At 50.5% G+C, this 141,388-nt stretch overlaps 2 protein-coding genes across 3 annotated transcripts; one reads left to right on the top strand and one right to left on the bottom strand.

Annotated features, from left to right (window-relative positions):
• Positions 1-42,221: 42,221 nt before the first annotated feature.
• Positions 42,222-107,862, top strand: LOC111161312 (spectrin beta, erythrocytic). Its single transcript, XM_022524907.1, has 35 exons — positions 42,222-42,375; positions 60,367-60,518; positions 61,695-61,868; positions 62,829-62,920; positions 63,321-63,401; positions 63,702-63,817; positions 64,272-64,384; positions 65,164-65,351; positions 66,948-67,065; positions 67,699-67,857; positions 68,805-69,107; positions 69,850-70,000; positions 70,916-71,786; positions 72,858-72,995; positions 77,205-77,949; positions 79,110-79,312; positions 79,424-79,514; positions 81,086-81,232; positions 82,506-82,769; positions 83,121-83,327; positions 83,994-84,083; positions 87,227-87,505; positions 87,984-88,114; positions 89,033-89,237; positions 89,510-89,884; positions 91,224-91,468; positions 92,616-92,754; positions 93,217-93,301; positions 94,127-94,323; positions 94,626-94,675; positions 95,141-95,219; positions 104,552-104,799; positions 107,093-107,266; positions 107,535-107,577; positions 107,695-107,862. The coding sequence occupies exons 1-35, from the start codon at positions 42,228-42,230 to the stop codon at positions 107,860-107,862; spliced, it is 6,969 nt and encodes a 2,322-aa protein (XP_022380615.1). The 5' UTR covers positions 42,222-42,227.
• Positions 107,863-112,340: 4,478 nt separating this feature from the next.
• On the bottom strand, positions 112,341-128,184 carry LOC111161155 (pleckstrin homology and RhoGEF domain containing G3). Of its 2 annotated transcripts, none has more exons than XM_022524689.1 (16): positions 127,837-128,184; positions 126,647-126,744; positions 125,423-125,492; positions 125,017-125,063; positions 124,755-124,905; positions 124,512-124,643; positions 124,123-124,305; positions 123,670-123,762; positions 123,317-123,403; positions 123,028-123,061; positions 122,621-122,719; positions 119,310-119,348; positions 118,858-118,877; positions 117,435-117,548; positions 114,353-115,745; positions 112,341-113,638 (listed from the first exon to the last, which is right to left on the bottom strand). In XM_022524689.1, the coding sequence occupies exons 1-16, from the start codon at positions 128,182-128,184 to the stop codon at positions 112,920-112,922; spliced, it is 3,627 nt and encodes a 1,208-aa protein (XP_022380397.1). In that variant the 3' UTR covers positions 112,341-112,919. The 2 variants fall into 2 exon arrangements, with proteins under 2 accessions (XP_022380397.1, XP_022380405.1); XM_022524697.1 differs by having other exon boundaries at positions 118,858-118,883; positions 127,837-128,105.
• Between the last annotated feature and the right edge of the window lie 13,204 nt (positions 128,185-141,388).

The raw sequence follows: 141,388 nt of genomic DNA, 5'->3' as shown, positions 1-141,388 counted from the left end.
TAGGAAGATTTATCTAGGATAAGGAAGGGCAAAGGACAAATTGGGCCTTGTGCGGGGGACCTGGAGGTAGAGAGACAAAGGAAGGGACTCAGCCAAGACAAGTGAAGGCCCTAGTGAGTTCTAAGGGGCACAGTGAAGCCAGTAGTAAGCAGACAACAGTCAGCAAACTTGACCCAGAGGTGACAGTGAGAGTGGGGTCAACTAGTAGCAGCTTCTAGAAGCCCTAGGATGACATAGATGCTGGTGATCGTTATCCCATATCATGGATTAGTAGGTGCCATAGCAAAAATTACCAGCAGGCCGACTACTGGTTAGTAGCCCTGCTTTACACTTTTTGAATGAACCATCCTTTTCATTTTGGGGGATGGTTTACTTTGTACTATTTTCACAATGCTTGGGTATTGGTTTTGCACATTCGAAATCTAGGCTACTGCCTGTAGGGTTGGTGGATCAGGCTCCGCCTGTCTCTGCAAGGCGCTATGTGCATTCTGTATGTGCTTTGAGAAATCTTGTTGCCCAGACATCAGCTAGGAGGGTCCCTCACAGTGTGAAGTTATCAGAAGAATGGAAGGTGTTTACAGGCACGGAGAGTGAGAGTCTATGGCAGAACCAAAATGAGGGGCTCGGGAGGAGGAAGTCCGTGCCCTCTGTGAAACAGAGACCCATACTTGTGAGGACAAATGAGGTTGTTTGCATTCAAAGCTCTGTGAAGTCACTTTGCCCAGGAGACTGGAAAAATACTCGCTAGGCGGGTTGCTAGATGAGCTGGGTGGGTGCGTGGTAGAGCAGGTAACTCAGTACCGTGCCCTCAATGTAGCAACTCCATCAGCAGCCTCGGTTTAACTTCTCTCTCTGCTTCTGACCCAGAAAACGCTCAGAAAATGACTGCAGTGAAATGCATCTTCAAGGTGAAGCTGCCGGTCCAGGTGGGGGAGGGGTGTGGAGTCCATCCCAGGGGTTCAATACTTACTTCTTAAGTGTGCTGGGAGTGAGCTTTGTTTATGCTCTGACCAAGAGGAAGTCACTTTACATCTCACCCTGTTTCCACCAGCAGAGTGCCTTCTGCTTGTTTTGCATAAGCCTTGTGCGCACTCGGCTCTGCAGAAGAGGCACGAATGAACTGGGAACTATAAAACTCCTGGCATCATAATTCTTTGCAAACAGCAGAGTCTAGTGAGCAGTGGCTTTGGTTGGCAAATGCTCATTATAGTCTGTACTTGGTTTCTCTGCTTGTAAAATGGTGGGAATGCTTTCTCATTGGAATGTCAAGGAGGTCAAAGCAAAATAGTGTATGTATTTTCCTTTGTTAAAACCTGATGCTTAAAACACCAAAACATCTCAGAGATGTTCTATAGATAAAATGTACTCAGAGGACCTTGCAGACATCATCTAGTAACCTAGAGATCCTCTCCAAAGAGTGCCTGATTAAACACTCCCGTTCTACCAATAAGGGAGATCCATAGAGGGGAGATGATTTGCCTGAGGTCGTGAAATTAGTTAACGTGCGACTATAACGAGAGCCCAGGTCTCTCGGTCCATGGCCCAGTCCTTCCTCCCTCCCTGCCTATCCCCTCCTCCTTCTCCTTCTTCTCCAGCAGATTTTATTTTAAAGATTTTATTTATTTATTTATTTTTGTCAAAGAGAGAGAGACAACCCTAGCAGGCAGAGTGGCAGGCAGAGGTAGAGAGAGAAGCAGACTCCCAACTGAGCAGGGAGCCTGATGCGGGCCTAGATCCCAGGACCCTGGGATCATGACCTGAGCCGAAGGCAGCCGCTTAACTGACTGAGCCACCCAGGTGTCCCCTCCAGCAGATTTTAAAAACTGGTTTTAAATAATTTTAACATGACCTATACTCATGGTAAAAATTACTCAAACAGTACAGAAGAGTGTAAATGACTTTCCTAGACCCATTACTGGAGGTAACCACTGTTAACAGTTTCTCATATATCTTTCTAGAGAGTCTCTAGGCACATACAAACATACACACGTAGATATAGGTATGTAAGTGTGTAGATGTATGTATATGCGTGTGGATATACATGTATATGTGTAACATATCCACACATGCATACGTGCGTGCGTGTGTGTGTGTGTGTGTTACAGTAGCTTATATTTCCTATTGTACTGCAACTTGCCCTTTTCACTTAATAAGGAAACACTTAGGGCATCTTATTACATCAGAACGTAGAGATTGATCTTTTTCATTTTTAACAGCTGTGTAGTATCTTATGCTGTTATTTTTCCATGATGACTTTAAGATGTATAAGCAGCACCATGAAGTTTGAGTCCTGAGTTCATGATGTTGACATAAGAATCTCCATTTTATGTGAATATCCAGGAAGGGGAATACTTCTGACAAGGTCACATGGTTTGTAGAGTCTGAGAGCCCGCTTCTGGTGCCTGCTGCTACTTACGGGCCCCACCTGCCATATACCAGTTGCCATGTTGGGGACTTCAAAGCCCTTAACTCATTTCATTCTCCCAGCAGTCCACTGAGTTAGATGTGATTCCCATTTTACCAGTGAGGAGTTTGAGGCTAGTTAAGCTGCCTTTGCTTAAGGTCACATGGTCAAGTAAGTGCCAGACTTCAGATTTGAAGCCGCTTGACCCCGAAATCTTTTACTCACTGTCTGAAATCTAGGACACAAGGAAGAATGGTTATGGTGGGTTTGAAGCTCAGGGTTTCTCACAGCTTCCAAATGTTGTTGGTTTAGACTTGGCTAAGTGTCTACTTCATACAGAGCGGTGACACAAGGGCCAAGTACTGGTGGAGCAGAAACAGTGGTGTGGGGAGGGAAGACAAGAGATGGCCACTCTCTGGGAGGCACTGTTGTCTGTTATGTGCTAGGCTGTGTGGCAAGTACAGAGGAGACTGACTACAACACAGCTGTCTGCTCTTGAGAGGCTGATGGTTCCGCAGTGAGGACAGACACACAAGACTGAGTTAGTGCAAGGTAGAGCAAGGCACGTGCCTCATGGGGCTGCAAACTGCTTTAGGGTCTCTGGGAAGCTCAGACTGGTTTTGGCCGGGGATCCTGGGAAGGCAAGCTTCACGGTGGATTAGCCATCTGAACTGATCCTTGAGACAAGGATGTTTTTCACTGGCCAGTCGGGGAGAGGGCATTCCATGGGGCAAATAGGGGCATGTGGGATAGGAGTCTGGTACTGCAGCAGAGGTGAGTGAGAGTATATAGTGGTGGAGGGGACCAAGAGGTACGTTGGAGGTAGGTTGTAGCAGGCCTTGAATGCCACAGAAAGAGCTTAGAATTTACATGTCAGGCCCTGAGGGCACTATCAAAAGTTTTGAATAGCAGAATCGTGTGCTGTCAGGTGTGTTTTAGGATATCCTGCCAAAATACAATGAAAGGCTCAAGAAGCTCTACACCAGGGCAGTGGGAATGGAAGAGAGGAGGTTAATCCAAGCAATTCAGAGAAGTCAAAGTATCTGGACTGTCTGAGGTAAGACCGACCCATTGTCATTTTTCATGCACCCTAACACATAAAGGACCAAACATTTTAAAATTATCAGTGTCTCATATGAAATATAATGTTTTTGCCATCAAAAGTATTTGAAGGGATTTGGAATTATTCTTAATTTTGATTTTATAGTCTTAATTGGCACAATTTTTTTCAAGTTTAAAAGCATTTTGAAGGTTCTTAAAATTCAGTTATAGGTGCATTTTGCCTAGTGGCACTGAAGTGAGGGGAAGAGAGCTGCTGAATATGACTTATAGTCTTCCAGCTCAGGTATAGGGGAGGTAGGTGTTGCTAATTTACTGAGATTTAAGTCTTAAAAGAAGGAGCAACTCTGAGGGTGGGGAAGGGGTACAAAGAAAGAGTTCAGTATTGACCAGGTCAGTGGCATGTTTCAGTGGAGCTACCGTAGCAGATGTGGAGCCCAGGAGGGTCTGGGCCTGGGGGTGTCGATCTGACCACCTCTGTCCACACAGAAAGGAGAGAGGATGGCATGAGGGAAGAGAACAAACTTCAACTTTGGGAAAATCCTACATTTAGGGTATGGTTGGAGGTAGAGGATCTACATAATGATTATGATGTAACAACATACCATGGGTGAAAAACCAAAAGAATCCAAAGCCAAGGGAATCCAACTCCAAGGAAAGGATGGTTAATAGCATCTAATGTGGGAGAAGGATGAAGCGCAGGATCAGAGGAGGCTGTTAGCTGTATGAGACACTCCAGCGACCCTCAAGAAAGCCATTTTAGTGGAGGCTTGAACTCAACTATCAGGAGCTAGAGTGAAGCCCTGGTGAGGAGAAAGCAGTGAGTGCAGCGCTTGTCTGAGAATTTGATGGGAAAGGATGGTTTCAGACAGGTCAAGAGAAGTTTTATGAAATGGAGGGCCGGGTTTTTGGGCTGAGCAAGTGTGGAGCCCTTGGAAAGGAAGTTTGCATGCACAGGCAATAAGGGGTAAGAGGACTGGTGGTTGATGGAAGTCTCTGGGAGGCTGGAAAGCATCTGGTGGCAGGAGGGCCAATCAGGGTGGTGATGCCTGTGCCCTGTACCCACGGCTGTCACAGCCTACTGCATTCAGACCCCAAGATAGGTGATACAGGTGGCAGGTGGTATCCCACATCTCTGTAGGTCTCAGGGTGACTTTGCGCTCCTCAAGGACAGGGATTTTATGTTAACTGTTTTCTGCGCCTTGAATCACGCATACAAGGACAGTGATGCTTCAGTGCGTATTTGTCGAGACGCTGGCTAACTTACCACACCATCCGGCAGCCTCCTGAGGCAGGCTCTGTCCTTTCTGTTTTCCTTTGTAATGGGACAGCAGAGGTGTGTGACGCACAGGTAAGTCTGGAAGCAGTTATAAAGCAAACATTCTTGCCTTCACATTTGTGTGGCCACTGGCATGCTCCTCCCCTTTTTCTCCGTGCCCTGCCACCTCAGGTCCTGTTTCTCTTGTAAATGTGGACAAGTAAGTTTGTATTAGGGCTCCTCCTCGGCCTCTCAGTGCCCAATTCTGGGGCACTTGGGTAGAAGCGGGGAAAGAATATATGATGATCCTTTAGGGGAAACAAAGGGGCTCATTCGATGAGTTGGTGAAAGATGAGTCTCCTTGTTGATGGTGATAAGAGAGGATCTTGTTTCCTGAAAGCTCTCTGGGTGTGAATGCAGTTTCTTTGCTTGGTTTGTGTCACTGGGAGACTTCCTTCATGCCCAGTAAAGGAGAGGGCTCTTTGCTAGGAAGTCCAGCTCCTGTCATCCCAAACTCTATTTTTGGGAATGGTAGAAACCCAAGGATCAGGCCATAGTTGTAATTATCTTAGATTCTAGCAGTATGAAGTATTCTAATAAGCAGGAAGTATGTGACTTATGTTTTTGTCAATTGTATCTTTTGTCATTGAGGTGAAGTTGGAGACTCACTCTCAGTCCTTTCAGGGACACTTAAATTTTTCTTTTTCCTTACTATTTACAAATGTAATACAAAGCTCTACTAATATTAAATTTTGCAGAAATACAGACTATAGAAAATGAAAGTTCTTCATCACCGTCCTTCATTATTCCCTAATCATTCATTACAATTCAATGCATAGTCTTTCAGCTTTAAAAAAATACATATATTAATAAAACATGTGATTGCTCTTTATTCAGAAAAAGATTTATGCTATGAATACTATTTAATAGCTTATGTTGTTTTACTCATCAATACACAAGGTCATCTTTCCACATATACACATTTATAGATTTTCCTCATTCAAAATTGTTCCAGTGTATGGAAGAATCATACTTTATTTAAGCAATTTTTAAGTGATGCCAAATTAGATTGTGTGTGTGTGTGTGTGTGTGTGTGTGTGTGTTTATCTTTGCTCTACCCAATAATATGGAGCTATTTTTAAACTGCTAGGGTAGATGGTGGGTTCAAGCTAAGGGAGCTTGTAAAATGAGGCCAAGTTTGTTGGGAAATGGAAAGTTGATCTCCATGACTCCCTCCATTCTCTCCTGTAGCACAGGGAAGTCCCCTGTGCCTTCTCCCAAGAAGCACCCAGGCACCAACTTTTTGTTATGAAGCATACTTAGACCAAATTACACTACCATTTTGTTTTGCTTTCTGCCTTTTCCTTTCCTTTCCCCTTCCTTCCTTCCTTCCCTCCTTCCTTCCTTCCTTCCTCTTGCTAATTTGGTGTCCAATTGCAGCTTCCCCTCTAATTCTCACTTCCAGGCATCCGTGACTATTCTGGCTCTGCAAGCCTTCCCCTCCCCTAGCAGGGCCTCCCACTGCTCCTGACTTTGATCTCATTTTATCCCCTGCTCAAGTTTCCAGTTTCTCTAGATGGTGCCCTTGTTAACATCTGCTGGTGTCCCCTGTAGTCTCATCTGCAAAATATATTAAATCTGCTTCTCCAAATCATTTACCCTACCCTTTAAAGGATTTAAATACAAACCAAGCTTAACACAGCTGCCCCTTTGCCTTATGTTACCTGGTACTTATCCTCCCCCTCTGTTCACTGCCCTGTGAATAGTACATTTCCATTCCTTGCCAAGAGACTTCATTTCTAGTGGAAACTCCTGCCCTGTGGTATGGCAGAGAGACACCTGCTTTGGCTAAGGCCAGACCCGGCTTCGAACTCAGGTTCTGACACTTACTAGCTGTGTGGCCTCAGCAGACAATTTCATCTTTCAGATCTCCATTTTCTTCATCAGTAAGATGCGGAATAGTGATATCCACCTTGCAGATGGGATTGTGCCATGGACTGGACGAAAGTGCATGTCACACATCTGGCACATGGTAGGTGACCAAAAATGAGAGCTACTATTGTTGTAATAGCTTGGTTTCTCTTTAGCTAACTTGTTCGTTTTTAGCTACTCTCATATGTTATAAGGGATCAAAGAATCAATGCATCGAATATCCTGTTAGAAAGGAATCCTATAATAATGTAAAACTTTGAACATAATATTTTTGCCAATTAATGTTTCTTATTCTTGGCAATAACAAGTAAAATAATAAAACAAAAACTTAGGACAAAACTTTAGATGTCTCCTTGAAGTCTCTTGTGCTAGAAATAATCTGTGTTTTCCAGAGAAAAGCCATTTTCATTTATACCAAATGGCTCTCAGAATCTGGATTCTTTTTTCCTCTGAGGTCTAGCAACTAAGTTGGGGGAAACTCTTTGTAGTTTGATCGTTGCCACAAATGTGCAGGAAAGGGTTTCTAAGCAAAGACTTTTCTCCGTTCATTTGGGAGTTTGTCATAGATTGTAATGGTGGTGGTTTTCTGGTTCCCTCACTATGAAATCTTGTGTACTCCGGTTGCCTGCAGAAGACCTGCTGCATCTTTGGGTTTCATACTCAACATCCTGGGGTTACTTGTTTGGCGTCTAGCCTTTGTTTACTGGTTTCTGATGCTAATCCCTCAAGGTGATACACTGGGCCGTATGGACAAATGATAAGGAAATTAGAACATGGACTCAAATTTTCTTGGAGTCCCAAAGGAAAACTAAGAACTTTGTTCCCCGCACACAGAAGTGGTGAACTTGTCCAAGATCCCACAGCATATCAGCAACTGCTAGCACTTGCTTTTCATCTCTTCTGCCTTGTGGCCTCTCAGTAGTGGCTCTCCCATACTTGGGGCCAAGATTCCCTCCTCCATGCCCACAAGGTAACATATTCTGGAGGACTCCTCCCCTTTAGGCAGAGCCCTCCCTTTGAAAATGTTTTGAATGGGAATAAACCCTGGAAACCTTCTACACCCTGGATGGAGGAATTAGAAACCCCAAAAGCAGAGTTTACTCCTTCTAATCCTTTTGGGGAAGGTTGGGTAGTATGATCTCTTTCTTTCCAAATTGAAGAAGGCTTTATGAGTAAGAGAAATGACTTGCCCAGAGCATCCAGTTATTAGCAGGACTAAAATTTCCCTTCCAGACCTGGCGCTCTTGCTCCCTTGCTGAGCATGGCTAAGCCTCCTGAGGGGTGTCCTGCTGAGCCTGCTTGGCAGATGGCTCAGAAGCCGGTCAGCAGGGTCCAGAAAGTTGGATGGTCTGGTGCTGAAGGAAAGAACTTGGCGGTGACTCTGCCCCCCTCCCACCGGATCTTCCCTCTCTGGTGGCAGACTGTGGAGAGCCCAGGGGAGGGGGTTCAGGAAGGGCTCTTGGCCCAATCTTGTAACATGAGCGTCAGGAAGCTCATCTCTCATCAGGGAAGCTGCTGTATAAAACCACAGCAGGCCTGTCTCCTCCAGAAGAAGGATGCCTGGAGAGACAGCCTCCCGGGCTTTACTGCGTTTTTTCTGCTTATGCTGGTGGCATCTACAGACCCCAGCATTAGCACATGGCTTCCTTTTCTTCCCTCCCCTGAACCGGGCAAGGCGGCTCCGAAGCCAGCTGGGCTGAGTGTGTCTTGCCATCTGCCAGGCCGCACTCCTTGGGCCGGAGCCTGGGCTTCAGCCAGTGCTTCTGCAGCTCTGCCCAGCGCCCCAGCCCTTCGAGCATCTCAGTGGCCCTGAGTGGGTGTCCTCCCAGGGTCCTGCTCTAGCCCTGCAGGGCAGTATCGCTGGGAGGAAACAGGAAGGGGTGGGGCTCAAGCAGTTCCCTCTGAGGTGGTGGGTCCCAGGGTAGGGAATGAGCTCCCGAATCTCACCCCTCCCCACTGGGTTGCACTTACTGCAGTCCCCTGGTTTCTTGCCCTGTTGTGTGTGTGTGTGGTCGGGGGGTGGTTGTGGTCCCAGTGGCTATAAGAGGAATTGTGTGGAAAATCCAAGTTGGAGGCCACTTACTAAGAAGAGCTCACATTTCTCTTTAGCCAATTATGTCATGTTAGAATATAAGGTGTGACGATGTCTTGTGATGGAAATATTTTATCTAATATAATCTCTCCTTTCTCATCTCCTCCAGCCATGAAGAATAACTTTTTGGAATGTTATTTTCATATTTCATAACAAATAGTGTTTAGAGTAAGATCCTCTTTGGTGTTAGGCCAGGGTCTCTATGTTAGGTCACCCCTACTGAACTGCCCAGACTTTTCTTCTAATAGGCACCTTGCTAGCTGTCTGTCTGTCTGTCTCTCTCTCTCTCACACACATGCATGTGCCACACACAGACACACATTCTTTCTCTCTTTTCTAGCTTTTTCCAAGCTGCCAATGATTTCGGAATCTATTCATTGATGCTCAAAGTGTTCTGCTGGTTGGGAAGACCTTTGCTTGTCTAGTGGAACATCCGGGCTGCCCTTGTCTTCTACACAGCCTCCTGGTTCCAGGCGCCCCTGCTGTCATTTGACCACAGAGTGGTTGCAAGGGGCAACTGCTTTCTGGCAAGTTGACACAAATTAAGGGCAAGAGCCCCAAAGATGATTGCAGTCAGGCGCCACTTCCTAAAAGGGGTGATCACGGAGCCAGGGCCCTCTGAGGGACATCAGCAGCCCTTCTCTGCCAACCTCTATCTGTTCACAGAGAACTCATTTGTAGGAAATTTTCTGGACTGAGGTAGCGCTATTTCATTCACCAGGAAATAATACTGAGTTTCTCAGTTTTCCCCTTAATGACGGGCAAGGCGTTGGCCTGGAGGAGGAGGGAGTGAGTCTCCCAGCATCCAGGAGAATGGGATGGGAACTTTTGAGGTTTCCTCCCACCCATGTGAATTTCTGGGCCTGGTCAAACTACGGGAAATTCTATAGGACCAACTGAAGCGTAACTGGTCTAAGGAGTCCAGTGTTGTACCCACTGGGAGAGGGAGACAGAGCCATATCCAGTCAAGGCTCTGGAAAGCTATTGAATGTTTTTGCCCAATGGTAAGTCTTAAATTCTGTTAAATTGCCACTGTGTAAGAGATCCCAAGCTCTTTTGAGCCTTCAATCTTTCTCTCTCTCTTGCTGTTTTCCTGGAGCCTGAAGAGAAACTCAGGTTTCTCCCATTAGGCAAAACTCTTTGGTCCTGCATCTCTGTCTACCTACTGTCGAAATCCCATCAAATATTCAAAGGAATATGCTACACATTATTTTGCCCTCATTTATTCAATTCCCCACTGCAGCTGGACTTGTGCAGCCATGACTTGACGGACACTGTTGTTACTGTTGTCACCACCTGTGAATAACTAAAGCGCTGTGGTTTTAGAGGCTGTTGTTCACTTCCTGCTTCTGGAAATGTTCTCCCCTGAGGCTTCCAGACGTGGTTATCCCCTGACTTGGCTTTGTTGGCTCCATTCTTTTAGCATGCCCCAAGGAAGGGGTTGCTGAGGGTTCGTCCTCAGCCTCATCCAGCCCCTTTTGGAACAGTCTTGCCTTCTTTTGGCATTTTTGCTCCCACCTATTTATTCCTGATGACTTTAAACATCGCTAGACTATTTCCCCAGGACTTGGATACTCACCCTCAAGCCACACGTTCCCACCCGGATATCCCACAGGATGTCTGAGACTCCTACTGCTGTCCTTCACGTGCTCTTCCCCATTCACTGCCTAAGTCGTATTTGTCCCATAGGCAACAATTTAAAAGTCACTTTGTCTCAGAGACTTCCCATATCCCACAGACTAGGTGAAACCTCTGTTAATCTTTGTTTAATATGCATACTTCTCCTCTTCAGCACTTTGCAATTTGTAAATTATAAATTATTTCGTAATAATTCATGGACTATTTCTGTTGCCCACTAGTTGAAAGCACAATGAGAGCAGAGAGCCTTTCCACTTTGCTTCATGATTGCATACCCAACTTATAACATTATGGTTATCACAGAGTATTTCTGACCCACTGAAGTCATCATTCCTTCCCCTAAACCTCCTTCTCTTGTAATTGCTACCCTGGTTGATAGAACCACCATCCACCATTGCCCAACATAGAGAAGTCATTCTGGACACTTTCCTTCCTCTAACTTGCCATTCCCACTGGCCTACCAAATCTTTTTTTTTTTTTTTTTAATTAACATAGAATGTATTATTAGCCCCAGGGGTACAGGTCTGTGAATCGCCAGGTTTACACACTTCACAGCACTCACCATAGCACATACCTTCCCCAATGTCCATAACCCAACCACCCTCTCCCTACCCCCTCCCCCCCGGCAACCCTCAGCTTATTTTGTGAGATTAAGAGTCTCTTACGGTTTGTCTCCCTCCCAATCCCATCTTGTTTCATTTATTCTTTTCCTACCCCCCCAACCCCCTCCCATGTTGCCTCTCAACTTCCTCATATCAGGGAGATCATATTGGCCCACCAAATCTTAGATAGTTTTATAATCTGATCGCTCTTCTCCATCTTGACTACCAAAACCCTAGTTCATGCCCATATCCTTTCTTGTCTCAACTACTATAGCTCCATCTTAATCATTTTTCGTGCTTGTAATTGTGTTCCTTCCCCTTTAAATTGATTCCTTCATACGCCTGCCAAAGGGAGCTTCCTAGAAGGCAAATCTAGCCACTCTGTCCATTTAGAACCTTTCACTGACTCCCCACCACCCAGCTTCCTCAGCACAGCACATAAAGACTGACTGGGATATGGCCCTTTTCTGTCTCCCACCTCTCATCTGCTCCCAGCAGATTCCCATGAACAGGCCATTCCTTCTCTCCTTCCTTTCATGCCTTGTGTATACTTCCACTTACTTTAAATGCCCCTGCTTGCCAAGCCTACCTCTTCTCTATCTCCCTCAGATATACCTGGAAAACTCCTGTTTTTCCTATAAGTTCAACTCTGATTCCTAGCTATTCACCTTGGCAGAAGGCTGCCTCTGTTGTGCTCCTGGAAGGCCCTGGGTATTTTTCCTCTCTCCACATTAGGACCTAGCCTGTTTTTATGACTGTCAGCTCCTGAGGGCAGGAACAAGGTTTAATCATCTTTGTAACCCCCCTGCCTAGCAAAGTCCCTGGCATATATCATGCTTTTTTTTTTTTTAAGTAGGCTCCATGCCCATCATGGCACCCAACATGGGGCTTGAACTCACAATCCTGAGATCAAGATCTGAGCTGAGATCAACAGTCAGGCACTTAACTGCCTGAGCCACCCAGCTGCCCCCACACATATCATACTTTTTGAGGAAAAGAATGAATGAGCTCAAAACAATGGGCTTGAGGGACAAACTTGTACTACTACTACTACTACTACTACTACTATTAATACATGTTTCCTGTGCTCCCTCTAAATGCTAAGGCCTGTTTTAGATATTCTACATACATGAAGCTTCGCATATATAAATCTTCACAACCACCCTGTAAATTCGGTAATGTTAGTATCCTCACTTTATAGATAAAGAAATAAGGCCCAAGGTTGCACAGCTCATCAGTGGCAGAGCCGGGACTTGAACCTCAGCAGTCTGCTCCAGAGTCCTGGCTCTTAATCCCGTCACTGTATAGCCTTTCCACTAGTAAGATGACATACAAGGACTTTTAAAAACTTTATATCTAATTCTTTGTGTTGCTTGCTAGGCTGGTAGGTTCTCTGTCCTTGGAGGGGGGAAAAAATCCAAAAGTGGTCAGCAGGGCAAGCAGAGGGTGTCTCTGGACATTTTTATGGGAAGTAGGTTATTACCAGGGCAGTGTGTCAGGTTCATGAAGAGTATGGCAGAAAGATGACCAGATCAGGGCCAGCTGAGTCCCATGGTTAGTATTTCTTCTATCTCCAGTGTCTCAAGGACCACATTTAATCATCTGGTTCTCCACCATGTTGTTGAGTGAGGGTGGAAGCACATTAAACTCTGACTATCATTAGTCCCTCAGAACGGAGTGTGACAGGAGGACAGGAGAGGTGAGGAGGGAGCGGAAAGGAGAATGGCATCCTTGGGAAAGGAGGCCATTGAGGAAAAGGGAAGACCCTTTATTCTTGGGGGCACCATGAAAAAAAAACCTTTATTTACTTACATTTTTACATAGGCTGGTAGCCTAAAGATGAGAAGAAAATACAAAGTGCTGGTGTTCCACCTGTCTGGCTTCTCCCAGCAATCGGAACCTTCACTTAGGGGAGGGGACGCCAGCACCTTGGCACAGGCTGTGGTGATGGCTCAGGACTAGGCTCTGAATGCAGCTAGTTTGTGGGTAGGCCCTGGGTAAGGGACCAGAAGCCTGGAGATGTTTGCCCAAATCCTGTCTATATTGGTGTGATGGGGGAAGGTACTGTAAGAAAAAGCAGGTTGTTTTGAAAATAAATCTGAAGTTTGGGGCACCTGGGTGGCTCAGTCAGTTAAACGTTTGCCTTTGGCTCAGGCTCAGGCCATGATCTCAGGGTCCTGGGATCAAGCCCCACATTGGGCTCCCTGCTCAGCAGGAAGTCTGCTTCTCCCTCTCCCTCTGCCTGCCCCTCCCCCTGCTTGTGCTGCGCGCACTCTTTCTCTCTCAAATACATAAAATCTAAAAAAGAAAAAAAAATAGAAATCTGAGATTGAATCAATTTGTTCTGAAATCCTGCTGGGGAGCTCCAAAGTGGGATTCTAAAAAATGTCATTCAGAGGTGTGTGTGGACAGGGTCTGGGGAAGCCCTTCCCTGCTGCCATATGCAGTGAGTTGTGGTATGGGACACTTAGTGGGTATTCAGACATTAAATCCTTCTCCCAGACCTCTTCATGGGAGAGAAAGCAGGGGTCAGCACATTTTTTCTGTAAATATTTTTAATTTTGTGGGTCTCACACATCCTGTCACATTCTTGTTTATTTTACAATCCTTTAAAAATGTAGAATCTACTCTTAGCTAGCAGACTGAGTGTACAAAAACAGGCTAGCGGCTATCATTTGATGTCTCCTGGTCTAGTGTCATAACCTAGCTTCAGGCTCTGCTGTGTGCTGAGTGAGTGCTCCAAGAGAGCCCAGGTTATGTTAAACTTTGTCTTTGAGTAGTAGAGCCCTCATGGCGTGCACTCAGTTTGTATTCTCAACCAGGGCTTTGCAAATCACCTCACCACAAGTCCACACTGGAACTCAGACTTCTAGTTAATGCTGAGGTGAGCAGGAGGTTATTGATCAGAAAGCCCCTCTTGCAGGCCTCCTAATTACAGTGGCAACAAAGGGGAGTTTTGGTTAATGAAAACAGCAAAGGTCCCACTGTACTTGATGTTGACTTCATGCTTGGGATGGTTCTAACCTTAGCGACTGAAATGGCAGTTCCTGACACTGGAGGGTGAATGACTCGAAATGAGCAAGATTCCATTCAATAGGTGAAAAGCAAAGTTCTGTTCTTCAAAAGGAGATGCACAGATATTACCGCATTTGGATTGAGTTCAGTCCAAATGTCCAAGTTTTAATAAAATGGGGCCCAAATTTCCAATTATATTGATTGTCCCTATCTCTTTCCAAGGGACTAAGTTAATTTAAATATTGCTGTGAAACTTACTTGTCACTTACTGAGTAGATTTTTAGAGCTGTTGAGAGCTAAAAGTAACAGGCTAACCTGTTATTTGCCTAATCCCTCACTCCGTGGTTGGAGTAACTGGCTTGTGTTGTTCCCTTTCTCATGTGAGTTTTCAGGTCCATGGTCAGATTATTTGAAACTGTTAGGAAATATGTTTTGAATTCAGAAACCTTTAGATCTAACATTACACAGTGTTTGGGGCAGCATCCTATGATCAAACATGTTATTATTTTTGCAGCATAACTGATATTTACATGGAGAGGATAAGTGAAGGCTATAAATTAGCCTAACCTCAGGGTAGTGCCATCAAATGAATTACAAATCTCTTTATGTACTCAGAGCCTTTTGAATTTCAGAATTGTTGCAGAAGGGTTTGTGATCCATACTACATTTCTGTGAGAAGCTCTGTAAGAGTAGAAGCTCTGTGAGAGTAGAGACTGTATCTTCCACAATGCCTACCTACCCTGGTGTGTAGATACATAGCAGGTGTTCATTAAAAATCAATTGTATTTTTCTTGATTAACAGGAAGTTGATGATATAAGTCAAACACTTGTGTGGCTATTAACCAACTAGCTCTTATTTTTCCATTTTTCTAATTTCAAAATGTATTTTCAAAAATGTTGGAATTCTCCTGTAAGCTGTAGTTAAACCAAAAGCTGCCTTGATGGGTCATAGGTAGAAAGTAGTAAAGTCAAAGCTGTTGGAAGCTGTGCATCTTGGTGGGTGAGTTGATGATGGACTGGGTAATCTGTGGAGATGTCTTGCAGCTTTGTAATTCAGTAACTGTAATATGCACAGTAATTAGCTTATTAAACAATAGTGATGAAATTAAATATCAGAGACAGTTTATCGTGCCAGAGTCTTAACTACTTATTTAAACCATGAACTAAACATAACTAAGTGCTATAGTAACAATATTGAAAGCATCACCAACAATGAGGTCATCTTCTGGAACATCTGGCCAGCTCATTATGCAGGGCTGAGTCTCATTTGGGAGCTTCTGGTTCTGGAGAAAGGAGGAGAATTGGGAGGAGTAGGTGTTAATAAGAGCAAAGAAAATTAATGTGATTTTAAAATGGAATCTACAATAAAAGACTGTGAAGGTTTTATATTGTGGTATTGAGAAACAAGAGGATGCCTGTGTGGAGGCAGGGAGCATATGGGAAATCTCTACCGTCCTCTTGATTTTATTATAAACCTAAAATTGCTGAAAAAATGCCTTGGGGGAAAAAAGGCAAGAGGAGTGAAAGGGACTTCTTTAAGTATGTGCCAATAATTCTACCTTTGTATTGAAGGTAAAATTGGAGGAACCATCATGTACTTATTTTTTTAAAGATTTTATGTGAGGGGCACCTGGGTGGCTCAGTCAGTTAAGTGTCTGCCTTCAGTTCAGGTCCTGATCTCAGGGTTGTGGGATCAAACCCCAATCGGGCTCCCTGCTGAGCAGGGAGTCTGCTGTTCCCTCTCCCTCTGCTGCTCCTCTTGCTTTTGTGTGCATACTCCCTCGTTCTCTCTGCCAAATAAAGGAAGTATTTTTAAAAAATAGATAAAAATAAAAATATTTGAATGGCAAATAAAAGAATGAAAGCAAAACCTAAAACATATAAATGAGATGCTGTGAGTCCCAGAAGACATCACCAAAAGGTGTCACGGAAGCATCCATGGCTTAAGAGTGGTATTAAATATCTTGACCAGTATAAATGTGAGGACACAGATGAGAGGGATGAAAGCACTTTGAAGGAAAAGGATGAGTATGAGCACTGGTCAGGCACTGAGGAGCCAGTGAGGGGGTGAGGGCGCTATGGAGTACTTCCCTTTGTCTCAGCATAGAGAGGGTAGCAGTAAGGAAAACAAGGTACACTTCTTTTCAAGAACTGGTCCGTGCTCATTGATACAACAAAAAAGGGTGGGCCGGCCCCTTAGGCATAAACTCTATGGTGAGTTTCAAGTAGTTTATTTAGAATCTGGCCTAAAAATGAAGGGAATAGGTCAGTATTTCCCACCAGCTGGCCAGTTATCTCATGGAAGTAAAAATGCTTTCATCATAGACTCTCTTCTTACTGTTTGGGCTGAAGAGTTATAACGGTGGTTCCTCCCAACCCCTGATTTCCACTTCTGAGTTGATTTTCTGACTCAAAGCCAGTGTGGCTTGAAGGAGCTGTAACCGACCTGGCAAGGTACCTGAAGGATAGAGGAATAGGCTTTTCCCTACTCATCCACCCACTCCCGAATGCCCACTGGACACAGGTTGGAAAAGTCTGCCCTAGATGCCCATATTCGGGTTCTGTTAGCAAGACCCTATACTGGAAAGAGGGCTATCTGCAGATATGTTTGCCCATCTTCTTTCATGTGGACAGAACACACCTCATGTGACCAGGATGTTCTTTAGGACTGACGAGCAGCAGCCAACCTAGGTTCTCTTCACAGGCCTGTTGGACCACTGTTTCCTCATGAATTTCTGTTTTTCTGAGGCTTTGAGGACTGGGTGCCTGTCTCAAAATTGGTTTGGCTCCAGGCCGCAAGTCTGTGAAAAACTAAGGAGATCACACTCTGAAGTGATTCTACACACAGACAAGTGGCTTTTATGGCTGTTAAGTAATGTCAGGATGTAGGCTCTACTCATGGGTGATTGGTTCCTGGTAGCTATCAGGTTGCCGGCAGACCAGCCTGGACTTCGACATCCATGCTTTCGGCAAGTGCTTCTCTCTCCAAACACACCGGTTCCTCTGCTCTGAGGCTGTGGCTGGAGTGCTTGATGTCCCTTTCACTTTATCAGCAAAATGCTAGAGGAGGTTAGAATCTAATTACTGAGTTGACCTCTTGCTGCCAGCATTCAAGAATGTGGAGGATCAGTGAGACAAAGGCCATTTCTGACATGTTTAGACCCAACTGAAACAAGTCATGCATGTATATGGTTCGCACAGTATCTGAGCATACTGAGTTACATCATCTCCCATCATTTTCTTATTTTAACAAGATCATGAGTTTTTTTCCCCAGAGGATACTTCCTTTCCCCATGGTATGTTGCCATGAACCCTGCAGATGCTCAATAAATATTAATCGAATTAATCAGCTGCTACAGCACATGTGGGTACATTTATCTGCCTTGTGTTTTCATCCAGCTACAAATATAACCTGTGCACTCAGCTGCCCTTGCAGGAGCATAGGCTCTACACCTCCCCTGCCCCTGTACCTGCACAGGCTTTCTGCAGCTGTGCGTCATCTAGACCCCTTTAGCCAAACATGCTCTGCAGAGTATGAGGCCCACTAACTCTTACACATGGGACCTTTATTGTACATGCACCCAGCCTTGAGGGTCTTTACAACTCCCTCTTTCTCTCCCACCCCCAGTGCTTTCTGATGTTTCCAAAGGCTTAGGGAGAATGAGGTCCATTCCCCACTCCACTTCTGGGGCAGGGTTTTTAATTACCATGTAGGCTTTGTTCTGTTGCTGAGATCAGGCTTCTCTGTGTAGGGAGAAGGGAACTCCAGTCATCCTGATGCATTATAATCAAGTTACTTACCACAAGTCCAAGTAACAGTTCTCTGCTTTCATTCTGATCACAGCAGGTGATACACAAGCATAGCATCTCCTATTTCACTAGGTGCTTTAGGCTGTTTAAGTTGTGACATTGCTGTACAGCGGTGGTTTTCAATATTTTAAGAACCACGAAGCCATTAAAAACTTTATCGTTGGGGCACCTGGGTGGCTCAGTGGGTTAAGCCTCTGCCTTCGGCTCGGGTCATGATCTCAGGGTCCTGGGATCGAGTCCCGCATCGGGCTCTCTGCTCAGCGGAGAACCTGCTTCCTCCTCTATCTCTCTCTCTGCCTGCCTCTCTGCCTACTTGTGATCTCTCTCTGTGAAATAAATAAATAAAATCTTAAAAAAAAAAAAAACTTTATCGCAACTCCATGGTCTACCTATTTCATACGTAAAACTCAGAGTGTATTTTTTTAGAAATCAATATTGACCTGAAATACCTGACCGCAAAATATATTTAACAACATGCACACGATAAAAACCAAAACAAGGGGCACCTGGCTGGCTCAGTCCGCGGAATGTATGACTCTTGATCTTGGTGCTATAAGTTCAAGTCCCGTGTTGGGTGTAGAGATTACTTTAAAAAAATCTCTAAAAGTATACATATCGAAATGATAAAATTTAAAAAGACTGAAAAATAATTTGACTCCAAAATGAAGGCAGCAGATAACCCTCTTGCTGACCATCCAGGTGATCATTTCACAATGTTAGATACATGGATGGGAAGCTCTGGTCCCTACCAGAATGATACATCCGTGCCGTCAAAGGCTGTTACATATCAGTAAGGCTGGAAGATGGGTGATCCGGCTGCCTCCTAAGACTAGTAGTCATGATCTTTTCATCTCCAGAATCCTACAGTTTTGGTAAAACTTTAAGAGCGCAGCACAGTGCTCAGAAAATATTTGTGGAATGAATGAATGCGAATTATTCACAGAGCAGCAACTTTTGTTCTCTTCAGTTTCTGGTTGATGGAGAGGAGGGGAGGGGCAGGTATTTTAGTTGAAGGGCTCACACTGACAGCCTGTGAGTAGGTGGGCAGTTCCCAAAGACACCTGCTGTTGGGCCCTGCGGTCCGTGCCTGTGCCGTATTCGTGAACTTTGTGTGCGCTTATAATCCATACACCAAGAAGCCTGCACCGAGTTACTGACATTTGGCGGGCTCAACATCTACTTCAGTTCAAAGGCAAACACTTGTTAAGTGGCTATTTTCTGATAAGGCTGTCTACATGCAGTGGGTGTAGCAAACTGTGTAGGCCCAGGAAAGAGATAAGTAAGGGGAGCGGGCCAGTTCTGCCATGCCCAGATAATGGGTGGGGGCTCACAGGTTTCTTTCACACAGGCAGCCCTGGGCTGGTTTGTTACGGATTACTTTGGATCTTTCACTTCTCCAGTGTGTTGCTTGTTTTCCATGTATGTCTAGCCATCTGCCTCTCTCTTTAACAAAGCAGTATTGTTTATTATACGTAGTGAGAGCAACAGTTCAAGGGCTCGGGACTTGCAGGTCTTCTTTCTGGGTGGGTTAGTGACCCAAAATGCTCAGGCCTATTAGGAACAGCAGCTTCTTCTGCATTCTAAAGTAGCATGCTGTGGTCACAAAGGGAACACAGAAGCCAGATGGCTTTCTAACCACCATTGTCTTAGATTAGGTAAGATCCCTGGAACACAGTTTGGATATATTTTGGATGTGGCTGGCTGTTTTGGGAAGAAATAGGATGGGGAATGGGAGAAGAGTAAATCTGGCTTTTAGAAACAGGAGGTGCTTCTGGGGAACCCTAGCATCTTCATGTTTCTTTTCAACTGAAGCCCTGCTAAATGTCAATGTGGATTAGTGGACTGTTAACAAGGTTGAAATTTATCATTAGCAGCAATTCATCCACGAGTTATGCGGTTGGACTCATGGCAAGCTCGTGGAGGTCACGCTTCACCCCTTGCTTCTCATGGTTCTGTGGCCTGGGGCAAGTTCCTGAACCTCTGCAAGCTTTAGCTACCTCAGTTATAAAATGAAGAAAGTGAAACTCACTCATAGGAGTCTATTGCTATTGAAATGAGCTATGTGGACCAGGCACGTAGCAGAGAGCCTGCCATATACTAAGTCCTCACAAATATGATTATTGTTGTTGTTGCTGCTGTTTCCTGTGATGACATTCTACAAATGTCGGTTGTTGAAGATACAACAACGTCTGCTGTGTGTTGGGAGCTGATCCCTTCACATGTGAGTAGCCAGTGGTTTGACTGCCTGGAACGCAGGGAGAGGGGGTGGATGGGGAGAGCTGTGGATAGTTCACAGCTGAGAGCATTCTTTCTCTGGTGATCAAGGGACTCTGCAGAAATCAAGGAAGGTTGGGTTTTCTAGCCTGTGATGTTTACAGCAGGACTCTTGCTGAGCCGCTCTTGGCGAACACAGCCATTGGCTGTGGACATGAGGGTTCTCTGCTCAGTTTGGATGCGCAGTTTTGAGGATAGCTACACTCTACTCTTATTGGATCTCCACAGCAGCCTTTTTTGTTGGGATCTTCTAAAGGTTGAGCAGACGTCACTTTTCTAATTCAAAATAATCCAAAAAACCATAGTGGGTTGACGGAAAGGAAATACACCTAATTAATTATGGGCCTCACCTAGGCTAAACCGCTCCCTTTTGGGATGGAAGGTTAGCAGTGGTGGTGGAGTGGTTTGGGTCAAGGCACCTGAGCGTATGTACGTCCAGAAAAGAAGGTTAATGTTGCTCTTCCCTAAGCCTGCCGCTGACCGTGGGGCACCCCATGCTGCCAAGACAAGCCAGGCAGCATTCCCCTCAATGCACCCCACTCTTCTCTCAGCCCAGCTCCTCAGGTTGGCTTGTCAGCTGAGCACCTTCATCCAGAGAAGGCAGCCACAGGAACAAGCCCAACTCTCAGCAGAAAGTCACTCCCACCCCTTTGCTCTAGGATGAGAAGCTAGAGATTGTGATGAGGCTGTGACCAAGCAGAAGTGAGAAAGTAAGGAAGTTACTGCTTCGTTTGTTGTGAAGAATTGTGGCAAACATTCAGACACTGATGTGTTGTTTCCCCCCAGTGGAGTAAAAACATTGCTCTCTCCGCTGGAGGGAAGGAAGGGGGAGAGGACATCGTGTGACAGATCTTGAGTAGCATGATGCCACTGCTCTGCCTCCTTCCCTCGAGTGTCTCTTCTCCACACATGCCTGGGACTTCACGGAGGGTGGTTGCTTCCTTGGGCCTGCTCCTGGCACCATGAAAGCCTCAGGAAGTGCAAAAGCATAGCCTGCTTGTTTTACTTAGATATCTGTCATCCAACATTTAGAGGATCTACACAGATATCCCAAAAGGGTAAGACGGCCAGTACCCATGTAGATACCATGTAAACACTGGAAAACATTTCTGATAATTTAAAAAAAAAGAAATCCCACAGTTTTGGAGTGCCTGGGAGGGCTCAGTCCATTGAGTGTCCAGCTCTTGATTTCAGCTCAGCCCTGAAGTCCCATGATCAAGTCCCATGTGGGGCTCAGCACTGGACATGGAGTCTGCTTGAGACTCTCTCTCTGTCTCTCTCTCTCTCTCTGCCCCTCCACCCCTCCCCCTGCCACTCTCATACACATGCGAGTTCTCTCTCTCTCTCTAAATTAGAAAAAAACAACAACCCTCAATTTCTGCATGTCCTCAGTTTTTAAGTGCTATAAGCAGAGGGGGAGGACTAATTGCTGTTTTATTACTGGAGCACAAAGAGGGGCTAAGAATTCATTCTTCTGAGCTGTGGAAGCAGCCAGAGACCAGATACGGGGCTGTTGCCACTCATGCATTCGGGGCTGCATCCTGTGCCAGGCTTCCTGCACAGGACTCTTAACTATGTTATTTCACTTGATCCAACAGCAGTGCTGTAAGGTGATGACTGTTATTAACTCCACTTTATACATAAAGAAGGGGAGGCTCAGAGTTGAAATAAATGGCCTAAGGCCACACAATCAGGGAGTGGCTATGTCCGGAGGCCTTCTTGGCAGTGTCACTCCAGATGCCCCTCACCGTTAGGCCACACTGCCTGGTTCACTTCCCCAGATCAAAGTCACCTTAGTCTACTATTCCTGGCACTAAATCCCTTGTGGGTCACCCTCTGGTTCTTTCTGGAAGCTGGCTCAAGTCCTCGCTGAAGGGAGGAGTATTGCCACCGTGTACTAGGGAACATCGAGGCACGGCAAGCTTTTCGGCATTGCTTGCCGACTGTTTTCGCAATGACCACGCACTTGTCTGCACCTTTCAGATGACCTACCCTGGCTTATGTGTCCACCGGCCTGGCCACACACACACGCCTCCCTAGAAGTGGCCAGCGTTTGGCAGCTCTTGGCGCCCCGGTCCGAGCCAAGCTATTCAGAGTCAGGCGCCGTTAAGAGAGGAATGTGGTAGCGGTTACTTTGCAAGCAGCTCAGCCTGATTACAGGGTGAGGCGCTGATGTGCTGTCACTGGAAGCTTCTGGGTAGCCCATTTACAGTGCTCAGAACTGGGGTACCCTTGCCCCGGGTGCTTTTAGATGATAATGTTTGCCGCGCTCTTTAACAGATATGAGAGAGTGTTATCAAACCAGGGCACTTTGGGAAACCTTCTGCAAGAAACACTTTTCGGTTGCACACATTGGAATCTCTCTTCTGTAAATAGATAGATGTGTGCGGTATTAAGGAGAGATCCTAAAAATAGAGTGGGACTCACAAGGGGAACTGGGGAATCAGACGTGAATGGTTCCTTTCTGACTCTGCCACTTGTTTGTCCTGGGAAAGTTACCCTGCCTTGCTTCCCTTCTTCTCTATGTCTCTGATGATTTGTGGGGAAGTGTGCCCAGAGATCGCCAGAGGAAATGTGGGTCTGATGCAGGCTAGAAACCGGGCGTATTCGTGTTCTGAAATCCCAAGGTTGAATTAACTGTGACCCTGCAGGGCCTCTTTGGCCTCCCAACATAGATCATCTTTCTTTCCTGTTGCCTTTCTTGATGTTCTTGTTGCCTGGTGTTGAGCTGGTTGTGGAAGAATCTGTCTCAGATGATTTAAACACTGTTTATAAGTGCCCTACTCCTTTGATGTCCACATTCCTTCCTACAGAGGGCTCAGGTCAGGCTCTGAGCCAGACTGCCTGGGTTTGAATCCTGGCTCTGTTCCTTACAGGCTGAGGGACTGTGGTGATCGCTGATGACTCTGAAGCCTAGGTCTCCTCACCTATAAAATGGGGAGGAGAGTGAGCGCCTCATGGCTTTGCTCTGCAGATTTGATGTGATGGTGTTTGTAAGTCTAGCGCCTAGTGCTGGGTATGCTCTCAATAAATATTTGATGACAACAGCTTTACAGCTGAAGAAATTCACTCCCTCTTATCCAGATGAGAAAACTAGAGCACAGAAAGGAGAAAGCAATTTCTCCAGTTGTGCCAAGGAGGAATGTTTAAATTACCTGTAAGCAACTTTAGGACAAGGACCATCTCATGATCACTTACGTAGTATCCATTCAGGAAATTTTTGGTTAGCTAACTTGATGCGCATAGTGGCATTGTCTCGTTATTTTTTAAGTTTGCTGTGGACCAAAAAGAGGGAGATAGCAACAAAATGTCGAGGCCATATACATCTCTCTGGTAATATGTTTCTTCCCTGGAGAAAGATCATCGCTAACCCAGTGGTTAGCACAAAGATAAAGCAAGGAGTTAAGTAGGTGTGTGTCAGATGAACTCCCACATGTGTGAAGGAATGATGAAGAAAGCGCTCTGTGGGTCACGGCTAAGCCAGGTGAAGTGTGTGAACAGGTATGCTCCTTCAGGTCGCAAGGAGGTTTCTGGGAATGGCCTTCGTTCTTTTGAGGAAGCTATCCCCTCCAAGAATGAGCAGAGCTTTTTTAATTTGCCCTACAGGGTCTGGGGTCCCATCTTAAACAGTTTCAGTGTTATATACATGGCCATGCATTTGAGGCAGTCAATATTACCTTTGTAACTTTCAGGGCTCTTGCTTTTTTTAGTGTTTATAAAGGATGTTTTGAGACCTTTAAGCCATGAATTTAAACAAACACCATAGAAAATCTGCCTTCTGCTGGCTCTCTTTCTATATGCAGTAGACTCGAATAAGCATGTTAGTCCTGTAGGGTATTCTCAATATCCAGGATGGTTAGAAGCGGCCCATTCTCTTGGAGAGATCCTAAGGTGGAAATGGGCCATTAGCATGCTCTCTCTTTCTCTCTCTTTCTCATGAGAAGGCAGATCTTCTCTTCTGGATGGGTATACCATGGAGCACAGCATGAACCAAACTCTCAGAAGACCTAAATTTAAGCTTTGACTTTGCCACCCAGTGTGGGCAAGGAACTTGATCTCTAAGTCTTAGTTTGTTCAACTGAAAGTGAGATGAATAGCGCCTCCACAACCTGTCTCACGGGGTTGTTAGGAGGATCAAAGAGAAATTGCTTGAGAAAACTTTCAGATAAACATTGTTTACCCCAACAATAAAATCGTCACTCCCTGTCATCAGCACCTAACTAAATGCTATCTCTTCCATGAAAACTCTTGTTTCTCCAGCATTTGGTATTCTGTCGTCCCTCTGAAGTCCCACAGCATTTTATTTATGCCTCCCTTTTGACACTTACCTAATTCTGTCTTGTTGTATCATTACTTATATCCATATCTAAGGCAACCTGAGGGCAGAATCCATGCCTACACCATATTTATATCCTCCATTCTGGTACCTTGCTTGAGAAAAACCTCTCATTTCAAAATATATAGGAATAATTATCCTACATCATTCTTTTTTTTTTTTTTTTAAGATTTTGTTTATTTATTTGACAGAGAGAGATCACAAGTAGGTAGAGAGGCAGGTGGGGGGCGGTGGGGGGAGAAGGCTCCCTGCTGAGCAGAGAGCCCGTTGCGGGGCTCGATCCCAGGACCCTGGTATCATGACCAGAGCCAAAAGCAGAGGCTTTAACCCACTGAGCCATCCAGGTGCCCCATCCTACATCATTCTTATCAAAGCAGTTCATAACAGTGGACTTGTACATAGTAGGTACATACTCAATAAATACGTTTTTAGTATTTTTACTTACGTTTATAACTTTGGTTTTAATATTTTGTTTTTAGGTTTACTGAGGTATAATTTACATACAATAAAATTCACTCTTTTCAGTGTATATTTTTATAAGTTTTAACAAACGCATGCAGTATATAACCACCACTACAGTCACTCCTGAGAATTCCCTGATGCCCATTTGTTTTCAGCCCTCTCTCCCCAGCCCTAACCCCTGACAGCCTCTGATTGGTTTTCTGTCCTTACAGTTTTGCCTTTTCTAGAATGTCGCATAATCGTGCAGTATGTAGCCTTTTGAGACCATCTTCTTTCACTTAGCATAGTGCATTTGTGATTCATTCGTGTTATATGTATATGAATTCTTTCTTTTTTATCACTGAATATATCCCATTATGTACCATAGTTGGTTAATCTCTTCACCAGTTAATGAACTTTTAGGTTGTTTCTAGTTTTGGGACATTTATGAATAAAGAAGCTTTTGTGTGAACCTATGAGTAGGATCACTGGGTCTTATGGTAAATGTGTGTTTAATTTTATAAGAAACTGCCAGATTCTTTTTCAAAGTGTCTGTACTATTTTGTATTCCCACCAGCAATGTTTGAGAGATTAGTTGCTCTGCATACTGGCCAGCAGTTATCATTGTCAGTTTTTATTAAAAAAAAAAAAATCTACTGGTGCAGCCACTGTGGAAGACAGTATGGAGGTTCCTTCAAAAAACTAAAAAAGGGGTGCCTGGGTGGTTAGGTCTTTAAGCGTCTGCCTTTGCCTCAGGTCATGATCCCAGGGTCCTGGGATCGAGCCCCATATTAGACTTCCTGCTCAGGGGGAAGCCTGCTTCTCCCTCTCTCACTCCCCCTTCTTGTGTTCCCTCTTTCGCTGTCTCTCTCTTTGTCAAATAAATAAATAAAATCTTTAAAAAAAAAAAAAAACTAAAAAGAGTGGGGCGCCTAGTTGGCTTAGTCAGTTAAACATCAGACTCTTGATCTCTACTCAGATCTTGATCTCAGGGTCATGTGAGTTCAAGCCCCACATGGAAAAACAAAAATTTAAAAAGAGAAATACCATGTGACCCAGTAATTCCACTATGGGTATTTACTCAAAGAAAATGGAAGTGAATTTGAGAGGATATGTGCACCCCTAAGTTTGTTACAGCATTATTTACAATACCCAAGATATGGAAGCAACCCAAGTGCCCACTGATAGATGACGGATAAAGATGTGGGGCATCTATACAATGGAATATTACTCAGCCATGAAGAATGAGATCTTGCCATTTGCAGTAACATGGATGGACCTAGATATTATTCTGAGTGAAATAAATGAGAGAAAGAAAAATACCATATGATTTCACTTATAGTTGCACTCTAAAAACAAAATAAATTAAGCAGAAACAGACCCATAAATATGGAGACCAAACCGATGGTTGCTAGAGGGAAGGAAGGTAGGAAGATTAGCAAAATGGGGAAAGGGGAGTGTGAGGTACAGGCTTCCAGTTATGGAATGAATAAGTCATGGAGATGAAAGGCATGGCATGGGAATATAGCCAATGCTATTTTAATAATATTGAAAAAATTCTAATAGGTGTATAGTAGTTTCTTATTGTGGTTTTAATTTGTATTTCCCTAATGAAATTGGGCATCTTTTCATGTGCTTTTTTCCCCTTCCATGTCTTTTTTTTTTTTTTTTTTTAACAAAACATCTTTTCAAATTTTTTTCTTTTTTTTTTTTTATGTTTTTTTTTTTTTTTTTTTTTTTTTGGTGGAGAGTTCTTTTTGTATTCTAGCTACAAGTCCTTTATCAGATATGTGTTTTGCAAATAATTTCTCTCAGTCTGAACCTTAAATTTTCATTCTCTTAACACTGTTTTTTAAAGAGTAGACATTTTAATTATGGTGGCCAAATTTATCAGTTTTTTTCTTTTAGGATACCTGATTTTTTTTTTTATGGAGTACCCTTTTGGGTTTGCATATAAAATATTAACCCAACATTACAAAGACTTTCTCCTTTTTTTTTTTTTTTTTTTTTGAAGTTTCAGGTTTTACATGTAAGTCTATAATCCATTTTGAGTGAATTTCTGTTTGTGGTATGAGGTGTGGGTCAAGGTTCATTCCCTTTTTCTGATGTCCAGTTGTTTAGCACCATATGTTGAAAAGACTGTCCTCCATTAAATGGTTTTTGCACCTTTGTTGAAAATCATTTGCCCATATATATGTCATCCCATATATATGTCAGGACTTTATTCTGTTCCATTGACCTATATGTCTATCCTTTCACCATATGATGCTATATTGATGACTATAGCTTTGTGGTAAATCTTAAAGTCAGGTAATGTGAGTCCTCAAGTTTTGTTATTTTTTTCAAAATGACTTTACTGTTCTATTTTCTTTACCTTGCCATAGAAATTTTAGAATCAGCTTGTTGATTTCTATTTTTAAAATTCTATGAGGATTTTGACTGGTATTGCATTGATTTCTAAATCCATTTGGGGAAAATTGACACCTTAATAATTTCAAATTTTTCAATCCATGGGCATGGTATATCTCTCCATTTATGTAGATCTTTAATTTCTTTCATTAGTGTTTTGTATCTTCAGACTAAGATTTTGCACATAATTTGTTTCATTTGTACCTAAGTATTTCATAGCTTTGTAGAGTGCTATTGTTCAATAAAAATTTGTGGAATTAATGAATAAACACTCTCTACTTACTTATGAATGCCTGCCTTGATGCTGTAGTTAAATACAAGATGCTAGAATAGGGTGGGAAATTCATCAAAGCCTTTGGTCATGGCCAGGACAGCAGTGAGGCTAAGTAAGAAGTCTGAGTATAACTCTAGAAAGCAGGAAATAATGGCTTCATTCTGACCCTCTCCACATTCTTTAACCTTGGACAGCTCCTTCTCTCTGCCCAGGATTGCCTCCTAGCACAAGTTTTATCTTGAATTAAGTCTATACTTTTCAGGAACTCTATAAGCAGAGTTGGCTGTCCCAAAGATATAATACACAGTTGATTCTCTTGCATGGTTTGGATGTGCTACTCCTTTTATCCATTGGCCTGGTTTGGTTCCTAAACTGTCTCTTTCATACCCCTCCTTTGGGTTAAGGTATTGTATTTCCATAAGGTCCTTACTAAGATGTGTTCCCTGGAAGGGATAGTCTGGCACGTTGGGAGGCTAGATATCTATCTGTTTCACCCAATTAACATGTACTAAATGAATACCTACCACGTGCAAGTACCTCCAAGGTGAAAATGGCATCCTTCCCTTCAAGGAGTTTACAATGATAGGGAATTAAGTTGTCAAAGTCAGTTTTGTTTTAAAGTAAAGACAGAAGCAGATTTGAAGAAGGAGTTCCACTTGGATCATTCAGCTCAGTGGAGGCACCTGGCACGGATTAGCGTGGATGCTTGAGACAGGGTGAGAAAGGAATGAGAGTGGCAGAAGGGGCAATAAGGTAATGACAATAGACTCCACCTACTGTACACATTCCTTTTTGTTATGAGAGCATGCATATTGAGCAGACCCACAGATCTGCTACAAGGAAATACTGTATATTATTTCTAAATAAGAATACCTTGGGGCTATATCATACTGTAGAGTTTTTACATCATTTTCATATAAATTCATTTAATCTGTATAACAGCTTTGTGTAGTAAGTGGTTGGGTACCCTAACTGCCCTAATACAGAACTATAAAATAAATTTTTATTTCTTTCTCATATCATATATGAGTAAATGGGTATAAACTGAGGCAGAAGCTTTGCTTCCTTATAGCTATCCTGGCAGTCAGACTCCTTCCACCTTGGCCCAGTAGTCTAGGTTCTAGGAGTTCAAGGAAGAATAAGACATTACGGGAAGATTTTATGGCTCAGGTCTTGAAGTGGTGCATGTCACATCTGCTCATTTAATCACATAACCACACCAAGGTGACAGGAAAATGCCTCCAGGTCATCTGTAGAAAGAGTAGAAATCAGACATTGCTAGACCCCAGCAGTCTCCACCACAGACGCATAGGGTGTTTCCCCCATTTTACAGATGGAGAGATAGGTACAGAGTAGTTAAGTGACTTATAGAAGAATGCCCTAATACAGGAGTTAGGATTTCAATGGTTTTGATAGAGTAGGAACAACAATAACAATAATTACAATAATATTTAATAGTTGTGAGTGTGGGTATGTATTAGATGGGGCAATATGCATAAAGATCTTAATAAATTCCAGGTTCCCTTTCTAGCCCTGGAATTTGCTACATAGTCCTATCAAGAGCCAAGCACTTTCCCTGAGGACTGTGGACAGCAGAGTGACTGCATGATCTAGCAGCTGGTGCTTCCCTATCAGCAGAACCCAGGGAAGGGGCTTAATAGACTCTAGTGGCCGAGAGGTGTTCTCTCTGTGGGCCTGGGGGGTTATGCACGTTGGGAACTGCCAGGCCTGAAGCGGCTGCACTTGTTTCTGCTGCAAGAATGGAGCTGCCCCTTGTAGGCAACTTCCCATATGTCTCCAGAGGATGTTCCCACTGTATTGGGCTTGTGTCATGGCCAAGGATGGGAAAATCCTCTGGCCAACATCTATTCCCTGAGGAGTCTTTGTGGGCCTGAGCAACTTTTAAAAGGTTAATTTTTATTTAATTATTTTAAAAGCTCCAACATGAATGAATAATTAAATTGGCACCCATAACTTATATATTATTTATAGGTTCAGCTTTTTAAATAGCTCTTTTCATTTGCATGGCAGAGATGTATGGGTAGAAACCATTCTGTGACTGACATTTCTGTGGCACAAGAAAGAATAAGTAAAAGACTTCTCAGCTAAGTGGGGTAGGTTTCCCTGTCTAGAGGAGTTCTGGGTAAGAAGCTTCTGCTTTCATCAATGTTTTGGGTGAGGAAATTGAGGCATGGCTGAGTCAGAGCTACTCTCAAGGGTGTCATGATTTGTAGGAGCTTGGGCCCTGTTGCCACTGTCCATCCTTCATGCCACCACAGTCCAGCCAGAAAGGAGGAGGTGGCAGAAATGTGTGGGTGGGACAGTAGGGCAACAGTGACAAATGTCAGGGCATTGATGCCCAGCTTTAATCCCTGGCATTGCTGCCTCATGCCATGTTTCCAGTCCCCTCGCCACCTTCACCTCTAAATTAGCCTCCTCAGTATGTCCTCAGCAAGAGGTGCCCTTATGCTCTTAGGGAGCAGTGCTCTGCATTTCTCAGTTCTCATCTACTTGTTCAACATTTTGTAGCCTCATTTCACACACCTGGCAGTATGCTAGGCTAATTGAGACAGAATGAATAAGGATGTCCCTGGTTTCAAGTAGAGTAGAGTCTATTGGGAAAGAAGAGAAGTAGATTATTATCCTACAGTGTAGTTAAGCACTTTGATGAACATGAGCACTGAGTGTGATGGGAACCTAGAAGAGTCACCCTCACCTCCCACAGCTGCAGGGGATGGTGGTAGAGATGGGAAAGTTTCTCTTTTGTTGTTTGTTTGTTTCATTAAGTGGGCTCCACACCCAATGTAGGGCTCAAATTCATGACCATGAGGTAAAGACCTGAGCTGAGATCAAGAGTTGGATGCTCGGGGCACCTGGGTGGCTCAGTGGGTTAAAGCCTCTGCCTTTGGCTCAGGTCATGATCTCAGGGTTCTGGGATCGAGCCTCGTATCGGGCTCTCTGCTTGGCGGGGAACCTGCTTCCTCCTCTCTCTCTGCGTGCCTCTCTGCCTACTTGTGATCTCTCTCTGTCAAATAAATAAATAAAAAATCTTAAAAAAAAAGAGTTGATGCTCAACCAACTGAACCACCCCAGTAGGGAAGTTTTTTGAAGGAAGTGATGGCTAAGATAGTTCTGAGGGCAAGGAGTTATTTCAAGGGGCACCTGGATGGCACAGTTGGTTAAGTGTCCAACTCTTGGTTTCAGCTCAGGTCATGGTCTCAGGGTCCTGGGATCGAGCCTCATGTTGGGCTCTGCACTCAGTGCAGAGTCTGCTTGAGTCTCTGTCTCTCTCTTCCCCTCTTTCCCTCCCTCCCCCCTCCCTCTGCCCCTCCTGCTCTCTCTCTCTCTCTCTCTCTAAAAGAAAAAAAGAAAATCTTTTTTTTTTTTTTTAAGAGAAATTATTCCAAAAAAGAAGGAAGGTTTTCTGGGCTTAGCGTGCGCAAAGCATGTGCAAAGAGCATGACCAGAGAGAGCCAGGAATATAATTAGAGTTCATTATGGTGGGGATATGAAACTGGGGAAGTTAGGAGGAAGGTTTGGATCAAAATGGTGTTCAGTAAAATGATAGATTATGGAGCTCTTCAACTACAATTTATTTTAGGTTTTAAACTTTCTTCTGAGATAGAGAAGAGCTATTAAAGTATGGAGGTGACATCTTCATATTTGTATTCTAAAATGATCTTTCTGGCTACAGTATTGAGGATGGGTTGATAAGGTAGGCAAAATGGCAAATATAGATCCAAAGAAATCATCAGGAAACCATTAGACTTGAGATGGTAGTGACCAGAAGTGAGGAAAGGTAGAGACAAAGAATAGAGATTTGAGAGATACTGAGGGAACTGAGTAGGTGAGATACTGGAAAAGAAAGAGAGGGGTAGAATATGACCGCAGCTTTTGGTCTGGATCATTGGGATATTGTTGGACAAAGAATATGACAGGAAAAACTGGAACAGGGATGGTCGTAGGGTCAATTAAGGATCGTGTTGAGTGTGAGAGGCTTGTGGATCTTCCAGGTGGATGTTCTGAAGGCAGTTGGATGTGATGGATGGAAGTTGAGGAGATAGATTCAGAATCCAGTAGCTTGAGATGGTAGTTCAGGTCATGAGTGTGAAGGGGATAGCCTAGAAGAGTGCATAGACAGAGGAAGAAGGGGAAGGGGGCCCAAGGTAGAACCCTGGGGAACATCACCATTCAAGGGACAGGTAGAGGAAGAAAGCCCCACAGAGGCGGCCAAGGAAGAAGGACCAGAAAGTTGAAAGAGAACAAGGAGCATGTCCCGGAAGACAAAGGATGCAACTTCAGGAAATTTTTGAATGGTCCACAGAGCTTAATGCTGCTGAGAAGTCAAGATAAGACCTGAAAAGCGTCTGTGATTTTAATCAACAAGGAAGGGAGGTTTCAGTGACCTTTGGAGAGAATAATTTCATGAAGTGATTGGGGAAACCAGATTTTAGTGAATTGAAGAGTGAATTTGGTATGGGATGAGGAAGGTCTCTTGAACATAAATATATCTATTTCTACACTAGGAGCAGAGGTCATCATACAACTCAGTTTCTAGGCAAGGCCACTCTCCTGGTTGGTTGGTGGTTGATTGATTTTCTTTTCTTTTTAACAAGTCTTTTTTAATTTAAGTACAGTTGACACACAATGTTATATTAGCTTTGGGTGCACAACAGTGACTTGACAAGTTTATACATTATGCTACGTTCACCACAAGTATAGCCACCATCTGGCTCATTACAGTGCTGTCACAAGATCACTGACTGCATTCCCCATGCTCTGTTCTTCATTCTTGTGACCTACTCATTCCATAACTCGAGGCCTATCTCCCCCTGCACTTCATCCAGCTTGCCCAAGCCCCCACTTCTCTCTCCTTTGGCAACCATCAGTTTGTTCTCTGTATTTATAGCTCTGATTCTGCTTTTTGTTTATTTTTTTAGATTCCATTTATGAATTGTATCATATGTTATTTGTCTTTCTCAGTTTGACTTATCTCAGTGTAATACCCTCTGGGTCTATCCATGTTGTTGCAAATGGCATGATTTCATCCTTTTTAATGGCTGTGTAATATTCATCCGTGTGTGTGCATGCATGCTTGTGTGTGTGTGTGTGTGTGAGAGAGAGAGAGAGAGAGAGAGAGATCCATTTGCCTGTTGATGGACACTTAGTTTACTTCTATGTCTTGTCTATTGTAAATACTGCAGTAAACATAGAGATGCATATATCTTTTCGAGTTAGTGTTTTTGTTTTCTCTGGGTAAATACCCAATAGTGGAATTGTTAGATCACATGATACTTCTGTTTTTAATTTTTTGAGGAACCTCCATACTGTTTTCTACAGTGGCTATACCAATTTACATTCCTACCAACAGTGCAAAAGCTTCCTTTTTCTCCACATCCTCCCCAATACTTGTTTCCTATCTTCTTGATTTCAGCATTCTAAAAAGTGTGAGGTGGTATCTCATTATGGGTTTGATTTGCATTTCCTGAATCATGAGTGAGGTTGAGCACCTTTTCATGTGTCTGTTGGCTATCTCTATGTTTTATGTGGGAAAATGTCTAACCAGGTCCTCTGCCCATTTTTTAACCAGACTGGGTTTTTTTATTTGTTTGTTTGTTTGGTGTTCTATTTTCATTTTCCTTCTCTATTCCCCTCATTCCAACCTAGAAGTGGCCATTTTCATGTGTTTTTCTCTTGTTTATAATATGCTCATATATATTGTTTTATATGTGTGTATTTTAAAATTATGTCAATGGTGTGTTATAGATATCCTTCTATTATTTATTTTATCCAGCACTGTGTTTTTAAGATCCTCTAGTGCTGCCATGTGTCCTCCATGTGTACATTCACCACATTTTACCATTCACTCCCCTGTGACAGACACACAGGTTATCTCCACCTGCCCACCACCCCCATAATCAATATTGCAGTGAGCATCGTGCATATGTCCCCTTTCAGACCTGCATGAGAGTTTCTTTGGTCTGTAGGCCCAGAAACAGAGTTACAGATGTGTAACCTGCCTGAGAACTGGCAGACTGCCCTCTGGAATGGCTAGGCCAGTTCACTCTCCCATCAGCAGTGCCCAAGCTTCCTGCTCTGCACATCCCCACCTACACCTCACATTATCCAGCTTATAATGTCTGCCTATAGGATATCCTTTTTGCTTTAAACTGATTTCTTGGGTAACTAATAACCTTGAGTATCTCTTCATAGGCTTTTATTCTTTTGCATTTCCTCTTGTCAGTCACCTGTTCATATGTCAATTAGTCAAGAAGTTTGGCTCTGACAGAGGGGAGAGAAAATAGGGCAAGGAGTTTTATTTAAGATAGGGAAGATTTGAGCATGTTAAAATGAAAATGAAAGGGAGGAAAAGCTTAAGATTCATCTTCCTCCCAAGGTTGTCAGGATGGACAGAAGGCAAGACAGTGAGGATCTGGCCTCACCCGAAAATAGCCATGAGACTTGGGTGGATGTGGGACTGACCGGGGTGGGGAATCTGTGCACAGATCACTGTTAGCTTTCCCTGAGCCCATCCCCGTTGTCCTCTCCACTTAGATGTAGAGGGGGTGGAGGATCCATGGAGTAGGATAGGAGGGGAAAGGTGACCTCCCTCAGATTCTAGGAAAATGTTGTATATTGTGATTCTAAATGTTTGGAAATTGCTTAAAATTGCCAGGAGAGAGGAAAGATGCCTAAATTTCAGTGTATGGATTGTGGCACAAATAAAGTTAGAGGCATCTGACCCAATGGTGGGGGTTGGAGGACATTCAGAGTTAGAAAAGAAAGCATGAGCTCAGCACTGGACAGTGTAGGGCTTTGGTAGACTTTGTGTGACAGACTTGTTACAGAGTAGAGGCATGTCGTCATGGGAGGGACCATGCAGAATGGATTGAAGAGGCCAAGCGTGGACAGAGATGGACCATTACACAAGTCCAGGTGAAAAGTCATAAGGGCCTAAAGTGAAGTGGAAGCTTTAGAACATAAAGGAATGATGAAAGGAAGACACTTTAAAGGGCATAATGACTGGCTTTGATGATGAATAAATATTGAGTAAGTACCCAGTACACCTAAGTGGGATAACTGAATGAGTAGATCAAGGAATATGGGGGGACAGAAGGGTTTAAAGAGACTCCAGAGTTGGAGCTTAGGTCCCTAGGAGGAAGAGAATATTGAGTGCCTATATGTCCCAAGCACAATGCTAGGCACTGGAATATAATAATGAATAAGACTCCTGCCTGAAAGGAACCTATAGTCTAGGCAGGGAGAAGCAAAAACAAAAACTGACAGATGTATGAGTAATTACTATTATGATGAGTGCTAGGAAGGAGTCAGGCAAGGTGCCCAGACTGGAGGATGCTTGGGAGGACTTCTATAAGGGGATAATATCTAAGAGGAGACCTAGTGGTACCTGGATGGCTCAGTCGGTTAAGCATCTGCCTTCAGCCCAGGTCATGATCCCAGGGTGCTGGGATCAAACCCCATGTTGGGCTGTCTGCTCAATTAAAAGTCTGTTTCTCCCTCTCCCTCTAGCTGCCACTCTGACTGTTTGTGCTCTGTGTGTGTGTGTGTGTGTGTGTGTGTGTGTGTGTCTCAAGTAAATAAATAAATAAAAATTTTTTAAAAAATAAGAGGAGACCTAAAGGACCAGACATGCAGAGATACTCCAGAAAGTGACACAAGCAAAGAGCGCAGCATGCAGAGAAATGGCAAGTTGGAACAACTGAACGGCTTGTGGGTTGCAGGTAGTGAGTATGGAGAGATGTGCTTAGAGAGGAAGGCAGAAGTCAAACCATGCTAGGCATTACGGCCATGATAAGGGGTTGACTTGTATTCTAAGTTCCTGTTGTATCTAGGGTATATGACTTTTTATAATAAAATATATAAATATAAAATTGATACAATTTAAGTTTAATGGTAAGTGAACATTTTTATTGTATAGATTTTTGAGCCTATACCCAAAGTAGAATGAATCCCCACATGTGTAGAATGAACCCCCACATGTGTAGATCATCCCAAGTCAACAGTTATTAGAGGTTTTCTACCTCATCTGCTTCCCACTTTGTTGTAGCATATTTAGGCAAATCCCAGATGACCTGTCCATCTGCCCTCCCCGACACGACATTCTTCAGTATCTCTAAAAAAGGTTTATTTTCTAGGGCACTGGGTGGCTCAACTGGTTAAGCAACTGCCTTTAGCTCACGTCCTGATCCTAGGGTCCTGGGATGGAGCCCCACATCAGGCTCCCTGCTCAGCAGGGGTCTGGTTCTCCCTCTTCCTCTGCTGTTCCCCCTACATGTGCTCTCCTGCTCTCTCTCTGTCATATAAATAAATAAAATCTTTTTTAAAAGTTTATTTTCTTAAAACCATAATGCCATTACCACATCTAACATAATTGACTGTAATTTCCAGTTATCATCCAATATTGAGGCTATAATTCAGATATCCCTGGTTGTCTCAAAAATGTGTTTTGATAGTCGTTTGATTCAAGATCCAAACAAGGTACACATAACATTGGTTATTACATCTCCTAAGTCTCTTTTGATCTACAACAGTCCCAACTCTTCGCCTCCTTTTTTGTTTGTTTAAAGCCATTGACTTGTTGAAGAAATAGTGTCAGTTGTCTGCAGAATGTCCCAACTTGTGGGTCTGTCTCTTAATTTCTCATATTGTCTTTTAGCTTGTCTTTTGGTCTCCTGTAATTCCTTTAAGGAGAACTTAACTCTAAAAATGGATCAGATTGAGGTTCAACCTTTTTGGCAAGAATGTCATTGGTTGTGTTATCCTTCATACTGCATCATATCAGGAGACACCCAGTATCTATTGTAAGTGATACTAAGATTTATCAGTGAATTCAAGTGTTGGGAACTTGATTCCATTTCGTAGTTCTCCATTAACCTAATTATTTTATTTTTTATATTTTTATGAATCAATTATTTCACTAGAAATACCTCAATAATTATTTCAAATCAATTATTTCAACTTATTCTTAACCATCTCCAACACTGAGACATTACTACTTCTCTGACAATTTTCATCAGAGAAGAGAGAGGTCACTGTGGGTATTCTAGAAAAGTCTTCATAGAAGGAGAGAAATTGGGCATTCAAAGTTTAATTCAACTACCATAGAATATTACTTATTCTGCGGGGGGTGCAGAGAGAGGTTTCTCTCTTTCTGTGGAGAGAGACCAGTGGCTATCCTGAAAGGAAGTGAATTGGGAAAGATAAGAGGTAGGACTGGGTTGTAATTGCTTTCCATAAATGTAGATATTGAGCCCAAGAATCCCAATGGAAGATAGTCTTTGAAAACAATGTATATTGAGAGTATCATCTCTCCTATCTCCTTTAACCATTCCCAATGGACATTTGCCTCTGTGCAGGACGTGAGGTGCTGATAGACGCTATTGAGGGCTGAGGTGGCAATTCCTCCCTATATCAACGCTGAGCTGCACCTGTTCCCCAACCAAATATCTAGAAGAACTGCTGGGGTCATGATCCCACCAGATCCCCACTCCCATTCCAGCAGCTGCAGCTTAACTGGAGCCAGTTCTTACTAGGTTTTTCCATGATAAGAGTGGACAAGTTGTGACATATGGACCTGCAGTTCCTGCCTGGTGACAGAAACTGGAGCAGATGGGTCTGGGGACGCAGTGGGCTAGAATGGCCAGGGATTTGTAAATGCATCAGGATCCTTGATGGTGGCTGCCATGGATAGGAATCTTGACACTTGAGGAATGCGTAACTGTACTCTGCCACTCACAGACTGGCAGCCAGGGCCACTCGGAATGGGAACTGCAGAGTGTAGGAAAAGCAGTGTGCCCTGGGGAGGGGAAGCAGCATGGTCCAGGTGCTGCTGCAGAGGTCCATCTGCTGGAAGGGTCACCCACAGGTGGCATGTTTATCTCACTGGGCCTCACTGTCACCTCATGGTCCTGAAACTGCCCTGTTCTGTCCTGGGAGCTATATGCTCAGGCTTAGCCATATTGAGATGGAGCTGTGATTTCAGGGTGGTGATATCTGTAGACTGATGGAGGTGCCAGACTAGAGCTTGGGGGTGGGCGGGAGGTTAGGGTTTGAGATAGAGTTAGTGTACTCCGTGCTGGGCGTCTCTTGGGTTCACGTGCTATTTTAGTATGTATTTGTTCTTTAAGGTGTCTGTGAATATGCAGTGAGATTACTACCAGAGGGAGTAGGAGGATGTTCTGTTTTAGTAAATGCACTGGCAGAAAAGTTACCAGGGAAACTTCAGGATTTAATCTCCTGACCTAGGTTGCCATAGTACCAAAATATTTTAAAAGCGGGTTTGGGGTAGCAGAAAGGGGCAGGACAAAATAGAAAGCAGAGGAGGAGTCCAAGTTTATAGCTAGAGAGAAAATTAAAGGTAGGATGGGTCTCAGTTCTCTGTTGAAGGAAGACTGCATCGCAACAGCCTGCAACCTATGACCCTGCGAAGGAACAGCAGCCTCCTCCTGTATTTCCCCCCATGTCCCAGTCCTGAAGTAGAGCTTTGGGCTCTGCTGCTTCTCATCCATGCCACCCAGGGAAGAGGAGGCGGGGTGGGGAAGAAAAGAGCCACGCACCCCTTGTCTTCTGCCCCGTGCTGGTGCTGTGTGCGAGCTGGGTGCCGGCAGCCCCTGCAGGTGGGAGAGAAACCGCCACAACCACCTCTGCCACCACTTCCTGGGTTCCCGGCTGCCTTAGGGATCAACTGGGCATAGCACATGAGGTTGAGATTCTGAGGCCTCACACCTGATCCCAGAAGCAAATGAGGTCCTGGGCGCACTGTGAAGGGTGGAGCTAAGGGTTTCCGCAGTGAAGCTGTGAAATCCACTTACTGAGCAGGCGCTCGTTCTGTGAGTGCCCTGTCCAATCAGATGAGCTTTTCTGTCCTGAGCTGCGAGCCAGTCTTCTAGGAACCAGTCCTGATCAAAATATAACTTGTCTTTAGGGGGTGGCAGAAGCTCGGCAGGTGAGGGTAAGCCTCTGGCCTGTCCCATTGCAATAGGCAGGTAGATAGACAGGGAAGGGGGTCTTCGCTGGGCACAGAGTCACACAGGCGAGAGGGGAGCCACCTGTGTTCTGACAAGGGTGTCATGGGTTGGGAGAAGGACTTCTTAGGAGCTTGAGGGTGCTTTGCTGGGAGATGGGTAGTGAAAGGACAAAGGACTACTTCTTATGCCCTTTCTCCTGGGTTTGCTGGCAGGGGAGTGAGGTGCAGGTTAAGGTCAAATGTTAGTCACGTACTTGCTGACTTCCATACTTATGGAAGACCATTCTAGATGCATAGATGACTCACATCATTAAAAATGTGACTAGATTACCTGAGTTCCAGGTTCCCCTCAGATAAGAACTTAAGTATCACTTCCATGACTCCCCGTTTGGTTAGGTGTCCCCACCATAAGCCCCCACCATACACTGCTCTTTTCAGTCATGTTGGTTTCTTTATTCTCAGGCCTTCAAAGGGATATCACGACAGTAATGAAAATTGACATGGGTGATGCTGGGGAAGCTCTGGGTCAGGCTTGGTTGTAGGTATTGTTTTTGCTTTCGTTTTGTTTTCCTGGAATAACCATCTGTAGCTCTCCTGTTTTCAGATGTTCTTTTCTTCTGTCTTTCACACCTGATTCTCCAAGACTCTCTCCTTGCTGCCCCACTGAGCACACCCCACCCCCTTCCTTAGCTCTGACAGAATGCAGTCTGGGCAGGCCCCTGGGTGGGCCCAGTTATGAGGCAGGAGAAAGAGGAATTCCCTTGAGTTTCTGAATCTTCTTGCTTTGGTGGTTGTCTTCAGGGACCTGACGTTCTAAAAACCAAACCAAACACCCCAAAACCCTAGACTTGGTTATTTAGACATACACTTGTGTTGTATTACGTTCTGGGCCAACCCGCTGCCCGGCGGCTGCCTTCTCTGAGCCACAGGGGCAGGAGGCGTGGCGTTTTTAAGCAGGATGAATTGCTGTCTAGTGGCTGCTCTTCTGCACCCGGGGCCATCAATCTTGTCTCGAATGCTGGGCCTGCTGGTGTGCCTGCTCAGGCTCATCTTTCTGGGGCAGACTTATTTACGGAGCCGTGGCAAAGGTAATCTCACCGCCCCCCCCCCAACCCTCCCACCAACCCATGCCCTTGGCCTCTCTCAGCCGCTCTTAAAAATAACCCAAGACAAACAGGAGAGCCAGGGTCCAGTTACGTCCCACAAGCAGGATCTGATCTTACCTCACCTCCTGCGTCTGGCAGCTCGGGGGCTACTGGACAGGCTTGCGGCCCAATGGGAGGTGGTCAGGCTTTCAGTCTTCCTGCGCAGAGCTGGGAGCCAGCAGTAGCCTCCCCTTCAGGGAAGCTGGGGGGAGCATGGGGAGGAGGGAGTCCTTCCCAGCTCTTTGCCCAACCAGTTCAGTGAGAAATCTCAGCCCTGGAAATCCCGTCTCCATTTATGGAAGACAACAAGCTCTAAGTGATGAGGGTGTTCTTGGGCACAGGCCTGGCATTGTGGGGGATTGTGGGGTGAGGACTGGCTTCCCCACCTTATACCTCCCCTTTGCTGAGAAGCAAACACCTTTGCCAGGTCCTGAAAGTGGAGGAATGCCCTCTGTCCCCATGCGCTGCGTTCTCCCGCCTAAATCTAATCTGCTTCCCTAAAAGCTGTCTAGTAGAAGGGGATAAATGGGTTATGGCTTCGGCTTTAGCCCTAGCTGTAGCAGTAACTCCCTAGATGACCTTGGGAAGGCCTCATCCAGTGTGAGGCCTTGGTTTCCTTCCTTGTGCAATTAAGATGGATAATTCTGGCTCCTGTCTTACCTCAAAGGGATGTGGTGGGATTGATTAATCAGCCTGGGGAAAAGGAGTCTGCAGTGATTCTGTGTCGGAAAAATAAGGGCAACAGCACTGCATTTACTCTTGGATTGGTGAGCTCGCGTCATTTCTTCAAACTTACTCCTGTTTGGGTGTGTGAGTGTGTGTGTTAGATGTGTGTGTCCATGTGTGATTCTCTGTGCACGTGTGCATGTTGGAGTGTGTGTGTATGAGTGTGGGAGTGTGGTATGTGTATGCACACATTTGTGGAGGGAGTGGTATACCTCACAGCTCACTGGTTGTTCACACTTCGCATTTTCCTGCCTTGTGGCCTCCCCACCTCCACCCCCTTTGGTCCTCTTGGAGGCTCTGGGCTCCATATTGGGTCTTAGAGACTTGATCTCCTGAATCCCTTTAGCTCCATGGGGAGTTGCCTGAAAGGCAGGTATTGGTGGGGAAATTAAGGCTGAAGGAAAGCTAGTCATTTTCCAAAGGCCCAAGACATTTAGGACCTAGCCCTGTACCTCTAGCTCCTGTCCCCCTTTTCTCCCTGACCTTGCCCTCACCCCCTAGTAACATTGTCAGGTTCCGAAATTTTGCCGTGTTTTCTTTCTCACCTCCAGAACTCTGTACCTGCTCTTTATCCCCTTTGTTTAGACCTGTCCCTTTCCATTTATCCCCTCACAGAATGCCTCTAAGCTCCCTTTAGGAACCAGCTTAGACTTCCCTCCCCCTGACGTGACATGAGTCGTCCACCATTCCTTGTTCTTTCCCAGTGGTGGCACACATCATACCTTACTGGAGTTGCTTATTTAATTGGGCATCTTGCTGCCAGAGTGTAAACTCCATGAGGACAGGGACCTTCCTGTCTTGCTCCTGACTGCCTAGCACAGTGCCTGCCCCCTGGTTAGGCCTTGGTACATATGTGAATTAATCACGGATGAATGAGCAAACATGATAAATGACGGGCGAATGAGAACAGAGCTCCTGCTTCCCACGTGCATTGCATGGGTGAACATACATGGCTCCACCATCTGTGAGATCCCCTCACCGCCACCCCCACATCACACTGATGAACCTGATGGGACAGCAAGTCATCTGGGCTCCTTGGTCTGATTTGGAATTCAACAGAAGACCTTGTCCACATACCTGGTTGCATTTCAGAGAAGGCAAAACCAAGAGCTCAGCTTTCTAACTATTTGCTGCTGGGAAAGCACTGGGAGGGATCTTGGGCAGCCTCTGAGAAAAGTCCACTTTCCCCAGCAGCTGTCAGGACTGGTGGCATCCGCGGCATCTCACATTTGGTCTCTCTCCCCACTGATGCACATTTGAGCGGGACTCAGCCAACTTCCACCTTCTCACATCTCCTTCCTGTCCCCACCTCCCCTCCAGGTTTGGTCCTGGCCCCAGTCCAAAGGGTAGAGCTTCTCTTCTGCCCAGCCCCTGCCCCAGCTCCCCACACCATCCCCCACCCTGCCCAGCCCCCTGGCTCCCACAGAGCCTCCCTTCTCCCCTGCTTCTGCAGCTGTGGTGGCCTCAGGTTTGGAGGAAGCGGGCTTGCTGCGACTGACGTCTCCACCTGCTGGTCGTCCTGACCCTTTCTGCATGCAGCTCTCCATCCCTGCCGCCACAGTCGCCGTTCCTGTGGCTGCTGCCGCTGCTCCCGCCGCGACCGCTGCAATATTCTATAACCCAGAGACCCGGGGGGGAAGCATGGCCCGGCCGCTGGCATGGTGTGCCGCTCCCTCCAGGACCTACCCCTGTTGGATGCTCCAAAGAAGTTTCCCCTGAGAAAAAGTCCAAGGGAGGGGAGTTAACCCTCTGACTGTGTTGCTGTCCCCCCTAGGGACCCTTCCATGAAGACTGAGGCAGGCGAAACTGCTGAGAGCCTGCTGACATGACATCGGCCACGGAGTTTGAAAACGTGGGCAACCAGCCACCGTACAGCCGGATCAATGCCCGCTGGGCTGCCCCGGACGATGAGCTGGATAATGACAACAGCTCAGCCAGGCTCTTTGAGAGGTCCCGGATCAAGGCCTTGGCAGGTACCATTTGGGGCCGTGGGGGTTAGAGGAGCCGGTCTCATAGTCCCCAGGTTCAGTCCCCCTCCCTGCCTGTGGTCAGTCCTCTGTGTGAACTGGCCTGAGCCCTGGCAGGGACGTGATGGAGATACAGTTATGTGGCCCAGAGAGACCTAGCCCTGGTGGGAGGGAGCACAGGCTCAGGCAGCCTCTGCTCCCAGGCATCCCTCACTTCGTCCCAGGTGGGAGGAGGTGCAAGGTAGGCCCTGCCCTGTTATTCTGTCCTGAATGACCTGGGGCCAGAGTCCCAACGAAGAAAAAGTCTGGGTGAAGGAGTGTCTGAGGGGCTAGACGGCCAGGTGGCGGTGCATGGGGCTTCCTGATGCACTCAGTCTCCTTCCTGGTCCTGGAGAGAGAAACTATTGTCATCCTCGCTGTCATCCTGAAAGAGAGTGATTTGATAGGAAATTGAGAACAGGTAACATCCTCCCCATAGTGGCTCAGGAAGCCAGATTTTCTGGACTAAACCTCTTATCCTTAAACTGGAATTAGATTTTTACTTAGCAGGTTCATAATAGATTTCTCTGTGTGTGTGTGTGTGTGTGTGTGTGAGAGAGAGAGAGAGAGAGAGAGAGTGTGTGTGTGTGCGTGTGTGCGTGCGTGCAAGCTTGCACTTAAATCTCTAGCAGAAATGGTTTCTCCTCCACCCTGCTGGCTGAGATGAGATTCTTGGGATTTTTTCCTACCAAACGCTGTGACCATTGCCTCCCTGGAGCCTGCCCAGGGAAGCTATGCTCTGGTGCTAAGTCCTTGGCCAGTAAAGATAGTTTGAGTTCTGTGGGGTAGTGGATGGGTAGAAGGGGGAGAGGTGGATTCCATCAGTCATGGAATGCTCCACCCGTCCTTAACCCAAATCAGATTTGTTGCCCCATCATCAACTGTCTCCATTTTCACTTTGTAAGAACGACCCAGCCTCTCCCATAAGCACTTTCTAGAGTGATCCTTCCAGTGCTCCATCACTCAGTGGCCCTTTCCGAATTTCCTAGTACTACTCTTCTCCCTTCTCTCCCTCCACTATGCTCCCAGAAGCCTCAGTCTCCAGCTGACTCTGAGGAATGAGCAGGGCCCTAGGCCCCTCTGGGACCATAATGGCCTTTCACCTTGGGAGTGTCTGGGTTTCCCATTCTGTAGAAGAAATGGGGTGTCTCATTCCCTTGTCATGATGGAGAATCCATGCAGGTCTCAGCCATCAGCTCTTGTGCCCTTGTTCTTTGTAGGAAACTCCCTTTTTTCTTCCTTCATCCCCTCCTCCCCATTCCCTACCCTTAAAAAGTCCTTCCTTGATTTCCCTTGAGGACAGATAACAGCACCAATCCCTTGCTTTGCTTATGTAATCTTAACCTCTTTAAATAAGCGAACTAGGAACCCTTGTCTTTGCCAGTCTGGTTTTACCTTCTTTATGTCTCGGAGCCTGCTGAGCCTGACTGCAGTGACCCTGGTGATAGAGGGGGAATGAGATTCCATAAGTCTTGTCAAAGGACAGTATGAGGCGTGGAACTGTCTTTTTTGCAGGGATCCTTTTGATATGTTTCACAGACACCCTATTTTTTAAAGAAACCAAGGTAAATTCCATTTTAACAGTGATTTATTGTACTCCTACTCTGTGTAAAGCTAAAACTCTTGACCAGATGTGAAAATGGAGAAGAAACCACAGAGACGAATTCAACATAGTATCTGTCTCTAAGGAGTTTATGATCTATTAGGGAAAATGAACAATGTTCATAATTAATTAGCTTAAGTTGAATTAGAGTAGAACCATAGGAAAGTCACATAATTAAATGGCAATGAGAGAGCAAAGGAGGAGGTGCAGGCAGAATCAGGGACTCGTGTATGAAGAAGGCCCTCAGAAGTGAAGGCTGACACACAGGCATGACATAGCTTCATCCATTTGGACTATGTGAGTGGCAGCCAGGTCTAAGAAGCAGGTTGGGAAGCTGGTGGAATTAAGTTGATCAGGTTGATGGGGAAAGAGCCTCCATCTGCCTTGCCTGGGTCTCACTAAGAGCTTGCAGCTCATCTACTGAGACTCTGTATGCACCCCCCGCCCCCATTGCCCCCCAGGTGGGGGACTGCAAAGTGCAGAATTGCACGCCTGGACGTGATTTAGACCATCTGGCCAACAGGTAACCACGGCAGTTTGGGAGTTTGGGATCCATTCAGGATTTTTAAAAACAAACCTAAGTAGTCTACTGACTTTCCTGAGAGTCCACTCTGAGTGACCTGTGGGAGAAGCCAAAGCTTTGTGAGGGTCCAAAGTAGAGAGGTGAGATGGACCTGTTCTGGTGGGTAGGCAGAGCACAGCAAAGGGCTGTCAGGTTCCACCAGTTTTCTTGACCCTTTTCTCTTCAGTATTATCTTTGGGGCTGCCTTGGCAGCCTAGGCAGGGATCAGTGTTTCCACAGAGACTGAGGAATCAGAAGTGCCTCTGGTTCCTCTCATTCCAGCCACTCCCCCACGCCTAAGAGCATTAGGGCAAGGAAGGTGTTTGGTCCTGTGTTTCTTATAAGATGGCGGTCATCTGCTTTGTAGGTATATGTGGCAAGGTTGGAAAGATGGGTCTAGCCTTTTCTTTCTGAAATTGAAGGTCTTGAGGTGAGGAGGAAAATGTCACAGGACCCAGATTCCACCGCTAATGCTACTGCCATGATGCTTGAATCAATTTCCTGTTTCATAAAATGTGGATGGTAGTACTTTCCCACAGGTGGTGTGAAGGTCAAGTAAGATAAAGTTTATGAAAGTTTTTTATTAATAATAAAATACTAGAAAATGTTAGTATTTACAGGAATACTAACTGTCCTTTCTCTTAACTTCAGACATTCAGGATCATTAGCTCAGTCACTGTCCCCATTATCTTGGCCTGTTCGTAGGCCCGTTTCTTCCTTTTTAACCCCACCCTCCTTTGTCTTAGAAAGCCTGGGTTTGAAAAAGGAGCCAGGGACCAGGGAAATTTGGCTAATGCCTGTGCTTGGAGCTCTTGGCTCAGTCCCCAAAGACCCAGTGCCCACAGGGTTGAGGCCCCATGCTTTGTAGATCTTTCTCTTTAAGGTTGCTCAGCCAGGATCCCAGCCATGTCTCTGCCATCAGCCGGGTGACCCAGAAGGCCCAAGAAACCAAAGGACGATGAGGCTTATTAGATGCTCTTCCTCGTGTGGCAGATTCTCTGGGTCCTTCTCCCCTTAGTGACCTGTGGTTAGAAAACTTGCAGTTGGTTAACTGGACTCCATTTTTTTCTGCCTCTTAAGTCACCTTCCCCTCAGTTCCAAAGGAAATACTCTCTATTCTGCCTTTCATACCATTCCCAACTCTCCCTCCCTGGACTGAAATAAACAAGCCATCTGGTTATTCTGTGTGGAAACTGCCACACTGGTATACAAACACCTGACCTCTGTCCAAATGAATCACTGGATTCCACACTGTGGATGAGCCTGACTAGAGTGAAGGGGGAGGTGGGCAAGAAAATGCTGCAGAAGGCTCCCAGACGGGGATGGATTTGACCTCAGCAGTGCCGCGGGGCGGGGTGGGGGGGCTCCAAGCAGGAATATTTGCGCAGTAGGTCCCTGGGCAGATGTTAGCTCTCCACATCAGCATCTGAAAGCTGACAGCACCTCATGAGATTAAGTGCTGGGTAGCCCCAGGCTTCTTCCTGAACAGGGGTGGTTCTCTGCTTTGATGACTAATTTTTGAAAGCTTAGGGGAAAGGGTGCATTTGAAAAGCTCAAGTTCTACCTCCTCCAAGAGGGTCCAGCCTTCACATCTCAGTAGAAAGTCTTCAGGTGTCTCCTAGAGCCACTGTTATTTTCGCTTACACCTCATTTCCTGTCCTTCCTCTTTTTCATCCTGGGAGCCATTTGGTAAACATTTGTGGCTGTCTGGATGAGGGATGAGGCACTGCAGGCTGCAGGGAATTTACCAGCCAGAAAAGCCCGTCCTCTGTGCTCTCTCCTCATCCCAGAGGCGGCGTCTGCCTGCCTGCCCCCTTGCACCTGTCCTGGTGCCCCACTGATTTGGGTGAGGACACTGCCTCGGGCGTGGGAGAGAAGGAATGCAACAGAAAGATGCCCCCCCAAAAGAGAAACCCTGTGCATGAGCCTCCCCTGCCTTGCCCACTCAGATTGGTATCTGGGCATCCCAAGTGCCACCAACTGCAGGATTTCCAGCTCCTCAGAGCACAGAGGCATCTGGAAGGTTGCAGTGCCGAGAGCAGTCCAGGGCCTCTGGTGAAGGTCTGTGAGAAGGAGCAGGTCCAACATGCCCTTCGTCCTCTTCTGTGGCCCAGGGAACACAGAGCCATCCTTCTCAAACAAAGGGCACAAATTGGTGTAGCCCACTCTGGTTTTGCCTTTAATCAGAAACCAAGTGGTGTTTTACACTAGAGATGCCTTTCCTTTCTGCATTCTGTCTTTGTAGCCTTCTTACTAAACAGGAGGTGAGGTCGCGCGTGGTGAGGTTGGTTAAGGACAATTCAGAGAACACAACAGGCAGCAGGTGCACGGCGGGCTGTGTCCCTGTGCTCTGAAGCACAGAGTTGCTGCCACTTAAAACCTTGAACGTCTTCCAGACCCACTTTGCCCAGGCCCCAAGTTTAAGTTCGGTGACTGACGGATATTCCGCCAGAGCCTTAGAACAGCGGCCCTCCGACCCTGCCACTCCCTGCCCACCCATGTTGGCTCCCTGGAAACTCCAGAGAGAGAGTGGTGTGGGCTCCTTCCTGACTTTGGTAGCAAAAGGTTATGCTTGCCCTTTCCCTGGGCCTCTTTCCCCACCTGCACCAGGATGACACTGATCCCAGGTGCCCCAGAGGTGCCCCAGTTGCCTGAGAAGAGCTTTGTGTCCAGAGGGTGAATGATGTCTTTCAGAGAGCAGGATTTCACCACAGCGTGTGTGTGGAGGGGGGTGGGGCACAGGCGCGGGACTCTGCAGCTTCTTGCGGCCTATTAAGTTGACAAGTTCACATGCAGCTGCTGGAGACCGAGGCATCAGGTGTGAACGTTCTGAATGTCTCCTTTAAGCTACCTGTGAGAACAAAGATGGTGTCATTAATGAGAGGTTTTTAAAAATGTTTTCCTCTCAGCTTTCAAAACAGGAGTTGGAGTTCTGTGGAGAGACTATATTTTGGGAAAATATACTATTCATAGAAATATGTATAATCATCAGCAATCATTTTAGTATACTGTCAGAAGAAAAAATAATTGGCTCAGCAGCTTTTTCGGGGCGGTCAGCCATTGTGAGTTTCCCCTCCTTTCCGGAAATGCCACTGCTCAGATAAACCTGGTGACCCGTGCAGACAAATCAGTGAGAGGCCAGCATGCCCCCCTGTGCTGTGCAGTCGGGGTGGTCTCCCCTGCTCCAGACGGAGCACCTTCTCCCACTGGCTCCCTCCCCTCTTCCAGAAAAGCTGTTCTTCCTCTGAGAATGCTTTGCAGAACCAAAGCTGTCCCCATTTCTGGGTGACTGCTATCTATCATTGTGAAGATGCTTTTCAAATATTAATACACCGAGGTTAATAATAAGACTCTTCCCTCCCTGTGCCGTGCAGTCTGAGTGAGCTGCAGGCATAGGCCCCTCCATCTTCGGGACATTCCTGTGGGCTGTCCGCTTCATTCCCAAGGGCAGGCTGTGACACCAGACCTTGACTGTGCTTATGGCTTCCAAAGCAGCTGGCATCCATTTCCCCCTTCTCCAGCTGGGCGCCCCCTGCGTGCTGCTTGGCTGAAGAGACACCAGGAGAGTTGTTTCCAAGCATCTGTAGCAATTGTTCCTTTTCCTTTTTTATCGTGTCACCGAGAGAGAATGACAAGGAAGCTGGAAGCTGCTGAGTCTCTGGAAGCATTTTGCCTCCAAACCCTTTGGCCTTCAGACTCTGGAAACCAGATCTCATTTTACAGTCCAGTGAGAAGGAAGTGGATCAAATAATCACACATGTCTCTGTACATGTAGACATATGTGCATGATGACAAAGTATGATGAATTCCATAAAGATTTACTGAGAACTATGAGTTTCTAACATAACCTACAGCTCGTACCTCATCCGAGGAGCAGTGGGGCTTGTTGGAGTGAGCGCATGGGGGAAAGGAGGGGTGGAGATGGGAGGGGCAGGCAGGAGCCACATCACAGGGCCCTTCTAGGCAGTTGGTATCTTCAGGGTCCTGGCAGGAAGCTACAGGAAACTGAAGAAGGGTGGCTGAGGGGTTTACTGAGACTATTTGCAAAGTTGCTGCAGGGTCAAAGGGTCAAAGGGTGGGAGCCTGTAGCGGAGAGCGCTGTAGGTGCTCAGGGCAGGAACTGCCGGCCTTCAGTAGAGGGCCAGAAGGATGGAGCTGCTCCCACACCCATCAAAGGGTTCTCACAGGGAAGCATGGTTACATTTGGATTTTTGGATATCACTCTGACTTCAGTGGGGGGAACAGGTTATGGGGAGGCTGTGCAGAAGTCTGGGAAGGAGAAGATGGCAGCATGAGCCAGCCTGGGCACCATCAACAGGGAGAAGTGAGCCATCCTCACATTATCATTCTTCTGGCCTCTTGCGCTATCATGGGCTTTCCTGAATTAGATGACCTTGGCCAAGTCACTTTTCTGCTCCTCACCTGAAAAACAAGGGGCTTGAGCCTAGACGATGCACTTTCCAGCTTTGGCAGCCTGGGAGGAAGCCACCTGTTAGAGTAGTGCTGACCATATGCCTCTACCCCGAACCATAGAGCTTAGGTTCCTGGCTTAGGGAAAGGGAATAATCGATCCTTTTTAGCAAATCAGTAGATTCTCAGTTCAATAAAGGCTAGGCTGAAACTGAGTCCCAGACCATCTCAGCCTCTGTGGCCTTGTGTTCTCAGCGTCATCTGTCCTCGCAGCCACCGCCTGCATGCAGGACAGGGCTTGGTGCTGGCACGCTGCTGAGTGGTCTCTGTACTCTTTATCCAGACGATCTCACTGGTTCCTCCCACTCTGAAGGAAGCAGGGCAGAGCTATCACCACACCTCTCCATAGATTCCGGAGGCTGCCCAGCAGGGAGCGCCAGGACCAAATCCCAGGGAGTTAAAATCATCCCAGCAGCCTTAGGGCTACTGGGCTACCACACCTGGGCTTTCTCGAACATCCTTCAGATCCGCATTATCTCCTCCTCTGCATCCCACCCAGAACACCCCTTCCCATTTTCCTTCCCCCAGCAGCTTCTTGAGCCCCTTTGATCAAAACCCTGAGTTCCTTTTTACTTTAAACCTCTGAATACGATCCCCTGCTGTGGGCCAACTGACCCTTGTTCTGTGGTTGTCCCACTGGACTCTGGCCATTTCATTTGCACAGGTCACGTGTCAGTTGGGGCTGTGGTGCTGCAGGCAGAGACCAGTAGCTGCCTCCCCGCGGAGACCCTGGCCTCTCCCTGTCTGGTCCCATTTCCACAGCACTTTGAAGCCTCGTCCTTTAAGAAACTTTTAGTGACATGTTGCTTTACTCAAGAACCTCCAGGCTTTGCTGTTCCCCTGCTTGTGCTCTCTCTCTCTGACAAATAAAATCTTTAAAAAGAAAGAAAAGAAAAAAGAGCCCCCAGGCTTTTCTTTACCTGGAGTATAAAGTTCAAATTCCCTAGACTGTCCTTTAGCTTCTTTGCTCTGGGTCAGTTCACTGCTTCTCACCGCCCCCCCCCCAAGACGTGCACACCTGTACGCACATGCCCGCACACACACATTTGCCAGTGTCCACCTCGAGGCCTTTGAACAAGACCTCCCTCCTTCCCTGCCATTCTAAAACCATGATCATCTTCAAACTTCCCATCCAAACTAACCTTTCTTCAAAGAAATTTTTTAAAAAATCTAAACTGGTCTATAATAACTTTCTTTCTTTTTCTACTATATGCAAAGACCCTATTTTAAAAACAATAGGATGCATACTTTTATATCTTTAAACATTTTTATTACCCAAAAATATATAATAAGGTTAGCAAAATAGATTTAAAAAGGGAAAACTAGGGATACTGTTAATGACCCATACAGATATTTTAATGCCTATAGATATATGACTATGTGTATAAATGTGTGACTATTAAAACATTATCTAATATTATGATCTTAGACTCTTTGTCACTGAGCAGTTATATTGTGAATATCTTCTCAGGTCAGCAAACATGTAGAGTATCATCTTCATGGCCATATAATCTTCCTTTGTGTTAATGTAGCCCAGTCTAGTTCACCAGCATCTTCGCATTCAACTCTACTCACTTTTAAAGTCAGTCTTCTGTGCTTTATTCTTGCCTTTGCAGGTATGTAGTAAGCATCCTAGAGTTTCTTAGAATCAACCCTAGCTCGGTTTTAGATCTTACAGGTAGGGGAATCATGTTCTAGCCATTCACAATACTACTGTGCTGAAAGTTGGTTGGCTGAAAGAAAAGTTCCTCTCCAAACTAAACTATGGGGTAGAATTTGTGCCATCAACATCATTTATGATGCACCCCTAAGGGTCTGCTGCTATGCTAGGCTTTATAGCATTGCTGTCTATATCTTCAAGGTTTGTCACGAGTTCATGGGAGTTACAAGTATCGCTCACTCAGGTTCCCAAAGCTCTCGGCTCCCTAGTATGAGAAGGAGAAAAATCTGAAGCTGTAAACTTGCAAAGTGCTCAACATTAAATGATTGGCTTCAGGCCCAGGCTAGGGGTCCATGGGCCACCCGTGATGCCTCTTCTCCCTCTTGTCTTTCTGACCACCGAGCTTTACCCATACCTTAGGGCTGGATGCTGGTAAAAATGCAGGCTTCCTAAAAAAAAAAACAAAACCTTTGTAACTTTTCATCAGTCATTTATTCCTCAGGGTTTATGAGCTTTATATCCTATTTTTCTTCATGACATCTGTTGTTTCTTATTATAAAAGGAATACATGTTCATTGCAGCAATTTTAGAAACTATAGATAAGCAAAAAGCAAAGTCACCCACAGTCTTACCGCTCAGCTATAACAACATCCAACTGAGGCTTTCATTTTTAAATGGATATTAAAAATTATAAGACCAGGGTCATATTATTTATATAATTTTATAATCTGAACTTTCCCTTAAAATGTATTCTAATATCCTTTCTTGCCACTGAAAGGTCTTCTACAACCTTATTAATATCTTTATAAGTACCGAAATGATCATATAATCCTGTTTTGAATATTTAGGTTGCTATTCTCTCCTCTTGAGAGCAGATTTGTAACAGACAAAAGAGGGAGAGAGATGAAGCATGCATGCAAGGAATTATATAGGCAGCAGGAAGAACTAGGAAATATATATGTGGCAGGAAGGACTAGATGCGAATAGACCTAGAAATAAAATAGTTCAACCTTACCACTTGGCTTAAGAACAGCCAGTGTGTAAGAAACTTTTATTTTTAAAATAGCCCCCCTGGGACTTCTGAAAACAAACTTGCCAGGTGCCATGATGTCAGGAAGTGAACCAGATGCTGGAGTTGGTGGGGTCAGTGGCAGGTGTGATGGCGCCAAAGGAGGAGGGAAGTTGAAGGAAGAGCCAAGAGGAAGCCTAGAGAAGGTATAACATAGCAGAGGAAGAACCTTGACCCCAAGGGGAGAAGGCTGCGCTTTGAAACAACCTTCCAGGATAGTCAGAGGGCCAGACCTCCGAGAGTAGCTCTGTGGTGGTCAGGGAGGCGGAGGGAAACTCTCCCTCCTGAGCTCTGCTCTCAGGGGGTGTAGGGAGTATTCCTTACCTCATAAACCTTTTCCCTCTCTCCCTTCCACCTCTCTCATGGCTCAGGTGGTGAACATGCTTGTGACTTTTGTCCGGTGAAAAGTCCTGAGCAAGGACACACAAGGGAACTGGGCTATCTTGGAGAGAGGAGGAGGGGGAAAAAAAGGTTAATATTTTCTTTAGGAAGGGAAAAATGTATTTCTATATTGAGTAAATAATAGGTACATCCAATGGGTAACACTCAAAAGATGCATAAAATGAGTTTTATTCCCACCTCGGTCCCTCCAGATACCAGTTCTTTTCCCAGGACCAGTGTTATCAGTTTCTCATGCAACTTTCCAGGAATATTTTATGTATATATTACCAAATGGTCTATATTATTTTCCCAGCTTTTTTTTTTTTTTTACTATACATTGTTCTGTAATGTGCTTTTCCCCAACCCAAGATATACTGAAGATTGTTTTATTTCCATTAATACATAAACAACCTCTTTTTTATAGTAATTAAGTATTCCACTGTATGGACATACAATTTTAATTTAACCATCCCCTATTAGTGAGCATTCCAGTATTTGTCTCTTTTTAAAAATGCAATGAATAGGGGTGCCTGGGTGGCTCAGTGGATTAAAGCCTCTGCCTTCTGCTCGGGTCATGATCTCAGGGTCCTGGGATCGAGCCCCGAGTTAGGCTCTCTGCTCAGCAGGGAGCCTGCTTCCTCCTCTCTCTTTCTGCCTGCCTCTGCCCACTTGTGATCTCTGTCTGTCAGATAAATAAATAAAATCTTTAAAAAAAATGCAATGAATAACCTTATATATAATTTCCCAATATATGAGTTTATCTGTAGGACGTATTCCTAGAAGTGGAATTACTAGGTCCAAAAGTATGTGCATATGCAATTCTGACCAAAATTGCCAAGTCTTGCCAAAATTGCCTCTGTTACTTTCTCTAGCAACATATAAATGTTTTCTTTTCCCACGCTTTAACCAAACACCATATTTTATCACACTTTTCGGTCTGTGCCCACCCAATAAGTGAAACAGTATCTTGATGTCATTATACTTTTTGGCTTTTAGTATAAAAATTTCAAACATACAAAAAAGTAGAGCTAAAAGTATAATGAATCATCACCTCGACTTAACAACTGTTCATTTTTTGCCATATTTGCTTGTCCATTTCAGGGCTTGAAGTATTTTTTTAATTATTTTTTTAATTTTTTTATAAACATATAATGTATTATTAGCCCCAGGGGTACAGGTCAGTGAATCTCCAGGTTTACACACTTCACAGCACTCACCATAGCACATACCCTCCCCAATGTCCATAACCCCACCACCCTCTCCCGCCCCCCCCCCCCCCCTGGCAACCCTCAGTTTATTTTGTGAAATTGAAAGTCTCTTATGGTTTGTCTCCCTCCCAATCCCATCTTGTTTCATTTATTCTTTTCCTACCCCTCAAACCCCCAACGTTGTATCTCCACTTTCGGGGGTTGAAGTATTTTTAAAGTAAATTGAAGATCGTCACAACATTTTACCCCTAATACTGTAATATGTACCTCTGAAAAACAAGAACATGTCCCACCTAACCATAATACCACTATTACACCTCCCTTTACCCTTAGCTGGCAAAAATGCAGACTGAATAAAATTGACATCAACTCTACTATAATCTAATATTCACTTAATATTCAAATTTTCCCAGTTGTCTCAAAAATGTCTTTTATGGTTAATGTGCTCACACTAATTAAGGACCATTTATTAAATTTTGTGTATATGTTTATACTTTTAATTCATACTTCTATGACTACCTTGGACAAATTTGTGCACATTTAAGAGATTTTACAGTTTTTTGTTAACTTTTTGTTTACATACATATGTCTATTTCACTATTAGATTGTTGGTCCTTTTCCTCATTAATTTGTTTATGTTCCTTATATCCCAAGTGAATTGGCCCTTTGTGATGTGAGTTGCAAATATCTTTAGTCATTTGTTTGTGCCTATCTAACCCACCCAAGTGGTTTTTTTTTTTAATTTTAATTAGGAGGTACAGAAATTTTGCCTGAAGTTTTTTTTAATGTAGTTGAACTTTCAATCTTTTATTTTATGCCTTTGGAATTTTGTGTCCTATACCAGCATTATAAAAAAAAAAAAGAAAAAGAAAAAACTCAACCATGATTTGTTTTGGTATTTTTATGGTTTCATTTTTACATTTCAGTTTGTATCCAAATGAAATTGTCCTGGAATGTGAGGTATATATTTAAGGCAATTTTTCCTGGATAGCATCTAGTTTTGTCCACACTTCTTATCCAATAATCCTTCTTTCCCCTTTGTTTTTGAAATACCATGTTTATCAGGTATCAAATGCCTATCTGTGCTTGGGACTATTTCTGTTCCATCGATGTTTCTATTCATATTCTAGTAGCACACAGTTTTATCATTGTACATTTATGCTGTGACTTACTATCTGATAGAAAAAAACACCTGGGAAGGCCTGTTCCTCTTCTTTTGGACTTTTCCTAGCGATTTTTGTTTTCCCAATGAGTTTTCTCATAGCTTCTCTAGTTTCCCTCGAATAATACAATTTAAATATATTTAAAATAATATTGAATATAGATTAATTTAAAGTAAACTGACAACATTATGATACTGAGTTGTCCTACTCAAGAATTGGATGTGCCTTTCTACACATGTGTTCAAATCTTTTGTGTGCCTCAGGAGCACACAAAGGAAAATTCAGGTTTTCTTTTAAATGTTTTTTTAAAGATTTTATTTATTTCTTAGAGATAGTATGAGTTGGGGGGGCCAGCAGAGGGAAAGGGAGAAGCAGACTCCCTGCTGAGCAGGGAGCCCAAGGTGAGACTTGATCCCAGGACCTTGAGATCATGACCTGAGCTGAAGGCAGATGTTTAATGGACTGAGCCATTCAGGCACCCCTCAGGTTTTCTTTATGTAGATTTTACACCCTACTTATTTTTTTTAATTAACATATAATGTATTATTAGCCCCAGGGGTACAGGTCTGTGAATCGCAAGGTTTACACACTTCACAGCAGTCACCATAGCACATATCTTCCCCAACGTCCATAACCTAACCACCCTCTCCCTATCCCCCAACCCCCAGCAACCCCCAGTTTGTTTTGTGAGATTAAGAGTCTCTTATGGTTTGTCTCCCTCCCGATCCCATCGTGTTTCCTTTATTCCTTTCCTACCCCCCAAACCCCCCACGTTGCCTCTCAACTTCCTCATATCAGGGAGATCATATAATAATTGTCTTTCTCTGATTGACTTATTTCACTCAGCATAATACCCTCTAGTTCCATCCACGTCGTCGCAAATGGCAAGATTTCATTTCTTTTGATGGCTGCATAGTATTCCATTGTATATATATATACCACATCTTCTTTATCCATTCATCTGTTGATGGACATCTAGGTTCTTTCCATAGTTTGGCTATTGTGGACATTGCTGCTATAAACATTCGGGTGCACGTGCCCCTTTGGATCACTACATTTTTATCTTTAGGGTAAATACCCAGTAGTGCTATTGCTGGGTCATAGGGTAGCTCTATTTTCAACTTTTTGAGGAACCTCCATGCTGTTTTCCAGAGTGGTTGCACCAGCTTACATTCCCACCAACGGTGTAGGAGGGTTCCCCTTTCTCCGCATCCTTGCCAGCATCTGTCATTTCCTGACTTGTTAATTTTAGCCATTCTGACTGGTGTGAGGTGGTATCTCATTGTGTGTGTGGTTTTGATTTGTATTTCCCTGATGCCGAGTAATGTGGAGCACTTTTTCATGTGTCTGTTGTCCATCTGGATGTCTTCTTTGCAGAAATGTCTGTTCATGTCTTCTGCCCATTTCTTGATTGGATTATTTGTTCTTTGGGTGTTGAGTTTGATAAGTTCTTTATAGATTTTGGACACTAGCCCTTTATCTGATCTGTCATTGCAATATCTTCTCCCATTCTGTCAGTTGTCTTTTGGTTTTGTTAACTGTTTCTTTTGCTGTGCAAAAACTTTTTATCTTGATGAAGTCCCACTAGTTCATTTTTGCCCTTGCTTCCCTTGCCTTTGGCGATATTCCTAGGAAGAAGTTGCTGCGGTTGAGGTCGAAGAGGTTGCTGCCTGTGTTCTCCTCTAGGATTTTGATGGATTCCTTTCTCACATTGAGGTCCTTCATCCATTTTGAGTCTATTTTCATGTGTAGTGTAAGGAAATGATCCAGTTTCATTTTTCTGTATGCGGTTGTCCAATTTTCCCAACACCATTTGTTGAAGAGACTGTCTTTTTTCCATTGGACATTCTTTTCTGCTTTGTTGAAGATTAGTTGACCATAGAGTTGAGGTCTATTTCTGGGCTTTCTATTCTGTTCCATTGATCTATTACACACTACTTTTTAAAGCTGAAACACTGTTTTGTTTTGTTTTTAAGTTATCATTGAGGGCCTTATAAACTAGTACTTCAGAAAATGATTCTGCCATCCCTTCAGTGGTATCTTTGGCCTCTAGAATTAAATCTAAACTTAGTCTTTCATTCAGGGCTTTCCATATTCCTCTAAAAACTTATTTCCACATGTTTCCTGCTTACCTATGGCTACCCAGCAGCCCCCAAACAAGCTCCATCCTCCCATGTCTCTCTGTCTGGGAACGTCTTGCCTCCCTGGCTTCCCTCCTCTTCTGCCTATCCAAAGGGATTTTCTTCATGAGACACCACCACCCACACCGCCCACCTTGACTATTCCAATTAGAAATGACCTCTTTCCTCTTTGGCCCATGACCATTTACCGGATATGCCATTTATCTGGTAATTAATCCAGTATCACCTTGTGACAGCTTTTGTATTGTTAAAATGAACTGCCTTTTGGCTCTTGTGTGGTTGCAGAATTAACTGCTTGTGGGTTTTTGTCTTGTTTCCTCAGCTAGATCATGAGGCCCTTGGGGAGAGTGAGCCTGCCTTGTGTCCCCACAGCATCCAGGACAGGACCCTACACATTGTAATAGCAGTAGTAGTGATGTTAACAGTGATGAGGACTTTAAAGGCTTAGTTTCCTGTGTGCCAGGCACTGTTCTAAACACTTTCCATGTATAAACTCACTTGTTAGTGGATAAATATTTGTTTTGGTATTGTGAGTTTATTTGACCTCAAACCAAACCTTTAAAAACGAGTGTAAAAGACCACCCAGACACAATATCCAGACACTTGTTCTAGCTGGCTGGTCAGAGAAGAAGGTGAGTTTTCTAGGAGAAGCCATGACATGTAAGGGAGGACTGAGGATGGCCACAGCCTGAGAAGGAAAAAAAGAGGAAGAGGAACAGGCAGGAATGGAGATGCCCTAAGCTTGAGGGTGGCAGAAGCGGCAGGGTTTTCTGAGGCTCTAGCTTTGAGTCAGGCTATGCTGGTGGATTTTCTTCTTTCCTGCACTGGCAGGGCTAAGGGTCTAGAAATAAGGTCTGGCCCTGCGCTAGACCTTGCTGAGGCCTCCATTCCACAGAGAGTCCCTGCATGATGGCCCAGGTCCCCTAGGGATAGCAGGCCCAGTGCATGACCATTGCTCCAGCCTGTCCACATTAGCTGGGTTCCCCGCCCGGCTGGCCCTGGGCCACCGCCTCTCCTGCACTTGGAAGGTTCCTGATGAACGCCTGGACCATGCTAAGAGTGAATGTGCTGAGCATGCTGATGTGGAACAACCAGAGCAAACAGCTAATGGAAATTAATTCCCACCCCTGGGCCTTTTCTCTCCTCAGGATCATCATTAGCTTCTCGGAATCTTTGCCATGTCTCAACACTGCAAAATGTATCAGGGTGCTGGGGATTCTGGGTAATTTCACCCTCGCCTTCAAGTAAAAGGCAGCCAAGAAGCTGCCTCCCTGAGCTCTAAACCTGTGGCTCAACATTTTGGGGTGCAGGAGGCTTCGTTTGTATGTTCAAAACTGGGGAGATCTAAGGGTAAGTGAGGAAACATCTGTACCAATGTACATGCCAGCCCAGCAGCCCGGAGTTAAATCCCATGTCCCCAGCTAAAATAGCACTTCCTTACCCATTATCAAGCACAAATAAATGAGTTTCAGCACCCATGTAATGAAATTCTTGGATTCTTGAAAACAGGAAAAGGAGGAAGGAAGGAAGCACCTTGGGTTTTTGATACACTGATCTCTAAAGGGTCCGAGCATTTCAGCCCCTTGGTCAAAGCTCCACCATCATTTGGGTAAAAAAGGGCTGGCCCCTTCTTTAAACAGATCTCATTTCCAGGGAAGGCACCATGGGGTTGTGGCTGGTTCTATTGAATCCTGACACGCCCCAGAATAAATGTCATTGCTTTCTGTCCAATGCATCATTGAAACTTCAGTTACATTTGACTGAACAGTCCTTGAAATCGGGAAAGTGTTTTAATTTGCTGCCAATAAAGAGTAAGGAGAGTTTTTCCCCCTGAAACTTTGCCCAGAGGCCCAGTATGAACGGATTGCCATTTTAATTTTATATGTGAGACTTACAGAGGCAGCAGCAGTAATATTCCTCTTTGTGGAAGTCTTATTTCGAGGCCTGCCATTGACGTCTTCCATGGGACACCAGCACTCCTCTTCTTTATGATAGAGTGCGTCTGCCTCAAGGATAGGGCTGTCTTTCCCGCCCTTGAGTCCCACCTGCCCCCAGAGCCTAGCACCTCACAGTTATACAGTAAACACTGGCTGAATGAATGAGTAAGTGTTTAAGTGTCTGAGTTCCTAACACTGAAATAGCAGTGCGATAGGAAGGAATCTGACGCTGTGAGCCTCGGGAGCCGCCAGAATTATATCCTGGAGGCCACACTGGCTGGGCTCCTCTTTTCGTTGTTGTTAAATCAGATATTTAATAATTTAAAAAGCCAGCCCTGCCACAGTTGGGGCTCAGCCGAGCAGACATTTTGGGCTGCTCCCAGGGTACTGATCTCGCTCCTGGCCGGGCTGTTCTGAGTCTGCCCTTGCTGTGCCTGAACCTCACACGCCCTCCCTGGGGTTCCTCTGTGGCCGTAGGCCCAGCCCCACTGCCGGGCCAGCAGCTCCTGCACCACAGTGCCTGCAACCTCTTGCCACAAACTGTTCACTGAAGCCAGCAGAACAAGAGTTCACCCCTCCTCCCCTCTTCTCTCCCTTTGTTTCTCTTTTCTGCCACTCTCCTCACTCTCTTTACCTTCTACCCCTTCCCTACTCTTTCTGCCATCCCAGCTCCTCCCCTCTCTCTAGCATGGTGTTCAAACTGGACAGATTACCAGCATCTAATTTACAGAGATGATAAGAGGTACCTCCCCTGAGCTGGTACAGCATGGGCGAGAAGCCTGGTTTGGGCTGACCACTGGTTTAGAGTGGGGGTGTCACATCCGCTTCTCAGGTCTGAAGATGAAGATCCCCTGCCTGCGATTCTGGGGGTGAGAGATCCCGCATAACGCGATGGATAGCCGCCAACGCATGCCTCCCTTATCCCTGACCTCGTGTGGATCACACATTCCCCTTGCCTTGCCTGTCATTCTTCTCTGCCTGCCAGGAGCTCTTGGAGGGCAGACAGTTGGTTTTACTTTTATGAATTATCAGGCCAAGCCCAAGCCTGCCACCAGCAGGAGCTGAATAAATGTGTAGTCGACTACAGTATGGCTCTGGAGCACCTACTGTATACCAGGCTCTGGGCCTTAGGGATATAGAAGTGAACCAGACAAGATTTCGCTGGGCTGGAGATACCTGTACTCTTGAAGGAGAGATGGGCTTTCAACTCCTATGAATGCAAAGCAAGTCATAAATAAGAAAGGAGTATTCAAGGGTGAAGGCACACACAGGGAGGCCTAACCTAGCCAAGGGGTCAGGAAAAGCTATTTGGAGAAGCACTACCTCTACAGGACAAATAGGAGTTGGTTAGAGGGGGTGGAGGAGGGGAAGGGCAAGAGGGACCGTTCTAGGCAGAGGGAATGTTGGTTGGATGAGTAGGTGGGTGAACCTGGCATTGAATTCTGAGCTTGCCAGTACAACGGGACAGCATTCTGCCAGGCACAGGAAACAGGTGGCTGAATTAGGGGTGCATACCACAATGCATAGAATGCGGTGGTGGAAGTTATCTCTTCATTGCCTCCTCATGGCACACAGACCCATGTCTCCCAAGGCTACACTCTGATCACAAACATTCCTAGGAAGGGGGTGGAATAGACACTTCAGCCCGCCCTGCCAAGGATCGGGGGACCCTGGAATTAAGAGACAACCTTCAGCCCCGTGTCACTTTGCACATTGACACTGCCAACCCCGGGCACCTCACCCAAGTCTCTTCTCCCCACTCAGACGAGCGGGAAGTTGTTCAGAAGAAGACCTTCACGAAATGGGTGAACTCGAACCTGGCCCGCGTACCCTGCCGCATCACCGACCTCTACAAGGACCTGCGGGACGGGCGCATGCTCATCAAGCTGCTGGAGGTGCTCTCTGGAGAGATGCTGGTAAAGCCCCTCTGCCCGAGCCCCGTGGCAGGTGCTGTGCCTCCTCTTTAGAAAAGATGTGGTCTGGGGATGTTTCCAGCTCTCCCGGCCTTCCAGGGTTTCATTACTTACTGATGTGAGATGTCCGTGTGGCTCACTGAGTTCTCTGACCTATTCTCGGAATGTATCGCCTCTGGGCCATTGCCACATCATCATGCTTCTCCTGGAAGCCTTACAAAGCTCTTGATTCCTCCGCTGGGGACTTAGGCCCCTGTGGCTGGCCTGCAGTGGACCCACCTCAGTGTCCTTGTGTGGGCCGAGAGAGATTCTGTTACCCAGCTGGAGAAATAGGCATCCTTCTTAGAACCAGAGAAGAGCATGGAAGATAATTTCCTGTGTGTTCTATCACCCTTATGAGTGGAAATGTAGTATAGGCCCTCTCCATTGTGACCCACCTGGCAGTGATGTTGCCTCTGAGGGAGAACCAGATTAACGTTCAAGTTTTCCTCAGTCACTTCCATCGTAACCTCGGGTCTATCAGTCAGGACCTTCTTTTCCTTGTTTCCGCCTAAGTATAAAATGATACCTGTACCTGATCCTCAGGGTTTGAATGAAAAGGTACTACATATTCCCATTGTTTTTTTAACTCCAGGCTCCTGCCTCTTGCCCTGTGTCAAAAGGCCACTTAGAAAGAGTTACCACTGGGAACCCTTTACATGTCGTGGTTACTCTTGATGGTCCCCTCGAGTTTTGGCTGGAGCCATTTGGGGGTGGGGAGGGAATAGGTTGGATGGTGGGATGGCCTCTGTTACCAATCACCAAACAAAAAGCCACTCTTACCACCAGCAGTTAATAGGTCTTAGAACTGTGCCTGGCATATAGCAAGTGCTCAATTAACTATTTGATGTGTCAGCGCTTTTGAATGGCATTTATTACCCCTCAGAAGTCTTTGTTCAGACCTAGGAATAGTACCGATGCAGCCTAATTACAGAGCTTTGGGTGCTAAAGGAAGGGGGAGTGTCTGAACTTTGCAGGAAGGATGGAGCTGAAAAGCATCAAGGACTGAACGTGAGAGTTAGAGACTGGCTAGGAGGGTGGAGGAGGGGATGCTGATGATGGGAGTTGGTCCAGGCTGCATCCACCTCTGGGGCAACTGTGAGGTCCCTCCATGCCCATGGGGCCAATGCCATCCCTCAGCCAAAGCCCACGAAGGGGAAGATGCGCATCCACTGCCTGGAGAATGTGGACAAGGCCCTACAGTTCCTCAAGGAGCAGCGTGTACACCTGGAGAACATGGGCTCCCATGACATTGTGGATGGCAACCACCGCCTGGTCCTGGGCCTCATCTGGACCATCATCCTTCGCTTCCAGGTAGGTTCTTGGGGGAGCAGAGAGAGTGGGGGAGACTCTCTTGGCCAGGGCTTAGGAACCTTATAAAATGGTGAATGAAGTGTGAGTGTTTGTGCATGTTCTGGGAGGCTAGAAACTTGTCCTGTGGGGCAGTGTTTATAGGAAGAAGTGACCATCGTCTGCACTGACTAATCGCTGAAGCTTGGGGTGAGCTGTTCAGTCAACAGTGTAGTCTTTTGAGGGAGAAGATAGAAACCAGTAGCTGGGGTGAGGTCTGGCTGGGAGATCTGATTTTGTCCCTTTCCCTCAACATGTGTAGGTTTTTTAGAATTGTTTGATTCAGAATTTACAAAAACAATATAGAAGATCTAGATTGTTTTTCAATCAGAAACTTTTCTCTTCCCACCCTGAAATTCAAGGTCTGTTATTTGTAAGGAAATTTAGAAAGTGTAAGGGAAGGAAAGCAAGGCCTTCCACCTGCTGGCTTGGGGACAGGAAGAATCTAGTCCTGAGGGTCGGGAGGACAAGGGGGGATAAAGATAGCACGCAACTCACAGACTGAAGATCTCATCCGAGGGGCCCTGGGTTTCCAGTTGTGGATGTGTATGGTTAGACAGTAGTGACCGCGGAACTGAGGAGAATGAAAAGGAAAGAGGAGATACTAATCAAAACCCAATACCTTTCAGTTTTCACATTGTCCCTTACAGAACATTGTGCCTCAGAGGAGGATTTGGGGCATCTTGTTTATTCTCAGTATCCCATTAGTTATCCAGTTAGAGCGGTCTCCTCTGACATGACGAGGACATCCCTGGCCCATTACAGCCAACTAAGGTGGGGAAACAGGCCATGGGGACCCAGGGTTGGCAAGGCAGATGGAGAGCTAAGAAGGAAGAAAGAGGGAGGGAGCTTCCTAGGGAGAACAGGAAGGCACAGATCCAGATGCAACTCTCATTTCTCCCTCACTCGTTCCTGCACCCCTAGATTCAGGACATTGTTGTGCAAACTCAGGAAGGTCGTGAGACACGCTCGGCCAAGGATGCATTGCTGTTGTGGTGTCAGATGAAGACAGCAGGGTAAGCCCTGGGCACCAGTTCACTACTCCATTCCCCACCGTCCTCCTGCTTCCCCCAAGGACCGCCATAGCCAAGGGACACACATACCATCATCCAGAACTATAGCAGCTTCAGTGTGGCAGATGCAAAATGTATCCTGACCTGATTCTTGAAGACCTGGAATTCAGGATTCCTTCCCAGAGTTGCCTGGGTCAGACCGTGGTGTCCGTTGGGTGTGTCAGTGTCTTGGGCCCACCTTACGGAGGAACCTCTTCGTGTAGCTTAACTGCTCTCTGTTGTTGAAGGGGCCCAAGAAGGGATGGATCCATTTCTCTCCCGTGTATGGGTCCCTCAGTTCCGACACTTTCAAGGACCCCAAAATAGTCTGTCTCTTAGGTCTTAATGTTTCTCTTGGATACAGCTACCCCCAGGTCAATGTCACCAACTTCACCTCCAGCTGGAAGGACGGCCTGGCCTTTAATGCCCTGATACACAAGCACCGGTAAGAGGGAGGGGAGGGCTGAAGGCCGAACCCCTGGGCTGCTCGGATACAGCGCACACCGCATGTAGGTCCCTCCAAGCCTTCTCTCACTGTCGGCTTCCCTGCCTCCCTGAAACCCCAGGCATGCCCTGTGCCCCTTCCCCCACGTTCAGGTGCTCACAGCTGTCCCTCCCTTGCTTCTGTCTCCTCCTTCCACTTCTGCCCAGCTGTCTGTCCAGTGTCTTTGCTTCGTGCTGGGGCTGCCCAGTAGGTGGGGGATGCTGCGGCCACCGCCTTTTAGCAGTCTGGCCTTGTCCCCAGGCCTGACCTGATTGACTTTGATAAGCTGAAGGACTCGAACGCACGGCACAACCTGGAGCACGCCTTCAAGGTGGCTGAGCGCCAGCTGGGCATCATCCCGCTCCTGGACCCCGAAGGTGAGCGGCACCTGCTCCAGCCCTCTGCTGCTGGGAGGGAGGCAGTGTTCCTGCCAGAGGGAGCCCCGGGCTGCAGGGATACTGGGAGGAGTCTGGGCCCGGCGCAGGGCCAGCCATGGACACAGCGAGGGGCTGGTAGCTGGGCCAGCACCCTGCTCCGGGCCGGCTCTTCAGATCCATGGTGGTTCCTGACCCTCACCTGGCCCAGCCAGGGGCCCATTTGTCATTTGTCATCTGTGGATCCTCCTTCTTCACTCTTTCCACTCCGTTTGTGGTCCTAATATGGAGTTCATCCTCTGGCGAAAATCACAATCACACTTTCATTCTCAACCTCTGGTTGTCGCTTGGTACCTGGAGTTGAATTTCCTACTGGAGGAACAGGGAGCTGAACCCTCTGAGCCCAACATTTCCAGCTTCCAGCTGGGTCCTGAGCATGCACCCTTTCCTCTTGCAGATGTCTTCACAGAAAACCCCGATGAGAAATCCATCATTACCTACGTGGTGGCGTTTTACCACTACTTCTCCAAGATGAAGGTGCTTGCGGTAGAGGGCAAGCGCGTTGGCAAGGTACAGAGCTGATCCGCAGGGTGTCACCTTGGTTCCCTGTTTGCCACACTGTTATGCTCCCTTCCTGTCCCGAGAGCTCTGTGCCTGCGCTCCAGCTGCAGGGAAGGGAGACAGATCAATCCCCACCACCTTCCTCTGAAGCCAAGCACTGCCACGTTAATGGCTCCCAAGCTAAATTCCAAGGCAAGCTGCTGGTCTGTCCTGAAAAATATCCTGGGCTAGAGCTCTGATCCCCTCTTCCCCATCTCCTGAACATTTCCACAGGACACAGTGGGCTTCTACATATTAGTCTGTTGTGGTTCTGGGCCTCTTCACTCATGGTGTATCGGGAACCCAACCCACTGTACAGACCCTCTTGCCAGATTCCCTTCCCCTGCCAGTCCACAGCACGCCAAGGGTAGAGACCATTTCTCATTCACCCTTGTGTGCCTGGTGTTTAGCAGAGGCAGTGCCTAGAAGCCTTGGATTCCTAATAATGCATTTTTTTTTTTTTTTTCCTAATAATGCATTTTAAAATGAACAAAACCCCAGCCTTCCTCGTGGCTGATGTCCTGGCCCAGCAAACTTACCAGTCTTTTGTAGGGATGGGGGAGGGGTGGAGCCGCCCATGAACCCCAGCGGAGCTAGCTCCCTGCTAATCTTGCCAGTCCCCTCCTCCTGCCTTAGCAGTATTTTTGAGCTCAGGGAATAAACCCAACCTGGGACACTCTGGCCCCACCAGTGGCCTCATTGGTGTCATTGATCTTCTGATAAGGATCAGTAATAAAGTGATTCCGTAGGTCATTGACCATGCCATTGAGACGGAGAAGATGATTGAAAAGTATAGTGGGCTGGCCACAGAGCTGCTCACGTGGATTGAGCAGACCATCGCCGTCCTGAACAGCCGCAAGTTTGCCAACTCCCTGACGGGCGTCCAACAACAGCTACAGGCTTTCAGCACCTACCGCACCGTGGAGAAGCCCCCTAAGTAAGGGCCTGGGCTCTGGGAGGCTGGGCATCCATGGCTAGGAGCCTGACTGCCAAAGGCAGAGCCAGGCTCTGGGCCTTGAGCAGTATATCCGGAGGTATAACCTAGAAACGAGAAAGCGTCACATTTGTCATCTCCTTCATCCCCCTCTTGCTCTCCTGCTCCCAAGCCATCAGCCTGGAGGAAAGGGGCATTGATGAGTAACCAGAGAAAGTACTAGAAAGTTTCTCTCTGAGAAACTCAGAAGCACTGAGCTGTGCTTTGTTATCTGGTAATGACCTCTGTAACCACAGCCCCAGGACTCTCTGTAGGGGTCTTGCTGATGACCAGGCACATCCTGTTTCTCTCCAATCTGTCACTGCTCATCAACAGAGCATGTGGGGACCTCTCAGGACCTCTGCTTCACCCCAGTGAGACCCAGTGAGGGGTCACGTGTACATATGTCTGCACAACCACACCCATGCATGTGCATGCGTGCACAGACACACCCATAGGCACGAGCACATGGGGACATACAAACAGAGGGGACATTCCAGCTCACTTGCCCTTAGCTTGTCCAGCTTTTCTGAAGCTTTTCTCTAGCTCATTGGTGGTACCCTTGGCCCTGTTCCTTCCCCTCACCTCCCACACTTCATTTATGACTCTCCAACAGGGAAAGGTGAGACACGGAGTCTAAAATGTACTATAAGCAAGTAACCGATTTCTGGCCTGACACTAACCCACTTTTAAAGTCCTAAATTCAGTACAGATAACCTCCCCTGGGCTTCTTTCAGGCCGCACACCACAGGGGTGCTACCTTTTGGCCGAGTAGATGGTGCTCTGGGCCCCAGCCCTCTTGAAATGACTGTGAGTGGTCAGTTCTGTTAGGCTGGCCTCAGGGTGGGGACCTGGTCAACAGCCCATCTTTGACTGCTATGTGGGAGGTGCAGAAGTAGGCAGATACTGGCTTCCATGCAGAAATGTAAAAGCATGCCATTCCATTGAGCTGAGCCTTAAGACATTCACCCTGCTGTCGGTTCTCATCTACACCTGCTATCGGCCTGGAGTGCAGCCTCTCCTCTCCCCTCAGAAGCAGCAGGCCTTTAGGACTTGTCCGGATGGCTGCTCATTAGTACTCAGGTGAAAGTTGCTTTCAAGACAGTATGTTCTTACGTGGCTAATGTTCCTTCTAAGGTTTTATTGGCTTGCTCAGTTAAAAAAAAAAACAACTAAAGAGCTAGTCAGAAGTCTTCATCATTACAGAACAGGGAAGAGCTTTCTCTGTGTTGCTTGGTAAAACTCTTGGTGTCTGCAGGAATTACTAGAATCCTCTAGTTAGCCATTCCCCTGGGGAAGCAGATGATAAGCAAACACTGTGGAGGCTCTTATGTTTTTTCTGGTTTGTATTTTAAAGACTCAGCCCCTAGTAGATCACAGTTGGTAAGTATGATAGATGTTTTAACAGGTAAATTAACCTATATATCCTCTTTATTTTTTGTTTTTAAAGAAAATATGTTTCACTAAGTTCCAAGATATGCCAGGGTTCCATGTTGACTAGCAAAAAATTTGGCAATGGGGACCTCGACACTAATCTCCCTCCCTCTGTTTTCTCGACAGGTTCCAGGAGAAGGGGAATCTGGAAGTCCTACTTTTTACCATCCAGTCCCGGATGAGAGCCAACAATCAGAAAGTGTATACCCCTCACGATGGGAAACTAGTGTCGGACATCAACCGGGTACAGCTGTGTTTTCCATTATACATTGCCAGCAGGGTAGCTGAGTTTCTGACAAGGGTGCAGGGAATGGTTACTGGACAGGGTTAAACCAAGACACTTTCTGTTGGTGTTATTAACTATACACATGCTGGCTATTTGGGGGTACTCTCTGAACCTAGTTCTGAGAGGTCCAACACCACGCACTGTCATTAGCTCAGCCCCCCGCTCAGATGCCAAGAGTCCATTTTTGGAGCTAGTTTTATAGCTTAGTCTCTATAGATTCCTGAGTTTCTCTGACTATAGAATGAATATTACCTGCTTATGACAGAAGGGAAACACCTTCGATATTTCGGGGATTTGCACCACTTGGACGTTCTAACACAGTGAAAGTAGCCATGAGTCAGTGAGAATGTACTGAACACCCACAGAGGCAAGTAACGTTATATCAAGCCAGCAGTCTAAGGCAGGTTTAGGGGAGGAGGGAACTGGGAAGTCAGGACCAGTGCTCCCCAAATCTTTGGCAGCCAAACGATTTGCTGAACTTCAGGCTCTGCCTGGATTCCTGAAATCACTCAGTGTTGGGTAAAAGAGATGGAACCCCCAAATCCAGGTGTGCCCCTGTGCCCCAAGAATTCTCATCTATCCCCCACACAGGCCTGGGAAAGCCTGGAGGAGGCTGAGTATCAGCGGGAGCTGGCCCTGAGGAATGAGCTCATTCGGCAAGAGAAGCTGGAGCAGGTGGCCCGGCGCTTTGACCGGAAGGCTGCCATGAGGGAGACGTGGCTCAATGAAAACCAGCGCCTGGTGGCTCAGGTAGTGGGAGACACACAGGCATGGCAGGCGATGGAAGCTTTCCAGAGCCCCCAGCGGTCAGCGGGGTTGGAAACCCAGCTTGCCTCTCGGTGGCAGCCAGACAAGCCCCGCCACAGGCCTTGCAGCCCTGGGTAGATCCAGATTCACGCTTGAGGAAGAACCCTCCACGGACTCTGGCCCTGAGGGCCAGGTCAGATTCCACTAGCTGAAAATTGACCCCGGGGATGTGTGCCATAAGAGCGTCTGTTGCTTCCCACTTAAGAGTCTGGACCCAGGGGCACCTGGTGGCTCAGTGGGTTAAAGCCTCTGCCTTCGGCTCAGGTCATGATCTCGGGGTCCTGGGATCGAGCCCCGCATCGGGCTCTCTGCTCAGCAGGGAGCCTGCTTCCCTTCCTCTCTCTCTGCCTGCCTCTCTTCCTACTTGTGATCTCTGTCTGTCAGATAAATAAATAAAATCTTAAAAAAAAAAAATGTTCTTTAAGAGTCTGGACCCAAATGTCCAGGCAGGGCAAAGCCAGTGTTGTGAGAGAACTGGAGAGTGCGTGCCTCATTGATCACGTGGGGGCGAACCATGTGCTTACAGCTGCGGGGCTCCTGAGTGAGCAGTGGCTCCTTCCTGCCCAGAATCAGGCAGGTCCCTCCCAGGCAGGGTGGCGAGCGCCAGCAGGCCGCCAAAGTGCTCTGTGAGTGACTCACACACAGCATTCCCGCACGCATGGCACAGTGAATAAAATTATGAGCTGCTTTTCAAGGTTCCTGTAAGACATGTAGTCTTTGGAACTTGGCTCTGACAAGATCAGCTGAAAAAGGCAGCACAGAATGAGCTCCTCGGCAATGGGTTTTCCCTTCAAGCCACTGTTCAGACGGAGCCCACCATTTCTCTGTGTTTAAGGGGACCAGCCGAGGGGGGCCCGAGTAAGTTGCCTGCTTTTCTCCCCGTGGGCCAGGATAACTTTGGGTATGACCTGGCAGCCGTGGAGGCCGCCAAGAAGAAGCACGAGGCCATCGAGACGGACACGGCTGCTTACGAGGAGCGGGTGAAGGCCCTGGAGGACCTGGCCCAGGAGCTGGAGAAGGAGAATTACCACGACCAGAAGCGCATCACGGCCCGCAAGGACAACATCCTGCGCCTGTGGAGCTACCTGCAGGAGCTGTTGCGGTCCCGGCGCCAGAGGCTCGAGGCCACCCTGGCCTTGCAGAAGCTCTTCCAGGACATGCTGCACAGCATTGACTGGATGGACGAGATCAAGGTGCGCCCCGGAGGCTGCCCATCCCCACGTTCCGGTGCCCCTGAGCCCACCTCCATGCCGGGGGGAGGGGGTGTCCTGCAGTTAGCGCTGCTTCCTTAGATGCCTCCCAGCCAAGCATGACCCTGAGCCAGCATGGAGAAACTGAGGCACTGCGGTGCCTGGCTGCCTCCACCTAGCAACTGCTTGGCTCCCTCTGCTCCAGACAAGTCACCAGCCCGGGTCCACAGTATTTCAGGTGATCGAGACATCTTAGGTTCATGGTAGCACAGGTGCCAACCTACAGGACCTAGAAATGATAGACCAGAATCAGGAGTCCAGAGAATCAGGCTCTGAGTGATCACGGTTTGAGTCTGGTTCGAATCCGGACCTCCCAGCCTAGGGGCAACCAGGAAGTCTGAATCTCCTCTCCCTCCACCACAGCGGGTCTCTCCGAGGATGCCCAGCAGACCGACCACGGAGCTTTCTTAAAATACACATGCTCAGGCCCCAAACCTTGAGACAGATGCAGGAGATCAAGTGTGAGGCTTGAGCTTCTGAAAAACGTTCCATGCCTGGTTTGAAAGGCACTCCCAGTAGGAAGTCCTGTTCTGTAGCTTCCACGCTGAGTGGCAACCATTTCCAGCCGCATCTGACTCCCAGGCCCAAGTACCATGGACACTCCTTTTGGAGGCGTCTCTTCTCCTAGCAGGTATGTGTCTTCACCTCTCCTCATCCCCTCTACCTGGTCTGTCCTCTTTGCCAGGCTCACCTCTTGTCTGCCGAGTTCGGGAAACACTTGTTGGAAGTCGAGGACTTGCTACAGAAGCACAAGTTGATGGAGGCTGACATCGCCATCCAAGGGGACAAAGTGAGGGCCATCACCGCAGCCACACTGCAGTTTGCCGAGGAGAAAGGTGAGGCCGTAGCTGACTCTCCATCCCCTGGCTCAGCGTTCTAGCACCCGAGCTTGGATAAGTCTCCTAGCTTTAGAATTCTGCTTCTTCCATCAGCTAATGGTGCAAGAAAGAGGCTTGAAGGAAAGCAGAATTCTCTAGGGAGCAGGCAGCTGCTTGGATAATCTGATCAGAAGGCCTTTAGAAGCACCAACAAGGCATCATCTGCCTTTCATTCACTCTGCTAGTTCAAGATACAACAGAGACAATCTAGGTTTCTAGCCTCAAGTCTTTTTTTTTTATTTAAATAAAGTTTTATTTAAGTAATCTCTACACTCAACGCAGGGTTCAAACTCATGAGATCAGGAGTCCTACACTCTTCCCACTGAGCCAGCCAGGCACCCCTCTAGCTTTGGGTCTTAAATAAAAGAAGTTGTTGCCTTCTTGAAGAGTCATCTTGAAATTTGGGCCTTTTTATTTTGTTTTATTTTATTTTATTTAATCTTGTTAAATTAATAAGATTAATTTATTTGAGAGAGAGAGGAGGGACAGAGGGAGAGGGGAAGAGTTTTAAGCAGACTTTGTGTAGCGCTCAGAGCCCAACATGGGGCTCAATCTCATGACCTTGTGCTGAAATCAAGATTCAGATGCTTAACCGACTGTACCCCCAAGGTTCCCGTGTGTCTGGGCCCTTTAAAAAAAAAAAAAAATTCTTGTTGTGCATTTCTACTGAGAGCAGACCCAACTTACTCGTGAAGTGTTAGTGGGAACTAATTATAAAGAACCTGGCCTGCCGTCTGAGCAATTGCCCCCCCCCACATGTAATCCCACAGCCCCGTGAGACGGCAGGTTCTAGATCATGTGGTTCTAGCCTAATTCTTTGCCCGCAAGCAAAGCCCTGACTTCTTTTGTCTTCCCTTCTCTCATACCTCCCAGGATACCAGCCTTGTGACCCCCAGGTTATCCAGGACCGTGTCAGCCACCTGGAGCAGTGCTTTGAGGAGCTGAGCAACATGGCAGCTGGGCGGAAGGCCCAGCTGCAGCAGTCTAAGCGGCTCTGGAAGTTCTTCTGGGAGATGGATGAGGCGGAGAGCTGGATCAAGGAGAAGGAGCAGATCTACTCTTCCCTGGACTATGGCAAGGACCTGACGAGTGTGCTCATCTTACAGCGTAAGCACAAGGCCTTCGAGGATGAGCTCCGCGGGCTAGACGCCCACCTGAAGCAGATCTTCCAGGAGGCAGAGGGCATGGTCGCACGGAAGCAGTTTGGGCACCCACAGATTGAGGCCCGAATCAAGGAGGTGTCTGCCCAGTGGGACCAGCTGAAGGAGCTGGCTGCCTTTCGCAAGAAGAACCTCCAGGATGCCGAGAACTTCTTCCAGTTCCAGGGGGACGCTGACGACCTGAAGGCCTGGCTACAGGACGCCCACCGGCTGCTCTCAGGCGAAGACGTGGGGCAGGATGAGGGGGCCACGCGGGCCCTGGGGAAGAAGCACAAGGACTTCCTGGAGGAGCTGGAGGAGAGCCGCGGGGTGATGGAGCATCTGGAACAGCAGGCCCAGGGCTTCCCCCAAGAGTTTCGGGATTCCCCAGATGTGACCAACCGGCTGCAGGCCCTCCGGGAGCTCTACCAGCAGGTGGTGGCCCAGGCAGACCTGCGTCGGCAGAGGCTGCAGGATGCCCTGGACCTGTACACGGTGTTTGGGGAGACAGATGCCTGTGAGCTGTGGATGGGGGAGAAGGAGAAGTGGCTCGCCCAGATGGAGATCCCAGACACACTGGAGGACCTGGAGGTCGCACGGCACAGGTCAGAGCCTGACTTTCTCTTCCTCACCTCCCTCCACTATGGCCTGCACTCCACCCCCCACCCCCCGCCTAGGGTGGGAACCACCTGTAGATCAGCAAGGTTCTCTTTGAGAGGTGATGGGATGCCCTTTAGGCTGAGGCTATGCACCAGAGTCATGGGTTTTAATCAGCCTCTGTGGCTTTGGGTCCTTTACCCTGTGGGGCCTTCCTTAAAATAAAGGGGGTCTTTCTAGACAAGGTATTGAATTCCTTTTCAGCCACAGCAGTCTTTGTTCAAATGAATTGTAGACAGAACCCCTGACATAGAGCACAGAGGAAAACAGAACTGTTGAGTGCAGGGGGAGGTGAGCAGTCAGAACCCCACCAGCTCTAGCTTTCCATGGCAGTTCCTCAGCCATAGAACCCCAAAGGACCCCAGGGACCAGTTTCCAAAGCACCAGGCTGCAAGGCCACTCTCCTTTCCAGTACTCTCATTGTTTCTGTGCTCGGGCATGGGGGAGCACGCCTCCTGTCCACGTGGCCCTCCTAAGCGCAGAATCCGAGAGGTAAGGAGCATGAGAGGCCGCTCCCTAGAGCATGCTGAGGTGGGCCCAGGTTGGCGGAGGGAAGGGTCCACTTTCAGAACTACATTCCTGCCCCCAGCCATGCCCCCTTCTCCTAGGACAGAGCACCTGGCTGGGGAGGGGCTCCTTCAGGGCAAGGTGCCAAGGCATGGAATTAGGGCCCAAGGACAGCAGCTGTGGCCCTGGAGGTATGGCAGGTGTTCTCTGAGGTGATCAGCAGCCCCCCATACACACCTCTTCATTCCCCTCTGCCTTTCCATTGAGCTAGTGGCCTATGGAGTAAGCAACCAGCATTTTACTAGCCTGGTCCAAGAAATCCTAAACCATGAAACTGAACCCATGAACCAGAAAATAGGGTATGTCAGCATATCTTTTTCCTTTCTGCCCCCTTACCCCGTCAAATGTGTTCTGGAGATGGAAGGAGAAAGCAAGAGCTCCACATTCCAGAGACCGGGCAGTAGGCAAAGTGCCCATGCTTCCTCCCTAGTCATCTTCTTTGTCCATATCAGGTTTGACATCCTGGACCAGGAGATGAAGACCTTGATGACGCAGATTGATGGCGTGAACCTCGCTGCCAACAGCCTGGTAGACAGCGGCCACCCTCGCAGTGGGGAAGTGAAGCAGTACCAGGACCACCTGAACGACAGGTGGGGCGTGGGTAGGGCTGGGGCTGAGGGCGCCTTCTCTCAGCAACCGACTGGGGGGTGACCCCGATGTCAGGATGCCTGCCATGCACTGCCATTTTGTCCCCTCCAAGCTCTTGTCTTTCTCAGCCCCAGTCTCCTTCTGACTCTGGAGCAGTAGCAACAAGGGGGAGGCCCTGCACAGTGAATGCGGTGAATGCCGCAGGGGCTGGGCACGTATCCTGGGGGATGGAGGGGCCATTCTGAGTGCACGCGTTGTTATAATCAGGCCATATGCTACTCATGCCACATTTCCCCAGACATTCCTAGGCCAGGAAAATTGCTTTCTGAGAGCTCTTAAGTACTGTCCATAAAAGAAAGCTCCAGCCTGTGCCAGAATGCAGCATCAATAATGAGGATGGCTTGAATGAAGAGGAGAATTAGCAGGAAGCCTTGAGCACACTTTGTGGCTGGAACAAAAAAAACAGGCCCTGAGGAGCCTTTGGAGATGGGGTGCTTTTGGTCTGAGGTGTAATTGCCGTGAGTTCCTCAAGGATCTCTGAGGATAGCACATGACAGCCTCTGTTCCTGTTTGTTACCCAGGGCCCCGCACACACAATACCACGTGTTCACCAGCTCCTCATTGTCCCAGCCCCTTTCCCCACACTTGTATCTGAGCCTTGCTCTGCCCGAAGCGATCTGGGAGGTGGAGTTAGGAAAAGACCCAGTTGTGTGGGGAAATAAAATAAAAGGAGGTCAGCACAGTAGAGAACCTCTGTAATCTGAGGTTTATGTAGAAGGGGAAGATGCTCCTTTGTTCTTTGGGCTTAGAGGTTTTTTGCGGGGAGGGGGTTTGTTGTGTGTGTGAATGTGTATGTGTGTGAGTGTGCAAGACAGGCAGGAAGAACTTGTCAGCTGTATATGTGTTGTCTTAATGAGCTATAGTCAGAGAATGATCTTTACGGATCCCTAAGCTTTGTGCCATGCAAAGTGAAATACATCAGGGCACTTGCTATCCTTAGGTGAGAGAGAACTGGGGACATGAAATGATAAGATGGTTTTCTTGAGAGCTGAAACATACCTGAGGAGTCATCGAGTCCGGCCGAATATCCCCAGACCACTGTGTCTCACACAAACACGTCCAGGGGTGGGGATCACCCCTTCACCATGCAGCCCATCCCATTCAGAGGCAACTCCTTCGGGTTAAAAGGTTTGACCTCCTATTGAACGGAAATCTCCCTTCTTGCAATTTGTACACCTTGGTTCTGTCCCTGCCCTTTAGAGAGATCAAAACTGATTCTAATTCTTCTTCCATGTGATAGCTCTTCAAATACTTTTTGGAACAACGGTCATTCTTCATCTTTGCCCGCAGTCCTGCCTCCGAGCCTCCACTGTTCTCTGCCCTAGAGCACATTCTCCTCCAACTCTCTGCTCCAGATCCGGCCCCTCCTTTTTTTTTTTTTTTTTAAAGATTTTATTTATTTATTTGACAGAGAGAGATCACCAGTAGGCAGAGAGGCAGGCAGAGAGAGAGAGGAGGAAGCAGGCTCCCTGCTGAGCAGAGAGCCAGATGTGGGGCTCGATCCTAGGACCCTGGGATCATGACCTGAGCCGAAAGCAGAGGCTTTAACCCACTGAGCCACCCAGGCGCCCCCCGGCCCCTCCTTTGGGCCAGTTCAGGTTCCTCTTTTTCCCTGTGTCCAAGATGAAAAAAAACTGTCTTTCCCTCTTCTGTACTGGTTTAGAGCTTTACATTCTACCTTGTATTATAATTACTTTTATCCTGAAGTATTTTCCTTCTGGACTATAAGCAAGTAAAAGCAGTATCTTTATTGCCCACAGTGCTTTGAGCACCAGGTACATAATTGAGCTTTCCTCTGTTTGGTATATTCTTTTCCCGGATAGCCACATGACTTACTCCCTTACATTATTCAGATCTCAGCTCCCATGTCAGCTTATTGAAGCGGACTTCACTGACCCAATTGAAAACACCACTACCTCCTTCCCCCCCAGCCCCTGTGCCTCTATCTCGTTACCTCTCTTTATTTTTTCATGGTGTTTGTCACCACTTGGATGAATCATGGACTTATTTATTTGTCCCTTCCCACTCAAATAAGAACAAGCACTTTGCTTTGTTCGTTGCTACCTCCCTAGAGCCTAGAAGAGTGCCTGGCACAAGGCACAGGACAGTTGCCTGATAAATGCTTAGTGAATGAGTGAACAGGGACAAAACTGAAATATCTTCAGCCAAGCTTGGCACATAGGAGTCATTCATACACTGACTGAAGAAGTGATCGCCTTCTGCCGTGTGCACTCCAGTTGACCAATATATATATATATATATATATATTTTTTTTTTTAAGTAATCTTGGGCCCAGGACCAAACCTGAGGTTCTGAGTTGGCCTGGCCAGGGCTGACTGGAGTGGTTCTGTCAACTTGTTTTGTCTGGGACACAGTGCAGCAGGGAGAACCATACGTAATTCCCAGCCCATGCTCTCTGTGGTCTCTGCTGGTGGCTGCAGTGAGTCCACACCAGGAAAAACCTAGAAAATCACCATGAGGCTTCTTGCACGGAGGCACAGAATTCTCCAGAACCAAAGGACTTCTCTGTCTAGGATGGAAGCTGCGAAATCTCTGGGCTCTTGCTCTTCTCTCTCCTGGTATTCCCAGGTCTCCCCTGCCTGTCTCCTACTTCTCTTCGCAGACCTGTCTAGCAGCTGTTGCCACACCTTGGGAGGACCCACAGTACACTCTCCCCAAGCCATTTGCCTAGTCCCTCAGCTTCCTTCCCCCCGGTGCTGGGGGTACAGAGAAGGGTGAGATAGGCAGGGCCCCATCCTTAAGTAGGTCACTACGGTGGCAGTGCTAGAGAGGTGCTCACTGAAATCCCACTCAGATGGCTGCCACGAGACCTGCCCCCATCCCCCTTGTCACCCTCACAGCTCTCTTAACCCTCTCTGCCTGGTGTGTGCTTTATACACAGCATTCTATACTACAGTTATTTTGTAAGCTTGTGTTAATTTTTCTCTAAATCACACACTCCAGGAGGCAAAGTCTGGCCAGGACTATATCCTCCCAACAGCTAACATAATGCTTACACCTTGTGGGTGTTCAGGAAAGATGGGCTCAGCAAATAAGCAGTCAGCACACTCCCATGTGCTTACATGTGGACATATTACATGTCACTCAGAGTGAATCCAAGGAAAGGGTCCCTGGTGGTCTTGGGCCAGGGCAATGCACAGCTCTTTAGAAGAGGGTGATCGGGAGCTCTGGCCAACCCCAGACCCCAGGGAATGTGCCAGACCTTTGCATAGTTCCCGTTTCCATGCCAACCCTGCGTCTGAAGGTCAAGGTTATGCTATCCATTTCAGTTATAACCCCAGCTTCTCCCTTCCCTCTTCCCCCTCCTCCTTCATAAGGCCTGTTTTCTTTTAGAGCCAAGGTGACTTTTTTAGGCCTTGGGTACTTTGAACACGGTCTTGGGCATTTGTATGGTTCCTCTAGCGGGAACCTATGGGTTCCTATGGGGTCCTATGCCCTGAAATTGTCCTTAAGTTGATAAATGTAAGCTTTCTAATTATTTTCAGCATTTCAAAAAATTGGGGGAAGTTCTATGTTTGCCCAAAAATTCAACTACCTACAGAGCCAAGCTAAGAGTCCTTTTCATTCCTTTACTTATGGTTGGAATCACATCACTGCTTGCCCCCGCTGATGGGAAGATCTGATTGACAGTTTATATTGTCTTGGGGAAAATTGGATAAATGAGTTTTACTCATCACATTGTGTTGGGTAGATGATTTTTTCAGGGTACAAGATCTATGGGGAGAGACTCCGGTGGGAATCTGGGTAAGGAGGCCCTGTGGGAAATGTTAAAGAGGGTGTCTCATTATCATATCTCACTGATATGAGATATTTGAGTAACAAGACAGAGGATCTAAGGTAAAGGGAGGGAAAAATGGAACAAGACAAAACCAGAGAGGGAGACAAGCCATAAGAGACTCTTAATCTCAGGAAACAAACTAAGAGTTGCTAGGGGGAGGGGAGGGAGGGAGTTGCTGGGGTGGCTGGGGGATGGACACTGGGGAGGGTATGTGCTATGATGAGTGCTGTGAATTGTGTAAGACTGATGATTCATAGCTTGTACCCCTGAAGCAAATAATACATTATATGTTAATTAAAAAAAAAAAAGAAAAGGCAAAAGAAAGAGGGTGTCTGTGTGTCCCCCTTTGTAGGTGGCAGGCATTCCAGACCATAGTGTCAGACCGGCGGAAGGCAGTGAACTCAGCCCTCCGGGTGCGAAACTACTGCGTGGATTGTGAGGAGACCAGCAAGTGGATGGAGGACAAGATGCAGGTGGTGCGGTCCATGAAGGACCTGGCAGGCATCATTGCCATCCAGCGGAAGCTGTCAGGGCTGGAGCGCGACGTGGCCGCCATCCGGGATCGTGTGAGTGCCCTGAAGCAGGAGTCGCAGCAGCTGATGGCCTCACACCCCGAGCAAGGAGAGGACATCGGCCAGTGGCAGGCATGTGTGGAGACGCTGTGGCAGCAACTACAGGAAGCCCTAAAAGAGCAGGAAGCCTCACTGGGGGAAGCCAGCAAGCTCCAGACCTTCCTGCAGAATCTGGATGACTTCCAGGCCTGGCTGTCCATGGCCCAGAAATCTGTGGCCTCCGAGGACATGCCTGAGTCTTTCCCAGAGGCCGAGCAGCTCCTACAGCAGCACGTGGCCATCAAAGACGACATTGACAGGCACCAAGAGAGCTTCCAGAAGGTCAAGGAGTCCGGGGAGAATGTGATCCGTGATCAGACAGACCCAGAGTACCTGCTCCTGCGCCAGAGGCTGGAGGGCCTGGATGCTGGCTGGGATGCCCTGTGCCGCATGTGGGAGAGCCGCAACCACTCCCTCGCCCAGTGCCTCGGCTTCCAGGAGTTCCAGAGAGATGCCAAGCAAGCTGAAGCCATCCTCAGCAATCAGGTAGGGAGAAGTATTCAGGGCTGGTGGGGGGAGGGGTGGTATCTCTCAGGGCAAGAGCCCTGGTGAGTCTATGAATGTCCTCAGAGACCAAATCCTACTTTTTTTACATTTAAATTTTAGTTAGTTAACATACAGTTGCAATATTTTTTTCAGGAGTAGAATTCAGTGATTTGTCACTTACATACGACACCCAGTGCTCAACACAAGTGCTCTCTTTAACCCCATCACCCAGCGAGCCCATCCCCCTTCCCCCTCCTTCTCTCAACCCTCAGCTTGTTCTTAACAGTAAGAATCTCTTATGGCTTGTTTCCCTCTCTCCTTTTTTTCTTTTCCCCCTTCCCATATGTTCATCTCTTTCTTAAATTCCACATATGAGTGAGATCATATGATATTTGTCTTTCTCTGACTGATTTTGCTTAGCATAATACCCTCAAGATCCATCCACGTTGTTATAAATGGCTAGAAATCATTGTTCCTCATGGCTGAGTAATATTCCATTACACACACCCACACACACACACCACATCTTCTTGATCCATTCCTCAGTCAGTGGACATCTGGACTCTTTCCATAGTTTGGCTGTTGTAGACGTTGCTGCTATAAACATACATTGGGTGCGTGGACCCCTTTAGATCTGTATTTTTGTATCCTTTGGGTAAATACCCAGGAGTGCAATTTCTGGGTCGTAGGGCAGCTCTATTTTTAACTTTTGAGGAACCTCCATACTGTTTTCCAGAGTGGCTGCACCAGTTTGCATTCCCACCAATGGTGCAAGAAGGTCCCCTTTTCTCCTTAAATTCTAGATTCCGAGGACCCTCTCTAGCCATGAACTGGGGGAAATCCTCTTTGTTCCTTATCACATGCCTTTTCCAGCCCTGCTTCCTAAACTGTGCCCTGTTCTTGGGTCAGCTAGAGGCTGGAGAGGTGAATTTTCCCCTGAGCCATTACCCTTCCATGTGGCTTCAGGCACACTGTTCACTGGATGCCCCTGAGGTGGGGGTGGGGGCAAGGCCTAGGGCGCTGCCTCTTCCTTGCACAACTCTAGGGAGCACTGTTCATGCTGAAGCCTAGACGGCTGCACAGGGTGCTTCTGCCTGGCACGTGCCCTCACTGCCTTCCCAGCATGTGTCCATGCCTTGTCTGGAAACTTGCTTCAACAGGAATATACTCTGGCTCACTTGGAGCCCCCAGACTCCCTTGAAGCTGCAGAGGTTGGAATCCGGAAGTTTGAGGACTTCTTGGTATCTATGGAGAACAACCAGGATAAGGTCTTGAGTCCTGTGGACTCTGGAAACAAGCTCGTAGCTGAAGAAAACCTCTACTCAGACAAGATTCTGGAGAAGGTGCAGCTGATCGAAGACAGGTACTCTCCGCCCCCAAGGTCACGGGGCCAGAACCAGGTAGGGCAGGTGATGTTGTGCAAGGTCCCCGGGCTCAGCACTGTGGTGACAACAGCTTCTGGCTTCCCTTCCAGGCACAGGAAAAACAAGGAGAAGGCTGAGGAGGCTTCCGTCATTCTGAAGGACAACTTGGAGCTCCAGCACTTCCTCCAGAACTGCCAGGAGGTGAGGCTCCAGCAAGGCGGGCCACCTTGCAGGAGATTCCCTGCTAGGACCAAAGTGCCCTAGAGGTAGAACAGTCATGGGTGCTGGGGGGATACCCGGCTGGCTCAGTCCAAAGAGCAGGATCAGTTGATCTTAGGGTCATGGGTTTGAGCCCCATATTGGGGTGTACAGATTACTAAAAAAAAATGAACTTGAAAGAAAAAAGAGAGAAATTGAGAGTCTAGAATTTCATAAAGGGAGCTCTGCAGTCATCCTCTAGAATCTTGGGTTCTATAATTTTTTCCCCAAATCTACAAATTTTAATTTGCCTAGTCCAGGGCAGGGTTTCTCAAAGAGTGGCCTGAGGGCTATCTCTACGGAAGTCCCCTGGGACCCTGGTCAAGGCCGGCTTCAAGGACATGCCACCTGTGCATTCATCTAGGGCCTGTGCTCAGAAGGGCCTCATGCTTGCTTTAATGCTCTGTGGTTGCCATCTTAAAATTCTTTTTTTTTTTTTTTTAGATTTTATCTATTTATTTGATAGATGGCAAGAACAGGGGAGCAGCAGGCAAAGGGCAAGGGAGAGAAGCAGACTGCCCTCTGAGCAGGAAGCCTGATGCAGCACTCGATCCCAGGACCCCGTAATCATAACCTGAGCTAAAGGCAGATGCTTAGTGACTGAGCCACCCCGGGGCCCCTGCCATATTGAAATTCTTAATAACTTTGAGCATTCCCATTTTGCACTGGGCCCTGCAAATTATGGAGCCACTCCTGGCACTTGTTAAATGCAAAGTCCTGGGCCCCGCTCAGGCCCAGATGAATCAAAACCTCAAGGGATGAGAGAGACAGTAGTGTTTTCAACAAGTCTCCTTGTTGAGAGCTGACTCAGAAGGTCCTTGCTCAGCCTGGGGTGAGCTGTGCAAGGAGTGTTTTTAACCTGCACTCCTGGAGTACACATGGAGTCCCTCCACGAGTGGTACTTCTGTGTGGAATGGTGCTTTCTCTGACTTCTTTCTCTCTCCCGTCCTCATACCCCTCTCCTCTCAGCCCAGACAACTTTGTTTTCATCCGCCTCTGCCCTTGGCACCAGCCAGGCTTGGTCTGCTGCCAGGACATCTTGGAAACATCGGATGCTCATCAGAGTTCTTCCTCATTGCTAATTACAAGATCTGCCCTTGGCTTCTTCCTCAGATAACATTTTCTCTGTGTTTATTAGTGATTTCTCACCCTACTGCCAAGGGGTGGACTTATCTGTCCATTCAGTAAGCATTCACTGAGTTCCTTCAGTGGGCCAGACCCTGTCCTAGGTCCTGGAAAAATGGCAAGAGGCATAACTATCCCTGGTGTCACCTACGTACACTCAACTGGGGAAGACGCTCAGGTACCACTATTTTAGCCCTGAGACAACACAGGTTAAGTTGCTTGTGCTCAGAGTCAGGGACCGAGCGTTTTAGAGAGTAGTACTCTGCTGTGTTCATACTTCCTCTCCTGGGCTGCCTTCTGTAGTCAGAGGTGAACAGCAGGTCCTGCCCTGAGCCCCTGGCCAAAGAGGTCCACTCAAAGACTGTTGGACTCCCTCCTTCTGTCCACAGCTCACTCTCTGGATCAATGACAAGCTGCTAACATCTCAAGATGTCTCCTATGATGATGCGAGAAACCTGCAAAACAAGTGGGCAAAGCACCAGGCCTTTATGGCAGACCTGGCTTCCCACCAGGGGTGGCTGGATAGCATTGATGCGGTAAGTGAAATGAGTGGAGCGTGCTGGGGGCTCTCTTCCCAAATGTGCGTGCCTGAGTGGGGCTTCACGCAGCGCGTGGACACCGTCTGAAGCTTACTGGACAATATAGAACCTGGAAGTGGAATACTTCTCTAAAGAGCAGTCCAACCTTCAGAGCTCCTGCCACGTCCAGTCCTGTTAGGCCTGGTCAGAATCGGTGTGTCCTCCCTGGCACCTGAGTCTGGGGACAGTCCAGACACTGAGGAGACCTGGGTGCGTGCCTCAGCCTCTGGTGCCGGGATACCAGCTCTCTCCGTGTGCTTCCATTATCCTCACCAGAGCCCCAGCACTGTCCTGCCCAAGGGCAGGGGGACGTGGGAGATGAGCAGAGTGGTCCAGGGGACCATGGAACCTCATCGTTTGGACGGGCAAGACCACCAGGGAGTGGTCATTCACACCCCTCATAGATGGGGGACACTAAGGATGACCCTCTTATAATAAGCCCGCTCCAGGGCCCATGTTAAATGTAGCTGGCATTCCATCCGGGCGTCCCTCACCTTCGCTCCCCACTGCTGTGGCTGTCCAGGAAGAAGCAGGTGTAGGGTCCACACAGGGCAGCAGCCATAGTGGTCGAAGGTGCAGACTCTGAGCCAGACTGTCCGGATACTCAACCTCCCTGAGCCTGTCTCTCCATCTAGAAAATGAGGGTAAGCGCAGTACCTGCGCAAGGGAATTGTGAACACTAAAGCGCTTAACGTGCATAGTACTCGGCGTTTATGAGGTACTCAGTAAATATTGGCTGTTACTAGCAACATGCGTTCCTAGGCCCAAATCGCATTACACTGTACCCACCTGAAAGGGTACATTTATGCAGGTGAAAACCCAGTAAGACAAACCCAGTAACTAAAAGATACCACCGAAGACTAGTGCACAGCTGCTGGGAAGACCGTTGAGAGCATAGAGTCCTTTCCATGCTGGCTGGACCTGAGTGGATCTTGTTTCTTTTTTTTCTTTTAATTAAAAAATAATTTAGCATCAGCTGATCCTGGTCAGCAACAACTCCCCATACTACAGTCTTCCGGAGTCCCTAGCCCCAGACATACCCCTCCCTGTCACATCTTCTCCTGCAAATAACTCTGGGGGTGCAGAGTCAGCGGAGCCTTAGCTGCATTCTAGGCACATTCTTTGCCTCCCTGACCTCCCCCTCAGTTAACCCCTGGCAACTACAACCCTTAGAGGACCACTCCAAGGCTGCTGGGCCTCAGAGGGTGAGCCCTCCTGCTTCCCCATGCAGGAAGGAAAGCAGCTGATGGAGGAGAAGACCCAGTATACAGCACGGGTGGCCCAGAGGCTGGAAGACTTGCACCGGCTCTGGGATGAGCTTCAGGCCACCACACAGGAGAGGGCCCAGCATCTCTCAGCTGCCAGGAGCTCCTACCTGCGCTCACAGACCCACGCCGACCTCAACAAGTGGATCAGTGCTATGGAGGACCAGCTGCGGTCTGATGACCCCGGCAAGGACCTGACCAGTGTCAACCGGATGTTGGCAAAGCTGAAGGCACGTGAGTGGGTTGTAGACTGGGGATGTCAGAATAGGAGATCTTGGGGAGGGAATCTGAAACCTGAAAGTGAGGACTCCTGTTCCTCTTAGCGGGGCTTGAGCAAAACTGTCTCCTGATTGATAACCCATCTCCTATCCCTTTGCAGTGGGTAAGACAGGGATCCTGGGTTTTAAAAAATGCACAGGAAGTATAGGACAGGCACCTGTGGGAAGGCTGAGTGGGGGCATCCAGAGAGACTTCCTGGGGGAGGCCCGACCTTTAAGGATGGATAGAATATGGATGATGAAGCAGACGCAGGGCTACACAGGGGCCAAGGCTGTTAACGACACTGTCCTCTTGTGTCCCAGCGTGTGGAGGACCAAGTGAACGTGCGGAAGGAGGAGCTGGGGGAGCTGCTTGCCCAGGTGCCCTCGCTGGGAGAGGAGGCAGGAGACACAGACATGAGCATCGAGAGGCGGTTCCTGGACCTCCTAGAGCCCCTGGAGAGGAGGAAGAAGCAGCTGGAATCATCCCGAGCCAAGCTGCAGATCACCAGGGACTTAGAAGATGAGACAGTGAGTTGGCCGCAGACCTCACCCCCAGGGGCCGAGCAGGCAGCTGCCGTCAGGATAGCTGGCTGCTGCCCAGGGCGGTTCTTAGCACATGTCCAGTCCTCTTACCTCCTGATCTCAGAGCCGTTATGATAATTATATTAAATATGAAAGTAAAGCCAGTGATTTTGGAACAGTAACTCAGTCATGGACTTTGAGACAGACTTGGGTTCAAGATCCAGCTGTGTTACCTTCCACCTGGATGACCAGAAGCAAATTATTTGGAAACTCAATTCAAAATATCTAAGTGGGGACACCTGGGTGGCTCAGTTGGTTAAGCAGCTGCCTTCGGCTCGGGTCATGATCCCAGCGTCCTGGGATCGAGTCCCGCATCGGGCTCCTTGCTCGGCAGGGAGCCTGCTTCTCCCTCTGCCTCTGCCTGCCATTCTGTCTGCCTGCACTCGCTCTCTCTCCCTCTCTCTCTGACAAATAAATAAAATCTTTAAAAAAAAAAAAAAAATATCTAAGTGTCCCCATCTGTAAAATGGGGACAAAACCCTGACGGGGTGTGGGAAGAGAACCAGGCAGACACAGCAGGAGAGAGCTCTGTCTGACTCTGTCTGGGGTGAGTGCTTGGGGGAGGGTGGCCACAATTGTCATCCGCTGAGCCCCGCCTTCTGGTGTTTACAGCTCTGGGTGGAAGAGAGGCTGCCTCTGGCCCAGTCAGCCAACTATGGCACGAATCTGCAAAATGTGCAGCTGTTAATGAAGAAGAATCAGGTGAGTCCTGCTTCATCTCGTTAGTGCTCACACCTGCCCCCTCCCTGCCGCAGCCCTGCCCTATCCTGCTCTGCACAGGGCAGAATGCCCAGCCCTGACCTTCAGAGGGCCAGCAACAGCAGATCATTGTTCTTGTTGGTAGCTGTGGGGCCCCCAGATCCCATAAAAAGAGAGCTTTGGTGATGGCAGAGAGAATTCTAGGAAGTCCATGGCAGGGCTGGTAGGGGGGTGTCCAGATGATTTGGGATTTGGAGCCATTCAGACCCACCAGAGCATCGAGTGACTACAGGACCCTGGCCTGGGGGGTCATGTGTCCCGTGTCCTCCCTGAAAGGAAGCCCATAGCTCCTGGTTTCTTTCCTAAGACTGACTTGCCCCTCTTTCAGGACTGAGCCTGGCCTGTTGGATATCCTCAGGGCAAGTAGGCCCCGTTTTTCTGCCTTGTGAGGATACTCATGGGAAGCCTTTAAACTTGGCCCCTGAGCCTATTGGAGCAACATCCATTTGCTGTTCTGTTCTTTCTTAAACCTCATGGATCATTTCAGAGGCCCTGGTCAGACTCCTGGAAGTGAGCAGATGCAATACTTCCTCCTGTATCGGGAGTACAAGTGTCGCGTTTTGTCTTCCAAGAAGGCCAGCTGCACGCGCTCATGGTGTCTCTGAGGCCAGCCCCTGGTCTTGGGCAGAGAGCGGCTCCTCCTGCCTGCTGAACTCTCTGGGTCAGGAAGTGGAGGCAGCCACGCCCAAGAGCAATGAGAGCCTGGGAAATGGTCTTGGAGAAGAGCAGTGTGTCCCAGAATTTGAGTCAGCTCAGCACCTCCTTGGGGAAGAAAGGCCTTGGCAGCCAGCACTTCCTCACAATAACGGCAGCTGACATCTGCTCACAGAGCCCAGCAACTGGGCAAGGGTCTGAGTTACATTCAAAGAGGTGTCTGAAAAGTTCCTCAGACCGTTTGCTTCCAGTTGACATTGACCTAGTCACAAAGGCTCCAGTGTGCACAGGCAGGGTCTTGGGCTAGAAGGTAGTAGATAGGGGTTCCACTAATGCCACAACCTGTAGTTAAAGGAAGGAGACTGGTAGAAGGCAGTATCCTGGGGCCTCAGTTTCCTCAACTGTAAAACGAGCTGACATCTGTCCTTTTGACACCAAAGTCTTTGACTCTATCTGGCCTCAGTGTGATTGCCAGAAGACTCCCAGCTCCGCTGAACGAAGGTTGCTATTTCAAGAAAAGGGCAAGACAAATATGGGTGGGTTTCCCCAACCAAGAAGGGAAAGATAGCCTCTTGGGAAATCCTGGCTGCCCTCGTCAAGACTTCTCCAGGCTAGACCAGCTATAGCTTAAATCTCATTTTATCGTTCCCTCTGTTGCAGTGGTTCTCAACTTCGGTATGCACCAGACTCACCCAGAGGGCTTGTTAAAACACAGTTGACCAGGCTCAGTCTCAGGTCTACTGAATCAGACTCTGGGAGGAGAGCCTGGTAACTTGCACATCTATCAAGATCCTAGATGATGCCAATGCTGTTGGTGTGGGATCCCACTTTGAGAACCACTGCTCTGATGGTTATCCATTACAGCTAGAACCATTCCTACAAGGGCTCACATGAATGGTTCTCAACTTTGGCTGCACAGTAGAATTACCTGGGGGACATCTAAACCTGTGGATGCTCCGTTCCTACCTCAGACCAATTAATTAAGGTCCCTGGGGATAGGGACCTGACTGTGTGTGTTTTCCTAGATTATTCAGTGTGCACCCAGGGTTAAGAACCACTGTCCCATCTGATCTGGCTCTGGCCTTCCTCTAAAGCTCACTTCTCACCACTCTGACCTTCCTCCATAGTATTCCAGATTTTCTGGCCTCCAGATGGTCCTGGCTGGCTTCCAGCCCGGGGACTTTACGCTTTCTCTTCTGTCTTGCCTGCAACACTCATTCCCCAAACCTTTGTACAGTTACCTCCTTCTCACTGCTCATGCCTCACTCGGATGCCATCTCCCTGGGAAGGCCCTTCCTGACTCCCCCCAGATCAAGTAGCCACCAGCACGCCCCGGCAGACATTCTCGATCTCAGTGGGGTATCTTTCTCATAGCACCCATTATCCACATTTATTCACTTATTTCCATGCTTACCATCCACTCTGTCTACAACAGTGTAAGCTTTATGAAGGCAGGGGTTTTGTTGATCTTATTTCCACATCGTCCCTAGAGCCCAGGACGAGGCCCAGGACCTAGGAAATAACTTCATAGCTCTCTTTGGACACATGAGGTAGAAAGAATGCATCATAAGGAAGCACACTGCATGGGAGCCTGGAAAGGAATTACCTAAAAAGAGAGGGAGAGAGATACATTTTAGGATCCCTTGCAGAGGTCACAGGATCTCAGGGAAAGAAAGTGGCACACAGACTGATACCATGGGTTGTGGGAATTCAGTTGCACAGACCATGAAAAACAGTCAGGATTGAGATTCCCAGTATAAAGGGTCAGAAGGTATTTCAGCAAGTTAGGTGACTTGTGGCTCTTGCTGCTTCTGTGGACTTTCAGTGCTGACAGTCACTGTTGGATTGTGTGTAGGGCTCTCGCCCCTGCCCTCCTTTGGTTTTCAAGGCTGCGGGGAGATTGTAGAAAGGGAGGAGATGAGGTGTGGGAGCCGAGCCCACATGCAAGCAGCAGCGAGGCAAGGCCTCTAGGACCCAAAAGTGAGCCCCACACGGGTAATGGCCCACCAAAGAAAAAAGCCACCCTGTCACCAGAGAGAGAGGAAAATGCCCTCTCGGTGACCAAAGGCTTAAACAGCAAACAATATAGAGTTCGCAAAAGATCTGAGAAATAGAAATGGGGGGCGGACTCCGAGCAAGGAGCCACCATCAGCTGTTGTCTCCCATGGAGCCAGAGGTGCTAAAATAGGATCTCAAAGGCCATTTAGGAATCGGCTAAGAAGCAAGCTCTGCTGAGACACAGGAGGCCTAGGGAGCAGGGAGAGCCACATCCAAAGGCCCACACTGCCGCTCACTGTGCACGGGTTACACGGTCCGGGCCACCACCGGGCCCTCACTAGCTCCGGAGCATGCCTGAGTGACCAGAGGGGGCCCTCTGCTGCCTGCGGGCCGGCCCCCCACCTCACCTCCCAGCCCTTCCCCTCTGGCTGCAGACGCTGCAGAATGAGATCCTGGGCCACGCACCGCGGGTGGAGGACGTGCTGCAGAGAGGGCGGCAGCTGCTGGAGGCGGCCGAGATCGACTGTCAAGACATCCAGGAGCGCCTGGGGCACCTGCAGGGTGCATGGGACACGCTGCAGGAGGCGGCGGCTGGGCGGCTACAGCGCCTGCGGGATGCCAGCGAAGCCCAGCAGTACTACCTGGACGCAGGCGAGGCCGAGGCCTGGATCAGCGAGCAAGAGTTCTACATCATCTCCGACGAGATCCCCAAGGTCGGCTGGGGCTGGGGCACTGGTGCCAGGCTGGGAACCAAGGCCAGGAGGAAGAGCAGGGGCGGGGCCGGCAGTGGGCAGTCGCACATCGGAAGTCCGGGCATCTGAAGGGTCAGCTGCTGTGGCAGACATCCCGCAGCCGGGTGCCCCATTTGCCAACTTAGATGTGATCAAACCCAAGATCTCCCCACCTTTTTCGTGCCATGGCTTCTGTATGGAGGGCCTGCCAGGAGGGAGGGAGAGATGAGGTGAGCCACCTCTAAGGAAGTTTTCACAGGGTCAGATCAGAGCTGGGACTGGGAACGTAGGTATCAGGGAAGATCAAGAGGAAGGTGGGGTGTTGCTGAGGAACGAGTAGCAAGAAGGAATCGTGCACCACTCTCTTGTGAGGGTCCTCCGAGCCTGGCTGCATCCCCATTCTGCACCCCAGTCTCAGGCACCTCTGGGAGCAAGTGCCCTGAGAGTCACTGCCTCCTAGGACGAAGAGAGCGCCATCGTGATGCTGAAGCGGCATTTGAGGCAGCAGCACACGCTGGAGGAGTACGGAAGGAACATCAAGCAGCTGGCCACCAGGGCCCAGGGCCTCCTGTCTGCGGGCCACCCTGAGGGGTGCGTGTGCCACTGGAGTGACTTGGCCGGGTGATGGACATCAGGCTGGGGGACCCCACCAGCTGGGATCCCTTCAGGTCTAAGGGGGAAAACAGCAACAGTCTGGGGAAGAACTGGGTTGGAGACCACTGCTTTCTGGACTGCTAATGGCCTGATTGCATCTCATGCCTTGGTTTTGCATGAGGAGCTCCAAACAGGGCCAACTAAGGCCTGGTTTTCAAGAAGATCAGAAAATACAATAGCGAAACTACCCTCTCGGTGAACCAAGAGTTCCAATCTTTTGAAGAATTAGATTATGCTAAGAGATACTGGAGAGTAACTTTGCTTTTCTCTTTATGGTCCAGAAAGTACCTCAGGATCTCCCAGGGTCTCAGCAAAAATCATTATATAGGCATGAAGGTAGAAAACCTACATCCATCTAGTCGGTGGGTCTGCTGGGCCAGACTCGTCGGGCTGCTCCCCCAGGCATGGCCTGGGCCTCAGCTGCCTGCAGGGCTTCCACAGCTGTGGGGCTTCAGCAGCCACCCCAGCATCTCCTGAGGAGCCCCAGGGATTGAGCCCCATCCCTGCTGCCCCTGGAGCCGGGCTGCCGGTGCTGCTCCATCAGCCTCCTTGGGAGGATAATGGAGGAGGTCCCTTTTGTCTCCCTGAGCTTCCTGGAGTGAGGGACAATGCGGGGAGGCACCCCGTCCAGACAGGACACATTTCTATCCTCTCCTGAGGCATTCTGGTCTACGGGATGGTTCTTTTCCCCCCCCAGCACTTCCCAGGAAAAACTGCTCTCGTCCCACCTAGTTCCCCTTCCCCAGCTTGCCCTGCCATGGGGCTGGGGAGAAGTAGATGTGCCCCTCCGAGCCGGGCTCAGAGCTCTAGGCTCTCTACCTTCGTCTCTGAGTGCTTTCTGGTTTTGAATTCCAGGGAACAGATCATCCGACTTCAGGGGCAAGTGGACAAGCAGTACGCAGGGCTGAAGGAGGTAGCCGAAGAACGCAGGCGGAAGCTGGAGAACATGTATCACCTGTTCCAGCTGAAGAGGGAGACAGATGACTTGGAGCAATGGATTTCAGAAAAGGAGCTGGTGGCCTCCTCCCCTGAGATGGGGCAAGACTTTGACCATGTTACTGTGAGTACTCACAGTGACTGCTCTCTCCGTCTTCCGTCAACACCAGAGACGCAGGTGCAGTCAGGCCAGACACACGCGCGCACGTGCACACACACACACACAGTGCTACACAGAGCTGCAGACACGCTGCCCCAGAGCCCATGCTTCCCTGGGAAGGTGTGGCCGCAGATGGTTGTGGTTCCCACCTTGTGAAAGTCTGCGGCTAGGGGGATGACACCACACACCCCAGCCCTAGGCCTCGATAACCACCTTTCTGTTTCCCCCACATCCAGCTGCTCCGGGACAAGTTCCGGGACTTTGCCCGTGAGACGGGGGCGATTGGGCAGGAACGGGTGGACAACGTGAACATCATCATCGAGCAGCTCATCGACGCTGGCCACAGCGAGGCGGCCACGATTGCCGAGTGGAAGGACGGGCTAAACGAAATGTGGGCAGACCTGCTGGAGCTCATTGACACACGCATGCAGCTGCTGGCCGCCTCCTACGACCTGCACCGCTACTTCTACACAGGCACGGAGATCCTGGGCCTCATTGACGAGAAGCACCGAGAGCTGCCCGAGGACGTGGGGCTGGACGCCAGCACGGCCGAGTCCTTCCACCGGGTGCACACGGCCTTCGAGCGGGAGCTTCACATGCTGGAACTGCAGGTGCCTTCTGTCCCCTGCTGCCCCCCCCCGCCCCCTGCAGGCTCCAGGGACCTGCCATCCACCTCTTCCCCAGGGGCTCGGGGGTGTCAGCCTCTGGAATGGACACCAGCAAATTTCACCTCTTTCGAAAGGCAACAGCTTGTGGCAGAAAGGCTGGGAGCTGTGGCTTTCAGTCATTCTTTAGCTTCAGAAGTAGTTCTTCAATCTGAAACCTCACAAAAACCCAAGGCATCAAACACCTAAAAATGCTCCATGTCTGGCTGTGCCACAGCATTCCTGGCAGACACATACACGGTGCTTTTCTAGCACTCGGTGCTGGTATTAGCATCACACTCTGTCCCATACTCCAGAGCTACGTACAAACATCATCTGCTCTTTATAGATGAGGAAAGCAAGGCACGGTGCGTAAATGAGCTCCCTAGAATGTGTGGACAGTGCCACCAGGATTCGGATCCGGGCTTCCTGGCTCTAGACCCCATGCCCTCAGCCACTGGGCTGTTCAGTCTTTCCACATGGGAGCTGGTGGGGCGGGGGGGCCCCCAGGAACTGCTGAGACCTGCTCCTCCCATCACTGGGGTGGTTCCTGAGACACTGCTGCAGGCCCATAGGGCTCCACAGAACTTGGTGTGATGGAAAGGGTGAGAGCAGGGGGCCCCCCACTGCTTAGGCCTCAGGAGCCCTGCAGAGGCCCCAGGAGAGACGGGCTGGCTGTAGAATCCTGTGTCCACCCAGCGGGGCTCAGGGATAGGACACCGAGGTGGGTTGGGCCCTGGTTCACTCAGAAGAGAAGCTCCTGGGAATGTCATCCAGCTGGTGGTGGGGCCTGCCCTGCATCCCCTGAGGGGGACACAGCCCACTGAAGTCTCAGGAATGAGACCTCATTGCAGCAGGACTGGCCTCAGACAGGGAACCTGGGAGAGCCGCTCCCTTAGACAGGCAGATTATGGAGAGGTTAAGAACAAGGCATCCAGTCTGCACCCCTCAGGCCACTCACTCAGGCTCCCTGTACCTCAGTTTCTTCATCTCAAAAACAGGGATCACAGTAGTACCTCTTTCATAGGGTGCCTGGCACATAGTTACTATTATTACAGTACTTCAGGGGAGACCAAAGGGCACAGAGTCCCTTTCACTCTTATATCCTCATCAAAACCCAAAGGATGGCTTGGGTCCGTAGAGGCCAAAACAAGGAGACTTCTCCCCCAGCGTTAGTGGAAGGCTGAAGATCTTGCCTTCCAGAAGAGACCTGGGGAGGGAGACCCAGAGGAGAGAGACCCCTTGCCCTGCAGAGGCCCAAGGCACATCTTTCTGGGGAACGACGTTCAGTTTTGCCCAACCACAGGTCCAGCAGTTCCAGGATGTGGCTGGCCGCCTGCAGAAGGCATATGCTGGGGAGAAAGCAGAGACCATCCAGAACAAGGAGCAAGAAGTGTCTGCCGCCTGGCAAGCGCTGCTTGAAGCCTGTGCTGGCCGCCGCACCCAGCTGGTAGACACGGCAGACAAATTCCGCTTCTTCAGCATGGCTCGAGACCTCCTCTCCTGGATGGAAAGCGTCATCCGGCAGATTGAGACCCAGGAGAAGCCTAGGTAAGGGGGACATCCTCAGGACAGCCCCACCCCTCAGCCCCTTTGTCCCCAGGGCTGGCAGAGCAGGCCGTTGCCCTGGGACTCCTCCTTGGGGGACCATCTTGGACTGTGCGAGCACAGATTGGGTCCAGGGAGAAACGGAGTAGCTTAGCTTCTCCTGAGGGGACCGATCATTTCAGAGTAAAGGGAGCCCTGAGAGTGGCAAGAAAGACCTCTGCCATTCAGACCTGATGGCAGGGCAGTGACCACAGCTGTCAGGGAAAGTAAGCACTTCGCACACCCAAAGCTGGGCAGGTCCAAGCCTGTGTATCAGCCCTGTTCTGGGATGCAGAGGCCATTTCCCCCAAGCTCTAGAAGGAGCTCATTGTACATGCGAGGTGGGGGCCGGGGCTCATGGCAGTGAGACCCTCGGCAGGGAGCAGCTCTCCACGGGACTGTCTCGCTGGCAGTGGTCATTGGCCCATCTCTGTCCCTCTGCCCTGGAGCCCCCGTTGTGACAGCCAAGACTTCATACTTTACATCTTTATTCAGAATGCGCTTTGCATAACATACCATCCGGCCATTAACGTGTCCCATTCAGGGGTTTTCGCACGATCACTGGGTATGGCCCTCACCACATTCTAAGTTTAGAAGACTTTCATCACCCCAGAAAAGATCCCGGTACCCGTTAGCAGTCATCACCCCACAGTTTCCTCCTCCCCCGAGCTCCTGGCAACCACGAGTCTGCTTTCTGTTTCTCTAGATTTGCCTGTCCTAGATTTGTCCTAGAAGGGGACTCCTACAGTACGTGGTCCTTTGGGACTGGCTCCTTTCACTTAGTACAAACCTTTTAAGGTTCATCCATATTGTAGCGAGGATCAGAACTTCATTCCTTTTTATTGTCAAATAATATTCCCAGGCTCCTTCTGGGGTCCCCGAACCCCTGACTCATCCCCTGCCAGCTGACCAGCTGACCAATGGAAGACACTAGGGCATCAATGTTCCCGCTGGGGCTGGCCAGAGAGAGAGGAGGAAGTAGGGTCAGACTCCCAGGCAGGTGGAAGGCGGCCCTCTGTGGTCTGGACTTGGCATCGGGCAGGCCAGAGTCACCCAGAGTTTCCTTCTTCCTCAAACTCCCTCCCTGACCCTTGACCCCCCCATCCCCCAGGGATGTCTCCTCAGTGGAACTGCTCATGAAGTATCACCAGGGCATCAAGGCAGAGATTGACACCCGGAGCAAGAACTTTAGCGCCTGCCTAGAGCTGGGGCAGTCCCTGCTGGAGAGGCAGCACCAGGCCTCGGAGGAGGTGAGAGGACAGTGGGGTAAAGGGGAGCCCCTCTCTGTCCTTGCCTGCATTCCGCCGGGCTGGACAGTTTCCTGGGAGGGAGCTGTGGGCCATGGGTTCTCTGAGGAGACTCTCTCACTCGTGGAGCATCAGGGCTGTGTGCAGGCCCAGGGATTGGGGCCCCATCGACCCCAGCCAAGGCTGGCAGCTTAGTAGAGGAGAGCAGACTCGTAGCCCACCTAGCCACCCACATGTGTGCACACTGTGGCGTGGGTAAGACCCATTTCCTAGGAGAGGCACATGTGCCTCAGAGAGGTTAAGTCACTTGCCCAAGGTGGCACAGCTGGCTAGTGGCTGGGCGAAGACTTGAAGTGAGGTCCTTGTGACCAAACCCAGCATGCTTTGCAGGACGCATTTGCACACCACCTCAGACAAGGGGAAGGTTTACTAAAAGCCTGAGCTGTTCTCCCTTCCTTCCCACAGATTAGTGAGAAACTGAAGCAGGTCCTATCCAGGAGGAAGGAGATGGATGAGAAGTGGGAGGACCGCCAGGAACAGCTCCGCATGCGTGAGTACACCCAGAACTTGGGGAGGGGGCAGACTCCTGCTGAGGTGGGGGCGGGGCAGGAGTGATTTTCAAATCCTAGAGGGGAGACCCCAGAACGCCACCCATAAGCAAGGTTCTGGAGCCAAGGGCCTCGGAGGTCCACACAGAGGAGCCTAGACACGCTGCTGGCTGCCCACCTCTGATCAGCCCGCATGCCCTCTCCTGGCCTGCCCTCAGCCCCACCTGGGTCCAGGCAGAGCATGAGTGGCTCAGCTTCTGCCAGGAGGACACCACAACCGGGTGCCAGGCTGGTGTCCCTGTAGCTGGGGGGAGGGGTCAGGTTAAGGCTCTAGCACCTCCCACTGCTGGATCTGAGGCATGTCAGACACAGAGCTCTGTCCCCTGCAGCTGGAGACCGAGGAAAGGGAAAGTCCTACCACTCGGGAGGGAGCTGCACGCAAGCCAGGAAGGCCTGACGGCCCCGCGGCTGCTTGGGCACAGTTATGGGAGACAGCCAAGGACTGGGAAGAGAGCGTGTAGGGCAAAAGGCTGCTTGTCAAAGGAGACTCTAAGCTACATTTTTTTCCAACTAGAGTTTGTTCTATTTTATGTGTTTTTCCAATATTTTTATGGATGGAGATGAGGAAACCCTCCCCCATGTGGTATGGGATTGAGTGGTCTCAGGCAGTAGGTCACCGCTGAGCAGGGTGTCCCCGTGGTTCAGGACCCCTGTGAGGGCCTCCTGCCTGGCCACCAGCTCCTCGTCTGTGGAGCAACCCACTGCTGAGTGCTAACAGGCCCTTCTTGGGCCCTGTGGGTGGGTCTGTGTCTTGTTCCCTGTGGCAGTACTGGAAGTGTGCCAGTTCTCGAGGGACGCCTCTGTGGCCGAAGCATGGCTGATCGCCCAGGAGCCCTACCTGGCCAGCCGGGACTTTGGACACACGGTGGATGGTGTGGAGAAGCTTATCAGGAGGCATGAGGCTTTTGAGAAGTCCACGGCCAGTTGGGCGGATCGCTTTGCTGCCCTGGAGAAGCCCACCACGGTGAGCTGGGAATGCACACTGGGAGGCCCCACAGCCACACCTCAGAGGAGGGGGGACCTCAAGTCAGGAACTCTGAGCCTGTTATTAGGCACACACGGACAGTGTAAAAGGCTTGGTGAGGGGCAGAGGGGGAAGGAAATAGGAGACGTAGAAAGCACTTCCAAATGCAAAAGATAAAGGTGATAATTTCTAAAAGAACAAACACCAGGTGCGTGGGGAGCTGTGTTTAGGCAAGGCTGTTTAGCAGTGAGAGCCTCTTCTCTGTGGCTACTCTGATACCCTGGGTCTTTTCTTCCCCTTAGCTTGAGCTAAAAGAACGCCAGACCCCAGACAGACCCGAAGAGGAGAGTGGGTAAGTGGGGAGGGCCAGGCCGATTTAGCAGGAGCGTTCTGCCGAGGAGGATGGGTGGGAAGGGGGAGGGAAGGTACTTTTCATCAGAAACAGGCCCCCTGCCGTCTTAATGATACCTCTCACACCTAGGCCATAGCCAGAGAAATCTGGGGTGTCTGCAGCCTAAAGGCAGAGAGGAGCTTGTGTTTTCCCCAAATCACGGGTGGTCTGAAGGCCTGGTGCAGGCAGAAAGGCCCCCTGCTCTGGGAGCCACTGAACACATGCTCCAGAGTCCATTCTGCCTTCAACCGTGTCCATTTCTGAAGAACCTGCCATAGTGTTTCCAATTAAGCAGTTCCTTGCTGAGTGCCTGTTGCTGGGAGGCCCGGACCAGGAGAGAGTGGACAGGCTTCTGGTGGGAAGAGCAGGAGGCCAGGCACTGTCTTTGGGGAGGCAGTTTCTAAAGAGGGGCTGGGTCTTCCACAGGCCTCAAGAGGAAGAAGGGGAGACAGCAGGGGAGGCTCCCCGAGGTCCGCATCGCGCAGCCACCGAGAGAACGTCCCCGGTCAGTTTCCTGTCCTATTTGTCTGGTTCCTGGGAGTCCTTGCTGCCGGAGCCCTCCCATCCCTACTAGGCTTGGCCAGGGTAGAACATGAGGACAGGCTTGCACCACCCACACTTCCAGCTCCTCTTTCACATCAGTCTTCTTTTTCACTTAGGTTTTCTTAATTTCTAGAATAATTCCCCTCCTTCCTTCACCCCAAAGAAACTGACATGCCAGCCCACTGACATGACTCTTTTTAGTTTGATTTTATCTAGTCTAATAAATTTTATTGTACAAATACATCACTATCTACATTAGGAGAAAGAGTTGATCCAGGGAAGGTTTATTTTTATATACCATCATTCTCCCATGTTCCCTCTTACTCCGTCTTTAACCCAGCATGCCCTACACACACATTCACACACACACACACACACACACACACACACACACACACACACTCTCTCTCTCTCTCTCACATATACACAGACAGACCATCTGACCTCACCTGCCCCAGCCACGGGCATTCAGGGCAATGAAGGGGGGACACCCAACCCTCTAGCAGATCCCTCCTTCCTACCCTGAGCCCCCTCCCCTTTGCTCCCCCCACCCCCGGCCTAATGCCTATGGTGGGCTTGGATGTAGAGCTGGCTCTGAAGCAGGAACAGACTTCAGGAAGCCCTGATGGAGCAAAAGAGAGCCCCAGGGCTTCTGGGTCACAGGGCCAGTCCCCCAACCTTGTAGAAAAGGAGGGTGCAGCAGAGTCTTGGCTGATGGAAGTGTTGGGAGGGTCCAAGATAGACCAGCTGCCAAAGGTGTGGGGCACATGGCTTCAGGAAGGAATAGGTCCATTAGCTGAAAAGACCCAGGGTGTCCGTGCAGGGAGCCTGAGGCTTTAACCCCAATTTTGGAGAAATGCCCTTAGGGATTGCCCTAAGAAGACAAGACTTCAGCATGTGCCTTGCATGGCTCACCAGTGCATGTGCCCCACCTGTCCAGCTGCCCGGTGGAACTTGCCTGAACTTTTAGGGAGATTGGTATTCTAGGTGGAAATCTCTGATACACCAGCCACCCCAGAAAAATGCACCTACAATGAGTATTTCCCGTGCAGAATCCCCATCAGGTCTGTATCTCAGCTCTTCTCACACTTCTGAGAGTCACACACACCCCCTCCCACGCTGAGCACCCTCTGTGGCCTCCAGCCTGGCCAGAGGCCTCCCTTTCTGAGCTGCACCAGCCCGTCATGTCCAGCAGAGGGCATTCCTGGGCTCCCAATGGAGGGCCTCTCCCAGAAGTGCCCTCTGAAGCACCATCACCGCATGTGGGGTCTCTGGTGGACTTCGTCCCAGCCCCTTTTTCCCAGAGACAGCCCCTCCTGGAAGGAGCGAGAACTCTGGGGGCTGGCAGGAACAGTGGACGCTGGGGCTGGGACTGGGACTGTCACACACCGCCCATGCTTCGGCTGTCCATCCCTGTGTGTCTCCATGCAGTGGCGTCCTGGGTCTGCGGGCTCCTTTGTGACCACCTGTGCGACTCCGTGGTTTGTGTCGTGTACGTCTGTGCAAATGGAATTATGTGTGCATCAGAGCTGCCTCTGTCCAGCGCCTGAATGTCACTGGGTTTGGGGAAATAAAATCTGCTTGGATCTGAGTATCTCTGGAAAGAGGGAATGAGCCTACATTTGAGACCCTTCCCAGAGAGCCGGCCACTGCACCAGAGGGGAAAATGCCTGTGTTTGGTACAGGAAGAAACCAGATGGCAAATCCAGGGAACAGCAGGCCTGAGGCCTCATGGAAACAAATTCCCTGCTACTTCTTATTTCTGAGCCCTTAGTTGGGCTTTATGAGGATCTGCAATTGGTCTTTGACCTGAGAAGAGAGGAAAATGGGTCCCATGCAGCCTGGGACACCTTTACAGAAACTACAGGCTTCTCCTGGGGAGGGCTGGCAGTGCGCTGCCCCTTCTCTCTGGCCTGGCCTGGGGCACGGTGGCTCTCCTGCTGTCCCCTCTGTGTGGTCTGGTGTGGGCACCCTGTAGAATAGAACCCTGTAGAATAGGTTTCTGTGAAACCTGTCACTAGTGCATGCTGGCTTCCTGCTTGGGGGAGCGGATGGGAGTGGGCCAGGCACCTGAACCCCTGCCTAGCCAGCTACACAGCACGGTGGGGGTGGGGAGCAGCCTGCTGGCCCCAGCTCAGCCCTCCCTCTCCCGGCTGCGGCTGCGTGCTTGCCACTCCACGTCAGTCTCTTCCTCAAGCACATCACCATACAATGAATTACCTCCCTCACCCCCTTTCCACATTAGAGCGTGTTCTGGTTAAAAAAAAAAAAAAAAAAAGCATTCATACAGGTAAGTGTGTAAGTGTGTATGAGGCCACGCAGAAAAAACAAGGTATCACAAAAGCCAAAACTTCTGGAGTGGAAGTCAGGACTTTGGGTTCTAGTCCCTAATTCTGGGGGAGACTTCCTGCATGATTTTAGACAAACGGCCTAATCCTCCTGGGTCCCCTCACCTTTATAAAGCCCTCTCTTAGGGATTACAGAAAGTCTACAACATTCCTGTGTGTCAAAAATGTACCAAAGTAAAGGAGAGGCTGGGAGAGGTGGGTTTCCCCTCTCTCTTCTGGTCTCATCCTTAGTTCTGAGGAGCCTGTTCTCTTGTCAGGTGCTAGTTGGTGTGAGGCTGGAGAGGGGAAAGGAGGTAAAGGGCTGGGGTATTTGCCTTTGTCCTTGTTTGGCAGAGAGAGGCAGGGTTGAGCCTCAGCTCTGGGGGAGGTCTGTGCTCTGAAGATGGCCCCAGGGTGCTGGATGGGTGCCTGGCAGCAGGCTGAGCCATCCCCCTTCCTCCTAGTGCCTGGGGCACTGTCACCCTAATTCCCCTGCCTTGTGTTTCTCCCCTTCATCGGGGTGTGGCTCTAGAAGGGACTCAGGAATCTTGTTAAGCACCCTTGTCTTCCAGAGCCTGGGGGCCTGAGAGTCCCTGGTGTAGTATCTGTGGTGACATGTGGTTGATTTCACAGCGGACAGACGGTATCGCAGTGGGTCCAAGTCACTCCGGGCTTGAGGGTCCCCAGCCGACAGGGCTTGGATGTCTGCTGTGCACTGCATGTTTCTTGGCTTTGGGATAGAAATTGGGGCCTGCGTGAGGAACTCTCCCAGTAGGGCAGCTGTGACCATGAGAGGGACATCCCTGAAAGGGACTGGTGTTCCTAGGGGCTGTGACCACAAGAGCGAGTCAGTCCTCAGAGTCACGGGGTGGCACGTGAGGCTACTCCAGTGAGCGACTGCTGGGTGCTGTTGCTATCGGGCCCCTTCGTCAGCTGCCCAGGGAGAGCTCTGACCCATGCGCAGCCCACAGGCGGCGCTCTCAGCGCGCCCTTCCCAGACTGCCCGCTGCTGGCTGACCCGGGGAGGGCTGGACGGCTCATCCGGGAGGAGGGCGGGCAGTCGGGCTGCCTAGGACCCGCGCCCCTCCCTTTCAAGGTCTCAGAGGAAGCTTCAGGGAAATGACCGGCACTTGCAGATGTGAGGGGCGCGTGCCCGGTGCCCAGCGGGCTCGGGGTCACAGCCAGGATACCTTTCAGACCATGCCTGGCTGGCTCTGGCCACTGTTGCCCCCTTCGCAGGCTGGGCAGCTCCCCTCTGAGCGGCCTCCCTGGCGAGCAGCCTGAAGCTTTACTCCGTGGCCGGAGGCTGGGCTCCGCTTCCTTGGATGGAAGGGACGTGGGTGTGTGTGGAGCAGCTGTTTCTTCATGCCCGAGCAAGCTTTCCCCATCTTTCCTCCCCACCCCGTGAGGCCCAACAGAGCTGCTGCTTCAGGCGTTTGTCAGCCCAGGCAAATCACATTTGTTCATAAGGAGCAGAAGGGGCCTGGAGAGGACCCGTTTTCCCCAAACCTGGGAGTGGCCCTGTCTCCCCCAGATGCCTGAATCAGTGGTGGCGAGGCTGAGGTCTGCCTGCAGTCTGGCCCTGCACCCTGCCACTCCGGGCTCCTTCTGGACCTGTGTCCGCTGCTGGGTGTGTCCAGCTCTCTGTGCTGTGGCCACACGTGACCCTCCCGGCTGGGCTGCTCCAGTCTGGCCCTGCACCCTGCCACTCCGGGCTCCTTCTGGACCTGTGTCCGCTGCTGGGTGTGTCCAGCTCTCTGTGCTGTGGCCACACGTGACCCTCCCGGCTGGGCTGCTCCAAAGGCTACCCCTAAATTCTTTCTTCCAAGCTGTGTTTCAGAGCATCCCAGATATTGACAGACTTGGGACGGAACCCAGTTAACACTGGAGGCATCTCAGAAATGGGGCTTGAAGCTGCCAGCTTAACCACTGGGCGTCGGAGCTGGATGGGGGAATGGGCATCATTAATCTTTCTGAGCAGCTGGCTCAGAGTCACCATGGGATGGAGCGGCCACCAGCTTCTCAAGGGCAGAGGGACCAGAAGAGCCCACACTGCTGGCAGGAATGATGAAGACCGCTCCCAAGGAAGCCTCATTCTCCTCCCACCCATGATGGCAGTGGACCAGGTCTTCCCATCCCCGTCTGAGGGGACCCCGAACACTCCCTCTCCTTTCCCCTCACTTCACCTGGTGCCTTCCTCCATCCTCATCATCTTCCCTGCTGTGCCAGTTGTCATCTCAGGTGGATGGCTAGCCCCTGGGGTCCCATGTGGAGCCATTCTGCCCCCTCATCCCACCTCTTGTGACAGCTGCACCCCAGCCGCTCCTGCCGGCTTCTCTCTGTAGGCATTTGTCTCTGCTCACCCTGAGTTGCCATCTCTTCATTTCTTCTTTCAACTCAACAAAGCATTTCTTTTCTTGTAAACAACTGTCTTCTGAACTGTCTTCCCAGCCTGCCTGCCCACAGTCCTTCCCACCTCTTTCCCGGAGGACAAGTGCCCAGACGTCAGACACAAGGGGGAGCATGCAATTCTCGGCTGTAGAAGTGGCCGGCTTCCCTCACCTCATTTCATAGCCTTGTTTTGATTGCCTCAGGCATCCAGCGATAGGTCTCCTGTGGCCCCAAGCCCCTCTTCCGGCCCCTAAAGGTGTTCTCTGACTGATCCCACATCAGCGGGCTCGGCCCATTTTGACCAAGAACTGCACCGCATAGGTGCCCTCCTCTGGAGCGGTTAGTTCCCGCCCCTCGTGCAGCAGGATTCTGTAGGAAAAATGCAGAGTTTGGGACCTTGACTTTCCACTCACTAGATGTGTGGCTGAGCAAGTTACTCATCCCCCCTGACCCCCACTTTCCAGAATCTATAAAATAGGGGTGGTGATGATACCGGCCTCACAGGTGTGAGTATTGGGAGAGAGAATATAGGTAGAACTTCTGGCATCTAGGAGAGTATCGGCCTTTATTTTTCCCTTCATTTTTTTCTGTCCCTCACTGCAGTCTTTCATCTCTTAAAAGAAGCCTTCTCCATATGAATTCTAACATCCATTGCCAGAGCCCTCCCAAACCAACTCCCCCTCCCCCCCCAGCGCCTCCCCCTTGATCTGCCCAAGTATGCATTCCAGGCTCAGTCCTCGCTGTGAGATCAGATGGCAAGACCAGCACATGACAAGGTAGAATGGTGTCTTCAGCAGGGGGGTGGGGGGGGGGCACCCTCATGGCCTGGTTCTCGCTTGTCAGCATCTCCTTTAGAGAGAAGCTCCCTCACTTGTGTTACCTTGCTTGTTAATACATCTTGAGTTCATTGAGCATCTTCGAGAACCTCCAAAACACCCTGTGGTCACAGGCCAGGTGATTTTTCTCGTGGGAGCTGGACAGTTGGCCATCTCTGTGCTGTCTTCTGCACCACCAGCTGGCTGGGCCTGGAAGTACACCTTCAGCTCCTTTAGTCCAGAGCAGAAATGTACCCATCTTTCCCCACTTCTTGAACCTTCTTTGTGGTCCTCTGCATACTTCGCCTGCCCAAGCCAGCTTCCTAGCAAGGCAGGACCCTAAAAAGTCAAGCTTACAAGACTCTAAAAAGAGGTGGCCGTCCCCTGCCCCTCAGGAGCTGAGAGGCCTCTCCTGTCTGTGCCTTTTCCTCCCCTGACGTCCCCAAACCACAGGCAGTGCTGCCTGTCCTCTACCCTCCTCTGACCTCACGATCCCAGCAGCCAACACACACACACCTCCTCTCAGATGCCTCCACTTCAGCCACCTGTTCCCCAAACAGGAGAACCTGGCTCCACATCCCTGATTCCAGCCCCCCAACCCGGGCCGTTCTCCCACAGCCAATCACTCCCATTTTTTGGCTAGACTGCCCAGCTGCTCCAGCCTGCCACCAAGAATTTCCTCCTGTCCCCCTCTTTTAGCCACCCCAAGGGGCATCCCCCGGCGAGGCACCCTCAGCAGTGTGGGTAAAATCTGTGCTCCGTCCTCGGGAGCTAGGGGTTAAAGCAGTGGGCCTCCTGCCTTATAAGACAGAGGACAGGAGGGAGCCTTAGATCATCTCCCCTCTCCAGGGCCTTTCAGCAGAAACTGCCTGTCTCTACAGCCACACGAGTAGCCAGCTCTGGGCCCCACTCCTCACCTAACCACCCCTCCTCCTGTTCTGCTACCCACCCATCCCTCCCTTATAGGGCAAGGCAGACTCTTCATATCAGAGTGTGGCACAGTTCCAGGGGCAGCAGGAACACACCCCCCCAACCTCCCACCCCTCCCCCAGCTTTCTTTTAGAAAGGGGGCTGGGAAAGTTAGATCCTTCTGGCCAAAGACCCTTCTGCCCCATCTTTCTCATCCGAGGCTCCTCCCTTAGCCCTGAAGAGCAGCTCTGCCAAACACTCCTCTCACCCTCATGCTGGGCTCTTGCTCAGGCCTTGGCCTTCAGGACAGAGGGACAGAGTGGCTTTTAAATTGTCTCCACACAAACAGTCAAGAGCACAGAAGAAACCTTTGCAGACATTGGAAAACCCATTTTCTAAAACAATCCCATGATCTGGCTATTTAACTTGTGACCTTGCAGGCCATTGGCCTCTGAATGCCCCTGCTAGGGAGTGACAGTCCAGCACTCAGGAGGAGGAAGTAGAAGGAAGGTTAAAATGAAGTTGGCAGTCCTGGAAAAATCTGCCTTTATTTTCAGAGGACAGTTCCAGAAAGGAAGGAGAATGGCAGCACAGGGAGAATATGTGGACACAGTCCCCAGTAAAACCAGTCTGCAGAGAGCAGAGGCTGAGCGAGAGAGGCACACACAGCTGCGAGGGTCTTCTCTGACCCCCACCCCCCAACAAGCCCCTGCAGGTGCAGGGAAAGAAAGCTCTAGCCCATGACTAGGAGCAGTACAGCCAGATGGAGAGGTAGGGGATGAAAGAGGCTTCACTTTCTGCATTAATAACCCACCCCCCACCAAGTTTTACACCCAGTCAGAAGGGCAGCCTGATTGAGTCCACAGAAGCCAGAACCCAGGCTCCCAGTCTCATCCCTGCCAATCCTGCCCTTCCCCCCCCGCCCCCCCCCGCCCCCCCACCCTGCTAGAGGATGATCCGGACAGGGCTTTGGATCCTCTAGATCCTTGTGGCCAGTGCTAGCTCACTGCAGACATTTGAAGCTCCAAGTACTATGGATGAGTTAAGATGAGTGTCAGCCAGCCACAGCTCTTGTGGGGCTCTAAGACAGGAAAAGATGAAAGACCTAAAGATGCAATTTAAAAAAACAAAAAACCCTTGCCTTCTTTAATTCTGGACCGCATGCTCTCAATCACTTCTGATACTTATTAGCTGTGTGGCCTTGGGAAAGTCACTTAACCTCTCTGAGCATAGATTTCCTCATAGATTAAAGGTATTGGACAGGTTAGTGGTCTTCAAACTTTTCAGTCCCATTATCCTTTCTTTAAAGAAGATCTTACTGGAACCCCAACTTAAAACTGTGTATTGGGCAGGCCTAATTTGATGGGATCCAAGCCTTTCTCCTAGCCATGGTGTCAGACATCGACATTAAGCCTCTCCTTCCCTTGCTTTAATACCATCTCGGGCAGTCCTTGGTCACTTTCAGCTGTTAAAGAGTCTACCCAGTGTGTCTCTGTTTAAAGCTTCAATCCACTATCCGATGTTGTGTCCACTTTCTCCCATCCTCCATTTCTCTATTTCAGGTTTGAGTCATGGTCTGAAGGACCCACAATGGGGAGCACAGGGTCTCTGCCCTTCTTTGGCTTCTCCAGGCTCCACCTTCAGTTGTGAGGCAAGCAGCAGGGAGTAGCAAAGGGAACCCTGTCTCCTGCCTGGGGCAGCCCTAGTCCTCCTGGGCTGATGCCCTTGGTCCTTCAGCCATCCAGACGTGGCCAGCTCAACGACCTGCAAGAAAGACCCTTCCCACCTGGTGCTGTAAGGTCTCCAGCAGTCAGGCCTGGAGACAGGGCTCTGACAACTGGTTTGCGCAAGGCTCCCTTCACTGGTGCTCATTTGGCACACAGAAGACTCTCCCATTTGTGCCTGACCCAGCGCTGGGGGGCCGGCTGCCCCTGCTGCTCCTATCTGTTCCGCCCTCTTCTGCCATAGATACAAAGGCAGGTCACAAAGGCCCCTGCAGATGGGACCAGGTCCGCTCCCCTTCTTGTGGACATCTGCCTCCACTGGAGGCCCCTCACTGGGCTGGGCAGGGGCTGGAGCACCCCACGCCCCCCAGGGAAGTGCAGGGAGGTAAAAGCCACAGTACTCCACTTCCCCTCCCCCCAGCCCAGCAGGGACTCCTTCTTGTGGGGATTCTCAACATCAGCTGCTCATTAGAGAGTGTGAAAAGCTTACTCAGAACTACCACTGTGCTGCCCCCACTCTGGTGCCTGTTCTGTGAAAGCTCCTGAGGCCACGGAAGTAAGCCGGAAGGCAGCCGGGGTTGGGAGCCACTGCCCTACTCCAACCAACCCCAGTCCACTGAGGGGGCAGGACCAGTTAGCCCAGAGCGTTGACCCGGGAGGACCCAGGTGGGTGGCATAAGGTGGCAGGGGAGACTTAGGGCCTGTCCCCTTGGCTTTGGGGACTTAGACACAAGCAAGTACCAGCAGAGTCCCCATTCAACATCATACTAGATGTTTTTCACATGTGTTAGCAGCACAACCCTTCATAGGAAATCTTGCCAGACGTTTAACTCAGCTGGAGGGGCCGGGGCAGCATTGGAAAGCTCCAGCATTGAAACCATCACCCGGGCCCCTCAGCTGACTCTAAGCAGCTCTATCACTGCGTTGCAGGGGGTGGGGTGGGGGGGGAGCCAGAGGCATGGGAAGAGCCTACGGGAGCAGATCAGGGGGCTCCCCCGCAGGTCAAGGGAAAGCCAGAAAGGAAGGAGGCTGGGGGGTGGGGGGCTCAGCCTTCCCAGTCCTGCCAAGTAGCCACCGTTGGGTCTGAACCCCTAGCAAGGTGTGCTCCTCCCATATGCCCCTGAGCAGGGGGAAGAAGAGAGCCAGTGGCCTCGGGACCTACAGCCGCCACTCCTTCCGGGGCCGCAGGAGAAATCCAGTGGGGATGAGAGGCCCGCCCCCGAGCCTCTCTTTAAGGTCCTAGACACGCCTCTGAGTGAGGGTGATGAGCCTACAGCGCCTCCCGCCCAGCGGGACCACGGGTACAGCGTGCAGATGGAGGGCTACCTGGGACGCAAGCATGACCTGGAGGGACCCAACAAGAAGGCATCCAACAGGTGTGTGTGGGAGGGGCTGCCTGGGGGGAAGTGTGGGCGCCTCCCAGGGACCTCTCCCCTTACAGAGCCTCGGCAACATGGGCGTTTGTAGGGGAAAGGGGGGCCTCCTGCCTCTGATCTGAGGGCTCCCTTTGGGCCAGCCCAGGAGCTACTTGGCATGATGGGTAAAGTCCTGAGTTCAAATCCTATGCCCTTGTACAAGTTGACTCAGCCTTTCTTTCCCCATTTGTAAAATGAGGATGAGGAGGAGACCATACCTGGGTACAGATCCCAGGCCTAGCACAGAGTAGGTTCTCAGTGAATACTAGCCATTATTCTTATCCCAGAGCTTGGTAAGAGGTAGGTAGGTCTTGGCAGTAACAACATATCCTTGACCAAGGCCCACTTTTAAACCAATCTGGGCCTGTTTCCCCAGCTGTAGAATAGAAGAATGGAGTTGGCATACATGCCTTCCGGGGGTCCCGCCCAGTGCTGTCCTACAGTAACTCTGTGACCCTGAGGAACTTATTCGAAGGCCACATCCTTTACTGGCCCTGAGGCAGTTACGTCCTTGAGTTCAGTCTGTTCAGGGCTGCTGCTACCCAAGGTCCTAGCAGTGTTCCAGGGTTGTGGGGACACAGGGCAGCATCAGGAGGTTGAAGGCAAGTGGCAGCATACAGAGCCTGGGCTGGGAGCAGGGTGGGACATGCTACAGCATGTCCCAAAAATGAATTTGGGGGCTCAAGCACCCTGAAGAAGTTTATTATTTATACAGAGCCCACAAGAAAAGGGGAAACTAGCATTTACTGAGCACCTACAATGTGCAAGGCATCGTTCGGACTGATGCCGTCTTCACAACCACCCTGTGATACCAAGGTTTCTATTTCCCAGATGGAGAAACAGAATTTCAGGGAAGTCATTTGTCTTAGGCAGTATTTTACTCCAGGACCCAGCTCCTTCTCAGCAACTGCTTTACTTGGGAGTCCAAGCTCAAAGCAGGTAGTGGGGGCCGCAGGAAGGATGGGAGCTCTCCAGGAGGATCTTTATCTGCGTGTCAGAAACCTGGGCCCCATGAAAAGGCTCTATAGCCTGCCCGTCCAGTACAGGTCAAGTTCTCTCTTTGAACTTGCAGTCTTTCCTCCCTATGAGCCCAACAAGCTCTCCACCTTCCTGCCCTCCAAAGGGAGGAGGAAAAGCTGACCGTTGCCCTGTTCCCCAGCATTCATTCCTGTGAAGTGTGAATAGGTACTGAGTTTCCCATTAGTCGGTCAAGAAGCTCAGGTCAGCCTACCCGTAAGCTTATAAGCTTGTCACCAAACATCAGCTGAGTCTTGATTTGCACAAACAATTCTTTAAAAAGTGCTTGTGTAGTATACCGGGCAGATCTCCTCCTATAAAACGAAAAATAACCAGAACAAAATGCTGCTCTGCTCCCTTCAGTTCTGTGGTGAGAATCACATATGCTCATGGGTGCAGAAGGGCTTTGAAAGTTAAGGTTACAGTGTTGGTCCTAGACTCACTAATCCTACTCTTAGAAATGTACCTCAAGTGCTCGCTTCGGCAGCACATATACTAAAATTGGAAAGAAATTTATCTCAAGGTAAGACCCAAGTTATAGCAAAGATTTATGCATGAATGTTTATCACATTGCTGTTATAAGACCCGCCAATAGAGGGATTATATATAGAATGGGATACCCTATTATTTCCTAAAATTAATTCCTAAAATTGTTTTTAGGAAAGATTTGAAGGATATGTGAAAATATTCATGATATATTGTTAATCATTTTTTTAAGTTTATTTTAGAGGGCAAGCGGGCATGAGTGGGGGGTGGACAGAAGGAAAGGGAGAGAATCTCCAGCAGACTCCCCCGGGCATGGCGCCCAGCACAGGGCTCCATCTCAGGACCCTGAGATCATGACGTGAGCCAAAACCAAGAGTTGGATGCTCAACCGACTGAGCTACCCAGGTGCCCTGATATAGTGTTAATATTAAAAGCAGGATATGAAAAAAAATAAAAGCAGGCTATGAAACTGAATATACACTATAACCCATTTTCATTAAACATGTGAATAGAAGAAAATGTCAATAGAAAGACTAGAAGGAAATACATAAGATATTGACAATAGCTAACTTTCAGTAGTGGAATTACATACAGATGATTTCCATTTCCTTTTCTAACTGTAAAATGTGTTACTATTTATTGGGGCAAAAATGGTATCATTAAAAAAAAAAAAAAAGGCAAAGCTATAAGAATTGCTTACGGGGGTGTCGGCACCCGGACGTGCGTAACCCGCCAGCCGGCATCTCCACAGGTCGTGGAACAACCTGTACTGCGTGCTCCGGAACAGCGAGCTGACCTTCTACAAGGACGCCAAGAACCTGGCGCTGGGGGTGCCCTACCACGGGGAGGAACCCCTGGCCCTGAGACACGCCATCTGTGAGATCGCAGCCAACTACAAGAAGAAGAAGCATGTCTTCAAGCTGCGGTGAGGCCCCTCCCGCCCAGGGCCCCTTCGGTGGCAGCTCAGTTTGGCAGCAGCGGCTGGATGGGAGCCTGGGGGTGACCAGCTCCTCGCCTAAGTTGCCCCTCAGGAATTTTTCAAACCAAAGAGGCTTAGCTTAGAGTCCAGATGTTCACCTCTCTCAGCAGGTTGCTGAGCTGCCTGTGAGGGTTCTGGTCCTGGGGAGGCTCCGGATTCTGGCTCCTCTCCAGGCAGAGGTGGCCACCTAGCAGGAAACCCTCTTTTGTCCTAGGCTGAGCAATGGCAGTGAGTGGCTCTTCCACGGCAAGGACGAGGTAAGTGCACGGTGGCCTCGCCCAGACCCCTGCTGCCCAAGGAGCAGGGGTCCCTCTCCCACCAGCAGTCCTGGGGCATGCCCCTCCCTGGTGACCCATGGCCCTCCCGCCCTGCAGGAGGAGATGCTGTCCTGGCTGCAGGGCGTGAGCACCGCCATCAACGAGTCCCAGAGCATCCGCATCAAGGCACAGAGCTTGCCCCTGCCCTCTGTCACCGGCCCCGACACCAGCCTTGGCAAGAAAGACAAGGAGAAGAGATTCAGCTTCTTCCCCAAAAAGAAGTAGCCTCTCTGGCGCCCCGCCGGCGGGACCGGGCCGTGTAGGGACTGGCGGGGCGCCCGAGGCCTCAGCCCGGGCCCAGTCCTCCCCTGCCCCTGCCTGCGCCTGCCTGTTCCAACCGCGACCACGGCCGGCAGCCAGGGGCCCGCTGCGCTGCGCTGCCCGCCTCTGCTCCCGTGCAGCCCAGGCTCCCGCCCAGGGCCAGGAGCCCCTGGGGCGGGAAACGGTTTCCCAGGCGCCTGTCCTCCTCTCCCGCCTGCCCCCTCCTCCCAACGGAGGGCCCTCTGGCCCTCAAGCCCCACAAAAACTGGAGAAGACAGGAGGTTCCTCAGATGTTGCCCACTCCCAAAGCAGGCCTTGCTTGGGGCCGCCTCCCATTTGGTCACGGCCAGGGAAATGGAAGAGGACAAGGGGAATGCCTGAGCTGCCCATTAGGGGCATGAGGAAGGAGCTTCAGGTAGGCACCCAGGGCACTAGCTCTAGCCGAGGGGCTGCTGGGAACCCCAGAGACACAAGGGGCCTCTTTCCCACGGGGCTTCCTTGGAACTGGGACTCACACCTCAGGGGCCACCATATCCCTTCCACCTTCTTGTCTCACCAAAAAAAAAAAAAAAGTGGAGGGGCACTACCAAGGTTGGTGGGTCCTAAATGTAAGGGCCTCCACTGCCTCCGGGGCCCTCTGATACCACCACAGGCAGTGGAAAGGAGCAAGAGCTCTCAAGCTGGTCCTCTTGGAACAGCGTAGCACAGGGCTCAGAGGTGAAGGAGGCAGACAGACCTTGACATTGCCCAAGGCTCTGCCTCTCCACTCTGGGATCCTCCCCAACTCCCAGCCAAACCAGCACTGTCCAACTCAGACCCAGGGTCCCTTAGGGACAGTACAGTTCCCCAGACTGAAGATGGATAGCCAGCATCTGCAGTGAAGCAGCCCAAAGCCAAAGACTCAATGTCCTGGCTGTAGCTGGTACCATTTGAGGGTACTGGCTGAACAGACAGTGAAGTTCATGACCTATCACTCTGGGCAGCAAATGGAACCGTAACCTGGGTACTATCACCCATGTCACACCACCGCTGGGAAACTACAACAAATGCTGGGGGCCTGGGCCATGAAGGTACAGCAGCCCTTGCTCAGCTTCTCCTGAGGTCCTTATCAAGTCACATGGGTACAAAGGCCACCAAACATCTAACACCCCCTTCCCCAAGCCCAGCCAAAAGGAGCCCTGTGCACGATTTCCCCAGGGGGAGGCTCCCCCCACCCCGCCTTTCCCATGCTGTGAAGGTCCAACCTCTGGGGGAAAGAGGGCACTCGTTCCCACAAAGATCTCCCCCACCACTCTGAAAGCAATACAGCTCCCACCCAGCATCTTCACTGGGTTTAGGTCCAAAAGAGGGGTCAAACTGGGGGCAGCAGGTGTATCCCCCTGAAAAGACCCTACGTCCCTGGGGCCTCAGCTGCTGCTCTATCACCTTCCCTATGAGGAGCCTCGGGCACACGGAGATGATTCCTCTGGAAGGGAGGTGAGGTTCCGGTTGCAACCACAGGGGTAGGCACCCAGAGTTATTAGGCCTTCCCAGGAGCCCTTCTTGCAGGCACAGCTTAGAGATCAGAACCACCCTGTCAAAGGGTAGCTAACTAACTTCAAACAAGAACAGCAGGAGGGAAGTTCTCCACGGGAGCCTGACATCCCCAGATCGGGGTGGGGGGTTTCACCTTTGTAGCCAGGGTCTTCCCTTGGCCTCTATGCATCTAACCCTACATCCCTTCTAGCATCTACAGGGAAGCTAGTATATACCACTCACCAGCCTCTTTCTCCCTCTGGGGAAACTGAGGCAGGAGGCCGTGCGATGACTACACTCACCTGGCAACGAAGGCCTCTGGAGCATCTGAGGGCATGTCGTGCTCCAAGGCAAACAGCACGTTCCTTACTGCACAGCAGGTAGTGGCAACCATCTTCCTCAACTCTTTCCCTGGGCCAGTCAAGGGAGACAAGGCGCCCCCCGCCCCTTCCTTCCATGCGTGCCAAAGTAGCAACTGAGGTGAGAAATTTGCAGCAAGTAATCCCATAGCCCAAAGACTGAAAGGGCCCCAAAGGAAGAGATAGGATCCCACCACCCCAGGACTCCCGGACTGGGCAATGGCAGCCAGCCGCATGTGACCCACTGGCTCTTGCCAGTGCCCCAGGCATCCCTCCTCCATCACGCAGGCCCCGAGACACTCACCCAACAGCCCTGAAGCTACAGGAGGCCGGCTTGGGGAGATTGTGCCACAGGGGGTGAAGTTCCCGTGCCCCTTGCAAGGGTTTTCCCCTCCTTACATTTTCTACTTTGCAGTCTTTTCACAGTATTCCCAAACTAGGCTGACACGCTCCAGTCCACACCAGCATACAGGCTTCCTCCCCAGGGCAGCTTAGAGGAAGCGCCTTCTGGGCATGGTCAGGTGGTCCTCCTTCGTTCTCTCCTTCCCCTTCATCCTCTGGCCCCTCATGGTTGGTTGAGGGTGGGGGGGAGGGCAGTATGGAAGGTCGCCAGGCATCCCCTCAGCCCCCACAAACTAGCACCCATAACTGGAAGCTTGTGGAAGGCTCAGCGTCCCCACCACACCACTTCTCTTTCCTGCCTATCGGAGGGCAGCTAGGGTTCCCAAGGTTGGTCCTGGATCTCGATCGCCACCCTTTAGCGGGAGCGGGCAAGGATCCAGAGGACCATACGGCCTGGTCCCTTGGACAAGCAAGCTCAGGGAGGACACAAGGGAGGAGGCAGCTCCACAAGACTGCAAGCCTGTTGGGCACAGACCACACAATCTGGTGCTGGCCCTGGGGCCGGCTGGGCCTTGTCCTCCACCTGCTCAAATGTGCTTCCACCAACCAGAGAAAACCCATTTACTAGTTTTTCTAATAAATCAATAATGCTCCATCTTTCTCTGTTACTTATTTGACTGGTTTTGTTTCCCTCTGAATGGGACCAAGGAAGGGTGGTTGAGTGAGCAAGGGCAGGGAGGGACCACCATGGAGACAGAGGGAGAGCCAGTCTCTGGTTGGTCCCCGAAGCATCTCGTGCCCACACCCAGCTGCTATGCCTCGCCAGAGACCCTGACAGAAGCTCGCTCGTTCAGTCAGCCACCTTGAGGGCCTGCAGCAGGCCCTTCCCCACAGAGCTCTTGGCCTTCGCTGGACATCGGAATCATTAGAGGTGCTGTGCCCGAGATTCATCTGGGCGGGGGGCGAGGGGGGTGATTTCTTTTGGTCTAGGTGGATGAAACCGGCATCATCACTTTTCAAAAGCCTCCATGGACAACTCTCAGTGGGAGTGAGTGAGAACCAGTGAGCTGGTTCTAGGCTCCCAGTCATACCTAGATGGTTAAGGATCACCTGGGGAAAGTATTCACTACAACTTCCCAGGCCCTACCCTCCGAGAAGTTTGAGTCAGCGAGTTTGAGAAGCAGTGCATGATCCATTTTCTCCAAATCAGAGAGGAGGAAAAAAAAGCAAGAGTTCAGGTGACCCAGCTAATTAATGGCAGGGCTGGGACCAGAACCTGGGTGTCCTCTCACCTCAGTACCTTTCTGGCTCCTGAGCATCAAACCCCAAACCTGGTAGGAGGCAACTATCCCCAGCACCAGTAGCAATGGTCACAGAATACTCAGGACAGCAGGTAGCTCTACCCCATCTGCTTCTGCCTAGGAAAGGCCTCTCCTGGCTTCCACCCTCCCCCTGACCTCTTCAGACTCTACACAACCGCCTTCAGGTTGAGTCTGTCCTGCAAGATCAGAAGCTCACAGAGCCCTGACCCAGCAGACCAGTGGAACACTTGCCTACAGAAACAGGGCCAAACAAGGCTGATCCACCACAGAGGAAGGGCAGAAAACCCAATCAGAAATCGGCAGACACTCCCCCGGTCCTTTTGAGAAAAGGCACTTTGAGAAATAGGATGAAAACGGAGGCTCCGTCCCCAGAAAAAATGCATTTGCTCTCCTCATGTGACGTTGCAAGCCACCGCAAGACAGGTCTAGGCTCCAAATTTAGAATCCTTGTCTCCTATGATGTCTCCTGGGAACTAGAGAGGGAGAGAAAAAGCACCAGACATTGGAAAATTTCTGCCATTAGAGAAACGTTCATTTCCTCACCTTTTTTAGGCCAACACTGGTCCCTGAGGAAAAGAGCTTAAGGCTGGCACTATGCTATTTCCCCACCCCGCGGGACACCAGGCCGGGGCAGGCAGAGATCAGGTTCCTTCCCGCACACCGCGCTGCCCCAGCCTCCCCTGTAAGCACCCTGCTGCCTTATGCGTCGTGAGCACGACTGATGCAGGAGGGAATGTGCAGCAGCCACCACACAGCCCGCCTCCCTGAGGCATCCCTGGCCTCAGTCAGCAACCCCCCCACCCTCCACCCCCCACCGAGGCCCAGTGAGGAGCACACACAGGTTGGTTGGTGAGCAGCGTTATTGCACCGTTGGCAAATAATGAAATGTATGTACATGAGCGACAACCACAGGGTCAGCAAGACAACCTACAAAAGTACCTGAACAGAATCCATTACATTCTTCACAGGAGAGGAATCAACAACCGGAGAACACACACTCACAGACATGTGCGCAAATGCACCACAGAATGGGAAACAATAAATTATGGGCCTTGTTCCTGCCTGGATCCTAAGAAAAGGCACAACTAAAGAGCAAAGCCTCCCCAGGCCACTTCCACCGCTCCCCTGGGTGGGCTCCTCAGCCTGGCAGTGGTCAGCCCGACAATGGAGGCCGGAGCACGGCTTACTCCCTCGGGAAGAGGACAGCTTAAATACTTGGCTTCTTACTAGACAAGAACTATATACAAGGGAAGTGGCCACACTGGCCTGGGTGGGTAGCAGGGCTCAGCTGGCCCTATGAAAGTCACCACGAGCCCCGGGGAGCACCAGGCCGTTCCCAGCAGGTGAAGGCACTGGCTGAGCACACCAGCCCATTCTTTCAGGGGCTTATGTGAGCCCGGGGAGGCCAGGCTTGTGGGCAAGTCCAGCAAGGTTCCTCCGCGTCCCTCCGCTGCACAGCTCCTCCCTCTCCCAGGACTCAGAGTCAACCTACGGAGTTCAAGGCCTGGAATTTCTCCCGCAGGTTTCTCACTCTGCCCTGCTGGCCTGGGTCCACTGGGTCCCTGGGACCCTCTTCCTTTTGCCAATACTCTGGACTCCTGGAAATTCCAGACTCCTGGAAATCCAGGCCCTGTCCCTCTGTGGCTACTGGTGTGTGTGGTCCCTGACCACTGCCCTCCTCCAGTCCCCCAACGGGGCAGGGCAGGGGCGCCTTCTCCATGACAATCACCCGCCGGTTGTTCTCCAGGGTGAGGTCTGCCGTGACATACAGGGCCTCCTCTCCAACCGGCCTGCTTTGGGGCAACGTCCCAGGAGGCTCAGGCTGGGCGGCCTCTGAGCCCCCCTGGCCCCTCCTGGCGCCCACACTGCAGCAGCGGCCCACCCTGCCCGCCAGAGGGGGCTCCACCATGTTCTCGGGCGCCGAGCGGCTGCGGTTGACAGGCAGGCCGCGGTGCCGGCTGCCCTCGGCCTGGAATGCCTCGTCGTGGGAGGCATACTTGGAGCAGAGCTCTCGGACATCAGGCCAGGTGAAGGTCTCAGTGTCAAAGGGGCTGAGGGGGCTTCGAGAGGAAGGCCGGGTCCCAGGCGAGGTGGTCCTCGGGCTGAAGGAGAAATGCCGAGGAGAGCCAGGCTTGGGCGGGCTGTGCTCCGGGGCCACCATCTGCTCATCGCTGAGGAGGGACAGCACCGGCTTTCTCTTACCTATGGAAGAGAGAGTAAATGGACTGAGTGACTGGGCGGGGCGGGAGAGGGCAAGCGACGACTCTGCACTGCCTTCTGCTCATGTTTCAGGCAAGGCTGCTTACTGGGGTTTTGGTTGTGAGGGGAGAGAAATCATTCATCATCCACGGCCCCTCTACCAAAGGGCAATGGGTGGGGGGGGTGCCTGGGTGGCTCCACCGGTTAAGCGTCTGCCTTTGGCTCAGGTCATGATCCCAGGGTCCTGGGATCGAGTCCCGCATTGGGCTCCCTGCTCAGTGGGGAGCCTGCTTCTCCCACTGCCTCTGCCCCGCTTATACTCTGTCAGATAATAAAATCTAAAAAAAAAAAAAAAAGGCGGGGGGTGGGCAATGGGAAGAATGAAAAAAGCCAGTGAACAGAGTCAGGAGTCAAAGGAAAAGACAAGATCCTTTACTATCCTGAAAGAGAGGGCCCATGGCCATGTTTCCTCCCAAGGTCCCTGCTCCACAAGTAGGGCTTGGGGAGGGCCATAAGGAGGCTCAACCAGGGTCACACGCTGGGCCTTGGGCGTTGGGACTAACCGCCCGGGCTCACACCACTTGTGTGTGGAGTCCAGCCCCCTCTTTGGTCATGGTTCTACAGGGGCCACCTTCCCCCAGGAGCCAACCTGCTCCTAAAAGGCTCTTCCACCCCAGACTTTCAGGAAGGACCCACTCCCCACCCACGTGGTTGTACCTCTGCTGCCTGAGGGTGCTCCGGCCTCCTCCTGCAGACAAGGAATGGTGGGAGCTGCCTTTCCCCACTGGAGAGGAGGCCTGGCTGTCACAGACTTGCTCTTGATGCGGAGGCTGTACTGGCGGGCCAGCTGGTAGACCTTGTTCTTGACTCGCTCGCTCATGGGGCCATCCATCACGTGGGAGAGCTGTACGATGCGGGGGTGCAGTGGAGTCACCAGCTCCCCCTGGACGCTGCTGCTCAGCTCCTTCACCAGCTCCTTCAGCTCCCGGGCCAGGTGGGCCGGGCTGGGCTGCTCCGTGGGGGAGGCACTCTCAGGAGAGGCGGTGGCCGACTCCTCAGTGATGGCCCCCAGCTCGTGCTCCTCCAGGATAAAGAGGGGCTCGTGCAGGTCAAAACCATTGGCCTGGCCTTGGCCAGGCCCCTGCAGAGAGCTCTCCCTGGAAGACTCCATTCCCTCCCAGATCTTTACGATTTCCGAAGACGGCCGGAACTCAGCATCTGTGATAGGAGCTGACTCCCCAGCACTAGCCTGGCCGGCTCCCGGGAGGTCGCACAGAGCCCATGAAGGCGGCTGGGAGCCCACCTGCCTCTTATGCCCCGGCAGAGCCATGGGCTCTGGGTCTGGCCTGGGAAGGCTGTTGAATCTGGAAACAGAGTTTCTCACCAGCCCCTTGGGGATGTAGGAGAGGCTCTCCCGGCGCCGGACGCTAAAGCCTGCATCACGGTGCTCTGCACTTTCATAGTAGCTCTTGATTTTGTCCAGCAACAGCCGGTCTCGGGTGGAGAGGGTCGACGCCTTCCTCTTGCAGGAAGGCCTGTCGGGCTCTGCTGGGCAGCCTGGGCTCAGGGGCTCCATCCCATTGACCGAAGGGCCACTGTCCGTGGCCACTCCCGCAGTGCTGTCCACCTCAGGGGGTGGCTGCGAGCTGAGGGCGTCCGTAGTGCTGCCAGGTCGGGCCGGGCCCTTGTCGCTGCCCTCGAGGCTGAGCACACTGCTGCTGCGGCTCGCCAGCCTTGGGCTCCCGAAGCCGCTGGCCTTGCCGTCCTCCAGTGCCAGGCTGCTCCGCCGAGAGAAGCTGCTGGCGAAGCGCTCGGCAATGACGCTGGCCTGGTCCAGCACAGAGGGCGGCAGGAGGCTCTCCGTATCCGGTGTGGGCCCCATGTCCTCCTCCTCCTCACTGCTCAGAGCCTTAAGGTCCTCGGTGCTCTCGGCCACCACGAAGCCCACCATGTCACCCGGGGGGTCCAGCCCCAGCAGCTCCTGGTGGGCACCAAGCTGTGTTTCCAGGACTTCTGGAGACTCCGTGTCTGAGGGCACCTCCTCAGTGCTGGGAACTTCCATGGCGACAAATACTTCCTGCTCCAGCTCAGGCTCAGGGTCTGGTTCAACCTGGGACAACAGAGCTCCTATGAGCCAAAACCCTCCCTCATGAGACCCAGAGAAAGGGACAGCACGACCTGCTCAAAGCCCAATGAGAGGGCATATAGTTTAGGACCAAAGGCAATGAGAATGAGCACAACTCGAGAGTGGGAGAGACAGGGCCTTAGGGAGAGGAACGTGCTGAGGTCCCTTAGCCATCATTCAGCTAACGGCCTTGGGTTGTTTAAAAAAAAAAAGGCAAGGAAAATTCTGGGAACACAGATGGGGTAGAGTGGTGGCACCTCTCAGTGACAGCCTGCCTGGAAGCTACAGGGACAAAGTGGGAGCACACGGCACAGGGTATGCCTGCTGGAGAGGCAGCTTCCTAAAGCCCTAGAGGCACATGGAGGCTATTCTGGGTTCAGACCCAGAGGGGCCAGGACGTCCTGTGTGGATGAGGGTCCAGAGGGCAACAGGACAGCACGCTAGAGTCCCATCAGAGTGGGTGAAGACAGGGACTTGGCTCCTCCCAGCCAGCCTCTGGCCCCAGCCACAACGCTGCCAATGCCCAGCAGACAGGGAAGGAAGGAAGAAGCACACGTAAGAACCTCCTCCCGACCACCTTGAAGGATCTGCACCGTGAAACCAGCCGTACAGGTGGCTTCCCAGAGGGGCCTTGAGGAAGAAGGGCAGACACTCCACATTCAGAGGAACCAGACCCAATCCCAACTGTTCTAGTCCAGAGTCTGCAAAGCAGGACCCATGGTCAAGGCCTGCACTTCCCAACACAGCAGCTGCTGGCCACAAACAGCTTCTGAGCACCTGAAACGTGGCTAGTCCAAACTGAGAACAGCTGTAAGGGTAAAACACACACCAGACCGCAAAAACATACACAATATAAAACGTCCTTAGTAGCGTCTTCCACTGCTTACATGTTGAAATTATAGTTAACATTCAATAATTAAATAACCTGTTAACATGGCTGCTAGAAAACTTAGTTATACGTGCGGCTTGCTTCCTATTATCATAGGACACCACCACCCCAGACTCCAATCCAATGTCAGGTTACTCAGACCTGCCGGGGTTGGTAGGCCTGCCTGAGGTCAAGGCCTCCTACCCTTTTTCTTGTAACTTTGAGAAAACAAAGGTATGGGTTCCATCCACACACAGCATGTGGCAGGAAGTGGAATGTGGGCTTCTAAATCAGACTGGCCTGAGCTCAGCTCTGCTCCTCAGAAGCTGCCCAACACCAGGCATGTCACTCAACTTCTCTGAGCCTCTTTCTACCTGAGCTGTTGAGGGGAACAGAAGAAATAAAACATCGGACATGGAGGAAGTGGCCAGTAGATGTCAGTATCCAGAGTTGGGGGGGGCTCAGGCGTGAGTCCACTGTCTGTCCAGCTGGCAGGAGCGGGTCATACGCCCTATACAAGGAGGCCTGGCTGAAGGGACCTAAGATCTGATTACTTCTGCTAATAGGGCCCTTGACAAGCGACTGCATCTTGTCAAAAAGGGTCTTCTTTTTCTAATTCACAGAAAGGCTACCTGCTCACCCCACCACAGGCCCAGAGGCCAGACCGGCTTCCTAAAGGGGCCGAGAGTGTGGGGGGATCCCTGTCCCCATGGGCCCAAAAATGGAGCCCGGGGCCAGCAAGCCCCACCCACAGACCTGTGCTCTGGGCTCTCCTGCACGGGCCCTCCTGCCCGCCGGCTGCTCACCTCTGGCCGGGGAGAAGTGGACTCGAAGCTCACGCACTTCTCAGCATTTGTTGGAGACCAGCCGCTGGACCTTCTACAGCTCTGGGGGCCTTCGGACTCCCTGCGCCCCTTCTCCTGAAGCAAACAGAGGGCCATCGTCAGCTCCTGGGACAACTGGGAGCTCAACCCTTCTGCAGCCCCACAACAGCAAACCTTCTGAGCCCCAAGGGGTCTGGGCCATATTGAGAGCCAGCCTGAGACCTGAGCCTGAACCGCCAGGCCTGGGGGATCCAGAACTCCCCACTGGGTGTGCAGCCTCCAAAAAGCCCAACCCGCTGGCTTCTCCCCTTCTCCGCCACCCCCACCCCATTAGTCATGCTCACTGGGTAGGACACTAGCTCACGCCCAGAACCAGAATAGCACATGCCAAGGGCTCACCAGGGCGTGACAGCGGGCAAGGGGTTAGGTGCTGACGGCAGGAGTGAGGGAACAGGACAGAGGGGGTGGGAGGGCAGGGGAGAGAACTCCCGGATGGGCATGCACTGGCCAGGGAACATGCAAGGAGGAGGGGAGATCAAAGAGACACCTCACCATAGCGCCCCGGGAGAAAAGTAAAGCGTTGGCCCGATAGTGCCAGCAGTGGAGGGCGGCCAGCAGCGAGCTGGCAAAGTCGGCTACCTGCTCCGCCACTGCCAGGCTCTCTTCCTCCTCCTCCTCCGAGCCTGGGGGCTCCAGCCTGGCCCCCTTCTCGCTGCCTTCATGCCCTGCCAGGTCCTCCAGAGACACCTGAAAGGCCCGTTCCTCCTCCTCCTCCTCCTCCTCCTCCTCCTCCACCACCACCTCCTCTTCCTCCTCCTCCTCCTCCTCCTCCTGCTCCCGGGCAGCCCCTTCAGCCTCCGGCTGCACACCCTGAGCATGAGGAGGCCGCCCAAAGTCCAGGAGAGCACCAGCACTGCCTGCATGCTGTTCAGAGCAGAAGACCCCCTCGTGACTGGCCTCCACGCAAGCCCCCTCCTCCCGCCAGCGGCTGGGGGTGCGGAGGCTTTACATGGGGAAAGCCACACCTGAACACCCAACCCCTGGTCTCCACCAGAGCAGAGGGAGGACAGGGGTGGGAGTCCTCAAGGTGGGACGCTGGGACCTGGGAAAGCTGGGTCAGACACTCAAGACCCAGAGAGGCCTGCCTACCCCAGAGAAAGAAAATGTAGAAGATCCAGGGTGGGCCAACACCAGGGTCCCATTCCAGGAAAAGGGTACAGAAGGATCCCAGGGCAAGGGCCATGGCTTATTCATCTCTGGGACTCTTCTGACAGAGTCCAGCACACAGTAGTGGCCTGAGAGGTATTTGTCCACTGCACGAAGATGAAGCTGAAGGGGCCAGGGTGCTGACCTGGCAGTCCCACCCCCATCTGGCAGGCCAGTTCTCTTCACCCACGGGCCTTACCTTCATTCCTGCTGCTCTGACTGCACCTGCCACGGCCAGGTCCCAGCACACAGGCAAGGGGGAGGGGAGAACAGATCGGTAAGCAGGAGAAAGAGCCTCTTTACAGAGACCAGGAGCCCCCCAAGGAAGGCTGCCCTGGGGGCCCTATACCCAGAACCCACACCTGGTCTCCTGGGCTTTCAAAGGAATGACTGCCAGAGCAGAGGTCCTGGGGGAAGAGCAGCACAGGTCTGTGTCCATCAAGGACTGTCACCCAAGGACAGGGTACTAGAAGTATGCAGGAAGGCGAGCTCAGCCCCTTCACCAGACAGCAAGGGGTGAGGCCCACCTCCAGAGAGGAAGAGAGGCAGGGACCCTTCCAAACTGTCCTCAAGAACCAGAAGGTTACCTGTGTCACCTCCCTGCCCCGACCCTAGAGCCTGGCAGGAATGGCTGGCCACGCTCACACTCACCTTTCTCACTGAGTTGCCTCAGCAGGTGTCTGGTTGGCTCTGAGAAGGAAAGTGAACGGACAGTCAGTGCAGGCCTGGAAACAGCTGTGTCTGGCCCTGGTCCTATGCTCACAGCCGCACCGCCACCAGCAGCTCAAAGTCCACTCCAGCCTGGGCAACCCCTCCCTCCTACCTACCCCCGCAGGAAGACATGGCCCGGGCCATCTCCATCCAGCACCAGAGACCTGCTCCAGGACGGCCACCCCCCCAGGAACAGCCCCGCCCACAATCCCTGCATCAGTGCATCTCACCCAGGGCCCCAGGTTCTGGAGCTGCAGTCCCAAGCTGCCTCCTTCAGACCGCCTCGCCGCATCCTCGGAGATCTGAGCTCTACCTCAAGCCCCACCCTCCCTGCGACAAGCCCCTGAGCACAACAGCTACACCCAAGGCCAAGCCCCCCTGCAGCAGCCCGGCTAGAAAGCAGAGGTCGCACCCGACTTCCTACGGCCATTAAGGCCTGGCTCCACGAAGCCTCGCTGCCTGCTGGGGAGTGTGGCCCGGAGGAACGAGGGCTGACCAGGCTCTGGGAATAAGATATAAAACACACCCATTAGGCTGATGGTGTCACCAATTTGTATCCCAGCCTTTTTGGAAACAGACCTGAGAGAGGCAGGTAGGAGAGGACATGTGTCCAGGGACCTCTCCACAGAGCCATGACCTTACCCCACAAGGTTCTTGCCCAGCTGGTGTTAACTGGGAAGCCCACGGTACACTCGGAGGCCAAGGAAAATCTTACAAGGGAGCGCACTGCACAGGTTTCTTCTACTGAAACGCGTGTACCCACGCACACCATCTGCACAACCTAAGTACGCTGTGAATCTGAGAGCTTTTAAAGTGAGAAACATAAAATGCCCTACTCGTCCATCTTAAAACTTATAATCAAGACTACTTAACAAGTGACAAGTAGCTAGGGCACCTGGGTGGCTCAGTCATTAAGCGTCTGTCTGCCTTTGGCTCGGGTCATCCTAGCGTCCTGGGATCGAACCCCGCATCAGGTTCCCTGATCCTCGGGAAACCTGCTTCTCCCTCTCCCGCTTCCCCTGCTTGTATTCCCTCTCTCACTGTCTCTCTCTCTGTCAAATAAATAAAATCCTTTAAAAAAAAAAAAAAAGTGACAAGCAGTGACAGCAGCACCTTAATTATCTAGAGCATACCACTCTGCCCATCTCAGCTCTCTGGGAAGAAGAGGCCCGGAGGCAGAGCAGGGGACTCCAAGCTGTCACTGCAGGGCTTACAAGGGGCCCCGTCTCCCTCTCAGCAACTTGATGGCCTTTTTTTTAACTTTCTTTTTAAAAATAATCATGGGGCGCCTGGGTGGCTCTGTGGGTTGAAGCCTCTGCCTTCTGCTCAGGTCATGGTCTCAGGATCCTGGGATGGAGCCCCGCATCAGGCTCTCTGCTCAGCAGGGAGCCTGCTTCCTCCTCTCTCTCTGCCTTCCTCTCTGTCTACTTGTGATCACAGTCTATGAAATAAATAAATAAATATCTTTTTTTTTTTTAAATAAATAAATAAATAAATAAATAAAAATAATCTCTAAAACCAACATGGTACTTGAACTCATGACCCCAAGATCAAGAGTTGCATGCTCCTCTGACTGAGCCAGTGAGGCACCCCTTGCTGGCCGGTCCTTACCCACACTTCTCACAAGTTCAATCGACTGCTTTCAAACAAGCAGGGAGAAGAGCCGCTCCAGGCAAGGACACTGTGACAGACAAGAACCAACGCTGCCAGGTAAGGGGGGGGGGGACAGCTTCCGGGTAAGGTGGGGAGACACCTGCCGGGTAAGGGGGATACCACACCTCGGGTGCGTGGCCGCCATGGCGACCCCCAGCCCCAGCGCACACGCCCAACGGATGCTGTCACCCTGGTGCCAGAAAAGGAAAAGTTCCACAGTGGTTGGCATCCTCTACCTTAAGAAGCTGCAGAGGATGAAGCACGTTTTAGAGAGATGTTTGTTTCACAATGGTTAAGACTAAAGTACGAAAACAGGCAGGCAGAACCCGACTCATTCACAGGCTAAAATCTTAGTCCAGCAGGAACTGAGCTCTGAAACAACTCACTGCCTGCGTGCCATGACAGCCACGGAGTGCACGCTGATGTCATGACCGGCGGCACTGCAGTTCCTACCACCACCAGCAGCTCTTCCACGTGCCAGAAGCTTCCAATGCAAAGCCACATGACAAGGCAGAGGGGAATGCTAGAAAGACAGGAAGAGCATCCCAGAAGAAAGGAAAATGAAGAGGGCCAGAAAACTATAAAGTAACACCCCCAGTCGGGGGCTTTTCACACATGGTGTCGTAAAATGTTTGTGACCGTCACAAATCTGCCTAGGGTTCAAGATCCACTGGGGGTAATACCAAACAAAACAAAATTACAAAAGCTTTCCAGAGACCACTGTGCTCTATCTTCCAGAATACGACACAATCCCCAGAGTTGCTCAGGGGACCCATGGGTCACAGCCAAACCCAATGCACCCTGGAGATCCACGCCAGGACAGTGCGCCAGTCATTCCCGGATCTTCTCTCCAGGGGCCTCTGAGACACTTCTCATTCCAACTCCCACCTCATCTGTGTTCACCAGGTGCCCAGCGGAAGCTAAATCTGTCCCTAGGCCTCGGACTGAAGAGCGGAGTACAGACAGACAGACACAGAAAACACACAGCCTTATCACCCCCAGAGCTAAGAATAAAAGCAAGGTTTTCTCTTCTTCAACAGACAATTCATTCCAATAAATCCAAGTACACAGTAGCAAGCCCAGTCATGGAAGAAAACCCAGCAGAGGAAAATGGAACTTTTCTCTGAGACCCAAAGTAAATATTTCCTGTCTGGATTTGGTGCCACTTGACGTCTAACTCATTTTTCCCCACGTCCTGCGTTTGCTCTGCTCCAGAACTGGGCTGGGGATCCCCCATGACATCCGAGCGTCGCTCCTGGCTGAGTCCCAGGATTCTGAGTGACAAAGAAGCAAAGTTTTGGTCCCAGGAAGGCTAAGAAAGAGCACGGAGGCCTGAGTGAACAAGCATTCCCAGGGCCCTGGAAAAGGTGGGCTGCCCAGCCCTGGTGGGCAAGAAGGGCCTGAAAAAAAGTGCCCGGTGGAGGGTAGCACAAGCACGGGGACAGGACGTGCCACGTGGGCCTGGCGATCCTCCCTCCTGCCCTTCCCCAGGATGTCCATGGAGGAGAGAGCCAGCCCCAAATGCTGCTGCAGACAGTCCCCCTCCTGGTCAAGAGTCCTGTGAGGAAGCTGCTCTGCCCACAGTGCCCTTCCCTTACCAGACTGTCGGCGCCCCTGTCGCGCGTGGGTGGACACCTCGTCCTGGGAAGACCAGGCCTTCTTCAGGCGCTCTGGGCTGCAGCGGTACCGACTGGGATCTGCACACGAGACGGACAATCAGCCTGGGCCTAGACTCTGACCACACCTTTGCTGCCTGCCCCAGCTCCAGGGGCCAGAAGATCCAGAGGTCCCTCCTCTTCCATCTTCCATTCAGAAATGGTAGGCAGTGGGAGTCCCACTGGCCAGCCAAGACTACGCCCCTGGTCTTGCAGTAGACCCCTAGCCCTTGACAGAAAGAGCTTCCCCATTCTCCCTGCTCCCTGGAACGGAAGTCTCAGGCAGAGCTTCCCACGGATCTAGAGATGTGACCAAGTAGGGAGAAAGCAGGCAGAAAGGGTACACTTACAGTAGGAATCCATTTCCAAGATGGCTTCCTTGGCCTAGAAGGAAAGGAAACACACCCAGTTACTACGTTCTACATTCATGCCTCTCTTGGCCCACCGACTTGCTCTTGCTGCACTGGGACACCCCCCAGGGCTGTGCCGAAGCCCACGGCACCCACCACACTGACCCCCGGTGTCCAGTGAAGCCAACATCCTCCAGGAATAAGGCACTGGTGGGACCCCGGAGCTGGCTGAGGAACACCCTCTCCCTGCACCCCATCAAGGGGTAGGTGGGGCACCCCGGGAACTCACCTTCTGCGGGATGGTGGTGTGGTGGTTCTCCAGGATGAGCCTCTTAATGTGGTGAGTCCAGCTCCGTTTCTCCTCTGCTGTTTTGGCCTGAAAAGACCCAAGGGAGAGGGAGCCAGGGTTACAACCACAAGCCTGAAGCCATCCGCCATGGGGCAGGCTTCCGTCAGGGGGGCTGAGGCAGAAAGACGGCCTACGCTGGGACCTGTGAGGTTACCTGGACTCTTCCACAAAAACCCAAGAGATGCCCACAGGGATTCCCACCTTACCGAGGGAGACCAGGAGGCCCCACACATCTATGCGAGCCGAGGTGGTGGGTGTGTCCCCAGCCCGAGCCCCCCTGGCCCGGCCCTCACCTGGATGTTGTACTGCTGCTTGCTGTGCTTGTAGTGGGTGACAGTGAAGCACAGGGAGTCTCTGGTGCTTTCGATCAGCATCAGGGAGGAGCACTGGGGCAGAGGGAGAGCACAGTCAAGCACAGGAAGGGGCGGGGGCTGACCTGGGGTCCCAGCCCCTTGAGACCACCCAGGCAGGCAGGGAGAGTAATCTCAGAAGGACGGGGCTGCATCCACTCCAACCCAGGGCCCATGCGGGGGTCAAGAAACAGAGCCTGCAGGCGCCTGACAGACTCGGACATTACAGCTCAAGACTCTTGATCCCAGGGGTGTGGTCTGAACCTCATATTGGATGGAGAGATTACTTAAAAATAAATTTTTTTTTTTTAAAGGAAAGAATGGAGCCTAGCCCACTGCAAGGGGGTAAAGGGTAAGAGGGCCAAGGGACAGAGGCCATGAGAGCAGCCTGGTTACCGGGATATGACCCTTATAGACAAAGTGATCGCCCCGCTTCTTGGTGATGAGCAGTGCTTTATCGAAGAGGAAGAAGGTCCTCTCATTGCGCACGCGGTGCACACGGAACGTGCCCTCCAGGACGAGCTCCCCATAGATGGTCAGGTCTGGCCCCTTCCAGTTGATGAGCAGCGACTGAATCTCCTACAGCAGAGAAGCCCCGACCCCCAGAGTCAGGCTGCTCATGACCCTCCGGGGGCAACACAGAGCCCCAGAAACTCCTACAGACACAGCCACCCAGAACACGCAGCCACAGGCACCCCTCCTCCCCACCAAGCCCACCGAGCCAGGAAGCCTGCCCTCGGCATCCCCCAGCCTGCCAGTCCCTCTGGCAACCAGCCCCGGAGCACCTGGAGCCGGACCGCATGCTCATGCCTCCTCTTCATGTCATTGATGTACCAAGCCACACAGGTCATGGTGTCGATGGCGTCCTCCACCACCTCGAAGCCATCCTCTTCTTCATCAAAATGTTTGGCGATTTCCTGCGCGGAAGACAGGCACGTAGGCAGCCCAGGCTCAGGCCTGCATCCCCCCAACCCCACGTACCCACCCACCCCCACCCCCCCGCCGCAGTGTGAAGACCGCCGGGCTACCTGCAGCAGCAGGTGGTACTTGAGGATGCGCTGCACAGGCTTCAGCAAGTAGGAGCCCAGGGGCAGAGAGTGCTGGAGGAGCTCCTGCCGCTCCCGGAAGAACTTGGCCTGCTGCTTGTCCCGCATGCACTCGGTCAGGGCGGCCACTGAGCTGGAGTGCGGGGGAAGCGGCCGTCACCACCTGGGAAGGCCTGCATGGGGATGTGGGGTGCCCCAGGCCCACAGAATAACTCCGCCTCCCCTCTTCACCCCAATTACTCACTTGGGGTAGTTGTTGCAATACTGCGTGTAGATATCAAACTCTTGACTCTAAGAGGAGACCAAACAAAGATGGTGATTTCTGGGAGCCTCCCATTGACTCTAAACCTGGGTATAGCAAAGACATGGCCCTGACCCCCCCCACACACACACACCCGTGAGCACACTCTGCCCCCTATTCCCTAAACACCTGCAGACCCATCCTGGGACCCATCTGTCTGGGCCACCTCATTCATCTAGCAGCCGCTGGCTCTAGGCCAGAATGCCCTTCCCATTTGAGGTAGGGCACCTTGCACTTCCCCTGGACAGAGGCCTCCAGGACTCACACGCCCTCTTAAGCTGGGCACTGTTGTGCCTCAGAGCCCCCATCAAGGCAGGACAAGAGGCAAGGACCCAGCAGCCCCTCTCACCCTTTCCACAAAGCAGCTGGCCACAGCCACAGGGTCACTGTTGCAGCTGTCCAGGTCTCGGAGTAGCTGGCTGCGGGACGGGAGAGCGCTCATCAGACCCCGGACGGCACACAGCCTCCACTGCTTCCCACATGCCCCTCCCCGGCCTCCCGGTACCCAGATACACAGCCAGCCCCCAGTGTCATGCCAAAGAGTCGGGGCGTCCATCCTCAGAGTGAGCCCAGCCCAGGCCAGCAACCACACAAAGTACCAGGCACTGCCGCAAAGATGGGGAGCAAAGGACCCACACATGCTCAGCAAGCAAGAAAAAGAGAGGGGACACCAGTACCCACCTCGGGAGGGGAGACAGCTCCTCTGCAGGCAGAAGGAGTCAAACACACAAAGGCAGAGATTAAAGGGAGAGTGAGAGAGAGAGGGGACTCCCAAAGTAACCAAAGGCTCCCAGTTCAAAAGGATGCAGGAAAGAGAGAGAAAGAGGGTGAGTCCCAGTACCCCTGGAATTTAGATGGGGCACTAGGGGAAACCCTAAACACACTGTTCCCCTGATGCCTCCCTGTTGACCCACCACTGGCCAGCCCAAGTCACCCCGCGCCTGCCCTCCCGGACTCTCCAGCTGGGCCAGCAGGAAGCCCCTCTGGCCCCCATTAAAGGGCCCAGGGTAAGGTTCCTCCTGTCTACAGATGCTGTCCCCTCAGCCACTACCCCTCCCAACCAGGTCCTGGGGAATCTATGGGTCCAGGCAGCACACGCCAGAGCCTCGAGGAAGCGCTGTGCCCTGAAGCAGCCCCTCACCGGGCCACGCTCAGCCTCCCCCATCACATTCTGTCTGGCCTGTCATTCTCCTAATGGGTCAGATCACCCTCAGGGAGACCTGACTTTCCATGGGGTCAGCAGGAAGGTGAGGAAGAAATGAAGAGATGTGCAAGTGGGGGTAAAGATGCGAGAGACAGAGGGGCCATAAAGGTACAGAGGAAAGAGCATTATCACGTGCCAGAGGCCAGCAGTTCCCCGAGGGGGCACATGTCCCACACGCCCTCTCCCATAGGGAGCTAACTAACCCCCTGTACAGGGATGGACCACCATCACCCACCCTAGCGATCAGGCCCCAGGCCCCCATGTCATAGCCCAGGAGACTACAGACATCCAGGGCTCCTCCTCGGGCCTCCAGGCCCACATGGGCCTCACAGGCAGAAGAACATGGTGTGTGTTAGGCTCATTCCATACCTGTTCAGTGCATAAATGTTTTCTATGTTCCCAAAGAGGGCGCTGACTTGTTCCGGTTTCAGCAGCCCAGGTGTGTCGATGATCTTCAAGAGGTAGTCCTGTGTGGAGGGAGACATCAGAACCCAGCCCACCCCGGCACAGTCCTGTCCTCCATTGACAGCAGTGAGACTTCACAGACACTGCCCACTGTACTGGGCTGGACAGCTCTCCCTCCAAAATCAATATCCATTTGGAACCTCAGAAGGCCACCTGATTTGGAAATAGGGTCTCTGCAGATATAATCAGTCAAGGATCTCAGGACAAGAGAATACTGGATTTAGGGTGGGCCCTCAATCCTATGACAGGTGTCCTTGTAAGAGGAAAGGACACAGATGACGCGGAGAAGGCAGCAATGGGAAGATGGAGGCAGAGGTCAGGACAGAGCATCTACAGGCCAAGGAAATCCAAGTATTGGCAGCAACCACCTGGTAGAAGCCAGGAGAGAGGCATGGATGCATTCTCCCCTCAGACCTTCCAGAAGGACCCAATCCTGCCAACATCTTGATTTCCAACTTCTGGCTTCCTAAACCAACACAGAAGAAACCTCTGCGTTTTAGCCCCAAGCTTGTGCTAATTTGTTACAGTGGAAACAAACATGCCGCTCTCACCAAGAGCAGAGGGCTTCCTCAGCGGCAGCCAACCAGCCACCTGCCCAGGCCCTGCAGGGTGAAGCACATTGTGCTGGCCCCGCGAGGCGAGTGCATCTTCATCTTAGAGAGGAACCTGAGGCTCAGGCCTCACACAAGTGCCTGGGACCCCGCAGCCAGGAAACAGCAGGGCAGGGATCCGGGCACAGAGGGGCAACATCCGGGCCAGTTTCCTCCCTGGGTTCCGTGTCTGTGAGCACAGTGGTCCCTGCCCCTCCCCACCAACCAAGGGTCTGCAGGAGGTCCTGGCCCCAGCTCCTCATTGGACCCAAAGTCGCGAAGCAACACGAGCAGTCTGAGGTTACCCACCACCCGCTGCCCTGGAGCAGGGACATGAGATCTCCCCACTGCTCCAAGGGAAGGTGGCTTCTTCTGACACGGCTGTCAGGGAGAACTCTCCCTCCAGGGGTGGAAGCGGGCTCCCAAGCGAGGTGGGCCACCCAGAGCAGGAGGCCAGCCCCACGGCGGCCTCGGCACCGCAGCCACAGACATGGAGGGCCTCACCTCCACGATGCTGCGCAGGTCCTGCACGTACATCCGCTCCGTCTCCACGATCTCCCGCACCACGCGGCCCAGGTAGCTGAGCTTGTGCACTGGGGCTGCCGGGGCCCGTCCGCCGAATGGGGACAGCGGCCCCCTCCCGCTCAACCAGCTGCTGGAGCTGGTGTTGCCATTGGGGGGATGCCAGCTGCGTGGGGAGCCTGCCCCATTCTCGGCCGACGCCCCGGAGCCACTGGGCTCCTCCATGGCCCCGCGGCTGTCACGGGAGGAGCCCGATGAGGACGTGCTCGAGGTCAGGCTCACCGGTCGCTCCTGGCTGCCATCCTGGCAGAGGGAGGCAGAGACGGGCATCCTGGCATCGCTGCCTGGCGAGGGCACTCCAGGGAGGTTCTGGGCAGAACAGACAAAGAATTAGATCTCAGAATCATCACAGAAACAGAAAGTAAAACGGTGGCTGCTGCAGGAGGAGGGAATGGGGAATTTGTATTTAACGGGTACAGAGTTTCCATTTTGCAAGATAAGAGAAGTCCTGGACGATGGTAGTGATAGGGGAGCAACGATGTGAATGTACGTAATGCCATCGAACCACCATACACTTAAAAATGGTTAAAACAGAAATTTTATGTTTGTGCATTTCACCACAGTTTTAAACACAACAGCTGTGAATGCTGAGAAAGTCCCTTCCGTTGGACTCCACAAGTGTGCACAAGGATGCCCAAGTTATATCCCTTCCTGACTCCAACAGCTCTGGCATTCCCAGGAAGAAAGGGTGCCCACATCCAAGGACAATAAAGGGCTCAGAAACCCGAGCCCCAGGAGAACAGAGAGGACATCTCCACCAGAGCAGCCATTGGGGTGCCTTCGGACGGAACCCGAAGGCCAGCCCCACTGCTCTGGCAAAGTAGTCAGCCTCTCAGAACCTACACTGGGGCCCTGTCCCCAGGGATGCAGTGACCTGCCACAGCAACGGGTCTCAGCGTGGTGCCCGGCACGGGGCAGGTGCTCCATAAACCATCGAGACAGTGATGATAACAACTGTCAAAAAGCACTTCCTAAGTGCTCACTTGTCGGGGCCTGTGCTGGGGTCACCAGCAGGGACAGCAGAAGACTTTGCTCCTAGAATCTAGGATGACACACGTGCCAGAGAGTAAAATTCTCCTCAAGATTATGCCATCTCCGGGGGCACCAGCAGCTGCACCACGAACAGAAACCTTCTAGATACTGACAGGGGAGGCAGAGAAGAGAGTCCAAAGGCTCCTGACCCTCAGCACCTGGTATAGGCCCTGACTCACCCCAGCTCCCAACGCACAGGAAATGTCCCAGAGCTGAGCCACTGATGAGTTTCTCTAAACTCCCTTTAGCACAGTGAGGTCAGGTAGCACAGGAGGCAGGAAACTGCTCCCAGGTAAGGCAAACACAGACTCAGGTAGACTTTAGTCCCTGAGCAGGTGGGGCTGTTCACAGGTAGGCCCACCTGGAAAACCTTGGAGCATAAGTCTGGGAGGGGCTAAGGCCTCAGGGAAGGACAGGAACACTGGACCCCAACTCCAAGAGACCACGGCTCACAAGACCACTTTCCAGAATGTGTATCTCATTGCTGTTTGCACAAGGAACAGAGTTCCAGAGTATCAACCTCACTTGCACTGCCCCAAAGCCTTCCACCCCTAGTTCTAGGGCTCAGAAATTGCTAGACCACAGGCTAGAGCTACAAGAAGGATCTAGGTGCCATCACCCCAGGAATCTTGAATTTCCCCCCTGCTTTTCTGTGCCTCTGCCCAAACCTGGAACCAGTGCCCTGGCTGTGCCAGCACCCCTGGGCCCTGAGTCCCGGCTTTTGCAAATATTCTCTCTGCCTGGACATTACTCCCAAGCCCCCACGCACCACACCCCCCACCCCATCTATCCCAAGCCATACTCCCCCCCCAACCCGTCACTTATGCCCAATCCTTAGGTTTTAGATTAGAAGCCAATCCCCAGAAACCAAACCTGGACGCCCCCTTCTACATACTCTTACAGCACCCCAGCATTACCCCTACCACTCCCTCTGTGACTGTGACTAGTCTGAGATACCCTGCCCTAGACTGTAAGTGACCCGAGCTCAGGGGCCATAGCGGTGATCTGGCAAATTGACGATGGCAAACAAACTGGCACCTCTACTGAGCTCAAGTCAAGAGGCTAGCAGGACCCGCTCCAGCTCAGCACCCCGCCGCTGCAGCTCTGGGTGTGGCCACAGTGACCACCAGGAGCTTCTCCAGCTGCAGATAAGGACACAAGGGGCGGCACTAAAGCCAATCCTGCCTTCATCCTCCCTTCCAGGTGCAACAAAGGAGAATTAACAGGCTCATCTTGGTGAAACCCTGAGCATCTCAGACGAGAGCCCCTTGGGAAACGCAGCACTATTGCTGTTCCCTCCCTCCTCAAAAGAGCCTTTAAAATTAACCAGCTGGGCCTTTCTATAGCACCAGCCCACAGGGTAAAGCTCTGTCATTTCAGCACAAAGAATGACAAAGATCCAAACTCCACCCAAGTCCTTAACCCCCAGGGCCATGGGACTCTGGAGTCCTTCAAAGCCTGCTGCAGTCATCCCTCCCAACCCCCCCCCCCCCGGCTGTCCCGCCCCCCCCCCCACACACACACACAGCTGTCAGTTGCAGCTGGAACAATGGGGCAGAAACTTAAGACCTAAGACCTTTCCCAGATCAAACCTGGGGTCAGTCAGCCCCTATGGGGATGCTAAGTCCCAGATGGATTTCACAGCTGGCCAAGTCAGTTTTAAAAAACCCCTCACCACTCCCCCTACACTCTCAGGGGGGCCTTCTGAGGGTCACTCTTCAGGGACCCCCACTGCCCTCTGAATCCTGTAACAAAATGAGAGCATCTCTTCTCCTTGGAGAAATCTCCTCTGGTGGAATGCAGCCATCTCCCTGCAAAGCAAGCTCACGTCGTCAAAGGAGCACCCTTGCCAGCAGCAACCCCCATGCCCAGCAGCAGCCCCCTCTGTGCCCAGCAGCCCCCACCTCCATGCCCAGCAGCCCCCTGCGGCTGAAACAAAGCATACCAGGGTTCTAACTGCCATGACACAGCAAGTCACTTTCACCTCCTAGCAGCTCTACGAGCTCAGTACTATCACTACCCCATTTTACAGATACAGAAACCTGAGGCCACAAAAGTTGCCTGGTTGTGTACTTGGGCACACAGGCCCCAGTGCTCCCACTCCCCTGCCTGCTGTCTCCCTAACGGATTTCACACAAGCCAGGGCCAGAGGCAAACGATTAGTCACAGGCCTGGATGCTATGGCCTTGCCTCAGCCTAAGCCATAGGGGACTTATTAAGTCTTCAAAGATCACGGCTTTTAACATGATACTTCATTTTATCCTATGACAGCCATGGAGACAGTAAAGGAATGAAAGTAAAAGATTCCTTATAGCCATTTCTAGACCTGCTACTCTGTGACATCTGGCAATTGACCCTCCTGCTGGAACAACATGGTAAAATACAGATTCCAGGTCAAAAGATCGCAGGTCATGGGAAAGGGAAAAAGCATGAGGTCACTGAGGTCACCAGGACCTGACTATAATTCCCTGCATGAGACAAGCTCTGCAGGGATCAGGAGACCCAGGACCACAAGGCTCTCTAGGACAAGAGAATTCCTGGAAAAGAATGCAAAGACCCAAAAAGGGAGGATGACAAGCATGTGGAGCAGGGAGAGCAAACAAGGCAGAATCCGGGGGTGGGGGGCTGTTAGCAGAGCCATCGCACTCAATCTGAGCGCATTCTGGTCCTAAAAGCCTAAGCCCAACCATTCATTACTCTGTGTGTAGTTCAGACTCCCAGAGAGACAGCACCTGCACCTGCCCACATGCCCAAGCCAGAGGCAACCTTTCCTTCCTCTCCACTGAGTATCACCCCAAACCGCAACGTTCACCTCAAAGTCATGATTGGAACTTGGGTCTTCAGACTCATCCGGAAGACACAGTCTGGCTGGGGAAGTGGGAGCCTAAAGGAGACAGGCAGAGAGTGGCCAAACCCTCAAGCCAGATGCCCACGCCTTCCTTCTCCTACCGCACCCAGTCTCCAGTTTCCCCGAAGTCTCCCCCCGCCATGACCTCTTCCATCTCTCAACATGAGTCAGTCCAATCATCAATCAGTGAATCAGTCTTCTAGAAAACTTTCTATCTCCAGTCGCACACCTGTGATGGTCCCCCAAGCCCTTCTTTTTGATGGACCGAAGAAGTAGCTCAGATAAACATGGGGGGGGATGCAGGAGAGGAAGGATTCTTTTTTTTTTTTTTACTCTCTCTCTATATGAACACAATCCGCACCCTTCCTCTGCCCACACCTCCCCAGGTTATCGGCCCTCCCTTCTGAGTACCTTCCCCGAATGTCCCCAGGCAGAGAGGCAGGCTGCAGCAGGCCCCTTGGATTCCCAGCACAGATGACGGGGGTCAAATCCCACATCCTTCTCCTCCTCATGAGGCCTCAGCCCCATGCCCCAACCTAAACCAGACCCATGCTTCCAACAGAAAAAAATGACAATACCCATCATTAGCCCTCATGTTCTGTCCTCAGGCCTCTGGTCACTGAGGCAAAAGGACCCTGCTCCCCGACCCCCAACTTGAGAAAAGATGGTCCCGGGGTGCCTGGGTGACTCTGTTGGTTAAGTGGCCAACTCTTGATCAGCTTAGGTCTTGATCTCAGGGTCGTGAGTTCAAGCCCCAAGTGGGCTCCATGCCCAGTGTGGAGCCTACCAAAAAAAAAAAAAAAAAAAAAAAAGGGAAGGAAAGGAAAGGAACAAAGAAAGAAAATATGGTCCTACAGGGCACTCACCTGGAACCCTCCGGAGAACCTCTCCTTTTCTGGCCCTGGGGAATCCCCAGGACTCAGCAACATTCCCTTCTGGTCCTCCCTCCCTGGCCAGCAGGCTGCTGAGGAGAAGGCAGGAGAAGGAGGGGGGCACTCAGTGGACAACCCTCTGTGTGGGCCAACTCTGGAGACGCCCCAGAAAACAGGTTGCTTCAGAGAGGCTGGCTCCAGGTGCGGAGGAGGCTGATGTCATCCTTTCACCTTCCGTCCCTCACCCCCACCGGAGCAGCGGAAGCCTGACACACCTGTCCTAGAGGCAGGCAGGGAAAGAGCAGGGGGCTCTCCCAGAGGCAACTGCTCCAATACCCGCCAGCCCTGCACACCTCCCCAGGGGCTCCTTTCATCTCTCAACTGCACCTCCTACCCAGTCCAAAGGCTCTCCAAACCTGGCCAGCCAGCTGCCTTGGACCTTCCCCAGAAGGATGGCCCCCGAGTTCCATGTTAGGACGTCCACAGAGAGGGTACCAGAAGGAAGCAACAGAGGAGAGCTATAGCCTCTCCAGACAAGCACGGCAGGAGCAAGGGGAACGGCCGCAGAGATCTCACACCGGGGCGCAGAGCTCACTCGGCTGTGCTGTCACCCACAGCCCAGCACCGCCCCATGCCTGGCTCTTGCCTGGCTCTTCCTGCGGCTTCCCCTCCACCAGAGGTGTGGGGGGACCACCTTTCACCATCAGCCACAGGGGCTTTCCGTGGGACAGGAGGATCCCTGAGAGGATCTGGCTCATTGTCCCGTGCCGGAGCAGCTTCCTCACTCGGGCCCCTCCCACCCCTCCCTGGAGACTCAGGGGCTCTAAGCACCCTAAGGCAGGACAAGGGAAGGCTCCCTGGGGAGTGACTGTGTTCGATATGTTCCATGTGAGCAACGTGACTATCACAGAAACTGTGCAAACAGTGTCATCGGGGTTTCTGGGCCACAAACCCAGGCCAGCTGGCTCAAAGTCATTTCCCCTCACGAATTTATATTCCCTCGTGAATTCCTTTTCCCACCACCCCAGAACAGCAGGGGCCACCAAGGGTGGCTGGGTCTTTGAAGCAGGACTTCAGATGCTGGGAAGGAAAGGGGATCGTGGCTGCCAATGGAGCCTTCCCACCTGAATTCTGGGAGGAACTCTGGGCCTACAGACTAAAGTCCAGAAAACTTCCTCAGCCTGGCCTTGGAAGGGAAGCTAAGGCCCTGGCATCTCGTCTCAGTGGGAGGACCACCCACCCGTGCCTCACTAACCCCACCACCTCCTAGCCCCGACATTTTCTCATGTGGTTTCTCAGAGCTGGGATGTGTCCCAGATCATCTCTCCCTACACAAATTCGGTCAGATAACCTCCTTCAGAAAGGCCTCCTCAACCACTTCTGGAGCATCCAACACACATACTACTGTAGACTTCACTCCCCCCAATACTCCCCACCCCCAAAGAATAAGCACACCCTAATCGTCCCTGGATATAAAGATCCTATGGCTGTTTTATATGACAAAAGAGACTGTGCAGATGTGATCAAGTCAAGGATCTTGGGATGGGGAGACTATCGGTAGGTTCCCTGGGTGAGCCTGATGCAATCCCAAGGGTCTTTACAAGAGGGATACAGGAGTCAGAAGTTATGTGACAACAAAAGCAGAGGGACAGACAGAAAGAGGCTGCAGCTTTGCAGACAGAGGAAAGGGACCACCAGCAAAGGATCTGGATGGCTTCTGAAGGCTGGGAAGGGAGAGGAAACAAATCCTGGAGCCTCCAGAAGTAACAGAGCCATGTGGATCCAGATTCAGTTCTGACCTCCAGAGCTATCAGACAGCAAATACATGTTGTTTCAAGCCACGAAGCTTGTGGGGTTTGTTACAGCAGCCAGAGGACACTAATACACACTTCTCTTAACTCTAGTGACCCTGAGTACCACTTCAAGTGCTGGTCCTTGGGGTTTCGTATGTGCGTGCTTTTCTTCTGGACTAGACAGTGCAAGTCAGTGGGGCCGGGCCTGCGTTCCTGTGCCCTTCCTTCACCCCCGCCCCCGAGAGCAACGTACATGGAGGTGCTCAAAAAACACCCACGGAAGGTCTGCAGGACTGTGCAGCAGCACCTTTCACCGGTCCCATGGTCTGGTGAAAGAGAAACAGTGGTCAAAACCAAGGGCTGGGCCAGATCCTCCCAGACTAACACGTTTCCACATTAGTCACTACCAGGAGGTTTCCAGTCTGCCAAGAGGTACCTAGGAACAGGGACTGCTCACTGAACCTAGCAATCCTGTCCTACTTGACCCCAGACAAGGGACTAGAGCAGAGGCATAGCTGCCTTGCTGTCACGCCACATACCAAGTGACCAGCCACAAAAAACTGAGAGGAAGGGAAAAGTGGCCAAGGAGCCACTTCGGAATTTATAGAAAAGACTATAATAAGGGCCCCCTACAAATAGTCCAGGAAAAGCGGTCTACCGGGATATTTCATATGCATACATACTAAAGGCCAATGAGAGCAATTACTACCACTCACAGCCAGGGTAAGTCAACAGAAATAACACAATGTCCCCAGAAGATGGAGCAGCTAAAGCCGGGGCTAGAAATCACAGACAAATTTGGTGTCCTAGAGGCCCCACCTCTCTCATCACTAGACACAAAGGCCCTGGGACCTCCACTCCTTACCAGCAAACTTCAGGAACCTCTCCCTGCAAATCAGCCATCTTGTCCCCATGGTGGGGCCAGGGCAGGAGCTGCTAGTTTTGGGGCCTCTCAGCTGGAGTGGGGGCGGGGAGGAAACTTGAGCAAACACCTTCAACAGCTGCAGCATTTACTGTTCCATCCCATTCAAAGGCCCTGGAGAATCTTGGCAGGAAGCAAGTGGGAACAGAGGGGTCCCACCAGGACCCTCTAAGTCCCTAGGCAGAGGAGGAGAGAGAAGTGCACATATGTGTGCCCAAGAGTCTGCAAAGCAGAGGTTACGCGCACTAAACGGTTCCACAGGCTCCGCAGCCAGGCAGATCTAGTCTAAAACCCAACGACTCCACCTGGCTGGCCCTGTGTGGCCTTGGGCAAGCCACCTCACCGTCCGGAGCTTCAAGTTCCTCATCTGCAAAATGAGAACAAAAGCACCCACCTGACTGGTCCCCAAAATGGAGAGGATGCAAGTCAAGATCTGCCACACAGTAAAGCCACCCTAAGCGGCAGGACGACAAGGACAGAGAAGTTACTATTTGTTCCACAAGCACTGGGACAAGTGTTTTTGTTTTTTTTTTTTTTTTCCTGATTGGTGCCTATAATTTTTACCCACATCTCACATGAAGAATAAAGATAAAAGTTCAGCTTGGTGAACTAGCATGACCTAATCCTCCCCCACCAGCCATCCAACATATACAGTCCCAATGCTGACTCGGACCATGATCTTACACGGGAAAATATAAGCAATTCGGCTGGAAAGGCAGAGTCTGGTATCCATGGCCAACAGAAGGGCAAAGCAGAAGATGAAGTCTAAGTGAGTCAGAGCCCTTTGTTGCAGCAGGCAGGCCACATTCCTCAGGGCTCCACAGGGAAAGACAACGTGTCCTGCTAGGAGCTGAAGAGGAACAGAAAGACAGAGGACAACAGGGACAAGCAGGAACAGAACTACAGGAAAGGGAAGGTGGCAAAGGCACAAATAAGTGACCAGTCACAACCATCCTCGACACTAGCCCTTGTGTTTTAAAGAAAAAACAAAATCCAGCTGCAAGGTGGACATGTGAAGAACTAGCATATAAGACAAAAACTCAAGGTACTGGGAAAAGCCTTGCTGCTCACCCATTTCCTAAATCACAGGAATATCAAAGAAGGCGGGGAGCAGCGCAAATGACAGAGTGAGCATGGGTGAGCCCCGGGACTCTGGGCAGCGCTGCCCCAACCCCGCCCCAGCTCTGCTGTTCAGCAGCGGGGGGATGAAGGAGCGAGGCAGTGAGCCGTCTGCGCCACAGCAGACGAGCGCGCCCACCCTCTCGTGTAGGGAGAACAGTCCCTGCCCTGCCCAGGCCGTGAGCTGCAGAATTCACTGGACAAGTATTTTCAAGCACTCACTTTGCACAAAGACACTATGGCAGCTTTGTGGGAGACAGAGATGAATCACACACAGAGCTCGCACTCTTGAGGGTTGATCCTCTCTCTGGAGAAGCAAGACAAGTGCCCCAGTGGAGCAGTGGAGAGTGGGGTCGTGGGCAGTCTGGGGGTTCAAGGCTGCCTCCAGTTTGGCAATTCGTTCCACGCTTCTGAGCATGATGCTAGGCCCTGGGGATAATGAAATGAGTAAGACACTGTCCTTGTCTTTGAGGAACCGAATTCTAGAAGGAAAAAGAGCCCTATAAACAAATTCTCTGCCAGGCAACACCTTCAGTGCTATTCAGAGGTAAAAATACAGAAACTGTGCTGGCAGAAGAGGGAGTAGCTGGTGCTACCTGGGGCATCTGGGCAGCTTTAAAGGAGGTGAGGCTTCAGCTGAGCCTTGAATGATGAATAAGCTTGTACTTGCCAAGTGATGAAGAATTGGGAGGGTCCCAGGGGCAAAGGCAGCAGCATGGGAGAGTTCAGTCCTAAAAGGCCCAGGACCTCCCAAGGACCCGGGGTAGCTGGCAGCAAGAGGCCAGGCTGGAAGGCATCGGACAGACTAGAGAACGCACGGGCGGTAGTTCTGTGGGAAGGACACGCCAGAGCCACACCTGAAGAACAACTACCAACCACGGAGACTCTCGGACTGAGAGCTGAGGTGTGAGAATGTGGACTCCGAGAAAGCACAAACCACACATGGCTTTGGCACCAGGTGTCTATAGAGCCAAAGAAGTGTTCGGGAAGAATCCAGAGGGCCAAGAAGGTGCTGACTGTTCAGAGAGAGCATCAGGGAGGAGAAAGAGAGAATGACCCAAGGAAGCATCTGCTAGAAAGAACAAGACCTATTCCAACCCTTGTGCAGCGGCGGGGGGAGCAACGAGGATCCAAGAAAAGGTGAAGAAACAAAGCTCCGTGTAAATCACATGCTTCTGAAAGCAGGAAGAGAACACCAACTGTAGAAAACTGAGATCTGGGGGCTTCGCTGAAAGAAAATGTCCCACTAGGATTCCAGGCCAAAGGCTAGGGGTTGGTCAGAATACATCTCACCACCTGAGGGTTTCCTCCCTTCCCCCAAATTCTCACTTTCCCTCCCCAAGCAAATCAGAATTAGGGGACAAGGCAGCTCCCCCAAACACAATTTCCTCTCTAATTCCAAGCATGACCATCCAGACCCAGAAAAGTGCGTTCGTTCGCGTGAGCAACCCCCTTTTGTGAACTGCTGCCATCCATCAAACCACCCTGGCCTGCCCCACTTCTTGGGCACTACAGCAAAAGTGCACTGATGAACCCCCACCCCAATATTTTCCCCAGATGCTGATCTCGGGCCTGGTGCCTGACCCAGGAAGGTCAGACAGACTCCATAGTCTCCTCAAGTGTCGATTCTCAAAGGCACCAGCCCTTCACATAGCAAGGCCTCATACACCTCCCCTCACAGAACCCTGTCCCAGAGCCCAAGGCGGCCCCTTCTCCACTCTCCGCCCCACAGCACCTGCCTCCACCCCCCAAGGCCCTCACCTTCCCCTCTAAGCGGCCTCAACCAGGGAGGCCCAAGAAACTCATCCAACCAGTTCCCAGGTGGGAAGAAAGGAGATTTGTCCCTCAGCTGAGAAGTTAGGAGACCAGAACACAGTCCAGAGGGGTGGCTGTCACCAAACCCTAGGTTCTCGGGTGAGGGGATGCACGTGGTGTGGAGCAGCACAGCCCAGGCAGCCTGCTCCCGCTCCTGGAAAAGCAAGGCCGTGCTTCAAGGTAAAAAATCCAGCCAAGACAGGGCAGCAGCCTGGCCCCCGCTCTCCCCACTCCTGTGGCCCGGAGCTCCGGAAGTGGTGGTGGTGGGCACAGCCCCCGCCCAGCAGTGTCCATCTGGGATGAAACAGGGTCAGGAGAACTTCCTTTCACTTGCTCTCCTGCCACCATTTGATTTTATCCAAACTAACCACCCTCTGTGGATTCTGGGAAAAAGAAACTTCAGGAAGAAAGTTAGAGATTAACTCTGCTTTTCCCAGCGTGTGTGCGCTTTGGCGCTGGGTCCCTCCAACAGCGGCCTCTTCTCTAAACCACCCAACACTGCATGTTCAGAAATCAGAAGGGCCTCCGAAACCCCAGAAGATTTGCCCACAGTCTCCTCTAAAAAGGAACACAGGATTGTCTCACTCTCGCCCAGACACAACTGACCAATCCACTAGAAGAAACCAGGGCAGGAGAGGAAGAAGAACAACAACAGGTCTCCTATACCTGCATCCATGGGGTTCCTCAGTTTCTGAACCCCCAAGGGAGAAACCTACCTTTTGCCCCCAAACCTGTGGCTGGCCAGGTTTCACGGGGGAGTTTATAAAGGCCTGAAGGCCCAGAGCTCAGAGTTCTCATCAGGCCCCCTTGTACTCACCAGCCTGGCCTAGACAGGGTACCTACCGCTTTCCTCAAAAGGGCTCCCATCGGAGCACAAAGCACCGGGAGGGCCGCCTGGGGCCCGGCAGCAGAGCAGTTAACAGGCTTGAGGCAAGCAGCGAGCTGCCACCAACAGCCTCGGGAATTAAAGTGCCCGCCGCCTCCTGCAAAACCTCTTCAATAAATGTCCTATTCAGAACCACTTCCGCGTGTGGGTCCTACTTGCTGCATTTCTTTCATTCCTGATTCCTGGGAGGACTCTGATGGAGGAAATGAGGCTTCTCTCCCTCATTCAGCAGGTCCCCCTGAGTGAGGACCCCCATCACATCTGGCAGGTAAGCACTGCCCCACTGAGGACATGCAAATCTCTGAGCCATTAAACACAAGGGGACACTGACTGCAGGAAGTCAAACCCCGAAGACACTTGAACAAAGCCAGATCATTCACCAGCACAACAATACTCCATTTATGTGGCTCCTCCCCCACCCCAGGTCCTCAAAGCTGAAGGATATTAACCCTTGTCCTTACAAGAGGGAGGAGCCAGGGGCAGGGGCAGGTGGGCAGCAGGAGGTCCACAGATCAGGAAACAGAGGTACCAGTGGCTCCCAAAATGCCAGCCTGGAATCCCAACTAGCATGTCATCAGGCTGCACCAGGCCCTGTGCTCAACACAGTCCCTACAGAATTTCCTCCCAGCAACCCCAAGGTCCAGAGCTATGTGCTCACTTACCCAAGGGCCAACAGGGACGTAGGAGGGACAGCCAGGGTTTCCTGGAATCCCGGGGCCTTAAAAGAGGCAGATGGCACTCCCTCAGCCCACTTTGTACCAATGCCCTCGGGCACTTTTTTTTTTTAAGATTTTATTTATTTATTTGACAGACAGAAATCACAAGTAGGCAGAGAGGCAGGCGGGGGGTGGGGGGGGGGAAGCAGGCTCCCCGCTGAGCAGAGAGCCAGATGCGGGGCTCAATCCCAGGACCCTGGGATCTTGACCTGAGCCGAAGGCAGAGGCTTTAACCCACTGAGCCACCCAGGTGCCCCGCCCTCGGGCACTTTAAGTTTTACAAATAACACTTTGCTCAGAACAAGTTCTCCCACTGCAGGGCAATCTAAGGGGGCAAAATGGAGACACCTGGGAATTTATAACTCCCTTTTAGAAGTTTCTAGAAGGAATGGCTTATGTGCCCATTGAGGGTGGCCCAACGACCAGTGCACAGGCTGCCTTTCTCCACCCTGTCACTTCGAGAGATACTCATCCTCACAGCAGCTCCATGACGAGCAAGTCCCTGAAGAGTCTTCTGTGAATGCTCTCTCTTCTTAACTCAGTTACAGCCTCCTACAGCTAAGAACCAGATCTTGTATCTTTTTGCCTCCATGTCTTCTGACACTCAAATGCCTATTGCTGACTTGGGATGCTGTGCAAACACAGAAAAAGGCCCAAATAAAGCACACGGGGTGGATGGTATTTTCTGAGCTTTTATGGGACAAAAAGACAACCCCAGTGGAGGCCCAGAAAAAGGTTTGGGAACAGAGGGCCAAACTGTTCCCCTCTTCTTGACTGCCTGGTCAGACCCAGCCCAGCTGAGGGCTGTAGAATAAAGGCTGAGATGACTTCCATCTGCAAGCAGGATTACTCAAACCCCTAACATTTATTGGCAATACAAGCCACGTGCCCAGTCGTAGGAACACAGCAATACGTAAGACAAACCCTTGCTATCAGGAGCTTACCTTCCAGTGGGGAGGGACATAAAAGGTAGACAAATGACTAAGATATTTCTGGATAGCGATAAGTGTCGTAAAGAAGATAAAGCAGAGAAAAGAGTAGGGCTTTCTCTCTAATAAATAAAAATAAAATCTTTTTAAAAAAAATGATGGAGGGGCGCCTGGTGGCTCAGTGGGTTAAGCCTCTGCCTTCAGCTCAGATCATGATCTCAGGGTCCTGGGTGGAGTCCTGCTCCCTGCTCAGCGGGACTGCTTATCCCTCTCCCTCTGACTCTCCCCTTGCTCGGATGCACTCCCCGGCTCTCTCTCTAAAATATAAAAATAAATCTTAAAAAAAAAAGAGTAAGTGGGGGGATGGGGTGTTATTTGGTCAAGAGATCCAGGAAGACTCTGAGGAAGTAACTCTTTTTTAAATTTTTTTATTAACATATAATGTATTATTAGCCCCAGGGGTAGAGGTCTGTGAATCGCCAGGTTTACACCCTTCACAGCACTCACCATAGCACATTCCCTCCCCAATGTCCATAACCCCA

This window comes from Enhydra lutris, unplaced genomic scaffold, assembly GCF_002288905.1.
Source record: "Enhydra lutris kenyoni isolate GAN:26980312 unplaced genomic scaffold, ASM228890v2 scaffoldscaffold4, whole genome shotgun sequence".
Taxonomy (NCBI): domain Eukaryota; kingdom Metazoa; phylum Chordata; class Mammalia; order Carnivora; family Mustelidae; genus Enhydra; species Enhydra lutris.
Note: the sequence above shows the minus strand (reverse complement) of the source record. Positions and strands in the feature narration are given on the sequence as shown.

Bases quoted from the DNA above. Each gene is read 5' to 3' on its own strand.
- LOC111161155 (XM_022524689.1), bottom strand. From the start codon at position 128,184: ATGCCCGTCTCTGCCTCCCTCTGCCAGGATGGCAGCCAGGAGCGACCG. The intron at 125,064-125,422 runs GTGAGAGGGGCT...GTCTCCTCTTAG, and splicing joins CCAGCTGCTTTGTGGAAAGG to AGTCAAGAGTTTGATATCTA. The intron at 123,763-124,122 runs GTAACCAGGCTG...CCTCTGCCCCAG, and splicing joins TCTATAAGGGTCATATCCCG to TGCTCCTCCCTGATGCTGAT.
- LOC111161312 (XM_022524907.1), top strand. From the start codon at position 42,228: ATGACATCGGCCACGGAGTTTGAAAACGTGGGCAACCAGCCACCGTAC. The intron at 83,328-83,993 runs GTGAGTTGGCCG...TGGTGTTTACAG, and splicing joins GGGACTTAGAAGATGAGACA to CTCTGGGTGGAAGAGAGGCT. The intron at 94,676-95,140 runs GTAAGTGGGGAG...GGTCTTCCACAG, and splicing joins AGACCCGAAGAGGAGAGTGG to GCCTCAAGAGGAAGAAGGGG.